At 45.9% G+C, this 122,537-nt stretch overlaps 3 protein-coding genes across 4 annotated transcripts in view; 1 reads left to right on the forward strand and 2 right to left on the reverse strand.

The window, feature by feature from the left end:
* ddx24 (DEAD (Asp-Glu-Ala-Asp) box helicase 24) overlaps nucleotides 1-496 on the forward strand; it is a 19,480-nt gene extending 18,984 nt beyond the window's left edge. For both annotated transcript variants that reach the window (XM_038774823.1, XM_038774832.1), the window contains exon 9: nucleotides 160-496. In XM_038774823.1, coding sequence (XP_038630751.1) covers nucleotides 160-401 — 242 coding nt within the window. In that variant the 3' untranslated portion in view covers nucleotides 402-496. The remainder of the gene's footprint in view (nucleotides 1-159) is intronic.
* Nucleotides 497-499: 3 nt separating this feature from the next.
* LOC119951656 (ubiquitin thioesterase OTUB2-like) lies at nucleotides 500-17,831 on the reverse strand. Its single transcript, XM_038774844.1, has 6 exons — nucleotides 17,672-17,831; nucleotides 15,857-15,949; nucleotides 8,877-8,995; nucleotides 6,974-7,058; nucleotides 6,472-6,666; nucleotides 500-1,760 (listed from the first exon to the last, which is right to left on the reverse strand). The coding sequence occupies exons 1-6, from the start codon at nucleotides 17,681-17,683 to the stop codon at nucleotides 1,551-1,553; spliced, it is 714 nt and encodes a 237-aa protein (XP_038630772.1). The 5' UTR covers nucleotides 17,684-17,831; the 3' UTR covers nucleotides 500-1,550.
* A 38,859-nt stretch (nucleotides 17,832-56,690) lies between these two features.
* On the reverse strand, nucleotides 56,691-113,144 carry si:ch1073-416d2.4 (coiled-coil domain-containing protein 42 homolog). The gene is made up of 9 exons (XM_038774857.1): nucleotides 112,806-113,144; nucleotides 106,696-106,738; nucleotides 95,648-95,824; nucleotides 95,161-95,318; nucleotides 78,431-78,513; nucleotides 77,261-77,433; nucleotides 75,750-75,860; nucleotides 72,439-72,555; nucleotides 56,691-58,533 (listed from the first exon to the last, which is right to left on the reverse strand). Exons 1-9 carry the CDS (start codon nucleotides 112,913-112,915, stop codon nucleotides 58,330-58,332), a joined length of 1,176 nt encoding a protein of 391 aa, XP_038630785.1. The 5' UTR covers nucleotides 112,916-113,144; the 3' UTR covers nucleotides 56,691-58,329.
* Nucleotides 113,145-122,537: the final 9,393 nt, after the last annotated feature.

A 122,537-nucleotide genomic window follows, 5' to 3' on the forward strand; every position in this document is an offset into this window, starting at 1 on the left:
AAAATGAACAGGTCTAATAATTTTAAAGCTCCAAAACAATAGCATTTTGCCTCTATTTTAACAAAAGTCTGAAAATGGAGTATCCTAATTTTTCTGATATATTTGAAATGTATGAAAATCACTATCTGTAACAGAAATCTACACAATATTTGATTTTAGGTGGAGGCTGTAACAGCGATGGTGGAGATTGTAATAGTGAGGAAAAGCAGAGACAAAGGATGTTAAAAGGAATGAAGAAACAACTGAAACATTTGCTTTCGCAACCAGTGTTTAAGAACCACCTGAAGACCAAGTACCCCACACAATCTGGTCGGCTAATATTGCCTACCCTACCATTAGCCAGCAAAGAAACTGCTTTAACGACAGTGAAAAAACAGAAAAATACAAAGAAAGTTATGTGAATAACAACCATAAAAAAAACATTCAATGTTAGAACTCAGTATAATTCAGTGGTTATGTACCATTTATTCCATTCAATAAAAACCCAAAACCTGTACAGTACTGTTGTCTTCAATATGAAGATTAAAACCGCTTTTATTTAAAATCGCATCCTCAACGTAAAACAGAGGATACAGTTCTAAAAGCATTTCAACTAAATGCTAGGAATGCAAGAATGCGCAAGGCAGCTCTAAGACTTCTGGTTACTAAATAAGGCCAGCTGTCACGTGTTGGGTCATTGAAACAATACACACTTGGTGAAATTCAAGAGCAAGCAGAAGTGTTTTAAGATCTTTATGAACTGCTTTAGTTTACAAAGTATCTGGGAAAATTTTGGTCGTACTGCAACCATTTACTATCAATATATGCCTGTAAAGCAAGATTGGGATGAGGGTATAATATATGTGACAAGTATATGGTAGTATGTATGTAAACAATGAATTCATTTTGCACTACATAGTCACACCCTCCTGAGCATCTGATACTTCAGTTCTTGGATCTCCGATTAGATAACTATTCCACAATTTATTTTTACACAATCCAACTTAAATAGTATGCTTATTCTGCATATGTAATCATTCTCAAACTGTGACAAAACTGCTATAATTGCCTTCACCCAGAATGAAGCTAATGTGGAATATACTTGTAATTACTAGTTAGAAAGTAGCAATAACTGCAACCTTAAAATTTGGATCATCAATAAAGTTTCACCTGGGATTTGTAAAGAGGAAAAGCATTCCGATCTGAGGGAGGAGGCTCAATCTGTGAATACTGGTTAGGCATAGATTAGCAAGAACTAAATCAGATGTCATATGGGTGTTTTTGAAGGGGCATGGAGAGAAATAGATGGATTAAAGGATAGAACTTTTAAAATTACCAGAGCTGTATTCTTTGCTACAACACTATTAAAAAGGTACAAGCCTTTTGTACACAATATATTACAACCATACTTTATAAATATGGCAACTACAATGCTAAATTCACTTCATTTTCATCTGAGGATATACATTCATTTTATACTGTGCATAAAGATGGTGTTCAAAAGTGAGATTCTCTTTCCCAAACTCTGTCCCAAGCACTAAAACTGTTCTGATATCAAGGCAGATCCAAGACTATTTTGGTTTATTTGCTTTATAAAGTATGTCATAATGGCCTGGCTTGTAAAGTAGGTAAACTAAAGGCTTTGATCCCTCAGGAAAGACATGATGATTAACTTCCGTATCCGTTTTGTCCATATATTCAACTTGGATTGGTAAATTCAATGCTTGGGTCAGTGCAGTGATATGAATGTGATCACTCTCCATAGCCATTGGTTCCACTTCCTACAGGAGAAAAACTTAGCATTATTTACTGTACATAAAAGTACTATTAATGCAAAGTTTTAGGATGCAATAAGTTACTTCATCTCCAGTACACCACTGGGCAATATCAATTTATCAAACACCCTCAGCAAGAGATCAGTTCTTTTCTGGTCAGAGACATGTCAACTGAATAAGAAATCTCAGCATGACCATTTCTACACAAAGATCTCAACTTGTGAAGAAAATCAGCCAGCACTCGAGAGGGAACAGAAAAGCAATTATTTAGATTAGAGGGTAGATCTAAGCAGAATTTCAAGAGTAAGAAAATAAATAGTAACAGTATCAAAACAAAGGTAGATAAGGATAACAGGCAGGTGGTATGTTCTAATTGCAGCATTTGGGAGTTTATGGAAGTGAGAGAGAGAGATCCCAAGCAACCATTTATAGTAAGTCTCTGTTCTGAATTATTAAACACCCCGGGGGTTACCACTGACAAGAAACTGAACTAGACCTGCCATATAAATTGATCTGCTCTTGGAGTCACATTGAGGCTAGGAATTCTGAGCTGAGTAACTTACCTCCCGACACCCCAAAGCCTGTCCACCATCTACAAGTCAGGAGTGTGATGAAACTCTCCACTTGCCTGAACGAGTGCAGCTCCAAACACACAAGAATCTTGACACCATCCAGGGCAAAACAGCCCCCTTCATTGGCACCCCCTCCACCACCAACACATAGTAGTGGCAGCAATGTGTATCACCTACAAGGTGCATTGCAGCAACTCACCAAGCCTACAACAACCCCTTTCAAACCCACTACAACTTAAAAGACATGGGCAGCTGATGCATAGGAACACCATGACTTGCAAGTTCCCTTCCAAGCCACACACTATCCTGACTTGGAACTATAAATCGTCATTCCCTCACTGTCACTGGGTCAAAATCCTGGACATTCCTAACAGCATTGGGTGCACATACACCCATGGGACTGCCGTGTTTCAGGATGACACTTCACTACCGTAAGGGCAATTATGGATGGGCAGCAATGCTGGTCTAGTCAGCGACACCAATGTCTCATGAAGATTAAATCAAGGAAAAATGGTAAAAAGTCAAACAAGGCATTTCATCTCAATGCTCAGAGGATTCGTAACAAAATAAATGAATTACGAATACAAAGTGGGGTTAATCTAATAGCTATTAGGGACCCTATTGTATGGTGACCAAGGGAATCTTAATACGATTAAATAAAGTGCATGTCACCATAATCCCAGATGACCATAGGCTGCTTTCCCCTTTTGAGGGGAAGAGCTGACTGTGGCGATTTAACCTAAGGATCACCATATCTCAAAGGAAGGGCACGGTTGAGAAGTTAAGGACGTTCATGAATAACCTCAGCCAGTATGGGAATTGAACCCGTGCTGTTGGCTTTGCTCTGCATCACAAACTAGTTGACCAGCCAACTGAGCTATGCCAGATTCCATATGATTAAATTGAGAGAATATGGTTTGATGAAAGGAAAATTGTGTTTGACAAATCTATTCAAGTTTTGAGAGTTCAAAAATCTATCAAAGCCTTTAATGTACTCAATGACTGAACATCCACAGTTCTTGTAAGATAAAGAATTTCAATGAAGAAATTTCTCATCTCAGTACTTTATTGGCTGACCTCTTATTCTGAGACAATGCCTGCCCCCCCCGCTTCATTAAAGCGCTATGTGCAAGGTTATTAGAAAGATGAGGGCACATGGAGCTGGGGCAATATATTAGCATGTGTAGAGGACTGGATATGGGATGGAAAACTGGAATAAACAAGTCCATTTCAAATTGAAAGTTGGTACAAGCAGTGTCCCAAGACTCAGCGATAAGGCTATTCACAATCTATATTGATAAATTAATAATAACCCCTAGTCACCACACTCCAGCGCCAATTCGGGTACACAGGGAGAATTCACAATGTCCAATTCACCTAATAGCACGTCTGTATCCAATGTTTAGACAATGTAAAGCTAGTGGGAAGGTTGAGTAGGATGTAAGAAGTCGCAAAGGAAAGGGAATAGTGGACAAGAGGATGTGAGGAAGTATAGAAAAGTGGAATATTTTTTAAATGGTGATAAGCTATTAAAGTTGGTATTCAGAAGAGCCGGGGTGTCCTTGTACATGCAATACAAAAGCTAACGTACAGGTACAGCAGGTCAATAGGACAACAAATTGTTGGCATTTTGTACTGGATTGAAGTACAAGAGAAAGGATATCTTGCTGTAATTATACAGGGCTATGCCGGACCATACTGGGAGTACCATGTACAGTTTTGATCTTTGTGCCTTGGAACTAGTTTATTTGCCTCAATGGTGATGCAATGAAGGTTCACAAGATCAATCCCTTTGTTGAGGGGGTTGAATTATGAGGAGAGATTGAATATAATGGACCCACACTCTCTTGCATTTAGAAGATTAGATTCTGAAAGGATGACACTGGATAGAGACAGATTTCCTGTAGCCAGAGTTTCCACAACGAGGGGCATCGTCTCAGAATAAGGGGTTAGCCACATAGAACAGAGATGAGAAGACATTTCTTCAATCAAATGGGTTGAGAATCTTTGGAATTCTTTGCCCAATAGGGCTTTGAATGCTCAATTGTTAAACACATTCATGGCTTTGATTGCTAGGTTTTTGAACTCTCAACCCAACTATTATAGTAGTTTTGCTATCAGACTGGCAACCATTACTCCTCCGAGACCAATGGCGACTTGCAGAATCTACATGTGTGAATTAAATACAGCATTCCAGAAGTTGCAAGCAGTTATGCTACACTTTTCTATGGGAGGAGTGCTGTTGGAAGTTACTGCCCTCCCCCTCCCCCCACACAGACTGCAATTGATCAGATAAACCACTGAACATACAAGAACTTGCCCCTTTTGTGCTATTATGTTTCGCTGTAAAAATCCTTTTAAAAATTGCACGTTCGTTCAATGAGGTGTTATTGGGCTTTTAGCATAATTGTTCCTGAACAGCCTTGATGGCCGTGAAAGCTTATTTTATTTAAATTGTTCTTTTTTTATATTTTTGGAATGTCAATTTTATCCACGTTTAAAATGCTTTTTAACAGTCTCTTGACATTTCAGCTTCTACCTTCTTTATGTCTTAATTTTATTTCATTCACTGTAAAATTTAATCAAAAGAAGAACTTTGCTTCCTGTTTTTCTGTCCATGAGAATACTTCCATGCGAATGGCTGCTTATCACTATGACATCATTGTTGCTGGACGGCAGGTAATCCCTTGACTGGGCACCAGATTCTAACTTGAATCTGAAAGGAGAAATCCTCGCTAGAGATCTCTACATCTTTGTAAAACGTTTTCCTCAGGTCAGTGGTGGGTGCTGTTGCTTTGCCAATGACCATGAAATACAGGAATCAAGGGCTAAGGGGACTTGGGGGGGGGGGGGGGGGGGGGGGGGGAGGAAGTGGAGTTGAAGTCATAGTTCAGTCATGACCCGACTGAGTGATGGAACAAGCTCAAAGATCACATGCCCTATGTCTATTTCTTATTACGTAAACAAGCACAGTATGCAGCAAGCCCACTCAAACAGAAGTGAATTAATGAATAATCATGAATCTGATTTTCGGAGTGTTGTAGAAGGAAGGACATTATAGCCTTTTGAAATAATGCCATGACATGTTTAATGTCCATCTGAATAGCCAAGCTGGACCTCTTTTTGCCATCTCAGCTAAACGATAGTACTTTAGAGTAAGAAGCTGATGTAGTGATAACATAACTGGGCAAGTAATCCAGGGACCAGGCTAACGCTCTGTTCACATCACACCATGGCACCGGGTGATATTTAAATTCAATTAGCTAATAAATCTGGAATTGAATGATAGTTTCATGCTCACTATTACGACTATCATCAAAAATCTACCTGGTTCACTAATGTCCTTTAGGGTAGAAAATCAGCCTTCAATATCTCGTCCGGCCTACATGCGGCACCAGGCCACAACGATGTGGCTGACTCTTAACTACCCTCTGAAATGGTCCAACTGCGACAGAAAAGTTGAAGGGATTTGCAGCAGTTCGAGAAGGTGGCTTATCACCACCTTTTCAAGGGCGTTAACATCCCACGAAAGAATAAAACAAACTAGGTGACACTAGTACTGCATTGACGCATCAGCCAAGATTATGTACTCAAGTCCTATACTTTTAATTGAAGTCTGCTACTGCTTTTGATTCTCGGACACCCTAACTTAACAGGTAACCACTTCACAATCATTGCTCTTGTCCCATCTTTGATATATTATGATTTTCTTTGTGATACTTTAATCAAAAAACTTAAACCAACGTCTAAGCGCAGTATATGAAATTAGAGTTCTATTTTTTATTCATTCAGTTTTATTCGCAAAGATTTTCAGAAAGAGCACAATCTATCACTCTGAAAGCTATACGGACTGCTTTTCAACATTCCAGATTTCACCTGATGCTTTATCTTTGGATTTATCACTTTTGCGATTAAATACCAACCCTCTAAGGCCACAGTCTTATGTCACATACAAATACTGGCCACTCTGACATTTTAACTCAGTGGTGCAATGATGGGTTGACCAGTGTTATTTACAATACTGTTGATTAACCATATTGTTTGATCAAATTCACCAAAAAAACACTTTTTTTGTCTTAAGTTCTGAAGGAAATTCTATATTCAGTAAATGAAACAAATTAATATAATCAAATTTTGGAACTGACCTGAGTGCAGAAGTCTTTAACACTTACACCGCCCTCAAGGAAAAGCTCGAAGAACTCAGACCGCTTCTGCAAGTAGGCGGACGTTAGCAGTCGGAGATATTGCACTAAGTGATCTGAAACACCATGATCATTGAAAACGGCAAGAAGTTTTGAGACCGAACCATCCGTTTCCACCAGGTCAATCATATCCATAAACTAGAACCAGAGAACCTAACAGTAACATCTGTATCAATGCATTTTTTTCTTAAATGGAAACTATGCCTTAGCAAATTTAGAACAGAAAATGGAAATGGCTCGCTTTTGATTAGTGTTCAGCAACACAGAGGACTGTCCTCCAATAAAATACTTCAGGACTAGAGACCATAACCCTCAAAGACATGGAAAAATAATCCCGTCAAAATTTTTACTTTACATTATTTTTGTGCAGTTGAGTCAAAAGACACAAATAACAAAACCTTCACATTTGCAATTTCCCTCAGTTCATCATGAATTAAATACTCACAGTGGTGAAAGAATTTTCAAATCTACTTTCGGCAAATCCAGCAGATGAAAGTTCATCTCTACTTCGCATTAAACTCTTTCTAAGTCTAAAATAAGTAAATCAGAGAAATGGTGATTAAGCCTGTATGGTTAACACTACAAACACCATGGAGAAGATTTTCACTTATTTATAGAAGGAAATCATTATTTTTTGTTTGATACATGTTTACTGTTTCTCCGTGGAGAATATGTAGAAAATCCAATAAAATTAATTTAAAATCTTGGGAGTGGGATTTTCCATCCCTGCCCACCATCGGATCGTCCGGCTGTGCTGAAAGCCAATGGACTTTGAGCTGGGCCATCGAATCTCCCATGGTGGATCCTATCACGAGGGAGCTTGAAAATCCCAACTTTTGACTTTTTTCCCTCCCTGTTAATTCCTTGACACGTCTAGAGTCACTCCAGTGTCACACACGGAAACAAAGTATCGTCTTTAAAGAGTTTCCACATTATGATACTACAACAATGCCCACAGGAGCATTATAAAACAAAATCACACAAATCACAGAAGCGGGTATTAGGCCAGATGACCAAAACCTTTGGTCAAAGTTTTATTGAGTGCCTTACAGAAAAAACTAGCAAAGTGGTGCAAGCATGGAATTCCAGAGCTTAAGGCATGATCAAAGTCAGAGCAATGAAAACGGGGGGGTGGTTGCTCAAGAGGTCAGAATTAGATGAGCACAGATGTGTCGGAGACATGTGGGCAAGGAGGAGATTACAGAATATAGGGAGGATACAAAGGAGTCTACACAAGCATGTCTTGTCTGCTTGATCTTGCAGTGCGTTCACTCTTCATTGCTGTTAAGTATCAAGAGCGGGCACTCACTGGATAATGCACACGGCTGCCTACTTTCCCTCTGTGACATCAGAGTCTAGAGGGGGGGGGCACGTGGTGTCCACCTCCAATGCTCAATGCCTTCCCAACCAGTGGGTGGGTACCTCAGAGACTAGAATGCATCATCAACCCCTAAAACAACATTGATAGGTTTCCTTTCACAGATTTTATTTCTCCCACAATTGTTTGAAGGTCACCTATAAGTGGTGGATTTCTTTATTTGCTGATTCAATTATTTGATTGTCCAAAAGAGCACAAAGAAACACGGGCTGCCTGCTTCTCTGCGGCTGGATTTCCCTGGAGAGGGAGCACACGGAATGCCTGAGGACACGATACTTCCCCAGCTAAAACCACTCATTTAAGGCACTAGCTTGGAGTGTTAGAGAAAGCAGATTGAGAAAGAATCCCTGCCCTCAGCAACAAGTGCAATCCTCCACATTTGGTTAGTATGTCAGAATGGCTGGCCAACCAATTGAACACTGCAAGAAATGTAACGTTCTTATAGCAGCCAAATCTTAATTGTGTTTCAAAGTGTAAAAAAAGAAACCCAATTGTTCAGTGTTTTGAATAGTGGTAAATACTTTTCCAATGAATTACCCTTTCCAAACCAGCCATCTGTAGAGAACATGACTGGGTATCTACTTAAAAATGGAAAAAAATTACAAGGCCAAAGGGAAAGATCCAAGGAATGGGACTAATTGGTAGCTCTTTCAGAAAACCAGCACAAATACAATGGGCAAAAGGACCTCCTGTGTGGTACAAATCTATGCTTCAGAGGGAGAGAGGGGGGAAATGAAATTCCCTACCCTTGTCTTGAAAGCCTCATCGGAGATCATTTTCCCTTGCATCCACTTCCTCCTCCTCGCTAACAACACAATAACATGCTCATAGGAAGAATCAACAGCTAGTGTACTGTACCTTTAGGTTCACAAATCTGAATTCAATTGCATCACTACCTTGTAACTCTATCCTACTTATCACTATGCAGCCAAATGCAATACTATGAGCAACAACCGTAAAACAAACTTACTTTTGTATTCCCTTTTTACTTCCAAGTAGTGATTCCAAGAAAGCAAAGCTCAGCGCTCGATAAAAGCAGTTCCCATCACCAAGTGTTCTTCTGAAGAAAGAATACTTTCTACTAATATCCTTTAAAGAAAAAGATAAATCTCACACAGGGCCTGCCAAGAAAAAAGTCATTTTCAATTCATTTCTTTTCAACATTTAAATCGCATGCTTGAAGTCTGAAGGAAACAAGTACCCATTCAGACCAGCATTGTAACGAAAAGTAGTCCTGTAGGAATTTTGTTTTACAGTATCCTGGCATGAATACAAAACTAGCAACTAGCTATAAGCAACCGATCTATTTCGTCAAAGATGAACTGAGAAAGGAAGAAGTGTATGTATTGAGCCACAGAAGTAATAGGGTCAGGGTGGAGCTTTAGTACTCAATCTTCAGCGTGACAAATGATTATATTGAAGTCTTCTTCTAAAAAAAAAATGGTTGTCTCCTTATAACTCAAGTTATTATGCTTGGAATTTATCAACCAGCTGGAGCCAGGTTGCCCATAAAGAACATGGATGTTCGTTGCCATCTCACTGGTAATAAGCTTGTTAGCCTAATACACAATTTTCAATTATGTTCCGGCTTCACAACGTGTTCAGTTTGTCGCTCCTTTAACTTAATTAGAGTGGAATATCTTTCAGATGAAGTCCCAGTAATTCTCTCCCAGGAGAGAAAAAGCTGTTAGATAATCTGATGACAAATAATATTAAAGGCTCAAACAAACAACCAACAACAATCTCAAAAGTGCTTGAAAGGCCAAGAAAAATCATACTCAAATCATTTAGAAAACATTAAATTCTTAGTTGCAATTGTTTTCTCTGCTCAAGTTAAAGAAAATATAATAAAATTATTCCCTATTTGAAATAAGGTCTCATTTGGGGGGAGGCGGTGGCATAGTGGTATTGTCACTGGACTGGTAATTAATTTTCTGGTTCGAATCCCACCACGGCAGTTGGCGGTGGAATGTTAATTCAATAATAAATATCTGGAATTAAAAATCTATTGACCATGAAAACCATTGTCGGTGGTCGGAAAAAGCCATCTGGTTCACTAATGTCCTTCAGGGAAGGAAATCTGCTGTCCCTACCAGGCCTACACGGGAATCTAGACTCACAACATGGTAGCATTGTGGATAGCACAATGGCTTCACAGCTCCAGGGTCCCAGGTTCGATTCCGGCTTGGGTCACTGTCTGTGCAGAGTCTGCACATCCTCCCCGTGTCTGCGTGGGTTTCCTCCAGGTGCTCCGGTTTCCTCCCACAGTCCAAAGATGTGCAGGTTAGGTGGATTGGCCATGATAAGTTGCCCGTAGTGTCCAAAATTGCCCTTAGTGTTGGGTGGGGTTATTGGGATAGGGTGGAGGTGTTGACCTTGGGTAGGGTGCTCTTTCCAAGAGCCTGTGCAGACTCGATGGGCCAAATGGCCTCCTTCTGCACTGTAAATTCTATGATATCTCCTCTAACCCTTGCCCCTAGCACCTTAAACGATGTGGTGGACTCTTAAACGCCCTCTCGGAAACAGTCAATCCATTCAGTTATATCAAACTGCCAAAACGTCTTAAAGAAATGGAACCGACGGACCACCCAAAATCGACTGAGGCCATGGGAAATGACAAAGGTAAACTCACTTGTCGACCCTGCAAGGTCCTCCTTACTACATTTGGGGCTTGTGCCAAATTAAAAGAGCTGTCTCAAAGACTAGTCAAGCAACAACCCGACACTCGTACTCAGGGAATCATACCTTAGAGACAATGTCCCAGACACCACCATCCCCCCATCCCAGAGTATCTCCTGTCCCACCAGCAGGGCAGACCCAGCAGAGGTGGTGGCACAGTGGGATACAGTCAGGAGGAAATTGCCTTGGGAGTCCTCACACCAGCCATTGTGTGGCACTACCACTGTGCTAGATTGGAACGGTTCTGGACACAACTAGCAACTCAAAAAGGGGAGATTGTGAGACGCTGTGGACCATCAGCAGAGGCAGAATTGTACTAGACCACAATCTATAACCTCATGGCCTGGCACATCCCCCACTCTACCATTAGCACTAAGCCAGAGGATCAACCCTGGTTCAATGAAGAGTGGAGGAGAGCATGCCAGGAGCAGCACCAGGCAAGCCTGGTGAAGCTAGAACACTGCTTGCGTGCCAAACAACAGAAGGAGCAAGTGATAGACAGAGCTAAGCAATTCCACAACCTAGCATCATTTGCTTAGCAATTACTTGCTCACTGATGCTCAAGTTTGGGCTCCGCCAGGGTCACTCAGCTCCTGACCTCAATACAGCCTTTGATCAAACATAGTCAAAAAAGATTAACTACATGGGTGAGGCAAGAATGACTGCCCTTGGCATAAAAGGTCACATTTGACCGAGTGTGGCATCGAGGAACCCTATCAAAACTGGAGTCAATGGGAATCGGGGTAAACTCTGGTGGTTTGAGTCAAACCTGGCACAAAGAAAGATGTTTGTGGTCGTTAGAGGTCAGTCACCTCAGCTCCAGGACATTACTGCACGAGTTCCTCGGCTTGTGTCCGAGGCCTGACAATCTTCAGCTGCTTCATCAATGACCTTCCCCCCCCCCAACCATAAGGTCAGATGTGGAGATTATTGCAAAATGTTCAAAACCATTCACAACTTCTCAGATGCTGAAGCAGTTCCTATCCAAATGCAGCAAGACCTGTATAATAGCGAGCTGGTCAGGGGTTATGAATTCCCTGGTAAGTAACTCAACTCCTACCTTCCCAAAGCCAGTCCACCATCTACAAGGCACAAGTAAGGAGTGCAATGGAATACTCTCCCCTTGCCTGGTTAAATCCAGCTCCAAAAAAGACTCAATAAGCTAGACAATATCCAAGATCAAGCAGCCCACTTAATTGGCACACCATCCACAGACATTAATATCTCCACTACTAACGCACAGTAGCAGCAGCGTGTACTGGCTACAAGATGCACTGCAGATATTTACCAAAGCTCCTTAGATAGCACCTTCCAAACCCACAACCACTATCATCTAGAAGGGCAAGGGCAGCAGGCACATGGGAACCCCATCTGGTAGTTCCCCTCTAAGTTACTTACCATTCTGACTTGGATATATATTGCCATTCCTTCACTGTCGTTGGGCCAAAATCCTGGAATTTCCTTCCTAATAGCACTGTGGGCGTGCGTACCTACAACACAGACTGCAGCCATTCAAGGCAGCTCAACACCACCTTCACAATGGCATTTAGGGATGGGCAAAAAATGCTGGCCTAGCCAGCGAAGCCCACCTCCCTTGAATAAATAAGAAAAAAATAAATTTAATGTACTACCAATTTCAATGCCCAAAATGGCAAATTATGGGAAAGGACTTACTAAATAAGATTTGCTGTTTGTTTACCCAAGCACATTGCAAAAGGATTACTTGACTCTTAAGACAATGACAAGCATTTGGTAGGTCTGGGAGGGAAGCAGGGCCTCTCACTCACGAGTGATGTAAAAGATCAGAGCCAGAATTGAGGGCGAAAAGATTTAAAAGTAAAATGCAACAAACCTATCTAGAAATAGGGAAAATAAAACAACTGCAACTGCTGAAGCAAAAAAAAAAAAATCATGGCGATACTCAGCTGACTGGGCAACATCTGTAAAGAAAGATAATTAATATTTTAGGTATAAACATTTGTTAGAACTGTAAGGTTATTACAGCTGAGCACCTTGTAAGTTTATAAGGTAGCCATCTGTACAATATTCCAGTTCTGACCATGAATTATACCCAAACGCTAACATTTTTTTCTTCTTTAAAAAAAACCAGAAGCGGTCTGATCAGCAGTGTGTTTTTAAAGTAAAGTCTCTTGTTCCTCAATTTTCATCTTGCACTGAGCGAGCTAAGCATGTAGGTGTGACTAAGAGCCAGGCCATGCTCAATCCATGACTGTAGTGTAGACTCTACACGGTTAAAGAAGCAAGTTTGTCCATATTATCTAATGACGCATATGTGGTTTACATGTTGGGAATTCATGCCAGGAATTCATTTATGGTGCATAATTTTGACTGGGTATCTGGATCAACCAGCAAGTCAGTGCTACAAGCTACTTTGAAAATATATATTGATAACCCAGCTTCTGAAATCCGTGCTAATTGTAAAGGATGTATGACTTGCCTATGAGACACAATCAGTAACCCCTGAATGGCTTAAAATGATAATTCATGAGCAACTTCTTTGCTAGACTGGTGTCTTAATGTCCTTGGCAGGATATTGGTCATATCTTGGTCTGTCTATATATGCTGCTTTTAGGAGATTAAAAAATAAAGTCCATTTTAATTGGCAACAGTGTTGAGATTGCAGTGTTAAGTATGGTTTTTTTTAAAATATCAATGCAGCGCCATCTAATCCATGCCTGCTCATCACCACCCAAACAGAAAGGTTTGGAGTGCAGGCTGCTACCCACCGGTTTAGCAGATAAACCAGACAGACGGAGGAATCTGAATTAAGAGGTTAAAGCGTTCTACTCTATATATACTGCAGTATGTTCAAAGAAGATGCTATCGAATAACAGATTTCCAAAACAGTTTATAGGACAGATTAAGTTGGGAAAAAAGTCACAATGTAATCAGTAAACTAACCTGGTAAAGTTTAATTTTTGAAAAAATGCCAGTATCTGCATTAATTCCTCCCATATTGCCAAAGGTAATGTAGGCAGATAATTAACTCAGGTCATAGTTTTATAGCTAACACGCATTTTTACATTAAAAAATTTAAATCCTTACTGCTGCTTCAATAACTGAGTTTGCAGTACATCTACATTCCCGACATACATTGGCTTGGATTTTGCAGTGGGAATGATGGCAAAACTAGTAGGCGTCCAACCTCATTACCACACTAAAACTGATCGAAATTTCTGGAGTGCACACATGCACAAAAGTAATGCAGAAATTGGAAGTTGCTGTCAGTAATTGTATCTGTCTCCAGGGGATGCCATCCCCATCTCAGACTGCAATCAACGGGAAATACAACTGAATTGACACGACCTTCCACTCTGACATGGTTAATTTCACTTTTTACACTATGTCTAATAATTGTAACTGGGTTTTTAAAACAGTGCACCAAATTTCATATTTGTTGCTAAACACTCTCACCAGCTCCAAAAAGCTAATTTTATATTTGTGGAATGTCAAATTTCTTCATAGTTAAAGAAAATGACACTTTTAAATGTACTTTTTTTTTTTTTAAAGTTATCTGTATTTTAGTTTTTTTTAAACCATAATCCAGTCACTTAAATTTACATTAAAAGTGAAGGATTATGGGTTTTTTAAACTTCCTGGTTTGCTTTGTGTGAATACTTCAATGTGACTGGCTCTTTACCTCCATGCTAACATCGCTTTATGCCCACAACTCCCCTGGCCCTGGCACCCGTTTTAAACTGGCATCAGGAAAGGGGAAAACCACATCACATTGACAGCTAGATCTTTGTGGGCAGCTTTCCTCCAGGTCCTTGCTTCGTGGCAATCACAAAATCCAGGCCACTATCATCACTGTCCGGTATTTACTTTAATTAGTGAATGCCGTGATAAATAGAAGCATTTTCTTTTTTCTTTAACTATTTTTTATTCTCCTTTTTCACATTTTCTCCCGAATTTACACCCACCAACAATAAACAATAATCAGCAACAAATATGTCAATCCACATAACAATAACAACGATCCCATCCTCCCACCAACCCCCAAACATCAGCCCGCATGTTTACATAAACAAATGACAAAAAGGAATCAGGGATTACCCATAGTCACCCTTAATACACACAGTACCCCCCCCCCCCCCCCCCCCCCCGGGCCCGGCCAACCCTCCCACCTTTCCCCCCCCCCCCCCAACTAATGTTCGATGTTATCCAGTTCTTGAAAGTGCATAATGAATAATGCCCATGAATTGTAGAACCCCTCCGTCCTTCCCCTCAGTTCAAACTTAACCTTCTCAAGGGTCAAGTATTCCAACAAGTCCCCCCACCACGCCAGGGCACAGGGTGGAGAGGCTGCTCTCCATCCCAGCAGGATCTGCCTTCAGGCGATCAACGAGGCGAAGGCTACGATAACTGCCTCTGCACCGATTTCTAACCCTGGCTGATCCGACACCCCGAATATGGCCTCCCGGGGACCCGGGTCCAGTTTCATGTGCACTAACTCGGAAATTACCTTAAAAGCCTCCTTCCAGTACTCCTCTAGCTTTGGACAGGACCAAAACATATGAACATGATTAGCACCCCACCCCCCCCCCCCCCCCCCCCTCTTTAGCGGCTTAATCCCTTTTTCTTCCCATTTCCGATAACTTACATCCGACCTCCCTGGCTCAAATCTGTGGTTCCCTCGCATCGGCATTTCCCTTGGCCCTGTCCCCAACCCGAAGTGTCGGTGAAACTGCCTCCAGATTTTCAATGAAGCTATTATAACCGGACTCGCCGAGTATTTCCCCGGAGCTATCGGGAGTGGCGCTGTTGCTAGTGCTTTCAGTCCCGACTCCCTGCACAAACTCTCCTCCATTCTGACCCACTGGGAATCAACCCCTCTGACCCAGCTCCGCACCTTCTCCACATTCGCCACCCAGTAGTAGTACATCAGGTTCGGGAGACCCAAACCCCCTGCCTGCCTTCCCTTCTGTAGCAGCACCTTTCTAACTCTGGCCACTTTCCCTCCCCATATGAACGAGGTAATCCTTCCCTCAATCTTCCTGAAAAAAGCCTTTGGCAGGAAAATCGGTAGGCATTGAAAAATGAACAGAAATCGCGGCAACACATTCAGTTTAACCACCTGCATCCGACCCGCCAGTGACAGAGGAAGACCATCCCAGCTTGCCAGATCGGCTTTCACTCTCCCCACCAAACTAGTGATATTGTACTTGCGAAGCCTCCCCCACTCCCGAGCAACCTGCACCCCCAGATAAATAGAAGCATTTTCAGAGCTTTAAGTGATCAACATCATACCTGCACTTTTTTTTGGTAAATTTTATCTTCAGGATGCTCTTCTCCAAGTGCTAGTATTTCATTTTTGTCAGAGACTATAGAACCAGATCCAAACTATTTAACAAAAAGGGGAAAGGACACTTAATAGAGCAAGGAAATCAGTACTCGGCAGCAAAAACGCATTTCACATCCACAAACGCAAATCTGTACATTTTAACATTTGAACAAAGATCAAATATCCTAATATTCTACAAGCAATGCATAGCTAGTATTCCATGAATGGTAGTGCACACATGGCAATCAAATCATGAAGCTTAAGTTCCCTGATATAATCAGAGTAAGTTGGGACCCAATCCAGAACACTGTTCCTGACCAGGTACATTGCAGAAAAGTGGAGTTCACAAAATGGAAAGTGGTAGATTCCACTTCCCCCCCCCCCCCCCCCCCCGGAGGCAAAATGAATGGAGCTCAAACTCAAATATTAACCAGTCTCCAGGGCAGGATTTCAGAGAAATATTGAAGGCCATGCAGGTCAATGCCTTTAAAAAAAAAACAAGGGGTGACTGAATTAAAAAAAGGAAGGCCGCCTTTGTGAACAAGTAATCGGGAAACTTTAAAGAAAAAAAAATATTTTCTTACCATCACACACATGCCTTGCAAAGTTAACGCAAAGGTGGAAAATGTGATTTTTTTTTTTTTCCCCCCTTCCTAGTACCTGTTCAGTATGTTGTGGATACATGCTATGACTTAAGAAAAACTTCAGTTCAGATGTTTGTGTGGCTGGGTCAGAGTCAAGTATATTATCAGAGGCTGCTTTGCTGACAAGTGCATGCATGCATCACCCAAAGGATACATTTGAACATAATACTTATGTTATATAGCACAAATAATCCATGAGACTAGTAGTCATCAACTTCAGGAGGATGCAAAGGCACACTACAGACCTTTCACTTCTGGAGCTTGGATTCAAATCCAACTCTAATTGGCACCCTCACATGACAGGCTGCAAGAAAAGCTGGTGTACAAAAAGTAGTAAATTCACATTAGTGCAGGAGGAGGTACTCTGTTGAGTTTAGGGTTATGAGACATCACTGGAGCAGCATAAAAAGAGTTTTGATCCCATCAATACATACAGAACCCAACCAAGAAATTAAACTGACAGTGAATGGAGCAGTCCATTAAACTAATGTTATTAAACTAACACAAGTGACCTAATTAACAGAAAAAATATGATACAGATCAAAAAATGCAACAATAATTTTGACTACTGAAGCAATGCATGAATTGTGTGGCCATCTCAGGTCCATGATCTGTCATCAGAAGACCTCAAACATCAACTGCCTCTCCACAGATGCTGCCTGGTATGTTGAGTTGTGCCACCACTTTATTATTTCAGATTTCCAGCATCCACAGTATTTGCTTTTGCATGAATTGTTACATGCCCATAGGGGCAACACTGATTCTCTTCTTTTAGCAAAGAATACCCCACTTTAAATGCACAGCACAAAACCACAACACACAATTTAAGGACAATCCATTTAGACAGATACAGCTCACAAGCCCCTTGCTTTACAGCAGGCAGTAAAGCGTTGAAAATGAATGTAACTTTGTCAATAGAATTGGTGACGCCTGCTGTTGCTCAGTGTTGTCACAATGTTAACTGACCCACTAAATCCACTGGGGAATGGGACTAACTACAATCTTGTTCCACCCCAACGCAAAACCCGTCACTCTTGTTGCCTTCCCCTTCCTCTTCCCCCTCCCCCAATATGTCATTTTTTTAAACTGCTCCCACTGGGTGTAAGGGGAGTTCGAAAGAGGGTAGCTCGGACTTACTGCACCGTCCATTGCACCCTCTCTGGAAGAATAAGCCACTCAGTTCCTGCTCTGCACACATATACAACGCGGAGCCCGGGATTGACACATTGCCCGCAAGCCTCAGGAGCCGCGCGTCGCCAACCCCGCCCTCACCCCGTCGCAGGAAGTGACGCGACAGACAATTGACAATCGGAGAGTCAGGTGGCCTCACCCCGCGGCCAATCAGAGCAGCGGGAGGGGCGTTGTCCCTCCTCCGCTGTGTGGTGAGCACGTGCTGCTGCCAGCTGTGCTGCTTGGTGTTGTTGTTGTGCAGTTCACAATAGTCATTGTCTGGCTCACAGAGCTATCACTGCCAGAGGCCATGTCGGTTTGGATGGTTGCACCATACATCAATTTAAACTGTTATATTTATTTTTTAATACATTTAGAATAATGATCTTTATTATTGTCACAAGTAGGCTTACATTAACACTGCAATGAAGTTACTGTGAAAGTCCCCTTGTCGCCATACTCCGGGCCCTGTTCGGGTACACGGAGGGAGAATTCAGACTGTCCAATTCACCAAACAAGTACGTCCTTCGGGACTTGTGGGAGGCAACTCCGCACCCGGAGGAAACCCATGCAGACACGGGGAGAACGCGAAGACTCCACACAGACAGTGACCCAAGCCAGGAATCGAACCTGGGATTCTGGAGCTGTGAAGCAACAGTGTTTTTTTTAAATAAATATTTTTATTGGCATTTTCAATTTATGCACAGTAACACTTTACATTTAATATTTACAGTACATATGGCTCTTATATACATGAAGCAACAGTGCTAACCACTGTGCTACCGTGCCACCTTGGAGTACCCAATTATTTTTTTCCAATTAAGGGCAGTTTAGCCTGTCCAATCGGCCTCGCCTGCACATCATTTGGGTTTTGGGGGTGAGATCCATACAGACACAGGGAGAATGTGCAAACTCCACACAGACAGTGACCCGGGGCTGGGATCGAACCCAGGTCCTCGGCACAGTGAGGCAGCAGGGCTAACCACCGCGCCACCGTGCTGCCCTAAATTGTTATATTTAAATCAATTTAAGTGTTGCTAAATCATCAGATTGCATGAGCAACATCCGGTACTGGATAAACAGAAACTGCCTTCCCTTAAATATATTGGGCTGGATTTTCCGCCCTGCCATGCCACATTGCTGTTTCAGCACGCCGGCAGGATGCCCCATTACGCCAGCCAGTCAATGGGGTTTCCCACTGTGGGGCAACCCAACCCCAATCAGGAAACCTCCGGGCTGCCGGCAAAATGGAGCATCAAGCCGGAGAATCCAGCCCATTGTTTTCAGCCTGCACTCTAAACTCCATTCCCTAACTACTGATTCTGCCCTGGCAACAATCTGAGATTAAGGTAGTGTGATTGCAAACTTGGTTCCACATCTGATCCCAACATGAGCTTCGATAACATATTTGAGCCATCAATAACACCATCTATTTCCACCCTCGTAATAACGCTCAGCTTTGGCCCTGTATCAGCCTCTGCGATTAAAACTGTCATTTGTGCCTTCATTACCTCCAGAGGTTATTATGAAGGCCCGCCTTCTCAACCTTGCCCCTCGCCTGAGGTGTGGTGATCTGCAGGTTAAATCACCGCCAGTCAGCTCTCCTTCTCAAAGGGGAAAGCAGCCTATGATCATCTGGGGCTAAGGCGACTTTACCTCTGGACATGACTGTTCCAACACACTCCTAGCTGGTTTCCCACATTCTGCCCTTTGAACCTGAGGTCATACAAAACTCTGCTCCACATGTCTTTACCTGCACCAAGTCCCATTCCCCTATCACTCCTGTACTCACTGACCTTCACTGGGTTGTGTTTAAACAACATTGTGACCTTCAAGCTCACATCCTTGTTTTCAAATCCAATCATGGCCTGAGGAACATAGGAACAGGAGTAGGCCATTCAGACCCTTGAGCCTGTCCCAGCATTCAATGAGATCATGGCTGATCTGTGGCCTTATTCCATATACCTGTCTTTTCCCTCTCTATCCCTGTGATTTCCTCCAGCCCATAACCATCTGAGATATCTGTGCTCCTCTAACTCCAGCCTCTTGCCTACTCCCAATTTTCATTGCTCTACCATTTGGTGACTGTGCTTTCAGTTGCTTAGGCCCTAAGCCCTGGAAACTTCTTCTACTCCTCTGCATCTATCTTGTCCTATTTTAAGACATTCCTTAAATTTTACCTCTTGGATCAAGCTTTTGGACATCATTCTCCTAAAATCTGACTTAATATGGGGCGGCACAGTGGAGAAGTGGTTTGCACTGCTGCCTCATAGTGCCAGGGATCAGGGTTCAATTCAGCCTTGGGTGATTATCTGTGTGGAGTTTGCACATTCTCCCCATTTCTGCGTGGGTTTCCTCCAGGTGCTAGTGTTTCCTCCCACAATCCAAAGATATGCAAATTAGTTGGATTGGCTATGCTAAATTGCCCCTTAGTGTCCAAAGATGTACAGGTGAGGTGGAGTAACAAGGATAGGGCGGGGGTTTGGGCCTAGGGTGCTCTTTCATAGTGTTGGTGCAGACTTGTTGGGCCGAATAGTCTCTTTCTGCACTGTAAGGATTCTATGGATTCTATCTCCTTCTCTGACTTGGTGTTATATTTTGTTTTAAAATGCTCCTCTGAAGCACTTTGGAACGCCCTATTATGTTAAAGACACTATAAAAAGATACGTTGTTGTGGGTAAACACATGCAGCTGCCTTTATTTTTAAGAGTGGAATGCAACAGGGTATAATTTAAATTACAACTGAATGAATACCACCCAAATGGATGAGTCTTGATGTTGAGAGATGTAGAAACTAAAATTTGATTAATTTTGTTTCCAAAGTTTGGTAGTCAACCAGCACTAAAATTATTTCCTTGTTGCAGTGCAGTACTATTTCATTAAGTAGAAATAGATTTGTTCACGGTAACAAGTAACAAATATGAAGTGTATATATTTCATTTTTTATTAATTATTGAAACTGCCATTGTGCCATTTTTTTAAACGTTTTTTGTAAACTGCACTCTTCATTTGTACAATGTTTATTTGAAGATGTTTTTATTTAAAACTATTTTCAGAACCATTATTATTACCTGTGTCATCATGGGTAATTACTCCCACTTTCTCAAGGACAGTTAGGGGTGACTAATGAGCACTGGCCTTGCCGGTTACTCTTATTTCCCAGGAATCAATAAAAGAAAAGCCACTCCAAACTCCCGTTTGTTCATATTAAGCAGGAAAGCATTATTTCCACTCAAAATCACAGGATCTGATAATACGGATGAGAGGTTTATATGAAGTTATTTGTCTCAAGTCTATGATACCTTATTTGCCTGCAACGTTTACAAGTTTATTTGGCTGATACCACTCAACATATTTGTTGCAATCCCAGTTGATGTAATAACTGGTTGGGAAGATCTCAGAATGGAACCCTGGCTCAAAAGATGCAGAAGGACAGAGTCACAGGACCGCTAATAAGTTTTAACAACCAGAAAAAACATTTATTAAACATGAAAAAATTGGATTAAGATACAATACGCCGTTACTCCCCCATAGGTTTTAGGATTAACACGGATTACAAAATGCATCTTAATCCATAATGGTCTCATCAACACAGTCCCTTTTATGCACACAAGATGACTGTGGGAAAATTCACTTGGTGTTCAGAGTGGAGAGTAAATGTTTGTGGATGTCTCCTCAGAAACCCCCCCCAGACAATTGTCACGTGAGAGATTCCAAACTCCACTCCCAAAAACACACTTTAAAATTTTCTCTCATAATTATGCTTTTCCTTAGCAGTTTGCATTCTGAAATCCAGGGCCAGTTTTGCAGATTACACTTTCAAACAAAGCTTTGTTCCACCTTTAACAGCGAATCATGTCTAGGATTTTACACAAACCTCTTTAGGATTTTTTGGCTTGACTGATTTAACTCTTGATTCTTGACTGTATTAAAATAGCACCAGACGTTTGATTTACCTTTGAAGGCTGCTGTCCCACTTTACGTCTGGTTACTGCAATTGTCTCTTTCCCTCAGAATGCTTCGTTTTACACTTCCTTGAATTTTCTTGAACAATACCTTGGTCTCTTACACTTAACTCCAGACTTCTTGAACACTTATCTTCATTTCTCTAATTTCCTTCACTAGCTGGATTTTAACCTTCCGGCATCTGTTTTCTTAACCATTACTCCATGGTATGGCTTTTCCTGTAGCAAGGCTGAGAACAATATTCCTTCTATGGCCTTCTAAAACCAATTGCGTCTGGCAGAACTGAGAGAGCTACCTTATCTTTTACTATATATCTCCAACTGCAATCAAATTAGCTAAACTAAAACTTAAAAGCTTTCTTATCCTGACAAGGGCCTCCAGTTGCTAAGCTATCCCATATGCTTGTGCCTATTATTTATTCTTCACATCATGGCCCTCTTTAAGCACTGCACTAAAAACACAGTTGGAACCTAACCAACCTCCACACATACAAATATCTGTGTCCAGCTTTCACCCTTCCAGGCACAGAAACATTAAATTAAGCCCATTTAAAACTATGCATTATTTCTCATGTTTACTAATGCAAATCTGTTAAAACTACCTTTGTTTTCCTAACATATTTAATATACACAGCACCAGTCCTTTTGCATGTACCCATTAGTTGCAAACATTTTCTTTATTCTTTCACAGCTTGTGGGCTTCACTGGTTAAGCCAGCATTTATTGCCCACCCATTATTTCCCTTGAGAAGGTAATGGTGAGCTGCCTTGTTGAACTGCTGCAGTCCACGCTCCAGGTTATGCACCAATTGGGCCTCCACCCAACTTTTTTCAGAAAAATATACAACCATAACCATCTAGTCCCTTTCCCCTCAAATATGTGTCTGGCTTCCCCTTTGATGCATCAATACTATTTACTCATAGAATCCCTACAGTGCAAAAGGAAGCCAATTGGCCCATCGAGTCTAAGCCGGAGGAAACCCACACAGACATGGGGAGAACGTGCAAACTCCACACAGACAGCCACCCAAGGTTCGAATTGAACCCGGATCCCTGGTGCTGTGAGGCAGCAGTGCTAACCACTCTTGATTTCAGATAGAAGGAATACATTCCTCCTCCCAGTCAGATTTTAGAACACAGATAAATACTTTCAAGTAGAATTATTCTGGCAAAATAAGAGTATTAAAAAGTAGCTGTAATTCGGGAAATTTAAGGTTAAACTCATGGAGCATTCCAAAATTAGAGAACAGTGAGATATATGAATGATATTTAGTGGGTGCATTTTTATAATTGATTCTATTTTATACCTCTGCTGAAAGATTTACATATTGAGCAGGACACGTATGATCATACCACACTGCAAACAAATTATGTTAAAAGAAATGCACAAAGGAATATATAAATATCTCACTGAAAACATATGGCACAGTTGCCATGGTATTTGTGATGTGGGTAGATAAGGGAAGTAGTGGAACACAAATAGAGTATGGCACTGAATAGGAACCACGTCGCAAAAAAAAGGAAACTAAAGAAATCAAGCAGTAACAAATGTATATCCATATGCGATAAGAGATAAAGGAATGTACACATTTAAATAAGAGAGAAAAACTAAGAGACCATAGTGAAAGACATTGAGAGCATAGTGAAAAAGAATCCCTCGGTTTCTCTCTGAGATTAATCTCACTAGTTCCTTTAATCTCTCCTTGATACCATTGCCATTACACAGCAAATAGCTGAAGACGTTGATTGAAATGGATTCAACCAATAGGAATTATTTTTGAGATAGTTGCAGAATGCATTGAGACATGAGGAGATTGTGGGAAGTTTGCAAAACTTCCACTGAGTAAGGAAAAGAAAGAGAAGAATCTATTTCTTAGAGTGCAAGTTTCATATACTAATAAAAAGATAACAACGCAATAAATAGGCGCATTAAATCAAAAAAAACACTGAGACTGTAACAGAATGGTTGGCTCCGCTTCAGTCCTCATTAGGTGGAAGGTTTTATTAGATGAATTATTACTTTGTGATGGATTGCAAAGCTAACTATGCTCATGGATACAACCACCAAATTGTGGTCTGGCAACATAGAGAGTGCTCATTATTTGAAAGTGTGGCCCTGTTGTGCATAGAAGAATAATGTTGGAAGAAAGGACTGTTGAAGAGTTCCCTAAAGCACATGATTGTGTGGAAATAGGACGACAGCCACGCCTGAATTGTCTTGCTGAATTGTATGTAGAAGTGTATTGTTCTGTTCCTCTAATGTGATAATGCTTTTAAAAGTGACCTTAAAGCAATTTCAACATAATAGTGCAGACAATAAAGATAATTAAAATATCAATTGAAATCACGACGTGCGATTTTAGTAACGTATTGGACTAGCCCTTCCATTAAAGTAATGGTTTCAAGTATTTTATTTAATTTAAATGCATAAGAAAATTGATTACTAGTTTTGTATCGAGATATCATACCAACCAAATATTTTTATAATCTATAATGCTTAATTACAACCATATTAGGAGTTAATAGGTCAGAAGATAGGAAGAGGTTGCGAAATGTATTGGACAGCTAAAAACACCATGCAATCATGGTTGACAAAGTTATCAAGGGAGTGGTGCTCTATTAATAATGTTGGTGGGACTTCCGGTGGCGGCGATGTACGAGTGAGCCGCACATTCGGTGGGCTCTCACTCCGGCGGGGCTGAACAGCTGATTCCCCGCGATAACGGGACCAGGGGGGCGGCAAAAAGGCTGCCGGGAACAGAAGAGGAGAGCGGGCTGCAGCAGATGGAAGTGTGGGAGGCCAGCAGGTGAGGAAGAAAGAGAGAGAGAGAGACGGAGGCAAGGAGGAAGCTGGCCTGAAGGGTAAGATGGCGGACCCACGGACCTTCCTTCCTCCAGGACAAAGGAAAAAAAAAGATTGGAGTTGCTGAGGAGGGACAGCTTGGACCCACTTCAGATGCCCAGGAGGTAAAATTCAAGGAGCTGGGCGAAGGAAAGCAGCAGCGAAGGCGCGGAGGAGCGGGCTGCGGCACATGGAACAGCGGGATTCCAGAAGGCAGAAGAAGAAGGAGAAAAAGGGACAGAGACAAGGACCTGAAGAAAATTACCTGGGACCTAAGATGGCGGACACACGGACCCCGGACTCAGCAATCCAGCTGGCGCTGGATAACATGCTCCAGGTAATGAAGTCCAGTTTTGAAGCGCTGAAGCGGGACAGCTTGGACCCAATCCAGAAAGCGGTGGATCAGCTGAACCAGAGGCTGGATGCCCAGGATGTTAAAGTTAAGGAGCTGGGAGAGGCGGTGGAGGAGCAGGCGGATGCGCAAACGGTTGCAGCGCTAGAAGTGGACGGCCTGAAAGAGCGGCAGAGAAGACTGCTGGACAGAGTGGAGGAGCTGGAGAATAGAGTCCGCAGGAACAATCTGAGGATGGTCGGCCTCCCGGAGGGGGCGGAGGGAGCTGATGCTGCAGCGTTTGTAGCAGACCTGCTGAAGCAGCTGATGGGGGCCGAAGCCTTTCCGTGACCGCTGGAGCTGGAGGGGGCACACAGAGTGCAGGCAAGGCAGGGGCGGCCGGGCGGACCCCCCCCGCCCGATGGTAATTAGGTTCCACAGGTTCGTGGACAAGGAGCGGGTGCTGCAGTGGGCAAAGAGCGCCAGGAGCAGCACGTGGAACAACAGTGTTCTCCGCATTTATCAGGACCTAATCCAGGAGGTGGCTCGGCGGCGAGCAGCCTTTAAGAATGTCAAGGAGGTGCTGTTCAAGAAGCACGTGAAGTTTGGTCTGCTGTTCCCAGCTCGGCTATGGGTCACGCACCAGGGTCAACACCACTACTTCTCCGAGCCCGAAGAAGCGATGGATTTTGTGAAGGACCTGGGGCTGGTCCCGAAAGGAGGCCCCAAGGACACGAGTTAGGGCCCGAGGATTTCGGTGGGAAGGAACGCCGAAAGTGCCTGGACTGCTGCTCAACGGTTTGCTGGGCCAAGGGGGCCAAGCGGAACATTTGAGACTCTTTCCTTTGTTCATGGACATTTATGTGCTTTTTCTCTTTTTTCTGTGGTTTTTTCTTTTTTTTTTCCTGTTTGGGCTGGTTTGTGCTTTTTGTGCAGCTCGCGGAAGACACTGGAGCCGGCTTGCCCCAGTGGGTGGGGAGGAGGACGGGGAAACAAGGGGAATGGGACAGGAAGGCGTCGGAGTGTTGAGTCACCGGGGTAGCAGATTGGCCAGTCAAGGGAGTCAGATGGGGGGGGAAGTTACAGCCAGTAGATGGCAGGGGTGGGGGTATCAGGGGAGGGGGTTAGGGGAAGGGGGGGTTGTTCTGCTGACGGGAGAGGGACTTGAAATAGGCACTGGAAAGGAGGTCGAGGGTGGAGGCAGCCAAAGGGCGGGCCAGGAATGGCGCGACGCACGGGCCAGGGGCCGGCCCGAGAAAGGCTATGGCTGACCGGCGGGGTGGGGGGGGTGGGATGTGCCCCCCGACCAGGCTGATCACCTGGAACGTCAAGGGACTGAATGGGCCGGTTAAGAGGGCGCGGGTGTTCGCGCACTTGCGGGCCCTGAGGGCGGACGTAATTATGTTGCAGGAGACACATCTGAAAGTGTCAGACCAGACCAGGCTAAGGAAGGGCTGGATTAGCCAGGTCTTCCACTCGGACTTGGACTCGAAGTCCAGAGGGGTGGCAATCATGATCAACAAGCGCGTGCAATTTGAGGCAGAGGGCATATCCGCAGACAGGGGGGGCAGATACCTGATGGTACGGGGCAGACTGGAGGGGAGAAGAGTGGTGCTGGTGAATATATATGCCCCGAACTGGGATGACGTGGACTTCATTAAAAGAGTGCTGGGGAAGATCCCGGACTTGGATTCTCGCAGGCTAATAATGGGAGGGGACTTTAACATGGTCCTTGACCCGACTTTGGATCGGTCGTGTCCCAGAACGGGTAGACTCCCAGCAATGGCAAGGGAGCTGAAAGGGTTTATGGAGCAAATGGGGGCAGTGGACCCCTGGAGAGAGGGACAGCCAACAGGAAGGGGCTACTCGTTTTACTCGCACGTCCAGGATAGATTTCTTTGTACTAAGCAGGGACTGTATGGGGGAGGTAAAGAACACGGAATACTCAGCAATTACCATTTCAGACCATGCCCCGCATTGGGTGGACCTGCAGTTCGGGGGAGCGAGCTATCAACGCCCGCAATGGAGGCTAGATGTGGGACTGCTGTCGGAGGAGGGGATCTGCGAGAGGCTTCGGAAATGTATAAAAAATTACCTGCAGGTGAATGACACTGGGGAGGTCTCAGCGGCGACCGTGTGGGAGGCGCTAAAGGCAGTAGTGCGGGGGGAGCTGATTTCAATTGGGGCCCACAGAGCCAAGGCAGACCGGGCAGAGATGGATAGATTGGTCAGGGAAATGGGTCGGATAGATGAAGAGCACGCGGAGTCCCCGGGGGAGGTTTTACTCAGGGAGAGGCAGAGACTACAGGCGGAACTGGGGGCACTATCCACGAGCCGGGCCGTGGAACAGCTTAGGAAGGCGAGGGGAGAGGTGTACGAGTATGGGGAAAAGGCCAGCAGACTGTTAGCGCAGCAACTCAGGAGGAGGGAGGCGGCCAGGGAAATAGGTAGAGTGATGGATGGGGAGGGGCGCAAAGTGGAGGACCCGGCAGAATTGAATAGGGTATTCCGGGACTTCTATCGTAAGCTGTATACTTCGGAGCCGCCGGAAGAACCGGAGGGGATGAAAAGGTTTCTGGACGGGTTAACATTCCCAACAGTTGGGGGGGGGGGGGGCGAGTGGAAGAGCTGGGGGCCCCGATTAGAGTAGAGGAGGTATTGGGGGGGCCTAAAGGCCATGCAGTCGGGGAAGTCCCCGGGGCCGGATGGATACCCAGTAGAGTTTTATAGGAAGTTCTCTGAGCTGGTGGGCCCGGTCTTGGCGAGGGTTTTCAATGAGGCAAGGGACAGAGGGACCCTGCCGCCGACAATGTCACAAGCCACCATATCTCTGATATTGAAGCGGGGTAAAGACCCAGAGGTGTGCGGGTCCTACAGGCCAATCTCCCTGATTAATGTAGACGCCAAGCTCCTGGCAAAGGTACTGGCGGGTAGAATGGAGGACTGTGTACCGGAGGTGATTGGGGAGGATCAAACGGGGTTCGTGAAAGGTAGGCAGCTGGCGGCCAATCTGAGGAGATTGCTCAATGTGATAATGATGCCCCCGGCGGGTAGAGAGGTGGAGGTAGTGGTGGCAATGGACGTCGAGAAGGCCTTTGACCGGGTGGAGTGGGACTATCTATGGGAGGTGGTCGGACGGTTTGGGTTCGGGGAGGGATTGGTGGATTGGATCAAATTATTATATCAGGCCCCGAGGGCCAGTGTCAGGACCAACAGAGAAGTGTCGGAGTACTTTAGGTTGTACCGAGGGACCAGGCAGGGCTGCCCGCTCTCCCCGCTGCTGTTTGCGCTGGCCATAGAGCCGCTGGCGATTGCGCTGAGAGCCGCAGAGGGTTGGAAGGGGATGGTGAGGGGCGGGGTTGAACACAGGGTTTCTCTTTATGCAGACGACCTGCTCCTGTACGTGTCGGACCCAGTGGCCGGGATGGGAACTATACTGGGAATGCTGAGGGAGTTCGGCCAGTTCTCAGGATACAAATTAAATACGGTCAAGAGTGAAATGTTTGTGGTCCAGGCAAGGGGCCAGGAGAACAGATTGAGAGGGCTACCGTTTAGGCTAGTTGAGGAAAATTTCCGGTATTTGGGAATCCAGGTGGCACGAGACTGGGGCAGGCTGCATAAGTTAAATTTGGCCAGGGTGGTGGAGCAAATGAAGGGAGAGTTTCGGAGATGGGATGCACGCCCGCTGTCGCTGGCAGGGAGGGTGCAGACTGTAAAGATGACAATCCTCCCTCGATTTTTGTTTATTTTTCAGTGCCTCCCGATCTTTATCCCACAGTCCTTCTTCAAAAGAGTTAACGGGTTGATCATGAGCTTTGTCTGGGCGGGAAATTCTCCGCGGGTGAAGAAGGCGATGTTGGAGAGGAACCGCAGCGAGGGAGGGCTGGCTTTGCCGAGTCTGGTCAATTATTACTGGGCGGCCAACATCGCTATGATAAGGAAGTGGATGGTGGGTACGGGGTCTATTTGGGAGCGGGTGGAGGCGGCTTCGTGCAGGGGCTCCAGTTTGGAAGCCCTGGTCACGGCTCCTCTACCGCTGCTGCCGGCCAAGTACACCACCAGCCCGGTAGTGGTGGCGACCCTGCGGATATGGGGCCAGTGGAGGAGGCATGTGGGGGAGAGGGGGGCGTCTGTCTGGGCGCCAATCTGCGACAACCATCGGTTTGCCCCCGGCAGTATGGATGGGGGGGTTCCGAGTATGGCGGCGAGCAGGGGCGGGAAGTGTGGGTGATATGTTCCTGGAAGGGAGCTTCGCGAGTTTGAGGAGCTTGGAGGAGAAATTTGGGTTGGTAAGGGGAAATGATTTTAGATACTTACAGTTGCGGGACTTTGTTCGTAGACAGGTCCCATCTTTCCCGCGCCTCCCGCCAATGGGGATCCTCGACAGAATAGTCTCTAGGAGGGAAGAGGGGGAGAGCAGAGTCTCGGGTATATATAAGGTGCTCATGAGGGAGGAAGGGTCCCGGACAGAGGAACTGAAACTTAAATGGGAGGAGGAGATAGGCGGGGAAATGGAGGATGGGCTGTGGGCAGAGGCCCTGAGTAGGGTAAACACGACCGCGACATGTGCTAGGCTCGGTCTGATCCAATTTAAGGTCGTTCACCGGGCCCATATGACGGTGGCTCGGATGAGCAAATTTTTCGGGATAGAGGACAAATGCGCTAGGTGCGCGGGAGGACCAGCGAACCATGTTCACATGTTTTGGGCATGCCCTGAGCTGAGGGGGTACTGGGAGGGATTTGCGGGGGTCATGTCCCAGGTGCTAAAAACAAAGGTGGTGATGAGTCCAGGGGTGGCAATTTTTGGGGTTTCGGAAGACCCGGGCATCCAGGGGGAGAAAGAGGCCGATGTGTTGGCCTTTGCTTCCCTGATAGCCCGGCGATGAATATTATTGGCGTGGAGGGACTCAAAGCCCCCGAAGACTGAGTGGTGGCTTGCGGACATGTCGAGTTTCCTGGGGATGGAAAAAATTAAGTTCGCCTTGAGGGGATCTGTGCAGGGGTTCACCCGGAGGTGGCAACCATTTATTGACTTCTTTGCGGGAGAGTGAGCGTCAGCAGGGGGGTGGGGGGAGGGGGGGGGGTAGAGTAGAGTAGGAGGGAAAATATGGCGGGTAGTACCGGTGGGAGGGGAGCGGGCTTGTGCAATATGTTACGATGGAAGTATTGAAAGTACGTGGATGTTTGCACATTTTTGCCTTTTTTGCTTCCTTTCTGATGATGTCTGTAACTGTTTATAAAGCCAAAAACTACCTCAATAAAATTGTTTATTAAAAAAAAATAATGTTGGTGAACCACAAGCCTTCCCTTATGTTGCTCAAATGACCACACAACCAGTTAGTTAGTTAAAAAGATGGTTTATTTACATACACAAGAGTTATGTTGACATGCAAACACAATATCTACTATGAGTTAAACTATACCTATCAGCTACAATAACCTATACTTAACTTCAGGGCGACTGGCCCTGTGCAAACGGATAAGACCTTTATCTTGATTTCACTTGGCTGGTTCGAAGAAAGTGGCTCTGTCTCTGCAGGGCTCATCCGTCAGGTCACGATCATTGGTCTTGAACTTGGCTGGCTGTTCCTGCTGCAATTGGGTTGGCACAGGCCGGATCCAAAAGAGACAGAACACATGGCTGTGCTCTCTTTTATCCCTCTGGAATTTCGTGCTCTTTGGGGTGGTCCTTAACCTTGGACCCAATGGTTCAATAGGGCTCTGATCACTGTCTTCAATTTCAGCCAATAAAGGGGCGGGTGCCTTGGTAGCTGGGCGGGTCCTTAGCGGTCATTTACCTTGGCAGTTGGGATTTTTAAGTAAGGGGAGTGGCACCGATCAGTCTGTGGCTGTACCAGTTGCTTGATTGGAGTTCTATTGTCCTGGGAAAATGGGCCATTAAACTGCAAACGAGCGGTGGTTTCGATCAGGTCTGGCTACCTGTGTTTTAGATACACATAGGCTCCGTAGCTGTCTGAGTTCTGGGTTGGCCATAATTCCCAAGGTCCTTTGCAGGTGGCCATCTTAGATGGCTACATTCCGTCCTGAACGCGAAGCGTGGTGGATCAAACGATTGATCCTGAACGCGAAGCGTGGTGGATCAAACGATTGATCCGGAACGCGAAGCGTGGTGGATCAAACTATTGATCCCTGTTCATCCTTGGTGGACCGGTCACCCTTGGTCAAGGCAAGGTTCTACTCTATCTTAATGTTTGGGACATTTACCTAATATTTCATGAATACATTCATAGATTAATTCATCTCTAACAGTCACTCTAATTCAGGTCACTATAAAACATTTAATTTATCCGCACAGTTGATCTCTAGCTAACACTATCTAAGCTACTCTCATGCTGCTGGTGAATACCAATGAACTTATATACAGTACAAAATTTAAAACAGCAGCATCACATTTCTACTTAATCCTGATAAAGTTAAAGAGGTACATGGTTTATCTTTTTTTTTTAAATAATTTTTATTGGAATTTTTTACAGAAAATATAACAAACAATGAAAAGCAACAATATAACCCCATAATAACTGTAACACCCCCAAGACCGTATCAACGCTTGTATCACACCCACCCCCACACCCCCAAACCCAGTAAACAACAAGAAAACTTAAAAATAAATTAAAATTAAATAAACAAACATAGTCATCGTCCCACACATGGTTTATCTTTAGCAGCGATTTTTACATGAGTTTAATTTTGTTGAATTCCAAAGAAGGGAGATCGGACTGTATATATCGGGGAGCGGGAGGCTTTTGCTTGCCATTTATGGAGTCGGAGTGTCTGACTGACACTGCAGATTATTGTCATTACTAGAAGGGCCCCTACTATGTATAAAAGGGGGTTCCGTTTGGCAATGTTTTCGCACCAAGTGGGGGTTCGCGTCTATCTTTATGTGTGGTGTAGTGTCCGGGCTGGTGGTGGCCTGTTGTGTGTAGTGTTCGGGGCTGGTGTGGGGTTTGTTAAAACAGTCCGTTGTGCGCGCAGTTGCAGAAGTCCAGCGATGATCCAAATGCATGTCAGCAGTCCTTGCTTCATCCTTTTTCTGTTTTCCGTGTAATCCTGGGGGTGCAAGCATAGTATCTGTTATTATCTTTGGTTAATATCTCGTTTTATTAGTCTTTCTCTCCTTACTCCAATTACCCATTATGATTGTCACCATGTGTGACCCTCTCATTTTTTTTTGAAATACCATTTTGGAGAGACAAGAAATGCTAATTTTTAAAGTACAGAGACTCTCGCAGTTTGTGGTCGATGCTTGGATTGGGCGGACAATGTCTTTGACCAGTCTTTTCTTTACCTGCAACCAGTGGTGGTTGAGGCTTATCTTAACCAGCCAAATTTCAGGGCGGCCAGTTTTATAGAGTTTCATTCCAGAGTTCAGAGGTAGTTCGCGTGTAGCAGCGTGTATAGCAACCAATTGTGTCATATGTATAAATAGCAGGTGGGGAGCTACCAGGGGGTCACGGAAGGTAAAGGAAAGAATGGATGAGCGTACAGAACGTGGCAAAACGCATTCTTTATACTACAACCAAAGGGAGAGTAGAGAAGGTGAAACTAAGGCTTGCCAAAGACAGTGCAGAGTATAGAGAACCATTCCAGAGCGTATGAAGTGAAGAGAACATGAGGTGCGTGTGGGCCGCTGCGGGAGAAGAATGGGTGGAATCCCCGGGTAGGACGGGGGTTAGTGCCGTTACTCTACTACCCGCGCCTAACTGACCGGATGCATTTGGGGTCCTCAGGTAGGGCGGGGATCAGTGGGGTTACTCCCTACCTGGGTGACCTGCGTGGACGGTAAGAGTTTGTAGTCGTGTGGAAACTTGACATAAAGACTGGGAGAACAGGGATCTGTTTCTCGACAAACTTGTTCCTTTAACTAACATTGGGTATCATACCTCAAATCAGAAGAGTAATTGTGTGTCGGGCAACATGAATTAAAACCATGTAGTAGAAAAAAGGAAAAAGGCGGGCAGGCTCCATCAGAACTTTGGACACTTTGGACACCTTAATACTTACGCGGTGTCTCTTTCTCATCATCTGGACACCTCAGGGTTCTGTACCAAACATTGTTGTAAAAGCATTACCGAAACGAGAGTCAGTATCTGAATCATCACCATCTCCCGGTTGCCAGACTCATGTCTGCCGTTTCTGTGCCTTGGCCGCGTGGGTCATTGGATAATCCGAATCGTCGTGCCTTACCAGTCTGCAAGAGTTGCCGCGGTGCCAAAGAGGGGCTTGTTTGTCGTGAGGCTTAGGGGCAGTGGGAGTGGAGGGCAAGTTACTGTGGTCGGGCGGTGGCTGGGGGAGGGCATATAGGGGGTCAAAGATATCTAAGTCGTGGTTCCGGGGGCTGGGGTGACTGGGGGCAGAGAGATCGCGCCAGTGTTCAGAGATAGTAATCAAATCCGGGAGGCTCTCGCTGTCGTCGCAGTCAAGTTCAAGGTGAAAGTCTGTACCTGCCGGCGGAGTCAAGTTCGGGTCTGTGGGCGTGGACAAGTGATAAATGCTGGCATGGCTGGGGGAGGGTTGGAGTAGGGGCTGGACTAGATTGTCGATGGGCAGGGCGGAATCGTCTCCTATTGCCAGAGAGATGTGTGGGAGTGGCTACATTGGTTTGAGTTGGTTGATGTGGAACCAACCAGTTTTACCATTGGGCTGCGTTATTTTGTACACGGAGGGGCTCACTTTGTCCGAAATGGAGTAGGGTCCTGCCAATTTGGGGGAGAGGAAAGAACTAGGGTTGTAAAGTGAAACTATTACTTGTTGACCGACTGTGTACTCTACAGGGTGGACGGTTTTGTCAAAGCCGGCTTTACTCTGCTTCCTTCTAACACCTAATTGGACAGCCGCAGCGATTTGTGCCGTTTTAATGTTATCTGTAATCTGTTGGACTGCTTTTTCGTGGGTGAGGGCGGTTACTGTAGGGCTTGCCAGATCGAGAACGAATAAATATTCGAAACCTTTCATGGGCCGTCTGGTCATGAGGGTGTGGAGGGTGAAACCTGTGGAACTAGAAACGGTGTTCCGAATAATCATGAGAGCAAATGGGAGGACTGTGTCCCTCGTGGTATTGTTCTGTTGCACCATCTTCCTAATGGTCGCTTTTAAACTTCGATTCATTCTCTCGACAATGCCACTGGATTGGGGGTGATATGCTACATGGAATTTCTGCCTGATCTGAAAAATTGTGAAAACATTTTGCATGACTCTGCCGGTGAAGTGGGAACCTTGGCCTGACTCAATGCTGTGGGGGAAGACCCTAGCGTATGGATATCTGTTGGGTCAAAATCTTAGTGGTGGCCTTTGCTGTGTTTGGCCGTGAGGGAAATGCTTCTACTCAATTAGTAAAGGTGTCGATTACAAACAACACATACTTGAAACCATTTCTGCAAGGGGGGAAGGGGGCCAATGTAATCGATTTGCAAATTTGTCCAAGGGCCATTCACAGGTCAGGTGTGACGTAATTGTCCTTTCTTTGAGTAACGTTCAGGATTGTTTTGAGCACAGATAAGGCAATTCTCGACATAATGGGTTACATCACTTTTTAAATTGGGCCACCAACACAAAGGTCTTAAATGGGCAATGGTATTGTCTATCCCCTGATGTCCATGTCCATCATGAAATTGGTAAATGAGCTGGTTTCTGTCCTGGGTGGGAACCACATAAATTCCGTTTTTTAAAACTATGCCGTCCTGTACAGTCAGTGCGTCCTTCCATTTAACATAGGGGGCTGGGAAGTTGTCGTCAAAAAGCTGTTTGAGGGTGTCGTCTGCTTTTTGGGCTTGAGATAAATCCTCAATATTGGTCTGGGAAACCTGGACTGAGTGTATCTGTTCGCTTTCGGGTGGCTTCCAGAAGTGATCCTGCTTTGACTAAGGCGATTGTTTTGAGCACAGATAAGGCAATTCTCGACATAATGGGTTACATCACTTTTTAAATTGGGCCACCAACACAAAGGTCTTAAATGGGCAATGGTATTGTCTATCCCCTGATGTCCATGTCCATCATGAAATTGGTAAATGAGCTGGTTTCTGTCCTGGGTGGGAACCACATAAATTCCGTTTTTTAAAACTATGCCGTCCTGTACAGTCAGTGCGTCCTTCCATTTAACATAGGGGGCTGGGAAGTTGTCGTCAAAAAGCTGTTTGAGGGTGTCGTCTGCTTTTTGGGCTTGAGATAAATCCTCAATATTGGTCTGGGAAACCTGGACTGAGTGTATCTGTTCGCTTTCGGGTGGCTTCCAGAAGTGATCCTGCTTTGACTAAGGCGTCTACCTTTACATTACCGGGTGGCTGGGAGCGATGATGGCTTCTTACTTTAATAATGCCGTATGTGCGGCCTGAGGCTGGCTGGAGAATGTGCTTTAACAACGGGGCAGAGGGTAGGGGTTTTCCATCGGCTGAAACAAAACCTCGAGATTCCCACAGGGGCAGGAATTCTGTTAAACTGTTGCACACATACAGGCTGTCCGAGTGTAGGTCTGCGGAGGTTGGAAAAGTGTCGGGGTGCTGAATTACATAGGCTATGGCTGCGATTTCTGCTGCCTGTGAAACTAGGTGGCCAGGCAATTTTAAAGAAATCTCTTCTTGTGGGTGTCCCTGCGCGTCTGCCACGTAAATTCCACAACCAGTAATTCTAACTCCATTTTCGATTGTGGAGGAACCGTCTACATAAATTTTTAAAGCATTCCCTGTGGCTCGGGAATCCTGTGTCTTACTGCCTGCTTGTGGGTGTAGTGACTTTGGGATAAAGGGTCCTGTGTGGTGTTGGGCTGCTATGATCTGGCATATCGGAGATTATCGCCCAGAAATGTGTGGGTCTTGGTGCGTTTTATCATAATGTGCCGGCCTTGTAATAGTAGTGTCCAGCGAGCTGCTCTGATTTGGCTGACTGAACTGTCCTTTAACCTACCGTCTAGTAATAGTTGAGTGGGGGTGTGCTCGGTCAAGATTGCGACTGGGTTGAGGCCTGTGATAGAACATAGAACATAGAACATAGAACGATACAGCGCAGTACAGGCCCTTCGGCCCACGATGTTGCACCGACATGGGAAGTCAAAAACTAAAGGCCATCTAACCTACACTATGCCATTAACATCCCTATGCTTATCCAATAAACTTTTAAATGCCCTCAATGTTGGCGAGTTCACTACTGTTGCAGGTAGGGCATTCCACGGCCTCACCACTCTTTGCGTAAAAAACCTACCTCTGACGTCTGTCCTATATCTATTACCCCTCAATTTAAGGCTATGTCCCCTCGTGCTAGCAACCTCCATCCGCGGGAGAAGGCTCTCACTGTCCACCCTATCTAACCCTCTGATCATTTTGTATGCCTCTATTAAGTCACCTCTTAACCTTCTTCTCTCTAACGAAAACAACCTCAAGTCCATCAGCCTTTTCTCATAAGATTTTTCCTCCATACCAGGCAACATCCTGGTAAATCTCCTCTGCACCCGTTCCAAATCTTCCACGTCCTTCCTATAATGAGGCGACCAGAACTGTACGCAATACTCCAAATGCGGCCGTACCAGAGTTTTGTACAGCTGCAACATGACCTCATGGCTACGGAACTCAATCCCTCTACCAATAAAAGCCAACACACCATAGGCCTTCTTCACAACCCTATCCACCTGGGTGGCAACTTTCAGGGATCTATGTACATGGACACCGAGATCCCTCTGCTCATCCACACTGCTAAGAATTTTACCATTAGCCAAATATTCCGCATTCCTGTTATTCTTTCCAAAGTGAATCACCTCACACTTCTCTACATTAAACTCCATTTGCCACCTCTCAGCCCAGCTCTGCAGCTTATCTATGTCCCTCTGTAACCTGCAACATCCTTCCACACTGTCTACAACTCCACCGACTTTAGTGTCGTCTGCAAATTTACTCACCCAACCTTCTGTGCCCTCCTCTAGGTCATTTATAAAAATGACAAACAGCAACGGCCCCAGAACAGATCCTTGTGGTACGCCACTCGTAACTGAACTCCATTCTGAACATTTGCCATCAACCACCACCCTCTGTCTTCTTTCAACTAGCCAATTTCTGATCCACATCTCTAAATCACCCTCAATCCCCAGCCTCCGTATTTTCTGCAATAGCCGACCATGGGGAACCTTATCAAACGCTTTACTGAAATCCATATACACCACATCAACTGCTCTACCCTCGTCTACCTGTTCAGTCACCTTCTCAAAGAACTCGATAAGGTTTGTGAGGCATGACCTACCCTTCACAAAACCATGCTGACTATCCCTAATCATATTATTCCTATCTAGATGCTTATAAATCGTATCTCTTATAATCCTCTCCAAGACTTTACCCACAACAGACGTGAGGCTCACCGGCCTATAGTTACCGGGGTTATCTCTACTCCCCTTCTTGAACAAAGGGACCACATTTGCTATCCTAGAATTGCCAACACTTCTTCCCTACGCACCTCAATGCCATCTATTCTAATAGCCTGGGTCTCATCATTCTCCTCCACAAAATTATCTTTTTCCTGAGTGAATACTGACGAAAAGTATTCATTTAGTATCTCGTTTATCTCCTCAGCCTCCACACACAACTTCCCACCATGTACGCAAAGTACTGTACTGTTGAAAAGACTGCCAGCAAGTGCCGTTCACAGGCTGAGAATCCTTGCTCTACAGCGTCTAATACTCTTGAGGCATAGGCTATGGGTCCTAAGTGATCATGTCATTCTTGCAGGAGTACTGCTGATAGGGTTTGGTCGGTGATAGCTACTTCTATGGCATAGGGCAAGTCTGGGTCTGGAACTTGTAAAGTGGGGGCTGTGCCTAGGGCGCGTTTTAAATCACTAATGGCGCCTGTGTGCTGCGGAAGCCATTCCCATGGGGTGTTCTTTTTAAGGAGCTCTGAGAGTGGGGCTGCTTTGGTGGCAAAACCATCTGTATGATTTCTGCAATATCCTACCAAACCTAGGAATGACCGTAATGCAGTGACATTTTGGGGCAGGGGCCATTTAACGATGGACTCGATCCGTTTTTTCTCAATTTCTCTCTTCCCGTGGGTGATGATGGTGCCTAAATAAACAACTTTTTCCTTTAAAGTCTGGGGCTTTTTGGGGTTTACCTTACATCCGATTGTGGTAGTCACCACTGTTTGTATAATATATATAATTAGAGGTAATATGGTAAGGCTCCTGTACTACAGGTATGGGGGTAGATCCCTGCCTGTTGGTTCTGCCCAGTAGGTGGAGTTTGCAAAATAAACCAATAGTCCCCTACTGAGCAAATCCAGTTTTCATAATCCCCTACTGTGAGTGTAGCGGGAGCCCTAGCTGTTTTATCCATTCTCTAGACACATTTGATTACTGAGTCAAACAAAAGGTTATGGGAGCTCATAAAATCAATGCCTAAAATGTGCTCTGCGGTTTGGGGTAAGTCAACTAAAACGACGGGGTGTCTGGTGCTAATGTTACCTATCTGTATGGGTACGGGAGCTGTGACATATCCTTGCTGTATGTGGCCGGTGAATCCAGTCAGGGTAATGGTGTCTGTGGTGGACCATTTGTCCTGTTGAAACATGGTGGAGGAGTTTAAAGTGGTGTGGGATACTCCTGTGTCCCAAAGAAAATCAACTGTATGTCCCCGGACTGTGCCTGTAACTACTGGTCTGCCTGATTTGTCCCAGCGTGTGTTACAGACCCAAGTTGGGGAGTCCGAAAACCGTCAATCTAGGGAATTAAACGCTAAGTCATCTGAATGGGCGCTAACATTGTTCCTGGGTGGGGAGTTTGGTGGTTGGTATCGTTGCTATTTCGGGGGGTTTTGTTGGCAATTGCGGAGCACAGTCCCATGTGGCCACAATTGTAACAACCTTGTGGTGCCTGTGCTCTGGGGTGCTGTCACTCGTGTCTACCTTCGTTTATTCATGCTGGGTCCTGGCTAGTCCTGACTGGGTGCATGTTTGCTTCCATATCGTCCTGATCTGTCTGTCGGTGTAGGGTTTGTTCCCATGCTCTAGAAAGTTGTTTCAATAGCCAAACTTCATTGTGTGTGTGGTCTGCGGGGTCATAGTTTACACAAGCCTTTTGACCTGTGTCTGTGGCATGCAAGACTAAGGTGAGGGACCATTTAGTGGTGTCCTCCTCATTTAGGTGTGTGCAGTTCAATTGTCCGTAGACTGCCATGAAATGAATCCATAGACGACCAGCAAATGCGGTCGGACGCTCTCCCTTCTTTTGCCTTCAGTGATTCAAACCCTTGACTGGATCTCCTTTGTTATACCCGATGGCATCTAATATGGCTGTTTTCATTTTCTGTAGGGTTCCTCCTGCTACATTTTGGTGTTCTGGCAAAGCTGACCTTACGGACTGGCTAAGGCTCATAACTGTTAGATTTACTTCCCCCCTCTCGTCTAGGCCGTACATAACTTTTTGTTGGCGCACCTCAAAGAAGCTGTGCGGGTCTGCAGTGGGCTGGAATGGACTAATTTTCGTGCAAGCTTCTCTTAATTGGGTTATGGATAGTGGGGTGGTGTAAACGATATCAGGTTCATCCTGATCTGATGACTTGCATTGTGTGGTAACCGGATTCATGGGGATCGAATTGTGAGTGGGGGTGTGTGCTGCCTGTGCAATCGATGGTGCGGGTGCTTTTCTTTTTGGGGCGTGGAGGGCTCGATTTTGATTTCCCATGTTCTCTGCGTATCTTTGGGTGCTTTTGTTTAACTCTTGCCAATCGGGAGCATCTTCCTCATCTAAATCCTGCCCGAAAGTGTACCTGAAGCCATTCTGTACTGAGAGTAGTGACTGTAACTTTTCTATCTTCTGTTGGCATTTAGCATGGTCAACGGTACTCTGTCTCTGTTCCTTAGTAGAGCTGTGCAGCGCTCTCAAAGCTGTTTTTAAATCTGCGCATTTGCTAGTTAGCAAATAGTTGGTTGTTGTCCTGTTTCCTCTCTTACCAGGACTGCGCACTGTGTATCTTGGTAGGCTTTATCATACTGGGTCTGGAAGCTACTAAGGTGAGCTAGACAAGATTGATGTGCACGTTTTACATTGGCCATTTCCTTATCCTTAGCTGCTAACTGTTCCCGGAGTTGCTCAATTATCTTCTACTTTCATTACTGTTTCCCTCGGTCTTTTCTTCCTTCTCAATTAACTGCCCACGGAGCGTCTTCACACCTGCCTCTGTGCCTCGCAACTGTGCCAAACAGGACACTATTGCCATCGGCTTTCTGACTTTCCCTATATTTTTCTTGTGGACCTTGCTTAGGTTCTCCCACCGAGTTTGTCCGATCTTCCCTGGAGCTGACTCATCATTAGCGTAAAAATTCGACCAAAGGGGCCATCCTTTCCCCTTTAAGTTTTTCCTTAACTCTTCCTCCCATATGGGGCATTGCTCTGCTCTGTTGGTCGCTGCGACCTCATGTTCCTGTGGATTCATCAATCTTTCCATTGCTTTAGTGGCCATTACTTCTCTTATCTCTTTCTCTACTTTTAATTTGGGGCATGGGAATAAGGCGGTGATTTGAACAGCGGGTATGACTTAAACTATTTTCCAGCTCACAATCCCTCAATAGTTGTCACAATTCTAATGAATTTACCTTACTCTTCCTGTTAGGTACGCATGCGGGTTAATACACACTTCCGAAATTCGGTTATTTGGTCAATATGGGACTTGCACTTCTGGTTCTTTCTCTTTCTTGCAATTGGATTCAAAGTTTGTGGGTTCCCTCGGAGTGACACAGTCACTTCTAATCGAGTCCCATTATTGACGAGTTTGCCAATAATGTTGCTCTATTAATAATGTTGGTGAACCACAAGCCTTCCATTATAGGGCTGCAGGGTAGCATGGTGGTTAGCATAAATGCTTCACAGCTCCAGGGTCCCAGGTTCGATTCCCGGCTGGGTCACTGTCTGTGTGGAGTCTGCACGTCCTCCCCCTGTGTGCGTGGGTTTCCTCCGGGTGCTCCGGTTTCCTCCCACAGTCCAAAGATGTGCGGGTTAGGTGGATTGGCCATGCTAAATTGCCCGTAGTGTCCTAGAAAGTAAGGTTAAGGGGGGGGGTTATTGGGTTACGGGTATAGGGTGGATACGTGGGTTTGAGTAGGGTGATCATGGCTGGGCACAACATTGAGGGCCGAAGGGCCTGTTCTGTGCTGTACTGTTCTATATCGATCAAATGTCAACACAGCCAGTTAGTTAGTTCAAAAGATGGTTTATTTACATACACAAGAGTTATGTTGAAATGCAAACACAATATCTACTACGAGTCAAACTACACCTATCAGCTACAATAACCTATACTTAACTTCAGGGCGACCGGCACTGTGCAAATGGATAAGGCCTTTATCTGGATTTCACTTGGCTGGTTCGAAGAAAGTGGCTCTGCCTCTGCCGGGCTCATCTGTCAGGTAGCGATCGTTGGTCTTGAACTTGGCTGACTGTTCCTGTTGCAATTGGGTTGGCACAGACCGGATCCAAAAGAGACAGAACACATGGCTGTGTCCTCTTTTATCTCTCTGGGATTTTGCGCTCTTTGGGGCGGTCCTTAACCTTGGACCCAATAGTTCGACAGGGCTCTGATCACTGTCTTCGATTTCGGCCAATAAAGGGGCGGGTGCCTTAGTAGCTGGGCGGGTCCTTAGCGGTCATTAACTTTGGCAGTTGTGCTTTCTGAGTAAGGGGAGTGGCGCCGATCAGTCTGTGGCTGTACCGGTTGCTTGACTGGTGTTCTATTGTCCTGGGAAAATGGGCCATTAAAATGCAAATGAGCGGAGGTTTCGATCAGGTCTGTTTACCTGTTTTTCAGATACACATAGGCTCTGTATCTGTCTGTGTCCTGGGTTGGCCATAATTCCCATGGTCCGTTGCAGGTGGCCATCTTAGATGGCTACAGGAGGCTCTTTCTTTGATCTCATTTTTCCGATTGTCACAGTGGCCCATTAAGAAAAAAACATCAGTGCATTATAATTATCAACAAAATCGAGTGTTGGGTACAATTTACTGTTAGATAGCATTCCGGTTAACTAATACACTGCTTTTGAAAGGTGACCCATCCTTACAACACCTGGAATTCATTCAAGAGCGTATCCATTTGAAGAGATAATTCTATATCATTGATCAGTGGTGAAACTGAAGGGAATGAAGAGGTTGGTATTTGCTCTAGAGATCTAGTAATGTTGAACACGTTGGTTCAACTGGAACTTTATCAAACATAAAAGTGAGTTGTTTTGCCAATGTAAGTAATTTGTGTGTGGGGAAAGGTACTTATACTCGTTGCTAAAACAGCAGTTAATCCTGGCACAGGAGAGGCTCAGGTATCTCTCACCCACATTACTCTGTGGAAGTTGGATGAGCATTCATGCTCCTCCTGGCCGCACAAAAGTAATTTTAGACTTTTGTGGATGAAGATCTTCGGTGGTTCCTCCAATGATTACTGAACAGAATATCCACAATGGATGATCTGCACAGAATTGACAGGTGAACAGACAGCGAGATCCTAGGGAGGTCTAAGACGCTGTTTAACATAAAATAAAGTAGCTCCTGTTTGATTCAGGTGGAAACCTTGACCACCCACCAAAAAGCCCTGGAAGAGTAAATGTACCACCTTACATTCTAACTCCATTGCAGCCCAGTTTCCATTAGCTAATGAAAACTAAAATGTAATCCATGTTGGTTTGACAATATTCTTGCAAACATTCCAAAGGACAAAGTTGCGTCATATTTTTATCACTTGTAAACAGGAGCAATATAGAAAGTTGTTTTAATTTTGAATACCTAATGAATGCACTTTGCCAGAGGAAACATGCATAATCAAAGGTTGGTGAATGGAGTGAATAGGTTTGGTCTGAATTGAACAATTGGCCCCAGGTATGATCTCTTGGGGTTTATTTATTAGGAACACAAGAATAGTGCATTGACATTGTGGTCACAATGAACTTGACAACTAACGACCACCTCAGCAAATGTTTTATAGGATTATCAAGAATTTTACTTATTGTTCCATTATGCACATCATACCTATCATTCCACAGATACCTTGCCACATTCTGCAGGTAGCTCAATTACAATTGCTACCGACTACTTTGCATCTCACCACTGCATTCTTCAACCTTGCAAAAGTGTTCTTGCTTATTTTTAACTTCATTAAGTTGTTTTGTCAGTCGTTGGACTTGTTGAAATGCCAACTGGCTTAACAGGTTAATGTGGCCAAGTAATGCAACAGCACATCTCAGCTCAAAGGAGAAGAAATGAATTGTGAAGGTTATCTGATAGATTATCTATCGTATGTTGCCAGGCTTTTCGTACAAAGCTGAAAGCTACTTTTGTATTACAGTTATTCAACAAACTCGAACTTGAACTGAGCAGCACTGTTAGTCTGCTTTAGCACGAGCTATTTTTCTTGCTTTCAGCTATCAAACTTGTTTATGGGCCTGCAATAGAAAATGCAAATGGAATATTTCTATGGAATGAGGTTATACTCTGTTTGTCTCACTCGATCTTGTACATATGGGTTAATAATTTTCTTTCAAGATAGATTAACTGGGGAGGCAGTGGCATAATGTATTGTCACTGGATTAATAATCCAGAGACCCAGAGTAATGTTCTGGGGGGCCGGGGTTCAAATCCCACCATGGCAGATGGTGAAATTTGAATTTTAGAAAAAGCTGGAATTAAAAGTCTAATGATGACCATAAAATCATTGTCATAAAAACCCATCTGATTTACCAATGTACATTAGGATAGGAAATTTGTCATCCTTACATGGTCTGACATACATGTGACTCCAGACCCACAGCAATTGGGTTGACTCTTAAATGCCCTCCGGGATGGGCAATAAATGCTGACCCGGCCAGCGGTGCACCACATCCCATGAACAAATAAAGAAAAAAAATGCTAATAAGACTGCCAGTTTTGGTTGACATGCAGTGCAAGGAGCTGAGTTCGCACTATAATATGAGACCCACTCATTTTGTAGCCATCTGGGATGGCCACTTCCAGAATACAAAATGGTTGCTCGCAAAGACTGCAGGGAACTATGGACAATGTTAGGAAAGCAAGCAGGCACAGAGCCTGTACGCATATTGGAGAAGGCAGCTCCCAGACGAGACTGAAACTATAGGTCAATTAACATATTGATGGCCCATCTCCGGGAACAAAGGAAAGACACTCAAGCAACCGATCTAGCTCCAGACATCCCGGCGCCAGTTCCCCAAACCGAAAGCATAAACAAAGCAAGGCCAAAGGCCACCTAGGACACGCCCAGCAATCAGGGCACCCACTCCTTTACTGGACAAGATCAATACCAGTGATCCAGATGCGGCCCAATTAAGTGGGGCCAAGTTCAAGGCCCGCCCAAAAGCGCGTGAAGCCCCTTCGGATATAAGAAGCCCCCGAGAGAGAATCGCTCTCTTGGAATTGGCTCTCAAAGCAGAGAGACCCTTCCACCAGCTGCACCAGAAGCAAGTAAGTCCAAGGTCAACGCTCACTACCAGATGGAAGACCTTAGCTGTTCTCCTGTACCACTTCGAAACCCAATGACCTCAGATCCGAACAACGGCCATTGTTCCTCTGACTGAGTGGGCACCCGAAGTTAAGTATAGGCATTAGCGTTAGAGATAGTTTAGTTTGTAGTATTTTGTCCATGAGTAGATATTACTGTGTGTGTAAATAAATAGTATTGACTTTGAACTAACTAACTGGTGTCTTGGTTCTTTGATCAGTATTCGGGTTTGAACCTTGTGGCGGTATCGAGAGATACCTGGCGACTCTTGAGCAAACATAATTAGGATTAAGGAAGGCGACCATACTGACTGCCATGTTTATAACCAAATAAATATAGCAACATTTTCCATATATTGTATATAACTGTGTGCTCCAAGGTCAGAGCAGGTTACCCATCATACATAGCTCATAATTTTAGTCAGCCTTAAAAATTTAATGTCCAATTTGGAGCTGATAGACTATTTCTAGTCAAGAGCAGAATGGAACTTGGATGCAACTGGCTAGATGTGTAAATGTTGACCAAATGCACCAAACATGGGAATAGATGAGAAAGACGTTTGCCAAGGTAAGATCCAGCAGAGGGCAGTAGAGCGGAGCTACTGATTGGCTGTTCTGGGGAAATTTGCATACGTGCAGTGCGGTCAGCGTAATTTGAAGTTGTACCTGAGCAAGACACCCTCCGTGTTCAAGTGAAGGCAAGCATCCAGCAGAGGACAGTAGAGCAGAGCTACTGATTGGCTGTTCTGGGGAAATTTGCATACGTGCAGTGCGGTCAGCGTAATTTGAAGGTGTACCTAAGCAAGACACCCTCCGTGTTTAAGTGACGGCAAGCATCCAGCAGAGAGCAGTAGAGTGGAGCTGATTGGCTGTTCTGGGGAAATTTGCATATGTGCAGTGCGGTCAGCGTAATTTGAAGGTGGTTTGTTGTCAAGTGACAGTTAAACCCGAAACACTTCCTCAGTGTTCCCCCCACTACCCCCTACTCGAACCAAAAAAAAAAACAACCCCGGCTGTCGGAAAAGCAAGTTTACCTCTTTAAAAACTTACCTTGAAGAGTGACATCACAGCAAAGCAGAGACCTGATTGGCTGGTAAGGAAAGTGCTCCAATTAAGCAGTAGCTGGGAGAAATGTAATTCTTTGTGTGTTGGTAAATATTGTGATTGTAAGTAAAATCCTTATTCCTTTCATTTAGTCATTATTTGATACTTTATTTGTAATCAGTTAAGGTAAAGTGTGAAAATGGCAGGAGATCCCAGACCCGTGTTATGCTCCTCGTGCTCAATGTGGGAATTCAGGGACGCGGCCGATGCCCCTGACTCCTTCATGTGCGGGAAGTGAGTCCAGCTGTAGCTCCTGTTAGACTGCATGATGGCTCTGGAACTGCGGATGGACTTACTTTGGAGCATCCGCGATGCTGAGGAGGTCGTGGATAGCACGTTGTGAGTTGGTCACACCGCAGATTAGGATTGGTGAAGGAGACAGCGAATGGGTGACCAAAAGGCAGAGAAAGAGCAGGAAGGCAGTGCAGGTGTCCCCTGCGGTCATCTCCCTCCAAAACAGGTATACCGTTTTGGATACTGTTGGGGGAGATGACTCACCAGGGAAGGCAGTAGTAGCCAGGCTCATGGCACCGTGGCAGGCTCTGCTGCACAGAAGGGCGGGAAAATGACTGGCAGGGCTATAGTCATAGGGGATTCAATCGTAAGGGGAGTAGACAGGCGTTTCTGTGGTCGAAAATGAGACTCTCGAATGGTATGTTGCCTCACGGATGCACGGGTCAGGGATGTCTCAAATCGGCTTCAGGACATACTGAAGGGGGAGGGTGAACAGCCAGTTGTCGTGGTGCATATAGGCACCAATGATATAGGTAAAAAACGGGATGAGGTCCTACAATCAGAATTTAGGGAGTTAGGAGATAAGTTTAAAAAGTAGGACCTCAAAGGTAGTAATCTCAGGATTGCTACCAGTGCCACGAGACAGACTAGAAATTCAAGAATAGTCAGAATGAATACGTGGCTTGAGAGATGGTGCAGGAGGGAGGGGTCCAGATTGTTGGGACATTGGAACCAGTTCTGGGGGTGGTGGGACCATTACAAATCGGATGGTCTACACCTGGGCAGGACTGGAACCAATGTCCTAGGGGTTGCTTTTGCTAACACAGTAGTGGAGGGTTTAAACTAATGTGGCAGGGGGATGGGAACCAGATTAGGAAGTTAGAGGTCAATAAAGAGGCAGCAACTAAAGCCAGTAAGGTTCTAGAAAATAAACTCAATGTGACTAAGGGGAAGAGTAGACAGGGAAGAGATGATGAACGCAAAGGGACAGGTGGTCTGAAGTGCATTTGTTTTAATGCGAGAAGTGTAGCAGGTAAGGCAGATGAATTTAGAGCTTGGATTAGTACCTGGGAATATGATGTTATTAGTATTACTGAGACTTGGTTGAGGGATGGGCAAGACTGGCAACTAAATATCCCAGGGTATAGATGCTTCAGGAGGGATAGAGAGGGAGGTAGAAGGGGTGGAGGAGTTGCATTACTGGTCAGAGATGATATCACAGCTGTGATTAAGGAGAGCACGATGGAGGATTCGAGCACTGAGGCAATATGGATAGAGCTAAGAAATAGGAAGGGTGCAGTAACATTGTTGGGACTTTATTATAAGCCTCCCAAAAGCGAGCGTGAAGTAGCGGTACAAATATGTAGACAGATTATAGAACAATGTAGGAGCAATAGGGTGGTTGTGATGGGAGATTTTAACTTCCCCAACATTGAATGGGATTCGTGTAGTGTTGGAGGCGTAGATGGAGCAGAATTTGTAAGGAGCATCCAGGAGAGTTTTTTAGAGCAGTATGTAAATAGTCCAACTCGGGAAGGGGCCATACTGGACCTGGTATTGGGGAATGATCCCGGCCAGGTGGTTGAAGTTTCAGTCAGTGATTACTTTGGGAATAGCGATCACAATTCCGTAAGTTTTAGAATACTCATGGACAAAGACGAGAGTGGTCCTAAGGGAAGAGTGCTAAATTGGGGAAAGGCCAACTATAACAAAATTCGGCAGGAGCTCGGGAATGTGGATTAGGAGCAGCTGTTTAAGGGTAAATCCACATTTGAAATGTGGGAGTCTTTTAAGGAAAGGTTGATTAGAATGCAGGACAGACATGTCCCTGTAAAAATGAGAGATCAAAATGGTAAGATTAGGGAACCATGGATGACGGGCGGAATTGTGAGACTAGCTAAGATGAAAAAGGAAGCATAAGATCGAGGTGACTCAAAACTGATGAAGCTTTGGAGGAATATCGGGAAAATAGGACAAATCTCAAACGCGCAATAAAGAGGGCTAAAAGGGGTCATGAAATATCTTTGGCTAACAGGGTTAAGGAAAATCCCAAAGCCTTTTATTCGTATATAAGGAGCAAGAGGGTAACTAGAGAAAGGATTGGCCCACTCAAAGACAAAAGAGGGAATTTATGCGTGGAGTCAGAGGAAATGAGTGAGATTCTTAATGCGTACTTTGCATCGGTATTCACCAAGGAGAGGACATGACGGAGGTTGAGGCTAGGGATGGATGTTTAAATACTCTAGGTCATGTTGGCATAAGGAAGGGGGAGGTATTAAGGTGGACAAGTCCCCAGGACCGGATGGGATCTATCCCAGGTTACTGAGGGAAGTGAGGGACAAAATAGCTGGGTCTTTAACAGATATCTTTGCAGCATCCTTGAGCACGGGTGAGGTCCCGGAGGACTGGAGAATTGCTAATGATGCCCCTTTGTTTAAAAAGGGTAGCAGGGATAATCCAGGGAATTATAGACCTGTGAGCTTGACGTCAGTGGTAGGCAAACTATTGAAGATACTGAGGGATAGGATCTATTCACATTTGGAAGAAAATAGACTTATCAGTGATAAGCAGCATGGCTTTGTGCAGGGAAGGTCATGTCTTACAAACCTAATAGAATTCTTTGAGGAACTGACAAAGTTAATTGATGAGGGAGACAGAGAGTAGTGGTGGAAGGGAGTTTCTCAAAATGGAGAAAGGTGACTAGTGGTGTTCCACAGGGATCCATGCTCGGACCACTGTTGTTTGTGATATACATAAATGATCTGGATGAAGGTATAAGTTGTCTGATGAGCAAGTTTGCAGATGATACTAAGATTGGTGGAGTTGTAGATAGCGAGGAGGACTGTCAGAGAATACAGCAAAATATAGATAGATTGGAGAGTTGGGCAGAGAAATGGCAGATGGAGTTCAATCCAGGCAAATGCGAGGTGATGCACTTTGGAAGATCTAACTCAAGAGCAGACTATATGGTCAATGGAAGAGTCCTGGGGAAAATTGATGTAGAGAGAGATCTGGGAGTTCAGGTCCATTGTACCCTGAAGGTGGCAACGCAGGTCGATAGAGTGGTCAAGAAGGCATACAGCATGCTTGCCTTTATCGGACGTGGTATTGAGTACAAGAGTCGGCAGGTCATGTTACAGTTGTATAGAATACTGCGTGCAGTTCTGGTCACCACATTACCAGAAGGATGTGGATGCTTTAGAGAGGGTGCAGAGGAGGTTCACCAGGATGTTGCCTGGTATGGAGGGTGCTAGCTATGAAGAAAGGTTGAGTAGATTAGGATTGTTTTCGTTGGAAAGACGGAGGTTGAGGGGGGACCTGATTGAGGTCTACAAAATTATGAGAGGTATGGACAGGGTGGATAGCAACAAGCTTTTTCCAAGAGTGGGGGTGTCAATTACAAGGGGTCATAATTTCAAGGTGAGAGAGGGAAAGTTTAAGGGAGATGTGCGTGGAAAGTTTTTTACGCAGAGGGTGGTGGGTGCCTGGAACGCTTTGCCAGCGGAGGTGGTAGAGGCGGGCACGATAGCATCATTTAAGATGCATCTGGACAGATATATGAACGGGCGGGGAACAGAGAGTAGATCCTTGGAAAATAGGCAACAGGTTTAGATAAAGGATCTGGATCGGCGCAGGCTGGGAGGGCCGAAGGGCCTGTTCCTGTGCTGTAATTTTCTTTGTTCTTTGTTCTTTTTATTTTTAGTTTAACTATGTAATATTGCGTTCCAAAGGATATTAAGTGCACTTCACTGTCAGCTTGATGAAGCATTACAAGGAGAATGTACAGTATCCTGGCAATAGTTTATGTACTTTCAAAAAGCACAGACAGGTTCATATTTTACTGGAATATTTTATTATGCAGAAATGCCAAGGCATACACACTCTGGTCCATTAAATGTGGGCAAGCAACAAGGATCATGCACCCAATCAATGTTTCAAGGTTGGCATGGTGGCACAGTGGTTAGCACTGCTGCCTCACAGCACCAGCTTCCCGTACCAGCCTCCCCGGACAGGCGCCGGAATGTGGCGACTAGGGGCTTTTCACAGTAACTTCATTGAAGCCTACTCGTGACAATAAGCGATTTTCATTTTCAGGGACCTGGGTTCAATTCTGGCCTTGGTTAATTGTCTGTGTGGAGTTTTCATGTTCTCCCCATGTCTGCGTGGGTTTCATCCGGGTGCTCCGGTTACCTTGCAAAGTCCGAAGCTGTAGAGGTTAGGTGCGATTATGGGAATAGGGTGGGGGACTGCGCCTAGGTAGGGTACACTTTCAGAGGGTTGGTGCAGACAGACTCGATGGGCCAAATGGCCTCTTTCCGCACTGTAGGGTTTCTATGATACTCTATGGTCACAGATTTATGGCCATTAAGCTGTGAGTTATAGAACATAGAACATAGAACAGTACAGCACAGAACAGGCCCTTCGGCCCTCAATGTTGTGAAATATTATCTCCCACATTCCTTATAACAAACTATTTCCTTGCAGGTAAAGGTCATACATATACCAGAGAGCAGCACATGCAGGTTGGAGCAAGGAATTACCTCATTTAACAGTCTAGTCTCCCAATGAGGATGGGGTGCCTTGGTGATTCTGCACCTAAAGACTGTGTAATATGTTTAATGCACTTCTACCTATCTTCTCTGTCATGGTGGCTGGTTGAACATTATAAAAGTACAATAAAACTATTCACAGCTCTAAACTACCACATAGCCTTTATACTCTCTTTAAAAACAAAAATCAATAAATTAATAATAATAACTTATTGTCACAAGTAGGCTTCAATGAATTTACTGTGAAAAGTCCCTAGTCGCCACAGTGAAAAGGGAATGACAGTCCCTGGTGGGACACGGCAACTAAAACAGAACACCAAAGAAAACTTAACAAACTAAAACACAATATAATTCCCGGGGATAATGATGCTCTCCCGTCCCCACACTGCCCAGCAGTCCCGGAAGGCCTAATGTGTACCAGTGGACATCACATGCTCTCCCCCCCCTCCGCCCAGGGCCATTCGACCGCGAACAAAGCAACATGAGAGAGACAGACAGCCCAAGTTTGACAACCTCCTCGACCACCCTCAGCCTGACCTACTGATGGCCAGGTTGGCTAACCCAGGAGCAGGCTGACGAGGAGGAACCCCTCCTTCCCAGCACCCCTTCACAGTAGGCAAGCAAAGATCAGGAGCGTGGTGCTAAAGTGCAGCCAAAGATTGAGGAGCAGTCGCTTCAAATAATCAAACAGTGGCTGCAACCTATGTACATGTGGAACACTGACTCGCCATGGCTGCAGAAACCACATGCGGCCTAGGGTCCAGGAACTACCTTAATGTAATACATAACATGGCACTCCTGCAACACCCTCCACATAGCCTTTATATGGTCAAACCTCATTTTTTCTTTTAATTTTTCCAGTTTCAATATAAAAACAATGGCCACGATTTAACAGGAAAAAACAGAATCCTGTTTTGCGAGCCTAGAGCGAGGTTATCCTTGGCGCTGCTGTTATTTTGGCTTCGGTCGGGAACGCCCAGTCAAGGCTCAGCTCGTCAGTGCAGAAAGAAATCGGGTGCCATTTTTAAATGTCACCCTGATCTTTCGAACACCTTCAGAATCCCCACTGTGGCTGTGGACCCTCCCTCCCATTGCCCCAATTTACCTCTTGGGGGGTCCTCAAGCTTCCCCTCATCCCACCTCAAGAGTAAGGCAACCCCGGCCCCATCCCCAAACTGGCACCCGATCACCATGGTACGCTGGCAGTGCCCCCGCCAGTCTGGCAGTTCCATCCGGGTACCATGGCAGTACCAGGGTGCCTGGATGGCGGTGCCAGGATACCACCCTGAGTCCGACCACCCGGGTCTCGGGGACTCCCCCAGGTACCGTTCCGCCTAGTCCACCTTTGTGCGGTCCTAAGTTCCCAAGCCTCGGAAGAATCAGGCACAGGCAGATTTAAATGAGCCGAAGGTGAGATCCAGATCGCGACGTCTCACGAGATCTCAAGTTGGGCCCAATTCTACATTTTCAGAAATGTAATCTATGTATTAGCATGCGCACTTAAGATGTATTATAAACTTTCTATTATGGAACTTAAGCATTGTGTTGCTATTTAAAGCAATAGTTTTTGACCCAGTAATAAATGAAGAATTTCAATGTGGAAGCCTTGAAAGAACATGATGTGCACTAATTAATGACACTGTACCTAGGATCTATTTCATGTAATCCAAGATTTATTAGTCTATCACTGCAAATGTACATACAGCAAAGTCATTCCATGTTTGCCCGCAGCAACAAATATATTTGCAATGTTAAATTAACCACATTTTAACTGTTCGGTGTGGAATTTATCATTCATTATTAATTGAAATATTTCATTTTTTTTTCATTGTTTATGATCCACTAATGATTCTCATCAATCTTGTGTTGAATCTTCATTTAGACAAATCCCTTAATGATCAGGTAAGTGGCAAATTCATTTTAGTGCCAGGGGTAGAAAACCATGCCTAACTGGGGGGACTTAAGATGCTGGAATTATTTTCACTGAGGCTGAAATGCGATTTAATGAAGTTTTTCTTTGAAATCATTAAGGATTTTGATAAGGTGAATATGGAAAAATGTTATGCCCTGGTTGGGGAGTCAGTGACAATGGATTATTGAGTTAAAATGTCAGAGTGAGGAGACTTCTTTATGCAGTGCATTGTAGGACAATAGAACACATTGCCATTGAGAATAGTTAAGGCAGACCACTGTTCTTTTGCAAGTAGAGCAGAAATAAGAGGCCAATACGGAGAGAGCAGCTCACCGACTGGTTGCAGATTGATGAAGCAAAGACTCAGTAGAAATACAATGAATGGGTCAAATGTTTTCCATTTGCGATGTAAATTTATATAGTTTCCTGAATTGTTAATCCATAGAGACCCTGCAGTACAGAAGGAGGTCATTTGGCCCCTTGAGTCTGCATCGACCTTCTGAAAGAGCACCTTAACTAGGCCCACTCCCCTGTCCTGTCACCGTAAGCCTACCTAACCTGCATATCTTTTGACACTAATCATTTGACACTAAAGGCCAATTTAGCATGGATAATCTATCTAATCTGCACATCTTTGGACTGCGGGAGAAAACCGGAGCAGCCGGAAGAAACCCACGCAGACGGGGAGAACGTACAACTCCACACTCTCAGAGACAAATTTGTACAACATAATTAAAAGAAAATTTCATCCTCATGAGCCCTTTATAAACCGCGAACTGTGATATTGTTGATGATAAAAAATAAATGACAGATATTTGTTAAACAAACACTTTGCATCAATAAACATCACGGGAAACTAACTTTCAATGGGAGATGGGGGACTCATCATAATTAACAAAAGTAAATTAACAGTAATGAAGAAATTTATGCCACGAAAGAGCAGTACATTTCCAGGATCATCTGGTTCGCATCCTTGGATTTTAAAAGAGTTAAGTGAGAACATTGCTGATTCCCTATGATCTTTCTTAGGTCTCTTGATCCTTTAGATTGACAAATTGCTCCTGTTATTTTCCTATAAGAAGGAAACCAGGGACAAGATCTGAGAGCCCGTGCCTAATGCGCATTCGCTGACTCTCAAACCTGCACTGGCATTTAACACTCACTGGGACAAGGCGGGAAAAGAGCAGGCGGGTTTCCTGCCTGAGACCCTGTCCTACCAAGTGTGAAATTGCAGCTGGATTTGGTGGGGAGGGATCCAATCCATTCAATTTGACACTCCTCCTCCCCCCCCCCCAACCATTATTTTTAAGCCAGGTGGAAGGACATCTGTAGTCAGGAAATGATTAGTGTTTATAATTAAGGATGGAGCAATTGAACACCTTGGAAAATTTTCAGCTGATCAGAGAGATCTATAACAGTTAGATCATACATGCTTAATGAAGTGATGACTACTGTGGTGGACAGGTTCATGTCTATGGATGTGATTTAAATAGACTTCTGGAAAGAATTCATGCAGTTCCTCATAAGATACTGCTTGGTAACAGTGAAGCTGGAAAAACTGAGGGCAAATTATTGACCTATTCGGAAGTTAGCTGAGTGGCAGGAAACAGAAGATAGGGACGATGGACAGATACTGTCAGGATGTACTTGTGATTTTCCACTCGTGTTGGGGCTCCAACTATTCACTGGATATATTATTGACTTAGATGATTGGATAGAAAGTCACATATCCAAGATTGCCAATGGCACAATGATGTGGTATTGTAACCAGTGCAGAAAGATGCATTAAATTACAAAGCAGTAATAATAGATGAAGTGAATGGATGAAACTGTGCCAAATGAATTTCAACAGAGTCAAGTGTGAGATTGTCCGCTTGGGAACTAAAAAATAGAACAAGATACTTCCAAAATAATGAAAAACTGGAAAATGTGACGCTCTAAAGAAGACTTCTTAAAAATTCATTCTCAAAAAGCAAGAGTCACCGACTACACCAATATTATTGCCCATCCCTAATTGCCTTTGAGAAGATGATGGACAGTCACCTTGAACGACTGGAGTCCATGCAGTGTAGGTGCACCCAGTTTTGTTTAGGGAGGGATTTCCAAGGATTTTGACAAAGTGATAGTGAAGGAATGGCAATAGAGTTACAAATCCAAATCAGGGTGGAGTGTGGCTTGGTGGGGACCTTGGAGGTGGTGGTGTCCCCATGCATCTGCTGCCCTTATCTTTCAAGGTGGTAGAGGTTGTGCGTTTGGAATTAGCTATTGAAGGATCATTGGTAAGTTGCTGTAATGCATCTTGTATATGGTACCCACTTGTGCCACTGTGTGTTGGTAGTGAAGGAAGTATATATTTAAGATTGCGGTTGGGATGCCAATGAAAGGAGATGCTTTGTCTTGGATGGTGTTGAATTTTTTTGAATGTTATTAGAGCTGCATTCAAATGGAGAATGATAGTCAGGTTTTGAGGGGGCAGAAGGTGAGTTAGTTAATTGCTGCAGCCTTCCCAGCCTCTGATCTGCTCTTGCTGGTGCATTCCAGTTTAGTTTCCGGTCAGTGGTAAACCCCACGGATGTTGATGGTGTGCAATGCAGTCATGGTGATATGATTGAATGTCATGGGGAGGTGGCTAGTTTCTCTCTTGTTCGAGATTGCCTGGCATAGTTGGTATTAATGCCACTACTTCAGTATCTGAGGAGTTGTAAATGTCACTGAACACGGTGTTATCAAAACATCTCCCCTTCTGATAGAGGGTGGAGATAATTGATAAAGCGGCTGAAGATTGTTGGACCCAGAATACCACCCAGGGAAACTACTGCAGAGATGTCCTGCAGCTGAGAGCAGGCCTCCAACAACCATAACCATCTTCCTTTGTGCTAGGTATGACTCCAGCCAGTAGAGAGGTTTTGCCTCGTTTCCCATTGCCTTCAATTTTTCTCGAGTTACTCGGTGCCATGCTAGGTCAATGGCAGCCTTTAAGTCCTGGGTAGTCACCTTCACCTTGTCCTTGCAATTTAGCACTTTTAACTATGGGCGGCACAGTAGCACTGTTGCTTCCCGGTTTGGATCATTGTCTGTGCGGAGTTTGCACATTCTCCCCGTGGCTGTGTGAGTTGCCTTCAGTTTCCTCCCACATGTCCTGAAAGATGTGCTGTTGGGTGAATTGGACGTTCTGAATCTCCCTCCGTGTACCCGAACAGGCGCCGGAATGTGGCGACTAGCGGCTTTTCACAGTAACTTCATTGCAGTGTTAATGTAAGTCTAATTGTGACAATAAAGATTATTAAATATTTGGACCAATATATAATAAAGGCTGAAGCCAAGTGGCCAGCGGCACCCAAAACTGAGCATCAGTGAGCAGGTTGTTGCTGAGTTAAGTATCACTTGACAACATGGTTGACGACATCCTCTATCACTTTACTGGTGATTGAACATGGACTGTTGCGACAGTAGTTGGTAATTGGTTTGGATTTGTTCTGCTTTTTTCTGCACAGGACACATGTGGGCAATTTTCCACATTGTCAGGTGAATGCCCGTGTTGTTGCTGTACCGGAAAAGTTTAGTTACGGACATGACTAATTCTGGAACAGTGTCTCCAGTACAACAACTGGGTTCTACTACTACTGAGGTGTCCTTGTACATAGAGCACCAAATGCCATGGATAGGTACAAAAAATAATTTAAAAATAAGCAAATGGAATGTTCATCTTTATATCAACAGAATATAATAGAGTTTAGAAGCCATACTACAACTGTGCAAAGCCCTGATCAGATCATACCTGGAGTACAAATTTACTTCTGTGCACCATTCTTTTGGAAGGATAGCTGGTCTTTGTGGGATTGCAACATGGATTTTTTTTTTTAGAATGATGCCTAGCTCGAAGGGTTAAAAAGGTTGTAATGCCTGGAGTTTAGAAGAATAAAGGCTAACTTAAATGAAGTTGGCAAGGGACTACAGCGATTCAAGAAGGCAACCACCTTCTCGAGGGCAACTCGGGATGGACAATAAATGCCGAGCCAGCAACGCCCACATCTCATAAAATTAATCTTAAAAAAGACATTGCCAGCATGGATATGAAGGGCTCAATGGCCTTCTTGTGTTATACGTCCATGTTTCCATCTTTCCATATTGAGAGTGGGGGAAAACATTTCAGCTTGTTGGGAAATCTATCACAACAGAGCCTAAAAATTGGAGCCATAATTTTCAGGAATGCAGTTAGCAAACACTTCCATGCACAAAGGGAAGTAGAGGTTTGGAATTCTGTTCTGCCAATAGTAGCTGATACTAGATCAATTGTAACTTTAAATCTGAGACTGAGGTTAACCTAAACATATTTTTGAATAACATAGAATCCCTAAAGTACATAAGCAGGTCATTTGGCCCTTTGAGTCTGCACTGACCCTTCGAATGAGCACCCATTCACACTTCCCCATCAACCCTGCCCTATCCCTGTAACCCAGAACCTAACCTGAAAATCCCTGGACACTTAAGGGACAATTTAGCATGGCCAATCCACATAACCTGCACAACTTTGGACTGTGGGAGGAAATCGTAGCACCAGAGGAAACCCACACATACACGGAGAGAATGTACAAACTCCATACAGACGGAGGCTGGAATTGAACCCGGGTCCCTGGCGCTGTGAGGTAGCAGTGCGAACTACTGTGCCACCGTGCCACTCCACGTGTGACAGAATTTTCCCTGCGAGTTCCCTGTCAGTGAGGTTCAAATGGGAGTAAGGAGCCCACTCAATGTGAGGAGCAGTCACTCAATGTGATTTCCCCCAGGAGTGGTTGAATCGACAAGCTCACCATCCAATTAAGGATGGTGGGCCGGCTCCCAAGGCTGGATGGGTAGGGGCCTTCCAGCTTGAAAGCAGCAGGAGGATGCCGCAGCAAGTGAGGGAGAAGCACTTCAAAACACAGAAGCCCTTCCTCCCCTCCAACTTTTTAAAAGTTTAAATCAAAAATGGCTTTTGCAACCAGTGTGGGGGTGGTGCAGGGGAGAAGGAGCCCGTCCATGAGCTGGCAGTTTCTGCTGTACCCAGGCAGGCAGGAAGGACCCAAAAGCCAGTCTGATGCACTGCCTTATGCCCCCCAGTCTGCTGCTGGGGAGCTAAACCGGCCCCTGTTACCGCTAGGATCCTGGAGACCATTAGCAAAAGCTCAGTTGATGTGCCTTTAACTGGCTGCCTGCCGTGGGCAGAAGGGTAGCCTTACCTATGACAAGGGGTGTGTTAGAATCAGCAAACTGCACAGGCTGGCAGTGCTACATTTAATGCCTGTCTGCCTCTGTCCGGACCCCAGCAGGGGCTGAAAACCAAACCCAGAGAATTCGGCCGCACATCAGCCATGATCTCATTGAATGGCAGAACAGACTCCTGGAGCTGACTCCTGTACCGATGTTCCTAACTACAGATATATTGCCATATTCACTGGAGTTCAGTGGTTACAAATTGAAGACTGAAGTTACTCCGCAGTTTGACTTTCAATCTGGCTGTTGAAACATAATGTGTGCATACATGTTTGGAGAATCCTAGCTGCATTTTAATATGAAGTGAGTGTAAGTGAAGTGTTCATTTTCTCATGAGGTGAAGTTTCAATACTGAGTTTATGACGTGCCTGGGAAGCCCGTATGATTGTCTCAGTACTTTTAACATTTGGCTCTATGCAGCTCAGTTATATGCCACTCAGATTAAAGTAGTGTGCTCCCAATGGCTGTTCAAGCACATTCCCTGTGTACTTTGCAAACTATTAATGCATTACATGCCACCACATATTGAACTTCTCAAGACGTCTGCATCCGAATTTTGCATAAAAGCTAGGTTAACTTTTGCTTCACTGCTGAACATATACTTTTCACTACTGTGCTGTCTTATTGGAAATTAGAGAGGGATGCCTGCTATCCACTCCTGGCAGTGCAATGGTGACCCTTACTTACTGCTGCAAAATTCTTGGCCACTTGTACCTCACCCACCTGCTGCGTGTAGATGATCAAAGTGGGGGTAGAGAGCCAGGGGGGTATGGTGGAGGTGCACAACAGCTGACTCTGGGAATGCGGTCAGATTCTCTCTACTTACTGTCATACAACGATGCATTTATATGGTGCGTTTAACCTAATAAAACATCCCACGGTGCTTTTCAAGACCATAATCAGACAAACCATCAAATTCCCTCTTAAAACAATGATGTTAAAGCTATTCATCGAGCCTTAGTTGATTTTTGTCTGTTCTTTTGGTTGGGTACACTTTTGGCGGAATTTGCAAAGGTGATCTTGATCTGCGGCAATAGCTGGTTAGTTTCTGCTGGTGTTTCCGGAATTTGTTCGGTGGCGTCAACAAGAGCTGATGTGGAGTCTGTTTGTGCTGACATTTGCACAATGTCTTTCTTTTCCATGATGAAGTCCTATTGAACAGAAGAAATTTGTTTCAACGAGCAAGCTTCCAAGTCCGAACATTACGCGGAGTTCATTATTATTTCATATAAATGCAAATCTTCCTTTTGTGAAATGAATGGGGGAAATGTCCCAACATTTACTGTCAGGAGCTCCCTACACTGCAATGGCCTCTATGAATACTTTACATTAGTGGTGGGCAGCCAGCGGCCCAGGGGCCACATGCAGACCACGAGACATTTTGTTAACTGCTGCCCGCGCGTTGTGTTGCCACATTTTGCCAATTTCTATCTGCGCATTTTATTTCCTGCCTGCATAGTAAAATAGCCCAGCGTGCCTCAGAGGAGTGCATATTACGCCACATATGCTCCCAAAAGCTTGATCAAAGGGGTAGGTTTTAAGAGGTGTCTTAAAGGAGCAGTAGTGGCAAAGGCAGGTGAAATGGAGTGAAATACAAATCAGCCATGAGGTCACTGGAGGGTTGAACAGGCTCAAAAGGCTGAATCTAGTACTTCTGTTTCAATGTTCCAAAGAGATTTTAGGGAAGCAATTCCAGAGCTCAGAGCCGAGGCAGTTAAAGATGGATAGAAAGCTGGTGAGCAGACAGGAAGCACAGAGTTGGAATAAATGGGTCTTTTTCTGATTGGCACGCAGTGACTAGTGGGGTACCTCAGGGATCTGTGCTGGGACCCCAACTGTTCACCTTATATATTAATGATTTGGAGGAGGGAAACAAATATATTATCTCCAAATTAGGTGAGAGGGTGAGCTGTGAGGAGGTTGCAGAGATGCTTCAACGTGAATTGGACAGGCTGAGTGAGTGGGCATATGCATGGCAGATGCAGCATAATGTGGCTAAATGTGAGGTTATCCACTTCGGTAGCAAAAATAGGAAGGCAGATGATTATTTGAATGGGTATAAATTGAGAGGTGGATACTCAGTGAGACCTTGGTGTTTTCATGCATCAGTTGTTGAAAGAAGCCCTCCGGTCCAGCAGGCAGTAAAGAAGGCAAATGGTACTTTGGCCTTCATAACCAGAGAATTTGAGTATAGAAATTGGGATGTTTTGCTCCAATTGTATAGGTTATTGGTGAGGCCACACCTGGAGTATTGTGTGCAGTTTTGATGTCCTTAACTAAGGAAGGCTGTTCTTGCTCTGGAGGGAGTGCAGCGAAGGTTTACCAGGCTGATTCCTGGGATGGCGAGACAGTCATATGAAGAGAGACTAAGTCAGTTAAGGATTATATTCGTTGGAGTTTAGGAGAATGAGAGGGTCTTTCCAGAAACTTATAAAATTCTAACAGGATTAGGCTGGGTAGAATCAGAAAGAATGTTCCTGAAGGTGGGTCTCCAGAACTAGGGGTCATATTTTGAGGATATGAAATATTACGACTGAGGTGAGGAGAAATTTCTTCACCCAGAAAGCGGTGAATCTGTGGAATTCACTACCACAGAAAGTAGCCGAGGCCAAAATGTTGTGTGATTTCTAGGAGGAACTAGTTATAGCTCTTGGGGCGAAAGGATCAAGGGGTAGAGGGAAGGTGGGATCAGGGTATTGAATTTGATGATCAGCCATGATCATAATGAATGGCAGAGCAGACTCGAAGAGTCAAATGGCCTCCTCCTGCTATTTTCTGTGTATGTTTCTGTGTAAGACACATCTCCAATGGTGAAGGGATGAAAATCAGACATACCTAACTGCTGCATTTGGAGGAGCAACAATACCATGATGGTTATAAGGCTGGAGAAGGATTAGAGAGATAGTGGCTGGTAAGGACACGGAGATCTTAAAACAAGGTTGAATAAAAAGAAACAACTTGCCGTTATCTGCATATTTATATGACATCGCTGCAGAAGTTTCTCGAAATATTACTGTCCCAGACCCAACAATCTTCAGTGCACAATCTTCACTGCTTTGTTAATGCCCTTTCCTCCAACATAAGGTCAGAACTGAGCAGTTGGCTGATGATTGCATAATATTCAGTACAGTTCACAACTCCAATACGGATGCAGTTTGTATCTGCATACATAAAGACCTGGACAACATTCAACCTTGGGGTGATGTATGACATGAATTTTACTTGCCTTTTGAATGCCAGGCAATGAGCATCGTCAACAAAAGAGAATCTAACTACCATTCCTTGATATTCAACACTAACACCCACTGATGAATCCTCCACCACCAATATCCCAGGAGTTCCCATTGACTTGAAGCTTAACCAAACCAGACACTTAAATACTGTGGCTGCAACAACTGGTCGGAGGTTAGGAATTCTGTAATTAATAACTTGACTCCTGCCTGTTTATTTTGTTTTTCATGGGATGTGAGCCAGCAAATCAAAGGTAATGGTGAGCTGCCTTCTTCAATCACTACAGTCCATCCTGCAAGTATATACAGGGTGCTGGTGCAAATAATTTTCTTCATTCTTAAGACCATGAGATGTAGGAGTAGGAATCATAGAATCCCTGCAGTGCAGAAGGAGGCCATTTGTCCCATTTAGTCTGCATCGATCCTCTGAAACAGCACCCTACCTAAGCCCACTCCTCTGCCCTATCCCTGTAACCCCATAACCCTACCTAACCTTTGGACACTAAGTGACAATTTAGAATGGCTGATCCACCGAATCTGCACATCTCTGGACTGTGGGAGGAAACCGGAGCACCCGGAGGAAACCCACGCAGACATGGAGAGAATGTTTAAACTCGGCAAAGACAGTCACCTGAGGTTGGAATTGAACCCGGGTCCCTTGCGCTGTGAGGCAGCAGTGCCATCCACTGTCCCACCCTGCCACCATTTGGCCCATCGGGTCTTCTCCACCATTCAATGAGATCATGACTGATCTGATGTGATAATCCTTAACTCAATTTTTCCATCTTATCCCAATAACCCTCGATTCCCTTACTGTTTAAAAATCTGTCTATCTCAGCCGTAAACGTACTAAATGACCGAGCTTTTACAGTCGTCAGCAGTAAAGAATTCCACAGTTACACAATCCTCAGAAAAAATTCCTCCACATCTCTGTATTAAATAGGTGACCCTTAATCTGAGATTATGCCCTTTGGTCCTGGACTCTCCCACAGGGGAAACAATCTCTCAGCATTTACCCTGTCAAGCCCCCTGAGAATCCTCTATGTCTCAATAAGATTGCCCCACAGGGGCTGGTTTAGCTCACAAGGCTAAATCGCTGGCTTTTAAAGCAGACCAAGCAGGCCAGCAGCACGGTTCGATTCCCGTACCAGCCTCCCCGGACAGGCGCCGGAATGTGGCGACTAGGGGCTTTTCACAGTAACTTCATTGAAGCCTACTCGTGACAATAAGCGATTTTCATTTCACATTCATCTAAACTCCAATGAGTACAGGCCCAACCTGTTCAACCTTTCCTCATAAGAAAATCCCCCATACCAGGATAGACCTAATGAACTGCTTCCAATGTCAGTACATCTTTCATGGAAACATAGAAAATAGGTGCAGGAGTAGGCCATTCGGGCCTTCAAGTCTGCACCACCGATAGATATGATCATGGCTGGTCATCCAAATTCAGTATCCCACTCCCGCTTTCTCTCCAACTCCTTGATCCCTTTAGCTGCAAGGGCCACGTGCAGCTCCATCTTGAGAATATCCAACAAACTGGCCCCTACAGCTTTCTGTGGTAGAGAATTCCTCAAATTCACAACTCTTTGAGAGAAGAAGTTCTTCCTCATCTCAGTCCTGACTGGCTTATCCCTTATTCTTAGATGTGACCCCTAGTTCTCAACGTCCCCAACATCAGGAACATTCTTCTCGCATCTAGCCAGTCCAGTCCATCAAGATTTTATATGTTTCTACGAGATCACCTCTCATTCTTCTAAACTCCAGTAAGTACAAGCCCAGTCGATCCAGTCTTTCTTCATATGTCAGGCCTGCTATCTCGGGAATTAGTCTGAAGGTGAATCTTCGCTAGACACCCTCAACGGCAAGAATGTCCTTCCTCAAACTGGGAGACCAAAACTGCACATAATACTCAAGGTGTGGCCTCACCAAGGCCGTGTATAACTGCAGCAAGACATCCCTACCCCTAAACCCAAATCCTCTCGCTATGAAGGCCAGCATGCCATTAGCTTTTCTCATCACCTGCTGTATCTGCATGCCAATTTTCAACGACTGTTCCACCATGACACCCAGGTCTTGTTGCACTTCCTCTTTACCTAAGCAGCCACCATTCAGATAATAATCTGCCTTCCTGTTTTTTTCCACCATAGGGGATAACCTCACATTTACCCAGATTATATTGCATTTGCCAAGTATTTGCCCACTCAGCCAGCCTGTGCAAGTCACCCTGCAGTCTCTTTGCATCCTCCTCACAACACACACTGCCACCCAGCTTAATGTCGGCTGCAAATTTGGAGATATTGCATGCGATTCCTTCGTTCAAATTATTAATGTATATTGTGAACAGCTGGGGTCCCAGCACTGAACCCTGCGGTACCCCACTAGTCACTGCCTGCCACTCTGAAAAGGACCCGTTTATTCCCACCCTCTACTTCCTATCTGCCAACCAGTTCTCTATCCATGTCAATACATTACCCCCCAATACGATGAGCTTTAATTTTGCTCACTAATCTCTTGTGTGGGACCTTGTCAAAAGCCTTTTAAAAGTCCAGATGCACAACATCCACTGGTTTACTCTTGTCCACTCTACTGGTCACATCCTCAAAAAATTCCAGAAGTTTCCTGTTAGTGAATTCGTGCTGACTTGGACCGATCCTGGGCGAAATTCTCCGACCCCCCACCCCCGCAGGGTCGGAGAATCGCCCGGGGCCGGCGCAAATCCCGCCCCCGCCGTAGCCGGAATTCTCCGCCACCCGGGAATTGGCGGGGGCGGGAATCGCGCCGCGCCGATCGGCGTGCCCTCCGCGCCGATTCTCCGGCCCGCGATGGGCTGAAGTCCAGCCGCTGAGAGGCCAATCCCGCCGCCGTGGTTTCAACCATCTCTGGTGGCGGCGGGATTAGCGGCGCGAGCAGGCCCCAGGGGTCCTGCGGGTGGGGGGCGCGGGGCGATCGGACCCCAGGGGGTGCCCCACGGTGGCCAGGCCCGCAATCGGGGCCCACCGATCGGCGGGCGGGCCAGTGCCGTGGGGGCACTCTTTTTCTTCCGCCGTCGCCACGGCCTCCACCATGGTGGAGGCGGAAGAGAACCCCCCCTACCACGCAGCGCCGGTGGTGACATCAGTGCAGCTGATGCACCAGCACATGCGTGAGCCGGCGAAGGCCTTTCGGCCAGCCCCGACGCCGGCCGGCAGGCGTCAAAGGCCGTTGGCGCCAGTTTTGGCACCACACGGTGTGGCGCAAACCACTCCGGCGCGGGCCTAGCCCCCAAAGGTGCGGAGAATTCCACACCTTTGGGGAGGCCCGTCGCCGGAGTGGTTGGCGCCACTCCGCTACGCCGGGACCCCCGCCCCGCCGGGAAGGGGAGAATCCTGGCCCCTGTCCCTGCTTTTCAAATGCTCAGTTATTTCATCCTTAATAACTGACTCCAGCATTTTCCCCACCACCGATGTCAGGATAGCCGGTCTATAATTACCCATTTTCTCTCTCCCTCCTTTTTTAAAAAGTGGGGTTACATTAGCTATCCTCCAATCCATTGGAACTCTTCCAGAGTCTATAGAATGCTGGAAAATGATTACCAAAGCGTCCACTATTTCTAGGGCCACTTCCTTAAGTACTCTGGGATGCAGAGCATGAGGCCCTGGGGACTTATCGTGTTTTAATCCTATCAATTTCCCCAATACAATTTCCTTCTTCATGCTCGGCCCTCTAGCACCTAGTATTTCCGGAAGGTTATTTATGTCCTCCTTGGTGAAGACAGATCCAAAGTTTTTGTTCAACTGGTCTGCCACCTCTTTGTTGCCCATTATGAATTCACTTGATTCAGTCCTCAGGCTTCCTGCTTTTTCTGGCTAATTTATATGCCTCCTCTTTGGCTTTAACACTATCCCTGATTCCCCTCATTAGCCATGGTTGAGCCAAATAACGGAACCCAAACTGTTCACAGTATTTATGGGAAGTGGGTGTCGCTGGCCAGTAATTATTGCCCATTCCCAATTGCCTTTGACGAGGGGATGGTAATCCTCCTTCTTTTAAAAATATTTTTATTGAAGCATTTGCAAAATTTTTAGAACAAACAAAACAATAACGTAAACATCAACATGGTAAACTAGACATTTCCCACCCAACCCCTTCTGTACATCCCTTAACCATATTGCACCTACCCACCCCCCACTCTCCCCCCTTCAGAATGCTGCTTCTGCTGACATTTTAATTTTCCCCAAGAAAGTCGACGAACGGCTGCCACCTCCGAGAGAACCCCAGCATTGACCCCCTCAAGGTAAACTTTATTTTCTCCAGCTTGAGGAACCCAGCCATGTCACTGACCCAAGTCTCCACACTCGGGGCTTTCAGTCCCTCCACATTAACAGGATCCGTCTCCGGGCTGCCAGAGAGGTAAAGGCCAAAACGTCGGCCTCTTTCACTCCCTGAACTCCCGGGTCTTCTGATACTCCAAAGATCGGAATCTCTGGACTCGGCACCACCCACGTACCTAGCACCTTGGACATTGCCTTGGCAAACCCCTGCCAGAACCCTCCAAGCTTCAGGCATACCCAAAAATTGTGGACATGATTTGCTGGGCTTCCCACACACCTCACACATCTATCTTCTACCCCGGAAAACTTGCTCATCCTCGCCGCTGTCATGTGTGCCCGGTGTACCACTTTAAACTGTATTAGACCGAGCCTGGCACATGATGAGGAGGAATTAACCCTGCTTAGGGCATCCGCCCACAGACCCACCTCTAACTCCCCACCTAGCTCCTCCTCCCACTTGCCCTTCAGTTCCTCCACTGGGGTCTCCTCTGCCTCTAACAACTCCTGATAGATATCCGACACTTTTCCCTCCCCCACCCAGGTACCGGACACTACTCTATCCTGTATCGCCCATGGCAGGATTAGCGGGAAAACCAACACCTGTTTCCTCAGAAAGTCCCGGACTTGTAAATATCGGAAACCATTCCCCGGCGGCAGCTTGAACTTGTCCTCCAGCGCCTTCAGACTGGGAAAACTCCCATCTATGAATAGATCTCCCATCCTCCTAATTCCTGCTCTCTGCCAACTTCGGAACCCGCCATCCATCCTGCCCGGCACGAACCTGTGGTTGTTGCAAATCGGGGTCCAGACTGACTCACCCTTCACCTCCTTTCTCCTCCATTGCCCCCAGATCCTCAATGCCGCCACCACCACCGGGCTAGTGGAGTATCGGGCTGGCGAGAATGGCAAAGGTGCCATTACCAGTGCTCCCAAACTGGTGCCTTTGACGCCGCCTCCATCTGCTCCCATGCCGACCCCTCCCCCATTACCCACTTCCTAATCATCGCCGCCCAGTAGTAGTTGCAGAAGTTCGGCAGCGCCAATCCACCCTCTCCCCGACTGCGCTCCAACAACATTTTCTTCACCCGTCGGGTTTTATTCACCCATATAAAGCCCAAAATAATCTTGTTTACCCGCTTGAAAAAGGCCTTAGGGATGAACTTGGGGAGGCACTGGAAAGCAAACAAAAATCTGGGGAGCACCGTCATTTTCACATTCTGTACCCTCTCTGCCAATGATAGCGGGAGCATATCCCATCTTTTAAAGTCTTCCTCCATTTGCTCCACCAGCCAGGTTAGGTTGAGCCTGTGTAATGCCTCCCATTTCCGAGCCACCAGTTAGCAAAAGCTCCTCTCTACTATCCTGAGTGGCAGCTCCTTCAGCCTCCTCTCCTGCCCCCTTTCCTGGATCATGAACAATTCACTTTTCCCACGTTCAATTTGTACCCCGAGAACCTGCCAAATTCCCCCAAGATCTGCATAACCTCCCCCCTCCACCGGGTCCAAGATGTACAAGAGCAGATCGTCCGTGTACAGCGAAACCCGGTGCTCCACCCTCCCCCGAACCAGCCCCTGCCACTTCCTTGATGCTCTGAGTGCCATGGCCAACGGCTCTATAGCCAGAGCGAACAGCAACCGGGAGAGGGGGCACCCCTGCCTCGTCCCTCGGTGCAGCTTAAAGTACCCCAACCTCAGCCGGTTCATGCACACACTCGCTACTGGCGCCTGGTAGAGCAATCGCACCCAGTCGATGAAGCCCTCCCCAAACCCAAACCTTCCCAGCGGCTCCCAAAGATACTCCCACTCCACCCGATCAAAAGCCTTCTCCGCGTCCATCGCTACCACCACCTCCGCCTCCTCTCCTTCTAAGGGCATCATAATTACATTCAAAAGCCTCTGAACGTTAGCATTGAGCTGTCTACCCTTAACAAATCCGGTTTGGTTCCCCCCCCCCATCACCCCCGGGATACAGTCTTCTATCCTAGTAGCCAAAATCTTAGCCAGCAGCTTGGCATCTACATTCAAAAGCGAGATTGGCCTATATGACCCACATTGCTCCGGTCCTTGTCCTTTTCTTGTTTCAGGATGAGTGAAATCGAGGCCTGCAATATCGTTGGGGGGAGAATTCCCCTCTCTTTAGCCTCATTAAAAGGTCCTCATCAGCAGTGGGCACAACACCTCTGAGAACTTCTTATGGAATTCTACCGGGTAACCATCCAGTCCCAGAGCCTTGCCCAACTGCCTGCCCTCCAGTCCTTTAACAATTTCCTCTGTCTCAATCGGGGCCCCCAGCCCCTCCACCAAGTCCTCCTCCACACTCGGGAACCTCAACTGATCTAGGAAACGCCTCATCCCTTCTATACCAGGTGGGGGTTCTAAATCACATAATTTACTATAAAATTCTTTAAAAACGTCGTTCACCCCCCCCTGGGTCCAATACCATGTCGCCCTCTCTATTCTTTACTCCCCCAATCTCCCTGGTCGCTTTTCTCTTCCTAAGCTGGTGCGTCAACATCCTGCTCGCCTTTTCCCCATATTCATAGACCGCCACCCTTGCCCTCCTCAGCTGCTCCACCCTCCTCCCCGTGGTCAACAACTCAAACACTGCGTGTAGTTTCCGACGCTCCCTCAGGAGCCCCGCGTCCGGGGCCTCCGCATATCTTCTATCCATTCGAAGTATCTCCTCCACTAATCTCTCCCTCTCTGCTCGTTCCACCTTTTCTCTATGGGACCGAATCAAAATGAGTTCCCCTCTTACAACTGCTTTCAGAGCCTCCCAAACTACTGCTGCTGATACCTCACCCATATCGTTTGGGTATCCAGGTAATTCTGAATGGACTTAATTCACCCGCCCGCAAACCGCTTCATCCGCTAACAACCCCACATCCAGCTTCTACAGCGGGCGCTGCCCTCTCTCCTCACTCAAGCGCAAATCCACCCAATGCGGAGCATGATCAGAGACTGCAATCGCCTAATATTCCGTCCCTGCCACCTTAGGAATTAGCGCCCCGCTCAGAACAATAAAATCAATGCGGGAGTAAACTTTATGGACATGAGCAAAGAAGGAAAACTCCTTCACCCTCGGCCGTTCAAACCCCTCACATTCCACGTAATCAGCCTGGCCTGCACCACCCCCCACCGACTAGCCATAACCTTTTTTTGGCCAGACCAGAGCCCACACACACCCACTTTCCCACATGCAGCCACCACCCTCAATATCCCTTTTGTACCCAATAATAGTTCCTCCCCTGTCAGCGAAGCAGCCTCTCACTCCACCACCCCCACCCCCCCCCCCCCCCCCCCCCCCCCCCCCCCACAACAGTCCCCGAAACCTAACCCCCAGGTCAAGCACCATTTCAGCACATGTGCACCCCCCACCACGCTTCCAAGAGTCAGCTGTCCCCAACAGCCCCTGCCCTTGGTGCCAAACAGTCTGGCTCCCGGTTGTTCGAACCCCTCTCCCGACATGCATAAACCATTTTAAAGCATCGCAGTCCCCAGTAAGTAAACAACCTCAAGTAAAAGAAATGAACATAAACCAATGAAAACATAATCGCTTGAAACCAGACCCAACCTCCCACAGAATAGCACCAACCTCAGGGCTCGCCTCCGCATCCCATCTCTGCAAAAGCAAAGCACCCTCAGACCACCACCCCAGCCCAATACTTAACCCAGAGCCCCATACAATCTTATTTGAACCAATATAAGAATTACAAAAATTACAAACCGCCACCCCATAACTCCTTCAAGACTTAAGTGTCCTTTAAGACGCTTCCAACTTCTTTTCTTTGATAAAAGACCATATATTGCCCGGTGCCTCAAAGTAAAAGTGCCGGTCTTCATGCGTAACCCACAACTGCGCTGGATACAGCATCCCGAATTTCACCCCTTTCTTGAAGAGGATCTCCTTCACCTGGTTAAACTCAGCACGTCTCTTGGCCAGCCCCGCTCCCAGGTCCTGGTAGATGCGCACCTCGCTGTTCTCCCATCTGCTACTCTGCTCCTTCCTGGCTCTCCGCAAGATGAGTTCTTTGTCCGAAAAGCGGTGGAAACGCACCACCATGGCCCGTGGTGGCTCATTCGCTTTAGGCTTCCTTGCAAGGGCTCGATGCGCTCTGTCCACTTCCAGGGGTCGAGAAAGCACCCCGGGCCCCGTCAGCGTCTCCTGCATGCTCGCCATATCTGCTCCCGCATTCGACCCCTCAATTCCTTAAGTTCTGCCTCCTGGACCTGTTCCCCAGGTCCTCCAACTTTTCCTGCATTCTCTTGTGGCGCTCATCCAACACCTCCACCTTGTGCTCCAGCACGGTTAGATAGTCCTCTTGGCTGAACAACTTCAGTTCAATTTCTTGTATTGCTTTCCCTTGGGCCGCCTGATTCAAAACCACTTGATCGATCGCAGCCTTGATCGGATCCAACGTTTCCTTTTTCAGTTCAGTTCTTAAAGAACTTCATCTGCTGCTCCCTGGTCCTGACCCTCCGCCATGCTGCGCCGCGATACCATCTCCGACTGCTTCACTCTATCCGGGCTGAGTCTTTTCACACGGCCACTTCTAGTCCAATTAGCCATACATGGGAGAGGGAATTCTTCTTAATATCGTCCACTACACCGATCTATCCCTTAAAGTCCGAGAAAAGTCAGGAGAAAAGGTCCCAAAGTCCATTTCAGGCAGGAGCTATCGAATGTGTGACCTACTCCTCCATGGTCGCCCCATCGGAAGTCGGTAATCCACCTTCTTGAATGACTGCAGCCCATGTGGTCAGTTTATGTACACCCACAGAGTGGTTACTGGAGTTCTAGTATTCTGACCCAGTGATAGTGAAGGAATGGCAATATAGTTCGAAGTCAGAATTTTGGGTAGTCTGGACTGAACTTGCAGATGGTGTTGTTCCCATGTATCTACTTCCCTTGTCCTTCTAGGTGGTGGGGGCCGTGAGTTTGGAAGATGCGTCAAAGGAGCCTTGGTGAGATACTGCAGTGAATCTTGTAGATGGTACACGCGGCTGCCACTATGCATCAATGGTGGTAGAGCCAATCAAGTGGGTTGCTTTGCACTGGATTGTGCTGAGTGTTGGTCATCCAGGCAAATGGGGACATCCGGGAAAATGGGGAGCAGTTCAACAAAGTCTCGGCTTATGCCTTGTAGATGGTGGAAAGGGAGTCGGGAGGTGAATTACTTATCACAGAATTCCCAAGTTATGACCTGCTCTTAGGATACCGGCTGCAGAGTTTTGGGTTAGCCCAAGGGCTCGATTCAACCGAATGGGAACAATGGCCCATAGCGAGTGTGTTTAGCCACGTGTTTCCCAGTGTTTTCCGTGGCAGTGCTGGGAAACACATGGCTATTCAACACAACTCACATTGTAAAAGGGGCCATAATGGGAAACGAGCGGCCAGGGCCGCACATAGCCCCGTTTTGGACACTAGGGAGCTCCGCTTGCTGGAATTCCCCGAGCGAGAAATTGGGACACCATTTTTAAATGGCATCCCAATCTCAGAAACCACCCCCCCGAAGTAATCCACGATCTTCTCCCCCCTCCCCAAGCCCAAACACACCATGGGAGGGTTCCCGGCCCCAATTCAACACCCCCGGCCTGATCATGCATGCGCAGAAAATGCCTTGGCAGTGCCAACACAGCACCCTGACAGTGCTCATGCCAGCTGGCAATTCCACCTGGGCACCTTAGAAGTGCCAGGCTGGCACCCAGGTGGCACCAGCAGTGCCAGGGCACCACCCTGCCCTTGCCCAAACGGCATGCAGCTGGGGGCCACCAATCCCGTGAGAAACCATCATGAGTGTCGTTCAGTCTGGTCACTATTTGTGAGGGCCAGTGCTGAACGCCATTTGCCCAAGGTGAAGGGGATGAATCTCAAAGCCTCAGGTACCTCAGGAATCTGCACATGCGAGTGAGACTAACTGCCGTGCTCTAATATGCAGATTTTCCAAAAGGTGATCCTGCCCACAATGGGCGGGATTCACATCATAACATCGCGCGAGGTCGCAATGGATCTCACGAGGCTTTGAGAGCCTGGTAAATCCCAGGAGCGGGGTCTCCTGGCTTTTATCGGCCATGCGGCGCCACGGCGAGCTAATTATCCGCACTCCGAATTTACAGAGGATGCAATGTGGGAGGGATGACCATAAGAGCATTGGAACAGTGAAGACCAGCAGCAACAAAAGGATGGGGAGGTGTTTCAATAGCAGGTGAGCTAGAGTTTAGGTGGAATCAGGCACTTTGGAAAAAGAAAGTTCCAGGTTTTTGAATCCAGTGGCAGAAGGAATGATGATCCGGTTTCACGTCCGGATGACGTGTGGCTTGGAAGGAAACCTGCAAGTTGTCGTGCTCCTACAGTGCAGAGTCCCCAAAGTCTAACCACCATCCACAAGGCAGAAGTTAGGAGAGTGATGGAATACTTCATACTTTGCTGGATCACTGCAGCTCCAACACTGAATGCAACACACAAGCTCAATTACACACAGAAAACAGCAGCCCGCTTGATCAGTGCCCCATTCGCCATCTTACACACTCACTGCCTCCACCCTGTTTCACAGTGGTAGCATGAAGGTGCACGATGGCATCTCGCCACCATCTTCCAAAACCTGGTCCTGTACCTTCTAAAAAGGTAAAACAGGCACATGGGGTCGCCACTATTAACAACACACCTCCGAGTCAAACAATATCTTAGCTTGGCATTACGTGACTAATCCTTCATTGTCATTGACTCAAAAGCTAGGAACTCCTTTCCTAACAGCACGATGGGTGTTTATACTGAAGAGGCTGCAGTGGTTCAAGAAGGCAGTTCACCACCACCTCCTCAAGGGGAATTCAGAAGTTTAAAAAAAATGAATTTAGAGTACCCAATTCATTTTTTTTTCAATTAAGGGGCAATTTAGCGTGGCCAATCCACCTACCCTGCACATTTTTGGGTTGTGGGGGCGAAACCCACGCAAACACGGGGAGAATATACAGACTCCACACGGACAGTGACCCAGAGCTGGGATCGAACCTGGGACCTCGGCGCCGTGAGGCCGCAGTGCTAACCTACTGCGCCACCCTGCTGCCCGGGGAATTCAGAATTGGCACCAAACACTGACCTTGCCAGAGATGTTCACAACTCATGAACAAATTTTAAATAAAGCAAGCGCCTTTAATGCAGTTGAAACTTACCACTCTAGATAGGGACGGCTGTGGAGGAATTTGAAAACAAAAGATGAGAATTTTTAAATTGACGTATTGTCGGCCTGAAAGCCAATGTTGGTTAGTAAGCACAGGGATGCTGAGTGAATGGGACTTGGTGAGAATTAGGATACAGATTGCAGAATTTTGGTTGAGCTAAAGTTTACAGAGAATGCAAGGCAAGAGCTTAGGCAGAAGGGTCTTGAATGTGGCAACCAGGGGATGGAGAGATCTTTCAACAGCAGGTGAGCTGAAGTACAGCCGGAATCAGGCAACGTTATGGAGATGGAAGTAATAGCTAACATTTACATAGGTAGCAAATTGAAAATTCTGACCTTCACCATGTCCAGTTTTTCCAAAATGCCAATTTCTTCATATATGCCATAATGCCTCATGTAGCATTGATCTGACAAATTATTAATAGCCAATATAAGGGCACCAAGTCCTTCACTCTATGAAGATAAAGAATAAAGAATAAACCAAAACATTGAAAATGGCATTAAATTATCAGTCTTTTACAGTAAAGTCACTTCAGCCCAGCATTACCGATCTCCTCCAACTATTCTGACTACATGAGTATATTGGACAGACCCAATCTGATAATCGAAGTGCGGATGCTCTTTTGCAGTTTAGCATCTTGAATCTATAAGTGGAGCTTACAGTTTCAGTAGGATGCAAAACGGGTGGCAGCAGATCCGTTGCCATTACACATGCAGCTCGATTTTCCTTCTTTGACTTCAATGGAAATGAATATCGGGCAAAAGTGTACAACAGCTAGTCCATTTGCTACTACCCATTTTTTTGACTTCACCAACGTTTCAGAGTGCTATGGTGTGATCAGCATCAAGTCTTCCAAAATATTTATATTTTTGAATGTCCAAATAGAAAATCTTTTTTTGGTGATTCATAATGAATTACATTTTACCCTATCCAACTAACATCCCTGACAAAGTTAACCTCACTGCCTATGGGTCGTATTCCTACAGTTACGTGGATAGTGCAACTACTTCTGTGGCGCAAACATCTCCACAAACATACTGTTCGACAGGAGAAGAGTTTTTATTTCAAGTTTTGCTCCATCAAGTTGGTTTGCCCAATGCTTACAAGCACCCCAACCAGCAGAAAGCAAGGAACTGGGAAAACGCACTCAAATTGTTCATGCATCCAAATGCATCAACGCTAATATTCAAATCTGAATCCATAGCATGATAGCCCAGTGGTATTTCAGGATCCCAGACTCTATTACAATTAAAAGCTCTACAAGTAACAAGTTTCAGTCACTTCACACTCAAAACTTACCAAAATGATACAAATGCCATATTTTAGTTGGTGAATAAACAGGCATCTTGTTGGTTTTATGATACGATAGCGTCATTGGCCAGTAAAGGGATCAAACCCGTGAACTTGGCATTATCAGCACCATGCTTTAACCATATGAGTTAACCGGCCAGATGTCAGTTAGTGAATAAATTTCCTTGTAGTGTTAAATACTTAATCCATCTTTGTCACCACCATTTCTTTGACTTTCTCCTTGATAACCTTGCCAGTTACCTGAACTGCTAATCAAATAGCCAATTATCTCAGCGTAAATGAATCAAATGCAGTTTGACTCAGTTAGCAATTACAAATGAACTGAGAGAAAAAAAAACAACCCAACAGCCTCGGATCCGAACAACGGCTATTGTACCTCTGACTAAGTGGGCACCCGAAGTTAAGTATAGGCATTAGCGTTAGACATAGTTTAGTTTGTAGTACTGTTGTGCATGAGTAGATCTTACTGTGTGTGTAAATAAATAGTATTGACTTTGAACTAACTAACTGGTGCATTGGCTCTCTGATCGGTATTCGGTTTGAACCTCGTGGTGGTATCGAGAGATACCTTGCAACTCTGAAAGTAAACATAATTAGGATTAAGGAAGGCCACCATATTGACTGCTATATTTATAGCAAGTAAACAGAGCAACACTGGGTTACGGGGATAGGGTGGAGGTGTGGGCTTAAGTAGGGTGCTCTTTCCAAGGGCCGGTGCAGACTCAATGGGCCGATTGGCCTCCTTCTGATTGATAATTGCTTTTTAAAATAGTGAAGACATGACGGACCCACTCCAAAATGTTTGTGAGGATTGGTCAGGTGCAATTTGTACCACAACAAAAAGTTTAGGGAAACAAAAATTTAAACCTGAATGGAATGTTTACTCCGAGTTATCGATGCAGTTTTGGAAAACTCTGGAAACCCTGTAACGGCACTGGTTACTGTGTTAATTTGTAGATTGAAATTGGCCGTTTGGCTGGGTTCATGAGGCCCGGAAGAGGACTAAAGTGGGGGGATGCTGCTGATGTGCCCAGGGGCCCACAAAAGGAAGTTTCTTCCACACCCCCATTCCAGCATCAGCCAATGCAGCTTAAACTGCCAGACTTCCACTTAGTTGGGCCTACTCCCTCTGCCTTAGATAAAATACCATGAGGTGCGATTTAACTGGGCAGCACGGTAGCATTGTGGATAGCACAATCGCTTCACAGCTCCAGGGTCCCAGGTTCGATTCCGGCTTGGGTCACTGCCTGTGCGGAGTCTGCACATCCTCCCCGTGTGTGCGTGGGTTTCCTCCGGGTGCTCCGGTTTCCTCCCACAGTCCAAAGATGTGCAGGTTAGGTGGATTGGCCAGGCTAAATTGCCCTTAGTGTCCAAAATTGCCCTTAGTGTTGGGTTGGGTGGGGTTACTGGGTTATGGGGATAGGGTGGAGCTGTTGACCTTGGGTAGGATGCTCTTTCCAAGAGCCGGTGCAGACTCGATGGGCCAAATGGCCTCCTTCTGCACTGTAAATTCTATGTACGTAAACTGGGAAACAAAATCTATGTGCGGGTTTGGGCGGATTTAGTGGGGTGTTTCTCAGCGGCTGCAGCGCCAAGAAGCACCCTGATATTTAACACCACTTTACCGATTCTTTTGGGCTCTGGGAGTTTCTCTCCGCCAAGGTTGCACTCGAGTCATTTCCTGCTGAGCTTGCAGGAAAGGCTCCTCACAGGTAGGGGTGCCATTTTGTCTGGCTGCCCCAATCTTTCCCCCACCCCCTCCGCCCCAACCTTATGGAGTCACACGAGAACCCCTCTCCACCTGGCAATCCCTAGCAGTACCATCCAGACACCCTGATGTCCCTGGCTGCCACCCTGCCCTGTCCTGAACCACGAGGGACTCCAATGGCCTGCTAGGCCACCCCTTGGTTCCATTACGACTGGTCCATGTTTGTGGAAACCAGTACTAGGTGCGCACATTAGGTCCGGGCACTGGGAGAATCCTGTGAACACATATTTAGATGAGCCTAATGGTTCATTTAAATATGCTGATCTGGTCACGCCCAGTGAGGATGAGATCCAGATCACAACGTTGCTTGAGAATCCGTTAAATCCCGTGAGGCGTTTCAAGTGTCGTAAATCTCGCGAGAGACCAACGGCCTCATCCCGACACCAAGTTGGGCGCGATGAAGCCGTTAAACTGCACCCATAATCTTTTTGTCCACTTATTACTTCCCAAAATGATGTGACTGACGCATTTTGGTTGGTAAATAAAATTTCTTGCAGTGCTAAATACTGAATCCATCTTTGTCACCGCTATTTCTTTAACTTTCTCCTTGATGAACATTCGAGTTACCTGCTGAATAAAATTGCCTCGGTGTAGGTTTATTTTCATTTCCAGCCGCTTATTCCTCTCCTTTGCTTCTTCGCATTCCATTCGACGTTCTGAAAGTCGACTATTAATCATCTATTTAAAAACAGAGATTTTTTACGTGACAGGAAATCACTACAGGAAATGGGAATTGGAATATTTCAATCTGACATTAATGTGAAGGGGAAAATCTAGAGGAGGCTTTTATTTTTATGGTGGTGTCTATGCTTTTATTTAAGAGAACAAAGTTTGGTACTCTGGCCACCACCCAAGGCATCTAGACCATACATGGAGAGATAAGCAACAACTTTGAGATCTTTTGATAATATCACAAAAGGTTCAAGAATGTGTGGTATGACTTTGGGGGCACTGCGTACGTGTGCAGATGAGTTACGTGTGAAGTAACTAATAGGCTGGAAACCAGTTCACACAGGCCCTTTCAAGAGTTTGAAACTCTTGGTCATTATGCATTGAAGAGCAGGTTCCATGTATGCACAACTACTTTGCAAACAGCATGGCCGGAAATAGTCAATGGAGCCAACAGGGTGAAACAACACCATTAAGTGATCTCAAGGCACTGACACATATAACATAGAGAAACGGACTTTAAAATAATTGGGATAGAATCAAACACCAGTTGAAATAAGCACAATTGAAGTGACAGGGTAAATTATTTGAATAAGAACAAGTAAGGGCCTGGGAGCAGGTAAATCTGGTGAGGTGTACACACAAGATGGATACAGACAATTTGGAGAGCTGGAGACTATTTTAAGTCCATGCATGATGTTACTTTGAATGATATTTGAGTGAGACGATTTGCAAGTGGGGAGTGTCAGAGAGAGAGAAAGGGAGATCACATTCAAGTTAAAATTTAAATTCAATTAGTTACTGTAGTGGGATTTGAGCCCAGGGCATTACCTGGGCCTCTGGATTACTAGTCCAGCCAGTGACATTACCACTACGCCACCTTGTCTCCAATAGATCTCTTTGCCTGTGGTGCTTTTGTCCCTCACTGGAATGTAGATTCAAGGGGTCTAAAATATATATTTTAAATGTTCATCCACAGTCATAACTTTTTAATCCAATTTCACAATCTACCTCAGCCAACTCGTGTCGCGTCGTCAAGTAATTTGCTTTATTTAAGTTCAACACTCTAGTTTTGACATGTCTCATTGCAAGTCATAACAAGATTTAATAAATGCAAATGCTGAAAATCGGAAATAAAACCCCCAAAATGCACAGCAGGTATCTAAAAGAGAAAAAGGGCCTTACTTCTGGTGGGACTCCAAATATTCACTTGCCCCACACCCCTTTCAGATACAAAATGATCTACTCAGCTTTTCCATCTCTAGTCAACAAAATTAATACCCTGGGGCATCATTGGATTCATAAACACATTTTTGGTCTCCTTTTATCTCCAAGTGCAGCAGGATTTCCTGCAAATAGATTGATCAAATAGGTTTTGCAACCCATGCAGCATTGAATAAACCCCTTACGAGTTTTGTAGTATCATATTCTTGATGCAGACTTTCCAAACTATGCTGGCATTCTTCCAACTCATCTGACAATCTGCTGAGATTATTTATCAAAGTCTCATTGGTGGCTCCAAGGGTTTCATGCTTTCGAATGATACTCATCACCATAGATTCTGAACTGTACTCCAAGTAGTCTGGAACATATAACAAGATCAAAGAAAGAACTCAGATTGTTCATCGTAACTTTTAAGAAGGAGCAAACTATTAATTTAACTATTATATGGCCATAAAAGAATGAAATTGCATGCGAGCAATCACCCGCTGTTTCTAATTACGTGCAATGCCTTATAGATGACAATCAAATTCTGGTAGATGTCCTTCATAGATATGTAATGTTTAAAATTTTATTTTTTCTAAACATTTATGTTGTTTCTCTAGGGGTTCTGTCACTCTCCCACCAACGTTCCAGGAGGAAGCCAATAGAAATCATGTAGAAATTCAGGGCTACTGGAGCTTACTGCATATTACCTTAAAATGAAGGTCTTAAAAAGTGTGGGCGGAATTTACCGAAAGCATCGGTGTGTCGTCCTCTCCACCCCCCCTCCTCTCCTCCACCCCCACCCCCTCTCCTCCACCCCCACCCCCTCTCCTCCACCCCCACCCCCTCTCCTCCACCCCCACCCCCTCTCCTCCACCCCCACCCCCTCTCCTCCACCCCCACCCCCTCTCCTCCACCCCCACCCCCTCTCCTCCACCCCCACCCCCTCTCCTCCACCCCCACCCCTTCTCCTCCACCCCCACCCCCTCTCCTCCACCCCCACCCCTCCACCCCCACCCCCTCTCCTCCACCCCCCCCCCCTCTCCTCCCCCACCCCCCCCACCCCCCCCCCAAGTAGTAATTTGTATTGGAAGAATATTTCCTCGCCTTTCCTTCTGATTCAAGAAGTGAACATTGCATTTCAATGTATGTAACAATAAAAGTGATTCACCCTTTTGACTATTTAGCACAGTGGGCTGAACAGCTGGCTTGTAATGCAGAACAAGGCCAGCAGCACGGTTCAGTTCCCGTACCGGCCTCTCCGAACAGGCGCCGGAATGTGGCGACTAGGGGCTTTTCACAGTAACTTCATTGAAGCCTACTTGTGACGATAAGCGATTTATTATTGTTATTATTATAAACCCTGTGCTTACTTTCAGGTAAATTATCAATGACCTTCAGGATGTAATCTTCACACATTTTGTATTTCGACACATTTCTCTGTAGTTTCCGTTGCCTGTGGATAGTGAGAAAATTGAGTAAACTCTTAGTCAATTGAAAAAACCTGCTACAGAAAGTTTGCCAACAGAACAGCAAGTTAACAGTCCACTTCTGATCGTTCAAATTCATCCCATAGTTTTAATTAAGCATGAACTGTATTCAAATGCCTCTATAATGTAAATAAGGAGATTAGAACAAGATGTTTGAGTGCAAGCCTGAAAAAACAGAACATTATATTTTGCTCTTTGAATAGGTCAGCTAAAACGTGTTGAGGGGCAAAATGGAATGTGGTCCCCGAAGTGGCACAAATAGAATATTCCTTTGATTATGTCACTGCTATAAAAACAAGTTGCATTTACATAGCACCTTTAATGTAATAAAGCATCCCAAGACACTTCAGGAGGAGCATTACAAAACAAAATAGCACCCAGCCATATAACAAAATATTAGATCAGATGACCAAATGTTTGGATAGAGATAAAGAACTGTCTTAAAAAGAGGAAAAGCAAGATAGAGGGGTGAAAATTCCAGTGCACGATGTACAGGCAACTGAATACATTTCCATCAATGCAGAGTGATTAAAATTGAGGATGTTGAAGACCCCAGAATTAGATGAGTGCAGTTATCCTCGGAGGGCTGTAGGGCGGCAGAGATAGAGAGAGACGAGGCCATGTGAGGAATCGAGAATTTTGAAATCAAGACGATGCTTGACCAGAAGCCGATGTAGGTTAGTGAGCACAGGGATGATGGGGGAAAAAGACACAGTGGAGTTAAGACAGGGACAGCAGAACTGTCGATGGCTTTCACGTTTTCGGAGGGTAACATTTGGGGCCCAGTCACGGGTGCGTCGGAACAGTCAAGTCTGAAGGTCGTCAGTGGTCCCTCAAAGTGGGCGAGCAGACTGGTCTGGTTTCAGCACCGGGGCCACTGGCGCTGCCCACTCTGCGACCTGGACCGGCCGTACGATGCCCATGTTCTCCAGCCGGCCCAGTTCTTCATCCAAGTGTATGGGACTGGACAGGTCCTAAAATATTTGAGCTGGGTCTCTGGGTCAACACAGATTTTAGGTGTAGCCTCCTTTATCTTTCCTAGGCCATCCTGGAAAACCTCTGGATACTTTGGGGACTTCGTACAAACCACCAGCACCCACCCGGGAGATATGTTGCAAGTTCAGGTGAAGTCTTTGCAACTAGTCACGGCCTAGGTGGCTAGGTCCGGGCCCCTGCACTACTACCAGTTGTAGCCGGATCGACTGATGTCCGTGAGTAACCTGGATCACCATGGTCCCAAGGATAGTCAATTGTTCTCTGCTGTTTCTTGCCATGTGGGCCTTGGTATCCTTTAAATCCAGGCACTGGATCTCCAAACGGAGCTTATGGAACATCTGTTGTCCAATAATTGATTTTCAGGTCGAGGGGATGACAGTTAATTTGAGAACTTTATTCTTATAGGGGCTACCTTGGGGGCCCTGATGCAGTTTAACTGCATGAAATCATCTTCCTTGGGCAGGGCAATGTGCAAAACCTTGGCTCGAGGTGTTTATGTCACCTGACCATGGCAATGCGTTCGCTGTAGATTCTGATTGCCTTGACCACCACAGACACACAAGTCCTATTCTTTTTGGGGGGGGGGGCACTTGTCAGAATGGGGGCCGGACACCGTTGTTGCAAGTCATGGTCCATGCAACTCTAGAGTTCCTCAATCTCCTTTATCACATTCTCACGGGAGAGCAAAAGATCTATGGCCCTTTTTAGATCCAAGGCCCATTTGGCTAACACCATCTTTTGGGTAACCATTTATGCCACACATCAAACAATCTCTCAACATCTCAGGGAGGGATGGGCCAAAGTCACAATGCTCGGCCACCTTGCGAAGGCACATCAAAATCTCCGTAACCAATTCCCCAGAAGTTTGCCCGACCATATTAAAGAAGTATCTCTGCATTATTACCAATGGCTTAGGGTCGTAATGATGCTCAACAAGTTTGCTAAAGGTTCTCAAATCTGGAGCTCCAAGTAGATGGTGCTCTTGATTGCGTTGAATGTCAGGACCCCGCAAGCATCTATTCAGTATACTGGGGCCAGTCTTCGATGCCTGCATCAAAGGTCTCTAGCCTTCGGAAAAGTGGCACTTTTAAAGTCTTTCCAACCTCGTTCTTGTGCTGTGGAATTCTGGTGCGATCAGGATGGCCAGGATTGCAGCCGTTATTTTCCTCGTCACCAGTATAAAGGCTCAGGAGGCCCGAGAAGTTAAATCCAAAAGAAGTTTAATGGAACAAAATTAAAGGCCACAACGAGGCTTACAGTCCCATGCACCCAATTGGGCCTACTGCTCTTACTGGTCCCTGTCCAGGCTGGCTTTCACGAGGCGATTTTGAAGAGCCCCAGCTGATGAGCCTCCACCACTAGTGGAATACGAGCTCCCCCGCTAGTCCCACAGGGAGATCAACTGGGGTGTCCCTGCGGGTCTGTCAGCAAAAATATATCCCAGTAAGGAGGAAAGATTCAGAGAGGAAATAAACGATGAGGGCAAACTAGCTGTTTAGCACACTGGGCTAAATCGCTGGCTTTGAAAGCAGACCAAGGCAGGCCAGCAGCACGGTTCGATTCCAGTAACAGCCTCCCCGAACATGCGCCGGAATGTGGTGACTAGGGGCTTTTCACAGTAACTTAATTGAAGCCTACTCGTGACAATAAGCGATTTTCATTTTTCATTTCATTTTCGAATATAAAAACTGACAATAAGGGCATCTTTAAGTATATAAAAAGGAAGAGAGAGGTCAAAGTCATCATAGCCCCTTGGAAAATGAATCTGGGGAACAAGAAAATTGCAGAAGAGTTGAACAGCTATTTTGCATCAATATTGACGGTGGAAGATACCGCGAACATCCCAATAATAATAAAGAATATGGGGGGAGGGGGGAATTAAATACCATCACCAGAGAAGTAATATTAGACAAACTAATAGGGCTCAAGGTAGATAAATCCCCAGGCTCTGATGGGTTGCATCCTAGGATCCTAAAAGAAGTAGCTACTGAGATAGTGAATGCATTGCCTGTAATTAAGCAGAGTTAGCATGGATTCCAGGGGCACAGTGTCTGACTAAAAGAGTCTTTCCAAGGAAGTCTCATGCAGACAGGATAGAGGGGAACCAGTATATGTGTCGTACTTGGACTTTCAGACAAGGTATCTCACAAACGGCTAGTATATTGGCATGGATGGAGAATTAGCTGATGGGCAGGAAACAGTGAGTGGCGATGGGGGTTATTTTTCAGGTTGGCAACGTGTAACCAGTGGGGTTCCACAGAGATCAGTGCTGGGACTGCAACTGCTTATAATTTATGTTGATGATTTGGAGGAGGAAGCAAATATACTGTGACCAAGTTTGAGGACGGCACAGAGATGGGTGGAGGGACACACTACGAGAGAGATACAGGCAGTTTGCAAAGAGATATTGATAGGTTAAGTAAGTGGACAAAAGTTGGAAAACATGTGGAAAAATGTGACGTTGTTCATTTTGGAAGGGGGGAAACAAAGGAACAGAGTATTATTTAAATTGAGAAACACTGCAGAAAGCTACAACACAAAGGGACTTGGGATACTTGTGCACGAAACACAAAAAGCTAGGTCACGGGTATAACAGGGAATCAGGAAGGGTTTGGAGTATAGGCGTAGGGAAGCCTTATTGCAACTGGAAACCTTTTGTCCCCTTATTTAAGGAAAGATATTGGGCTAGATTCTCCGATTTGAACGTGAGGAATGTCGGATCAGCCATGATCCTGTTGAATGGTGGAGCAGGCACGAGGGGCCAAACAGCCTATTCCTGTTCCTATTGGGATTTGAGGATGACGGACGTCAGGCCTGGCGAGTCGTCAGATAACAGAGGAGCCAGATTCTGGATCCACAAATTCCTTGAAGCGGTTTATGCGCCGATTGACCAGGTGCAGCCATGCCACAACAAGGGCATGAATGAGGGTTCCAACAGATTCATTGAGGCAGGGGCAAAGTAATGGAGGTGGAAATGTGCTCGCAAAAACGCAACCGTTCCCATCGCACCACACCCGCCATTCCAGTTTTATAATTAATTGAATTTCAATTCCACCAATTTCAGTGGTATTTGCACCCATACCCCAGGGCATCAGCCTGGGCTTCTGGATTACTAGTCCAGTGACATTATAACTATGCCACCATCTCACCCTTAGTAGAATTAGATAGGTAAAAATGGAACCAGGTAGGAGAAAGACCACCGTGCTGGAGGCCAATATAGTAACACTGGCGAAGAGTGGTGTGGTCAACCATGCCAAAGTTTGAAGACAAGCCGAGAAGAACAGAGAAAGTTACCTTCGTCGCAGTCACACAGGATGTCATTTGTGACTTTGGTGAGAACCTGATTGGAGGGAATCAAACCTAGAGTTCCAGGAAAGATGGGCACAGAATCGGGAGGTGACAACACGTTCTGGGATTTTGGGGAGGAAAGGCATGTAAGAGATAGGGTGATGATTTGCATGGATGATGAGGTCAAGGGTTTTTGAAGAATGGTGATGTTGATTTAAAGGTGCTTTAAACCAAAAACGCAGAAAATCACGAGTAAAATTAATAAGTATTCTAGTCAAATTGAAAAGATCAAAACAATGGCTATATTATCCCCTGCTTGTTGGCAAAACTTTGTTATATTTGCACCAACTTTTTCAGATTGGCAATTGGAGAAAAATAAGCCTACAGGAGTTAAAAGCAGGTAGCTGAAAGAATTGAATAGCACAGGGGAGTTCCCTAACCTAAGGCGCGCGTGTAGCAAACCTTGACCAGTCCACCACGGTCAAGCAGGAGAAATAGAAAGAGTGGCCCAGAGGCATAATTGGCATGAAAGTCACTTGGCACAGAGCAGATCATTCTCTGGCAGTGAGACAAGTCCAACCAATGGAGAATAAATGCACAGGGTGACACATGCTCACCAAGGCAGACTACAGCTGAAGTTGATTCCTGCCCAATAAAGATCCACAGGGGATAATCTTACATTTGCCAGGCTTTAATAGGGATCAGAACCTTCTGAACTTTTTACCATATAGAGACCTGTCATGTATCCACATCGGGACAGCAAATGAGTCATATTTTAGGACTTTTTGAAAAACCTTTATACGCAGAAAGGATTTGAGAAAGAATTATACTAAAGAGCATTTGTACAAGTTTTAAAAATGCATGGAGCAATGAGCTAGGCATTGAAGTTGCCTGTCTATCTGTCCAAAAACCCCGAACCCATTGTTTTAGGGAGTCCTTGATCCCAGCCACTCAGCAGGGATTGTCTGTTTGTGGACACAAGAGACAGAAAACATGCACCGACACTTGGGTTTTTATACAGATGGCAAACAAGTTTTCTCCTCGGCTCAGTAAATTAGGATGCGGGAGACAAGTCAGAAAAATGATGCACTGACTCAGACAAGTTCATCACGTGGTACTATTACAGAAAGAGAAGTTATGCTGATTGGCTTGGAGTGCACCTGATAATAACTGTCTGTGCTGTTTGTTCACTTGTTCCCCCAGATAAATAAATATTTAATTATTTGCTCTAGACTCATCGCTCCGAAATGCAAACCTACTGTATGATGGGAGAGGTACATATTAAGATGCCCACAAAGGGTGTAATCTATAGATTGCGCATCAAAGGATTAAGCTATTCTCAAATAGATATTGAGCAGTGAATTCCAGTAAGGGACAGAAGACCTGATTGTGGGAGTCACTGATTCCATTGAACCCAAGAAGATAGGGCAGCATGGTAGCACAGTGGTTAGCACTATGGCTTCACAGCACCAGGGTCCCAGGTTCGATTGCCAGTTGGGTCACTGTCGGTGCGGAGTCTGCACGTTCTCCCCGTGTCTGCATGGGTTTCCTCCGGGTGCTCTGGTTTCCTCCCACAGTCCAAAAGATGTGCAGGTTAGGTGGATTGGCTATCCAAATTGCCCGTAGATTAGATGCGGTTGCAGGGTTACAGGGATAGGGTGGAGACGTGGGTTAAGTAGGGTGCTCTTTCCAAGAGCTGGTGCAGACTCGATGGGCCGAATGGCCTCGTACTGCACTGTAAATTCTATGATTCTCTGAATCTATTGGAGACACAAAATTTGTAAAAGCCACCGTGTTTCGTTCTGGGCACTGACATGATCTTTTCTGCACAATGTAGTAGCTTTTTAAAAATTTTCCTAGGTTGTGATTTAGCTCCTGTTCTCTTATTAACATACTTCCCACATGTTTTCGGAACTTTGATGAAGTAGCACCGGTAGGTGGCAGCACAACCAATTTACGAGCGAGGAGAGACACAGAAAAGCTATTAACCGATTATGGATTTGTCTCCAGTAGAAATCTCCTTTGCTGGACTCACGACAGTAGATTTTGACTTTTAGTGATAATGCAGGGAGGCTATGGAGATAAAATATTGAGGCAGGGCGGTGTGTGTAAAACTGGCCAATGACTCGCCCATTTTACGCTGTCACTCAAAGTAAAAAAATTACCCCGATTGCTTTATTCGTAACTAGTGCCATTTGTACACATTATTCTGGTATTCCACTGCCAGAGGGCATTTCCTCACTGCATTAAGGATAGACGTGTGGATGCCTATGAAATTCCGTCTCTTGCTTGTCTCTTTGTAGTTGACAGCCGTTGTCCTTTATTGAAAACCTTTCTCTGAAGCACTGGTTATCGGTATGTTTAAGATCATGTTGGTCAAGAGATTTTCATTTCACACAGGAACTGTACACCCCACAACTGGGTTAATAAACATTTTGACGGTTAACCAGATGGATGTCTGAAATGGTAGGTCTGGCCTGACTGATAGATTTTTTTCCCTCCTGCTCTCAAAATTCCATTCTCAGAAATCTAAAATTATAAACTGCACATTCCCATAATTAGATGATCATTAATTTTGATTAAAAATGGCAATTTTGTCCATTTATTTCAAACAGAGCAAAATATGGCTCATAATTGCAGGGTTAAGCAGAGCTACTCTCAAGGTCAAAGTAGTAGCCTGGGAATTAAATGCTGGAACAATTGGCAAGGGAATCTTTAATGGAACACTGTAACCTTTAACTTCCAGTAGATCATGTGACAGTACCCCCCCTCCCCCTCCATGGCATGTATTATGTTCCAAAAATAACAAGAAAAATAAGCTGTGAATATACTGGAGATGCAATACTTTAATGGTTATGGTACTGGACAAATAAGGGACATCAGTGGGAGGGCATTTTTGTGGTAGCGATCATAATTTGGTTTGACCAATGTAACTGTCGCTTCTGATTGGTCGGCAGTTCTCAAAGGTGGGGCATCCTTTGTTAAGGGAAATTCATGTCCGACTAACTTGACTAAAATTTTTAAGGAAGTGACATGGTGGGTTGATTGTAATCTACATGGATTTCAGCAAGGTTTTGACAAGATTCCAGATGACAGAATTCAAGTTGGAACTGTACTGTTGGTGTGGTCTTCAGGTGACTGTGTTGAGGCCATTGTTCTGGCAAATTGTATAACGAAAGTGGTAGAGAGGACTTTAACTAAATAGTGAAGGCAGGGGAATCAAGTTTAGGAAGATGCAATAAATTAACTGGAGAAGGCAAGGCAATCCCAAGGTAGTAATAAGAGAAATGATGAGCAGAGTGTGGCTGGAAGGGGCACTGAGTGCACACCTTTTTTTTTGTTGAAATATTGTTATTGGTATTTTCCAGTTTTGACAGTGTAACAGTTCAATCTATAGATCCATAGTGTACCTGATATTTCCACAAAAGCCATCTCTTATTTACAGAGATTTTTACATATGGTTCGCCTCGTCTGCCTTACACCCCACCCCCTCCCCTCCCTCCCTCCCCCGTTGGTAGTTTAATTTTTCCTCCTGGTGCTGGCTTCTACCCTTGGCGTCACATATTATGTTCTGCTCCTGTCTGTCGCGGTTTTTAGTTTATGTCTTTGTGGGGTCAGGGGCTGCACGGTACCTCCTTCTCCCCCCCTCCCCCCCAACCTTGCTTTGTTCTGTGACTCCCATGAGATCCCTCTTCTCTCCTTTCCCACCCCTCTGCTTCTTTCCACTATGTGTCCCTCATTTGTTTCCCCCCCCCCCCCCCCCCCCCCCACTGTTGGCCTCAAACAGGTCTTGTAACAGGCTGGTGAATGTCCTCCAGGCTTTGTGGACACCCAGCTATGGGTGGTGCTGCTGATCGCCAGCCGAGCAAGATTCCCCAGCGTGCGATTAGGGAAGCAAAAGCCAGGGCGTCGGCTCTATTCCTTATGTGTAGTTCTAGCTGGTCGGATACCCCGAAGATTTCCACTCTCAGGCATGGCTCCACCCTCACCCCCACAACCGTGGACATTACCAGATCATTACCCTGGATCTCTAGTCCAACGACAATACCACTACTCCACCGTGCTGCTCCTCTCGCCCCCGCTTCACTCTTCACACCCTACTTGCACTGCTCCCTCTATTTTCAGGTACCAGTAGGTCACGGCCAACTAACCAGCCCAGCAGCTCTCCAAACTCCCAGAGCACGTCTGAGGAAGAGTGGGCTCAGGATTAACCATCACTGTACTTCACCAGCGCAGAGACACACACTTTGGTGGGGCGTAGCTCAAAGGTTAGACTCGGGGGTCACCAGACATGTACCTGTGGCGGTGAGAGGCAGGGGCAGCCCAGGTCCCCGGCACTCTTGAAGCAGCCGTTAGTTCACTGGTGGAGATGCAAGCGGAACATCAAGCAGAGCTTTCAGTGTACCTCAGCAGACTGGCACAGACGAATGAGAAGTCCGTCCACATTGTCGTTTTCGTGTCTTCAACATGCGAGTGCCTCAAGACCACCATGGGAAGGTTAGCCACCGTGGAAACCTTGGTCCAGCAGGTCCTGCCATATTTGCACTTGGTCATGTTATCCATGGCCACACACATACTGCTGGGCACCATCAGGATGTAGGCCACAAGGGGAGCAGGCACCTTGACCTCTGGCACCCACAGGGCGCCAAGGGTGCTTCTGCCTCTGCGCAGGACTCCTTTATGGGAAATTGTGAATGAACTAATTGAACCAATGTGGTTCTGAACTCCACTCGTTGGCTTGGCATAACTATGACTATGAGCTTTAGTATGTTGATAGTGAATGAATGGAATCCGTTTGGCCACTGATGAATGGCATTAATTGTTAATCTGTGATTCCCCTTCACTGATGAGATGGCAGAGTTGTGCAGCTGTGCCCCCTTCACTCTAGCTGTCTTAATCCAAGGCTGAATTCCTTTCTTCCATTATGTAGCTTTTCCAAATTTGACAGGAGTTGTGCCTATCTCTTTAGAAATATGGATTGCTCTGGCTTCCTGGGCAGCACGGTAGCATTGTGGATAGCACAAATGCTTCACAGCTCCAGGGTCCCAGGTTCGATTCTGGCTTGGGTCACTGTCTGTGCGGAGTCTGCACATCCTCCCCGTGTGTGCGTGGGTTTCCTCCGGGTGCTCCGGTTTCCTCCCACAGTCCAAAGATGTGCAGGTTAGGTGGATTGGCCATGGTAAATTGCCCTTAGTGTTGGGTGGGGTTACTGGGTTATGGGGATAGGGTGGAGGTGTTGATCTTGGGTAGGGTGCTCTTTCCAAGAGCCGGTGCAGACTTGATGGGCCGAATGGCCTCCTTCTGCACTGTAAATTCTATAACAGGCTCAGAGTCCTGTGTAATTGACATGGACCCTGTCCACTGTAGCAGCACCAACAATTCAGAAGGAGCCCCAGCACCCAGATTAGCGGTCCAGCCACACTTCATCATAGACATAAACGATCTTGTTTTTGACTGTGGGAGATGCCATTTTACCCATGTCAAGATGGTGGTCCTACACCTCTATTACAGGACAGGGTTCAACCCTCCCTCACTGCCCAAGTCTTTCCAAAATATTTGAAGCCTCGTGAGATGCAGGTAGAGATGCCACCGGTTATTCTCCAGCCTCCTACGCTAATAATGGATCCTGTAGTTGTAGTGCTGGACATTGACACAATATCTCTCTTCCCCTCGTCTTAAAAAGCCCATCGCCTGCAAGGCACCCTTGCCTTGTGGATCTGTATCCACCTCATCTGAAGGTTGTGTACACCATCAATTACAGGAGTCTCCCCCCCACTCCCACCGAGCTTCCCCCCCCCCCCCCCCCCCCCCCCCCCCCCGGACAGGCTGCAGGTACCCCTTGTGACCATCACCATACCCTCTGCAGCCCAGTGCACCCAGAGACATTGACTACAGAACAGCCCTGCACCAAACTGTTCATTTTCCTTTGAAGCCTCCCTGCAGCTGGGCTACACCAGGCTTCCAATGATTGCTCCTGCTGAATGGTCACTGCTCTTGTGCACTGTCTCCTTTCTCTGACTTCACACTGAGGCCCACATGGCTACTGCATTGCCTATCATCTGTGACTCCTTTCCATTTCACAGTAGGAATGTCTGCACTCCCTGACTCCTGTCTGCCAGCCCCTGGCAGGAACCTGGACATTGTTTTGGTTTCCAAAGAGGACCATGGTTAACAGTAACCTTCACAAAGCACTGTAGCCCCAATCTGTTTGTGTAAATCTTCCTAATGTGCCACACCAACAGGCTCCCACCCCATTACCTGCAGTCTGCATCCCCTTCCAGGAATACACATGATAGCTTTTAGACTCCTTATTTGTCTGCCAGTTATGCAGCCTCGTCAAGGTCCAGCTTCCCTCCCCTCGGCTATTCCTTCTGCCTTTCGTTTTTGTCCTCCTCATCCACCTCCCTGTCCCTCTGCTTGCTATCGTGAGCCCTCGCCCTCCCCTCTACTCTACTCATTTCACAGTCCGCTTTCCACATTGCTCCTTGTGTTCATCAGTCCTCCAACCCTTCCCCTTTTCCGCAAAGCCCTGCTTCCACAATGTCAAATTTTGGGCCTTTGTTGTGGCTGCATGAGTTCCACAGCATTGTCCAGATAAACACTGGCACGTGGTATCAGGGAGAAGGAGATCCCTGCACTCCCCAACACTAGGTGCTGTACTGATCATACTTAGTGATACAGGAGGGTCCATGAGTCCAGCACACAGTGCTGTCCATGAAGACACAGTGGTACAGTGGTTAGCACTGCTGCCTCATAGCACCAGGGTTCAATTCTGGCCTTGGATGACAGTCTGTCTGGAGTTTACACTGTCTCCCAATGTCTGCGTGAGTTTCCTCTGGGTGCTCCGGTTTCCACCAAAGAAGTGCAGGTGGATTGGCAATGATAAATTTCCCCTTATCCAGAGCCAAAGGTGTGTAGGTCAGGTGGGGTTATGGGGGCAAATGTCCTCATTCTTCACTGTAGGAATTCTAATTCGAAGACCAGTTCGGCATGCAGATAGAGGGCAGGGACATGCCTGCTCCGGCAGAGTGGCGTACAGCGAATCAGGAGCAGTGCTGCACAATGGCAGGTAGGCTTTGTTGCACTCACCTCGAATTCTCTGGTGAACTAGGGGCTGCCTTGTCCACGCCGCTCTTATTGGGTTTGACGACATTGCAATTTCACGCTGGGGTGATGCAAGATTGGAAGGCCTGACAAGATTCTGGCAACAGCTACATTAATGAGTGTCCACGAAATGCAGGTAAATGCAAAAGACGTTCATGTCAGCTGCCATAAGGAGACCGACCCGCCACTGTGAGAATTGGTACATGATTTTGCGTTGGCAAGTTTCCAACATTTTGGCTCCCGCCAGATTCTCTGCTCCCGTCCACCACCAAACACGCCACAGGCAGCTGTGCCTGGATGGGCTGGAGAATGGTCGGCCAATCTTGATGGCGAGACTTCCCCCCAAGTGCGGAAGGAAGTCCAGCTTGCTGCCAATCAATGCTCATTAGAAATGGCAGCGGGCCTGTCAGAGTTACCGAGCGCACTCCATCCTGAAAATTCAGACCTTGAGTTCTTTGAGGAAGTAACAAGCGACAAATGGATGTGCCCTACTTAAGATTTCCGGAAGGCACTTGACAATATGGCACTTCAACGATTAATACTGGAAATAAGAGCATGGTGAAGAGTGTAACATATTAACATGGATTAAGGTTGGTTAGCTCCTACAGGAAACTGAGAGTAGGCATAAATGGATCATTCTTGGGTTGACGCAATGCAGTGAGTTGAGTGACAGAGAAATTATTTACAATTTACATCTGGGTGAAGGGACTGAATGTATGGTTGCTACATTTTTTAATGACACAAAGATAAGTAGGAGGTAGGTTGTGAAGAGGACATAAGGAGCCTGCAAAGGAATAGATGTAGGTTAGGTGAGTCGACATGTAATGTGGAATATAATGTGGGAAAATGTGAACTTGTCCACTTTTGGCAGGAAATATATAAAAGCAGTATATCATTTAAATGGAGAGAAATTGCAGATCTCTGCAGTACAGAGGGATCGGAGTTACCTGGTGCACGAGTTAGAAAAACGTATGAAAGTATAGTAAGTGATTAGGAAGGCAAATAAAACGTTATTGTTGATTGCAGTGGGAAAGGAATATAAAAAGTGTTTTTGCTACAGTTACACAGAGTGTCAGTGAGGGGGCACATCATAGAAATTTATTTGAGGGGGAGAAAATTATGAAGGGCATAGGTAGAGTGGATAGGAAGCATCTATTTCCCTTAAGAGATTTATAACCAGAGGAGGCAGAAATCTAATTCGTTGAAGGATTAAAAAGGGAACAGATGAGAAACGTTTTCTCCCAGAAAGTGATGGGCTTCTGGAATACATTGCCTTCAAGGGTTGATGAGACAGAAACCTTTGTTATATATTTTGTAAAAAACTTGGACATGCCCTTGAAATGACGCAACTTCAAAATTGCGAACCAAAAACTTGATAAGTACATAATTAGCTGTAAAGCTGCCTGGGACATCCTGAGATCATGAAATGCACTATATAAATGCAAGTCTTTATTTTAGAAGTAGCATTAAGCTGTGACTTTTAAGCACAGTCATAGTTTCCTGATGGGTTCCATGCGTTCATCCACTGAGCAGGTGAGCCTTATAGAAAGGAAGTTTTTTTCTTCCCACAAGCATATAAAACAGGGGCAAAATGCAAGTACAAGTCTGAAATCTTGACTGCTGCAAATCATCATGAAACGATCTTGCTAAAAGCAAACACTCTTACTTCGCCAAGGATTTTTGGATTTCCAATGGACAGTCACACTTACAGTTGTTAGGGAAACCTGAGGCAACACAAGCAGAAGGTCGGCCTGATGAAATGGGCCTCACATTTACTTCATGACTACCCCTGGGGATACAGATTTCTCAGAGGAAAATCAATACCCATGTATTTGCAATTGTTACTGGAAGGCAGGAACGGGTACAGGAGTGGAATGAATGGAAGGCACCTAGTCTAAGGTGAGTCGGTCAGACACACACACAAAAACTCTCTGCCTTCTCTGCTCCAGTTGATTGAATATTTTTTGGGCTCTACAGAAATGGAATGCATCAGCTCCAGATGTTACTTCAGCCCATTCCAATACACCTAAAGTATGTTGACTCTTGACTTTTAACCAACAACTTTCCAGAAAGTATCACTCTCAATAACATACTCCGTGATCTCTAATAGTGGGCGGGATTCTCTCAGCCCGGGGCCAGGCTGGAGAAATCCCGCTACCGGTGCGAATCGCACCACGCTGGGATGCGATTCTCTGCAGAGTGGAGAATCAGCGCCATTGGCACAGGCGTACGTGGCGCTGGTCAGCGGCCACTCTACGTCGAGAAACAGGGGCCCCCCTGCCGATTCTTGGCCCGGGATGGGCTGAGCGGCCGTCATGAAAAGACCCGAGTCCCGCAGGCGCCGTTCACACCTGCTCTCAGTCGGCAGGACCTCGACATGGAAGGGTCCGGGGGCGGCCTGTGGGGGGAGGGGGTCCGAACCTGGGAAAGGGTGGGGAGGGGCCCTCCGATGTGGCCTGGCCTGCGACTCGCTGGGGGCCTCCTTTCTTCCGTGTCAGCCCCTCTAGCCCTGCGCCATGTTGCGTCGGGGCCGGCGCGGAGAAGGGAGCCACTGCGCATCTGCACGTTGGCGCCGGTGCCATTGCACATGTGCGGACCCCGCGCCGCCCAGTCCATGCCAGGATCAGCAGCTGGAGCGGCGTGGATTGCTCCTCTGCAGTGCTGGCCCCCCGTGGGGGCCAGAATTGCTGATCCTGAGGCCGTGTTGACGCCGTCGAGAAACGCGGTGGCGTTTCCGAAGGCGTCAACACTTAGACTCAGGATCACAGAATCCCGCCCAGTATTCTCACAGAATCCAATATTTCTCAATATTTAGCCTCAGCAATAGCCTCTTATTGGTCATCTTTGTCAAAATAGTTTTAGAATATTTCAAACACCATAAATTTAATCACAGTCTTCTGCTCCAGTTCTTCCTCGCCAGTGCACTGTGCCTGTTGATCTCCTACCAGGCTTCCACAGCGTAAAATCTACGCTAATTCTAGAGTAAAATCCATCCCTTTTTTTTCAGTAGGGGAACAATGGATAGCATTAGGCTGGGTGCACGGTGCTGAAATGGATAGATAGGATTGGAAACCTTATGGGCAGCACGGTGGCCTAGTGGTTAGCACAGCTGCCTCACGGCACTGAGGTCCCAGGTTACATCCCAGCTCTGGGTCACTGTGCATGTGGAGTTTGCACATTCTCCCCGTGTTTGCATGGGTTTCACCTCCACAACCCAAAAACTTGCAGAGTATGTGGATTGGCCACACTAAATTGCCCCTTAATTGGAAAAAATAATTGGGTAATCTAAATTTAAAAAAAAGGATTGGAAACCTTGGATTTTCCCCCTCGCCCTCCTCCCCCCTCTCTCTAACTCAAGGCAAAGGTCAAATCTTGCATTCCCACATCTGCCCTACCCGGGATTGGTTAACAGCACAGATCCAGAATCAAACCTGAACCCTTCTTGCTCTCTATGCCTCAAGATGACACGACAGGGTGCAGCTACCCACTCAGGAATTAGGTAATTAGATTTGCAAAGGAGATGAAAAGAGCACGACAAAGTGTGGATTAATTTTCTTATCTTTTTCCTCAAATAGTTTGAGAATAGCATTTAATCAGCATTCGTTGAACAGTTTTTCTGCTCATCACAGGACACATGGGAATACTTCAAGCATCATCGTGTGTAAGTTTATCCTAATTCTATGAACACCAACAGTTTATTTTATTTTTTGTTGTGTTTGTTTTATGGCTCTAAATGCTGCTGGACGTGGATTTAAACACTTTGGATGAGAAGTGAAACATTCCAAAACAGATTAGTATCTGGTTACCACCTAAAATGCAAAACAGCCAGAGTTCAGCCCTTCATCTATAAATTAACAGCACATGCTCTTCCAATCATGACTTCCATTCCTTTTATTACTATAAATAATACGGACCTTCACATGCATCACATGCCTTTTAGGTCAATGACATTATTCCAAGTAACATAGAGACTACATTGTTCTAAGTGAAAGCAAAGTACTGTACTACTAAAAAGAGTACATCCTGAGCCCCTCCCACCACCACCCGCATTACTAAATCGGCAGAACCATAATTTCCAGTATCAAATGCACGTTTTTACATTCCATGCAAAAAGCGTACGACACAGAAGTTGTAATACTCTTCTACAAAGGTGGTAAAACAATCCTGATGAAGCTACTTGGTTGATCAGGTTGGGCTGCATCTGTGCTGACCAAGGCACAAGGAAAGCATCAGAGCACTGGAAGGAGAGCGGAGGAGGGTTATTCCGTGCATCGGAGGGCAGAGTTGAGGAAAGATTGGGAAAACTCTGCACTTTCAATCTTGAAAGATTGCACGAGAAAGAGCGCGGTTTAAGCAAAATAGAAAATGTTCATGGGTAGTATTTTAAATTAAACCATGTCGGCAGCATCAAACGGATACAAACTGCTAAAAGGCTCATCAGGACTTGCGTCTAAAAGCACATCCTCGCACAAAGGGTGATTTATACTTGCAATAGTCTGGATACGGTCTTGGAGACAAAAGTCTGGAGTCACTCCAGAGGCAGTTAAATGCTGTAATAGGAGATAAGTGGATTTCTATGGAATCATGATTCAGATAGCTCAGCTAGCGTCCATTGCCAATGCTTACCTTTGTAATATAATAATTACATAACACAATACCATATGGTATGGTATCACGTTAGCCTAATCGCATTGCACGCAATTGGGTAGCTATATTCCACCATGTCAGGGAAACTAAGATGTTTCTATACATTATATAGAACAACAGGGTGCAGGCACTGCAACGTAGTAACAGATACCCCTGAAGTCAAAATGATTTTGGTAAACTAGCCGAATTTACTTCTTTAAATATTTTTACAATAGTATGTGGATGGCATCGTGAGTGCAGCGTAGATGATTTTGGGAAGAGAGTAAAATAAAGGTGACATGGTAACTGCACTAAGAGCTTTGTTATTTATGCCACCGTTCTAACAATGGCTGTTTACCTTTCACCCTACGGAGGGTGATATTGGGCAAGGCTGACTCAGATTAAAATTCCTCCCACCATTTGCATCCCTCCAGCATAAGATTCAAAACTACAATTTTTCAAATCGTCTTCAGCAGTGAAAAGAACGTTGACCCAATCCTAAGAAAGGGATTCAAATGCCTTTGTCACCGAGGCAACGATAGTTGAAAGATATATGTATCAACACGGCACTGAAGGGGAAATTAAGCTCAATGGCATACCTGACTTTCATTTCTTCAAACTGCTGAAGTATATCCTGTAACTCTTTCCTTTTCAGCCCATTTTCTTTCACTTCAAATTGGTATTTTTTAATAGCACGCCACCGCTTTGCCTCATTATCTCTCAGAAATTTATCAAACTTCAGGGCTCTTGCTCTATTCTATGGACAAAAATGGAAAGAATGCAAAAAATAATTAGATTCTTTCTTTTACAGGAGAAGTAATATGGTTTAAAATGACAGAAGTCAAAATGTACACAATTAAATGTCTGTGAAACAGCCACAAGCATTTTCTGTCACTGACACGGTGCTGAAAGATATGCTTTCAACCAACCAATATGTTAATGTGAATATTTAACTTGCTATGCAACGATGAATGGTTTGCAAATAATGCTCACGGATCTCAACAGGAGGCTCTTTCAGAGTGATCAAATTCAAGGTTCAAATCCAGAAACCAGCAGTCATTAACGTAATATGGAGTATTTCCTTACCACCTGCTCTTTTTTTTCAAATTCCACCCTCCGCTGGGCAACAGCCTCCATGCGTTGAAAGAACTCTCGCCTTTTAGCTTTGAGTTCTGAATTAACTTGGTCAACTTCTACTTCTTTCTTTAGCACCAAGGTCGTCTGAGGTGTTTTCCTGTCACTTGCTAGAATCTCACCAGCTGCCTGAAATAGCAATAAAGTTGAATAGCAGGAAACAAGACCATGAAGATATTTAAGCAAAGTGGTCAGAATTTTAAATTTGAGGCTGGAAGGCCAATAGCAAGGATTGGGTACAGACAACAGACAGTACTATTCTAGATAAGCCGAATTTCATGGGGGGGGGGGGGGGGGGGGGCAGATCCGAGGGGGGGGAAATGAAACAATTAAAACCCCAATCCAATTTTTTCTTCCCATCCCATCCTCCCACCGAACCCCCAATCAGCAGCCCACATGTTAACATAAACAAGTAACAAAAAGGAATCAGGAATCACCCATAGTCACCATTAACACATACAATCCCACTCCCTCCCCCCCAACCCGCCCAACCGCTCCCCCTAATGTTAGATGTAATCCAATTCTTGAAAGTGCATAATGAATAATGCCCATGAATTGTAGAACCCCCTCCATCCTTCCCCTCAGTTCAAACTTAACCTTCTCAAGAGTCAAGAATTCCAACAGGTCCCCCAGCCACACCAGGGCACAGGGTGGAGAGGTTGATGTCCATCCCAACAGGATCTGCCCTTGGGCGATCAACGAGGTGAAGGCTACAACATCTGCCTCCACACCAATTTCCAACCCCGGCTGGTCCGACACCCGGAATATGGCCTCCCGAGGGCCCAGGTCCAGTTTCACGTGCACCGCTTTAGGGATTACACTAAAAACCTCCAACTACACTAAAAAAGACCAAAACATAGGAACGTGGTTTGCGATTTGTGCACCCCCCCGCCCCCCCCCCCCCCCACCCCCCCAGCAATGGTCACACACATCCTCTACCCCCTCACATCAAAGAGCCGGCTCATCACCCCAATTCAACTTAAGTGCTAGGGAACATGAACACTTTCCTAACATTTGGTCCACATGCATAGCTTTGAGCTTCCTGATGCTTGTCATTTCAATTCTATACCTTGCTCCTATTTTGAACTTTCCGCCCTTGGGCTTGCTATACAGTGTTCCAATGCAGCGCAGCACATATACCTCATTTTATGACTGGGCACTTTAGAAGCTTCTGGACTCAACAACCCGTCCAAATATTTTAGACATAACCTCTGTCCCCATTTTACTTTTTGTTTGCTGGTTTGGGTCTTTTCCCTCCTTTGTCTCTTTACTTTGCTTACTGGTCGCTTCTATCCTGCCATTCGCACCTCATCTAGATACATCTTTTGTTTCTTTATTTGCCGCTTTGGTACCAAAAAATCTTTCATCATTTAATCCCTCTTGCCTTCGAACCTATCACAGACTTTCCTTATTGTTTTCATTCTCACTCTATCACTTCCATTTGCTCAAACACTTTTGCATTTCTAACTTTTCTCAGTTTTGATGAAAGGTCACAAACCTAATATGTTAACTCTCTTCTTCTACTCCAAGTAGTTCCAGCATTTTCTGTTTTTAGTCCAGATGTGAACAGTGTGTCTAACATTATTGTTACAAATATTAAGTTTATAGGATTGTTATGTTTTGGGGCTGTCTCTTCACGTTAAGGTAAAATAGTGGAATAAAGGGAGTCTGGGTTTAGCTCGACAACAAACTTTGCTGGCTTGGTTGCTAAGGTAAAATGGGGCCCTGGTTGACTTACTGAGAGAAAGTTGCAAAATGTTCACACTTGTAGAAAATGGTAAGAGCAATGGTGCTGACTGTGTGTAGACTGTTGGTCTCCAAGTCTCACAAGGAGATGTTAGGAATGTCAGGCTTTAAAAACTTATACATTTGCCTGTCTGGTTAATTCCTAGATAGAATGGAGTTGAGGGTCAAGAAGATAGCTAATAGGCATTTCTACCTGGATACAGGGTCCATGTGATTCACGTTGCCATGGAGATGGGTTTCGAGAGGGGAACAGTCTATAGAAAGCCGTAGTATCAGGCTACAGGGTTTCTTTTTAAAAGTATTTTTATTCTTTTTTTTTTGCATTTTAATGTTTTACAAACAAAACAAAAACATTGCACCCCTAAATAAAACAAACCCTGCACCAGCCCAACCCCCTCCCCAAGAGATGATGATAACTAGTTCTCCGAATTGCAAAATAAACAAACGCCATCTCTTGTGGAACCCCTCATATGCCCCCTGAAGACAAATTTCACCTTCTCAAGATGTAAGGACTCCACAAGAACCCCCAGTCACGCCAAGGCACAGGGTGGAGAAGACCTCCACCCCTACAAAGCACGCCTGCGAGTGATCAACGAGGCAAAGGTTAAAACATGTGTCCTGCTCTCGTCTGCAACTCCGCAGGTCTGACACCCCGATAGCCGCTCGGGGTCCCGGCTTCAAATCCACATGCAAGATCACCCACATGGTGCTGAAAAACGACTCCACAAATTTCTCCAACTTTGGACAGGACCAGAACATATGTTCATGATTAGCTGGGCCCCTCCCACACGGTTCACAAGTATCCGCTTCCCCCTCAAACAGCCAGCTCTTCCTTGAATTTGTCAAATGCGCCCTGTGCACCACTTTCAACTGTATTAACCCCAGTCTCGCGCACGAGGTTGCGGAATTCATCCTCCGCAGCACCTCACACCACAGTCCTTCCTCCAGCGCCATCCCCAACTCCTCCTCCCACTTGGCCTTAACCCCCTCCAAATACACCTTATCCTCCTCCAAAATCCTCCCAGAAATCAGCGAGACGACCCCACCCTCCAACCCCATTACCAACAGCACCTCCTCCAAAGAGGCAGGCGCGATTGGAAAGGTCGAGAAAAACTTTCTAGAAAAGTCCCGCACTTGTATATAATGAAAACCCTCCTAATTCGGAAACCCAAACTTCCCCGAAACGGCAACCCCCAACTCCAACCCCCACCTCTGGAACAGACACCACAAAATACTCACTTTTCCCCAAATTCAACAAATCCCAATAACGCCCCAAATCTCTTAAGCAGGCCCATTATGTCCCCCACCGAAGAGCTCGGGTCCAAAATATATAACAGCAGATCATCCGCAAAGAGACAGCCTGTGCTCCAAACTCACCCTTCACTATCCCCTTCCATAAATCTGCGCACCTCAGTGAAATGGCCAAGCGCTCTATCTCCAGCGCAAACAGAAGGGGGGACATGGGGCATCCCTGCCTCGTTGCCCGATACAGCAGAAAGTACCCTGAATTAATCTCATTTGTTGGCATACACGCCATTGGATGCTTAGACAACAATATAACACATGCCACAAACTTAGGCCCAACGCCAAACTTCTCCAACACTGCAAACAAATAGCTCCACTCCAGCCAATCAAACACCTTCTCTACAGCCAACGTCACCAGCACCTCCAACTCTATTCCTTCTGCCGGAGAAAGCCACCCATTAAAAGACAACTGCCTACCCTGAACGAACCCCATCTGATCCTCCCCAATCATCTTCGGAAGGAAATCCTCCAACCTCAACCCCAATACCTTTGCCAGTACGTTGGCATCCACATTCAACAGAGATATGGGCCTACATGACTCACACTTATGGGCAGCATGGTAGCACAGTGGTTAGTACTGTGGCTTCACAGTGCCTGGGTCCCAGGTTCAATTCCCGGCTGGGTCATTGTCTGTGTGGAGCCTGCACGTTCTCCCTGTGTCTGTGTAGGTTTCCTCCGGGTGCCCTGGTTTCCTCCCACAAGTCCCGAAAGACGTGCTGTTAGGTAATTTCGACATTCTGAATTCTCCCTCTTGAAGTGTTGGCTAGTGTAGACTTGAGAGATGAATAGACACTTCCAACACTGAAGGTTCAGCTCAATTTTATTAACTACTTCTAATCAACTAACACACGATGACTGTGGGTCTAAATGATGCTAACTTAAACTAGGAACCTAAACCTTGTCCGAACCAGTTGATTCTCTCAGCACGTGTTGTAAGTCTGTGCTGGGCTGGATGAGTTCTTGTTACACTCAGAGGCAGCACCCAGAATGAGCGGGAACAGTGGTGCCCTCTGCCTTTATAGTGTCTGTATTCTAACTGGTGATTGGCTGCGGTGTTTGTACATGTTGATTGATCCCTGTGTGTGTCCATTAGTGTGTGTCTGCACCATGATATACTGGTGTATAATATGACAGCCCCCCTTTTATAACAAAATGTTGATATAGGCATGTGCTAATAAATAGTGTGGGTGTGTGGAGAATGTACCTAGCTACATGTGAGGTGCGATGACATATGTACAAAGCTATATACAGGTAACAAGACGATTTACAGAGGAAGGTGCCTGGTGCAGATGACTACCATGAACTGGAACAACCAACGAATCTATTTACAAATCACTGGATAATGAATGCAACAATAAAGGATATAGGGGGGAAAAAAAACATTTCAGAAAGTCCACATGTGTACAGAGTTCATAAGTTCAGTCCCTGAGGTCGGCGACAAACTCTGGTTGACCGCCTCAAGGGTGGGGCAATGGCTGGCGCCTCAGGAGCCGGGAGGGCTGCAGCACTGTCAGGGGCAGGCAGAGTGACCGGAAGTGCCACACAGTCCACGGCGGGATCAGTAGAAGAGCTGGTGGGAGGATCCCGTGACGACCCTGGAACCAGGCAAAGAGCACACCTGTTGCGGCGCCGAATGGATCCATCCGGTAAGCGGACCAGGAAGGAGCGGGGGGCCACCTGCCTTAGAACGACAGCAGGCGCAGACCAGCCACCATCCGGGAGGTGGATGCGAACCTTGTCGCGTGGATGGATGTCGGGAAGGTCAGCAGCCCGTGAGTCGTAGGAAGTTTTCTGCTACAGTTGAGACATGTGCATGCGGTGGAGCACGGGGACATAATCGAGGTTGGGAGCGAGAATTGATGGCACCATCGTTCTGAGGGTGCGGTTCATTAGTAGCTGAGCAGGCGACAGGCCGGTGGAGAGCGGGGCGGAGCGATAGGCCAGCAGAGCAAGATGGTAATCTGAGCCGGCGTCGGCGGCTTTGCTGAGGAGCTGCTTAATGATGTGGACCCCCTTTTCCGCCTTCCCATTGGATTGGGGGTATAGGGGACTGGACATGACGTGCTCCAAGTTGTAGTATCGGGCGAAGCCGGCCCATTCCTGGCTCGCGAAACAGGGGCCATTGTCTGACATGACCGTCAGCGGAATGCCATGTCGGGCAAATGTCTCCTTACAAGCCCTGATCACAGTCGAGGATGTGTGATTGTGCAGCCTGGTGACCTCCGGGTAACTGGAGAAGTAGTCGATGATGATGATGTAGTCCCTGCCCAACGCATGGAACAAGTCGATGCCCACTTTGGTCCAAGGCGATGTGATGAGCTCATGGGGCATCAGGGTCTCCCGTGGTTGGGCAGGCTGAAAACGCTGGCAGGTAGAGCAGTTGAGCACCACATTGGCGATGTCATCATTGATGCCCGGCCAGTAGACGGCTTCTCTGGCCCTGCGGCGGCACTTCTCGATTCCTAAATGGCCTTCATGGAGTTGCTCCAACACTAGCTGCCGCATGCTTTCTGGGACGACGATGCGATCCAATTTCAGGAGCACCCCGTCGACAACTGCCAGGTCATCGCGGACGTTGTGAAATTGCGGGCATTGGCCCTTGAGCCACCCGTCTCATATTAGGCGCATCACCTGCTGCAGAAGTGGATCAGCCGCTGTCTCGCGGCGAATTTGCATCTGTCGTGCATCCGTAGCTGGCAAATGGGAGTCTGCAAACTGAACGTGAGCATCTATTTGGCAAATGAAGCCGTTATGATCACACGGAGGCGAGGCGTCATGTCATTCAAGTCCTTTTTGATAATATTTACAAGGGGGCGGTGGTCGGTTTCAACCGTGAACTGCGGAAGTCCATAGACGTAGTCGTGGAACTTCACGACTCCAGTGAGAAGGCCGAGACACTCTTTCTCAATTTGCGCATAGCGCTGCTCTGTGGGAGTCATCGCCCGCAACGCATACGCAACGGGGGCCCATGACGAGGCCTCGTCTCGTTGCAGGAGCACGGCGCCAATCCCCAACTGACTGGCATCAGTAGAGATTTTAGTCTCTTTGGTCGGGTCGAAAAAGGCCAACACTGGGGCCATGGACACCTTGGCCTTCAACTCCTGCCATTCACGCTCGTGAGCAGGGAGCCATCGGAAATCTGTGGTTTTGCGAATCAGGTCTCTGAGGGCCGTGGTGTGTGAGGCGAGATTCGGGATGAACTTCGAGGAAATTCACCATACCCAGGAACCGGAGCACCGCTTTCTTGTCCTCACACGTCTTCATGGACGTGATTGCTGCAATCTTGTCCTCGTCCGGACGCACCCCCTGGTGGGAGATGTGATCCCCCAGAAACTTGATACTCGACTGGCCGAAGGAGCATTTGGCCCTATTGAGGCGGAGGCCGTGTTCGTGGATGCGGCTGAAAACGCGCTTGAGGCGGGCAATGTGTTCCTGCGGGTGGTTGACCAGATAATAATGTCGTCGACATATACCCGGACGCCGTCGATCTCCTCCATCATCTGCTCCATGATCCGGTGGAAAACTTCAGAAGGAGAGATGATGCCGAATGGCATCCGGTTGTAGCAGAACCTGCCAAAGGGTGTGTTGAACGTACACAGCTTCCTGCTTGACTCATCTAGTTGGATCTGCCAGAAACCCTTCGAGGCATCCAGTTTTGAGAATAGTTTGGCGTGGGCTATCTCGGACGTGAGCTCCTCACGTTTCGGAATCGGGTAGTTCTCCTGCATGATATTCTGATTCAGATCTTTAAGATCAATACAGATCCGCAGCTCGCCGGACGGCTTCTTCACGTAGACCATGGAGCTTACCCAGTCTGTGGGTTCCGTGATCCTAGAAATGACTCCTTGGTCCTGGAGGTCCTGGAGCTGTTGCTTGAGGCGGTCCTTGAGGGGCGCTGGGAGTCTGCGAGGTGCTTGAACGACAGGCGTGGCGATGGGCTTGAGTAAGATTTTGTACGCGTATGGGAGCGTGCCCATGCCTTCGAAAACATCATGGTATTGCTGGATGATGGAGTCAAGTTGCGCCCTGAAGTCTGTGTCAGAGGATGCAGACATATCGTTTGAAGAGAGAGAATGTACTCTCTGCACTAAGTGGAGCAGCTTGCATGCCTGCGCGCCAAGCAAGGAGGCTTTTGAGGCAGCAACAATCTCAAACGGGAGAATGACTGTGTAAGCACGATGTGTCATCTCAAGGCGGCAGGAGCCACTGGCGGCGATGGCATTGCCATTGTAGTCCAGCAATTTACATGCAGATGCAGGACAGCAGTCTGTATGCAGAGCTTGCGAAAATCAGACGACGCGATGAGATTGGCAGAAGCGCCAGTGTCCAGGCTGAACCTGACAGGGGATCAGTTGACCGTAAGGGTGGCACACCACTCATCATCCTGGCTGATGCTGTGGACGTGGACGGGTTCAGTGCCACGCTTGGGGGACATCCTGTTCTTAGTAACGACGCCGATTTGGAACGGGATCTGTGGGTCATTGCAGGCACAGTCGGAATCAAGGTCTAGAGTACATCCATTGATGGCAGGCTGGATAGACCTGATGTCTCTGTGGGGCTGGGTGGACCTCCTAAAAACAGCAGGCATGGAAGATCTGCACATTGCAGCGTAATGGCCTCGCTTGCCACACTACAGGCAGCGTCGGGACATTGGCGCTTTAAGTGGGCGGAGCCGCAGTTGCCGCACGCCGGAGCGTCGGGACTTTTGTTGCGCCACCGCGCATGCGCGGGGCGATCCAGCGGAGCGCGCATCTGCACGAAGCGGTCCGTGACGTCAGCACGCTCGCTGCGTGTAAGTGCGGGACTCTGTGAAAAGCACGCAAAATGGCCGCCGTCATTCAGATCCAGAGCCTGAAAAGATTTAATCATTTGGACCCGTTCTGCCTCGTAAGGGGCTTGCCGCACCGTTTCAGCAGCCTGGATGCAGGAGTAGCGCGTGGAGGCATGTTCATGAAGTACACAGGTCTCAATGCCGTAGAGAGAGTGAGCTGCTTGACTTTTAGTGGCTGCTGGCGCAGGGGCTCAGATTGAACACCAAAAAATATCTGGTCACGGAGCATGGAGTCAGAGGTGGACCTGTAGTTGCAGGACTGCGCAAGGACACGGAGGTGGGTAATAAAGGACTGGAAAGGCTCGTCCTTACAATGAATTCACTGCTGAAACATGTATCCCTCGAAGCTCTCGTTGACCTCGACCGCGCAGTGGCTGTCAGACTTCAGAATTATGGTCTGGAACTTCGATTTGTCCTCCCCTCATCGAAGGCGAGCGAGTTGTAAATGTGCAGAGCGTGGTCACCGGCTGTGAAGAGGAAGAGAGCAATCTTCCATGCGTCCGAGGCAGCTTCCAGGTCCCTGGCTTCGAGGTACAGCTGGAAGCGCTGTTTGAAAAGTTTCCAGTTCGAGCCCAGATTCCCTGCAATGCGGAGAGGCGGCGGCGGGCGAATGGAGTCCATTCTGTAGGATGGCGCGTGACTGGTGGAAGGCAGATCACTGAAGGGTAGGTCTCAGAAGTGCGAGCATTACTCAACTTCTGGTACCATGAAGTGTTGGCTAGTGTAGACTTGAGAGATGAACAGACACTTCCAACACTGATGAAGGTTCAACTCAATTTTATTAACTACATCTAACTAACTAACACACGATGACTGTGGGTCTAAATGATGCTAACTTAAACTAGGGACCTAAGCCTTGTCCGAACCAGTTGATTCTCTCAGCACATGTTGTAAGTCTGTGCTGGGCTGGATGAGTTCTTGTTACGCTCAGAGGCAGCACCCAGAATGAGCGGGAACCATAGTGCCCTCTGCCTTTATAGTGTGTGTATTCTAACTGGTGATTGGCTGCGGTGTTTGTACATGTTGATTGGTCCCTGTGTGTGTCTTCACCATGATATACTGGTGTATATTATGAGACCTCTGTTTATCCGAACAGGTGCCGGAATATGGCGACTAGGGTATTTTCACAGTACTCCATTGCAATGTAAGCCTACTTGTGACAATAAAGATTATTATTACACTCCACCGGATCATTTTTAAGCAACATCAAAATGCATGCCTGATCCATCATTTCCTGAAGGCCTTCCTAACCATCACATCCTCAAGCATTTCTACCAACAACGGCGCCAGCTTATCCTTAAACTTTTTATAAAAATTCCACAGGAAAACCATCCAGCCCAGGTGCTTTACCCGTCTGCATCTTCCCCATCACTACCTGCATTTCTTCCACCCCCTTGGACTCCTCCAATCATGCCCTCGCCTACCTCTGGCCACTCCACCCGCCCCAGAAATCTGGTGGCTCTGACCTATACAGATCCCTATAAAACTCCATAAAAAGTTGGTTCACCTGCTCCCACATTACCACCAGCTCACCAGTCCCATCAGTAATCTGAACTATCTCCCTCGCCACTGATTTCCCATGGAGCTGACCCGCCACCACACTCTGGTCTAGCTAGCCTTCTCCCATGCTCATAAATGACCCTCCTCGCCATTCTCAGCTGCCGAACCGCCTTCCCTATGGTAAGATTTAACTTCGCCTGTAACTCCTTTCTCCTCACCAGAAGACCCAGATCAGAATCCTCCCGCATACCTCCCATCTACTTCCAAAATCTCCATCAGCCATTGCTGTTTTTCCCTCGCCTCCCTATCCACGTGCCACTTAAAGTAAATAACCTCATCCCTCACGAATGCCTTCAACACTTCCCGTACCACTGATGGTGAAACCTTCCCATTACAATTAAACCCGTATAATCTTCGATCACCTTCTCCAGTGTGGTACAAATATTTGGGTCTGCCAACAGTCCCACATCCAAACTCCATACGGACCTCTGAACTCACCCCTTCTCCAGGACCGCATCCACTGCAGAACGGTCCGAGACCACAATCGATGAATACTCTGCCTTTCTCACCCCGACTAACGGCGCCTTTCGCATTACAAAAAAGTTGATCCTCAATTACACGTTGTGCACAGGTGAAAAAAAACAGGTACTCTCTGTCCTGCGGATGCAAGAACTTCCATGTATCCACCCCTCCCATTGAGGATGTGAAGCAAGGGTTAAGAGCCAGAAAGAGCCAGACTGAATGGGATACATTAGTGGAAAATCACAAGTGGAGGAGCTTGTTATTGAAGCCATTGAAGGAGAATTAACTTGTTGAGATAAGGGACTCATGACTATAAGCAGAATAGCCTTGAGAAACAAGGAGCATGGCCGGATGACAGAATATGAAATGTGGGAGCCGCTTGCAACTATGGCTAACACCTGCTGTTTCAGCTAAGACTGCTATAAACTCATGTGCCAATAGATAACCTCAAAGTCTGTGAAATCATGTATTGGAACTATGGCAATAACAAGTTTATGCTTTGTAATGGGGGCGAGCTCAAGTGAATGCAAGGGACAGCCCCCTAATAATACATATAAAAGGATGTTTTGAGCAATACTTTGGCACTCTGCGAGGTGGTTCCCCGGAATACCGAGAGAGCAGCCCCGATCGTAATAAAGAATATTCTGAAGTACGGACGTGTTCGAGATTGTTTCTTCCCGACTGAGAGACAAGTGAATTAGAGACGCATTCACACCATCTCCCGCTTAAACCTAGCCAACGCTTGTGGTTCCCCTGCAGTATCAATTCGTGAATGTCCAAACTCGGATTGGCAGCCAGCGTTTTCTTCATAAGCCCAACATCATCCCAATTTGGGGCATATATTCTAACCAGTACTACCAACCTCCCTTCAATGCACCCATTACTGCCACATACCTACCACCCTGATGTGCCACCAGTGGAGCAAAACCCAATATCTGTATCTGTAATGATTTTTGAATTTGTTAAATCAACAGAAAATGCAGTTGGACTAACTTAATTTTAACAACTGGACATTGAAACTTGCAATGTAGCATCAAGGGTAAATTCTATAGTTTTTACAACTGCACAGGATAAGATGGAAGGAAAAATAACTCACCTGTCTGATTACTGGAATGTAATTAACATCGTCATCTTCATCCCTGAGGATATAAGGATTTCAATTTTACCATTAAAAGCTGTAGATTTTAACTTTTGCCACTGGACAGAAAACTGAGGATACATCCTGCCTTGTCTATTGAACTGAATAGCATTCATATGCGATGATACAGGCTGAATCAGGCGCCAGCTCTGGCTAAATCTGTTGCTCGTTCTTAATCAAAGAACAAAGAACAAAGAAAAGTACAGCACAGGAACAGAACCTTTGGCTCTCCAAGCCTGTGCCGACCATGCTGCCCGTCTAAACTAAAATCTTCTACACTTCCGGGGTCCGTATCCCTCTATTCCCATCCTATTCGTGTATTTATCAAGATGCCCCTTAAACGTCACTATTGTCCCTGCTTCTACCACCTCCTCCGGCAGCAAGTTCCAGGCACCCACTACCCTCTGTGTAAAAAAAACTTGCCTTGTAAATCTCCTCTAAACTTTTGCCCCTTTTACCTTAAACCTATGCCCCCTAGTAATTGACCACTGTACCATGGGAAAAAGTCTCTGACATTCCACTCTGTCTATGTCCCCCATAAATTTGTAGACCTCTATCAGGTCGCCCCCTCAATTTCCGTTGTTCCAGTGAGAACAAACCGGGTTTATTCAACCTCTCCTCATAGCTAATGCCCTCCATACCAGGCAACATCCTGGTAAATCTCTTCTGCACCCTCTCTAAAGCCCACATCCTTCTGGTAGTGTGGCGGCCAGAATTGAACACTATACTCCAAGTGTGGCCTAACTAAGGTTCTATACAGCTGCCACATGACTTGCCAATTTTCATTCTCAATGCCCCGGCCAATGAAGGCAAGCATGCCGTATGCCTTCTTGACTACCTTCTCCACCTGTGCTGCCCCTTTCAGCAACCTGTGGACCTGTACACTAAGAACTCTGACTGTCAATACTCTTAAGGGTTCTACCATTCACTGTATATTCCCTACCTGTATTAGACCTTCCAAAATGCATTAGCTCACATTTGTCCAGATTAATCAGATGAAGTTTAACAAATGTGACCAATTTGAAAAAATGCTGATTTTAAAAAATTTGTGGACAGGATGTGGGCACTGCATATTAGGCAACCATTTATTTCCCACCTCCAATTGCTCTCGAGGTAATGGTGTGAGCTGCCTTCTTGAACTGCTGCAGTCCATGTGGTGTGGGTGCACCCACAGTGTTGTTCGGGAGTTCCAGGAATTTGACCCAGTGACAATGAAGGAACAACAATATAGTTCCGAGTCAGAGTGGCAAATGGCTTGGAGGGGAACTTGCAGGTGGTACTGTTCCCATCCAATTGCTATCCTTGTCCTCCTAGGTAGTACAGTTCCTCGGTTTGGAAGGTTCTGTCAAAGGAGCCTGGCTGAGTTGCTGCACTGAATTTTGTAGTTGGTACACACTGCTGCCATTGTGGCGAATGTGAATGGATGTGGTGCTAATCAAGTGTGCTGTTTTGTTCTAGATGGTGTCAAGTTTATAAGTTTTGGAGTTTCAATCAAGCAAGTGGAAAGTATTCCAACACACTCATTACGCCTTGTGGACAGACTTTGAAGAGCCAGGAGGCGTGTCACTCCCTGCAGAATTTCCAGCCTCTGATCTGCTCTTGTAGCCACAGTGTTTATATGGCAGGTGCAGCTCAGTTTCCAGTCAATGGTAGCCCCAGGATGTTGATAGCTGGGGGTTCAACGATGGTAATGCTACTGGGGAGATGGTTGGATTCAGTCATGATCTGGCATTTATGTGGCACTAATGTTATTTGCCGCTCATCAGGTCAAGCCTATATGTTGTCCCGGTCTTGCTGCATAAGGGGCGGTTTGCTTCAGTATCTGGGGAGTCACGAATGGTGATGGAGTTGTGCAACCATCAGCGAATATCTCTGCTTTCTGACCTCATGATGGAGGAAAGGTCATTGATGAAGCAGCTGAACATGGCTGGGCCAAGGATATTACCCTGAGGAACTCCTGCAATAAATTCCTGGGACTGAATGACTGACTTCCAACAACCACATGAGCAGCTTCTCCTCAGAAAACCTCCCTTCAAATTTTGTGAAGTTTCAAACTGGCACTGGACATACCAAGAGCTTAGAATTGAATGAGAATTTGCATTGGATATTATTAATTAGACATTAGTATGAAGTGTTTGCCTTGGCTACTTTGGTGTGATTTGAGCTCAGGCCTCTGGATTACTAGTCCAGTAACATAACCACTCTGCTTAACAGTGACAACTGTTTAGCTCACTGGGCTAAATTGCTGGCTTTGAAAGCAGACCAAGGCAAGCCAGCAGCACAGTTCGATTCCCGTAACAGCCTCCCCGAACAGGCGCCGGAATGTGGTGACTAGGGGCTTTTCACAGTAACTTCATTCGAAGCCTACTCGTGACAATAAGCGATTTTCATTTCAACAGGGGCTGGTTTAGCACACTGGGCTAAATCACTGGCTTTTAAAGCCACTCAAGGCAGGCCAGCAGCACGGTTCAATTCCCGTACCAGCCTCCCTGATCAGGCGCCGGAATGTGGCAACTAGGGGCTTTTCACAGTAACTTCATTGAAGCCTACTTGTGACAATAAGTGATTTTCATTTCATTTTGAAAATACTTTGTTGGCTGTAAAGCGCTTTGGGAAGCCTCGCAGTCATGAAAGAGGCTGTATAAATGCAAATTTCCTTCTATTAATTCAAATACCATGGCAGCATGGTAGCATTGTGGATAGTGCAATTGCTTCACAGCTCCAGGGTCCCTGGTTCGATTCTGGCTTGGGTCACTGTCTGTGCGGAGTCTGCACATCCTCCCAGTGTGTGCGTGGGTTTCCTCCGGGTGCTCCCGTTTCCTCCCACAGTCCAAAGATGTGCAGGTTAGGTGGATTGGCCATGGTAAATTGCCCTTAGTGTCCAAAATTGCCCTTAGTGCTGGGTGGGGTTACTGGGTTATGGGGATAGAATGGAGGTGTTGACCTTGCGTAGGGTGCTCTTTCCAAGAGCCAGTGCAGACTCGATGGACCGAATAGCCTCCTTCTGCACTGTAAATTCTATGAAATCATGGCCTTGAGAAATAGTTGGCCATATAATTTAGCCATATAAAAGTGTCAGAGCATATTATTTGTGAAAGTATTGGCACCTTGAATACTGCTGAATGTTTTTCTATGAATTTTGTTTCTTTCCTCTTTCCATAGTTATTCAGGAGGCTTCATACTAAACCAGCCCAAGGCATCAGTTTGCCTTTTCCATTAAGGACACCAGGGGGTTGGGTGGCGGTGTCAGGGGGTACGATTTGCAGCTCCTCAAATACTGAAGCCATCTATGTGCATATGCAGCAAGATCTGGACAACATGCAGGCCTGGGCTGATCAGTGGCAAGTAATATTTACAGCGCACAACAGCCAGGAAATGATCATCTCCAACAAAAGACAATCTAACCATCTCCCCATGACATTCAATAGCATTACAATCGCTGAATCCTCCGTTAGCAACACGCTGAGGTTACCATTGACTAGCCATATAAATACTTTGGTTGCAAGAGCAGGTCAGAGGCTGGGAATTCTGCAGTAACTCACTGCCTTAACTCCCCACAGTCTGTCTATCATCTGTGAAGCACAAGTCAGGACTGTGATGGAACACTTGCCTGAATGAGCATGGTTCCACCGACCCTCAAGGCATTCAACACCATCCACAACAAAGCAACCCGCTTGATTGGCATCCCATTTACCACCTTAAGTATTCACTCCCTCCACCACCACTCAGGGCAGAGACACATGGGGAGACCTGCAAGTTCCCTCCAAGCCACACACTATCCCAACTTGGAACTATATTGCTGTTCCTTCACTGTTGCTGGGACAAAACTCTGGAGCTTCCTTCCTCACAGCGCTGTGGGACTGCAGTGGCTCAAGGTGGCAGCTCACCACCACCTTCGCAAAGGGAAATTAAGGTTATGCAACTAATACAAACCTTGTCCATGACACCCAAATCCCACAAAATAAAAATATAGCTCCACTAGAGAAAAGGCTAATAAGAGATTCAACAAGAGGATTTTAAAATTGTAAAGGGTTTTAAAAGCATGAATAGGGAAAGTAGGAGGGACATAGAGAGGCAGTGTAGCCACCCTGGGTGGCCACATCCCGATTCCAAAATGGATGCCCGCAAAGAATGTAGGGAAAATTGGCCAGCCACAGGAAAAACAAGCAGGTGCAAGGTTTCCTGTGTATTAAGATTTGCAGAACCCAGACAGAACCAAAACCAATAGCCATCTACATACTAATGAGCGATCCCCAGGAACAATTAGAAACATTGAATCAATCGGGACCAAGACAGACTCCCCGGCGCCAGCGGGTGCTAGGACAAAGGCAGGCCAACGGACACATAGGGCCCGCCCAACGATCAGGGAACACCTCCGGTATTGGAGAAATTGATGAGAACGATTGAGACCTGGTCCAATTAATTGGGACCAAGTTCGGGGTCCGCCCACAAGGGCGCGAAACCCCTGGGACCTATAAGATAGCATCCCCAAGTTCAATTCGCTCTCTTGGCAGCTCTCAAAGAACTTTTGACCGTGACTCTCAGTGAGGAGAGACCTGCCTAGCAGCTGCACCAACCAAGTAAGTCTCAAGTCAACGCACGCTACGTGATAGACACTCCTAGCTACTATTCCGTACCAGTTTGAATCCAGCAGATTCAGAACCGGACAAAGGCCATTGTTCCTCTGACCTGGTGGGCCATTCGAAAGCTAAGTATAGGCCTTTAGTAGCATTGATAGTTTAGTAAGTAGAGTTTATGCATGAGTAGTGATTGACTGTGTGTATAATAAATGTGTATTGATTTGAAACTTACTAACTGGTGTATTGAGTTATTGATCAGCACTTGGCCTTGAACCTCGTGGTGGTATCAGAAAGATACCTGGCGACTCTAGAGCAAAGGTTATTAAAACAGAGCAATTAAAGAGAAAGCATAACGAGCAACATCAGCATGAAACTTTTCCCCTTGGTGGAGGGTTAATGACCGGGGGAAAAGATTTAAGGTAAGGGGCAGTTTAGAGGGGATGGAAGGAAAAACTTTTTCACTGAGAGGGTGGTGGTGTCCGGAACTTCCTGCCTGAAAGGTGTTGGAGGCAGGGACCCTCAGAGCATGTAAGAAGTATTTAGATGTGCACGTGTGATGCCAAGGCATGCAAGGCTGTGGGCCAAATGCTGGAAAATGGGATTAGAATGCTTAGCTGGTAGATTTTGACCAGCGCTGGCACGATGGGCCGAATGGCCTTTTCAGTGCTGTAGACTTTTGGTTGGGGAGTCAATTGAAGAGCTGTCAATTTTAACAATGGTCAGGAGAATTTTTTTTTAAGTGGGAATGATTCACGGAGGGAACAGCTGAATGAGATAACATTTTCCCTGAAAGTGGATAAACCTTGAAAGCAGATGCAGCTCCAGGACAACAAAGAGAATGAGTAACACGGTAGGATTAGTTTTGAATTGGTCTAGTGGGCGGCATGGTAGCACAGTGGATAGCACTGTTACCTCACAGCCCCACAGTCCCAAGTTCGATTCCCGGCTTGGGTCACTGTCTGTGCGAAGTCGGCACGCTCCCCCCGTGTCTGCCTGGATTTCTTCCGGGTGCTCCGGTTTCCTCCCACAAGTCCTGAAAGACGTGCTGGTAGGTGAATGGGACATTCTGAATTCTCCCTCTGTGCACCCGAACAGGTGCCGGAATGTGGCGACGAGGGGATTTTCACAGTAACTTACTTCATTGCAGTGTTAATGTAAGCCTACTTGTGACAATAAAGCTAATTAACAGCCAACAGGCGAATTCAATGGCCTCTCTCTGCTGGGCACGTTTATTACAGTAAGAAGTCTTACAACACCAGGTTAAAGTCCAACATCTTTGTTTCAAACACGAGCTTTTGGAGCAGTGCTCCTTCCTCAGGATTCACCTGAGAAAGCAGGAATTGTGCAAAGATGTTACGAGCAGCAATAGTCATAAAATCAATCAATCACAAATATCATCTGCACAAATGCCCCAAACTATAAAGCGCCTCCACATGGAGGAGGGGGGGGGGGGGGGGGGGAAGAGAGAGACGATGCGCTTTTTTTTACCTTTGGTCCCCAAGCTGAGTGACGAAGACATTTCTCCTGGGATGTTTTAAGTGAAGTGAATAGCGGCGATAGTCTGTCAGGCTGGGCAGTTTGCCGGCGCCGTTATCCATCCTTAAAAAGTTAATTTTCAACTCACACCCATTTAGCCTCGAACCGCAGCAAACTTTCAGGAGGGAGGGGGGGCGGAGCTTAAAAAAAATTAAAGTGCCCCGGGTGTGTTTTTGTTGTTGCTGCAAATTTAAAAAGCCGGCATCAAAACGAAAAACACTGGAATCGAGCGTCGCCTGCGAAACGATTTCTTTGCAACTGGGAAGTTGGAGGCAGTCACAGGAAGCGCCTGCTTCGAGTGGCGGCTGCAGGATCATGTGACAGTGCCAGGCAAAACATTACACCGTCTCTATGGAAACCACCCCCAGACTGGGAAGCCGCGCCAAGATCGTCCCTGAGCCTGATCCAGCATAAACACATTCCCAACATTTTCGCTCCGGGGCTTCTTACTCTCTGGAATCTCAAACCATATCCCTCTCCCCTGCAGCTGAGGTGGAATTGCACTGGTGCCATCCTCCTCTGATTGCTTCTGGATCCCACCCCTCTCCTCCCACCCCCAGCAGGGTTAGGGTTAGGGACATTCCAGGATTGTCCCAGCTGGAATCTCCAGGAACTCATAGAATCCCTACAGTACAGGAGACCATTCAGCCCATCGTGTCTGCACCGGCCCTTCGAATGAGAACCCTTCCCATGTCCCCTCCCCTGTCCACCCTGCCCTATCCCAGTGACCATTATCAGGGCCGGCTCAAGGTACCGGCAACTCGGGCAGTCGCCCGGGGCGCCATGTGCTAGGGGGCGCCATCAAGGAGTGCGTGACCGGCGTCAGAGACCCGGCGCCGCGTAAAAGACTCGGGTCCCGTGCATGCGCAGTTGGGCCGGTGCCAACCAGCGCATGCGCGGTGGCCGCCCTCCCCCAGGCCGCCCCGCACAAACATGGCGGATGGATCCAGGCTCGCCGGTGGAAAAAAGGAGGCCTGCCGACAGAGAGACCGGCCCGCCGATCGGTGGGTCCCGATCATGCACCAGGTCACTCCGCCCCCCCCCCCCCCTCGGGCCCCCTCCGCCCCCCCCCCCCTCGGGCCCCCTCCCCCCCCTCCGCCCCTCCCCCCCCTCTGCCCCCCTGCGCCTCCCCCCCCGCCCCCCCCCCCCCGAAGGGCGCCGCAGTTCAGCTTGCCCAGGGCGCCAGCAACCCTAGGGCCGGCGCTGACCATTATAACCTAACCCATACATCGCTGGACATGAAATGAAATGAAAATGAAATGAAATGAAAACCGCTTATTGTCACAGGTAGGCTCCAATGAAGTTACTGTGAAAAGCCACTAGTTGCCACATTCCGGCGCCTGTTCGCGGAGGCTAGTACGGGAATTGAACCGTGCTGCTGGCCTGCCTTGGTCTGCTTTCAAAGCCAGAAACCACCTGGCCAATCCAGGTGGCCAATCCACCTAACCAGCACATCTTTGGACTTTGGGAGGAAACCGGAGGACTCGGAGGAGACCCATGCAGACACGGGGAGAACATACAAACTCCACATAGATAGTCACCCAAGGTTGGTATTGAACCTGGTCCCTGGTGTTGTGAGGCAGCAGTGCTAACCACTGTGCAGGACACTGCTTGCAAGCAACTCAGGGGAAGAGTCATGGAAACAATTATATTTGTTTTAATTCTTCCAAGACTTTTGTTCCTTATTAGGATGCGGAAGAAAAAAAAGCTTTGACCCACAGTCAAGAATCATTCAATCAGCCATTGAAGAGGCAATTCACTTTCCAAATGGCTGTGACTGCAAATTACTGCACAGCCATTGGCAGTACAGGGTAAGGTGAGGGCTGGTCAGTTGGAGACAGGAGGGGACCTCCAGCATTCATGTACACTCAAGAATTGTCAATTTACCTTCCAGTTACTTTCTTTGTTACATGTGCGGGAACATGTAAATCCCTCTGAGCAGCAAGTTTTAATAGTTTCTCAGCATTTAAAAACAGTTGTTTTTTCTAATCTTCCAACCAAGATGACTTCACATTTGCCCGCATGACACGCCCATCTTCCCCTTTCCGATGCATTTAACCTATCTATAATCTCCGTGTGTCCTCCTCACAGGTTACTTTTCCGCCTAGCTTTGTAACATCAGCAAACTTGGATTTATTCACTTGCTCTCTTCAACCAAGTCCGTTATATTGATTATAAATTGCTGAAACTCCAGCACTCCACGAGTAACAGTTGCCATGCTGAAAATTACCCATTTATTCTTACTCTCAGTTTCTCCCCTTTGGCCAGTCCTCTATCCATGCCAAATAATATCCCCAACCCCATGAGCCCTTATATGTAACGATCTTTCATGTGGCACCTTATTGAATGTCTTTTGAAAATCCAAAAATGTAGTACATTTATCAAACACAATTTCCATCTTATGAAACCATATATATCGGAAAATCATATGCTGATTTTCTAAATGCCCTGTTGCCATTTCCTTAATTATGTATTCCAGGATTTTCCCAACAACTGATGTCAGGCTAGCCGGCCTGTAGTGTTTTTTCGCTCTCTCCTTTCTTGGATAACAATGTTACATTTGCTAATGTCCAATCCATTGGGTCTGTCACAGATTCTAGGGATGTTTGGAACGTCACAACCAATCCATCCACTAGCTATGCAGCAACCTGAGGATGTAGACCAATAGATCCAAGGGATTTCTTGGCTTTTGGTACCATTAATTTCCCCAGCACTTTTGCTTTACTAGTATTTTGTCAAGGTGAGGTGAGGGTAAGTGTCCTTGACATCAAGGCAGCATTTGATGCAGTATGGCATCAAGGAGCACTGGAAAATCTGGAGTCGGGGGGGGGGGGGGGGGGCACTGGTCGGAATCATACTTGACAAAAAGGAAGATGGTTGTTAAATGTTGGAGGTCAAGCATCTCAATTCCAACAGTTCCTCAGGATGGTGTCCTCGACCCAACCATCTTCAGTTGCTTCATCCATTACTTTCCTTCCATCATAAGGCCAGAAGTGGGGATATTTGCTGATGAGTGCCCATCGTTCGGCATAATTTGGAACTCCTCAGATGCTGAAGCAATCCATGTCCAAATGCACCAAGACCTGGACAATATCCAGACTTGAGTAACAAATGCCAAGAAACGTTCATGTTACCCAAGTGCCAACTAACAAGAGAGAATGTAACCATTGCATCTGGACATTCAATTGCCATTGCTGAATCACCCAGAATCAACTTCCTGGGGATTACCATTGACCATAAAATAAATTGGACTATTCATATAAAACAATGTGACTATAAGAGCAAGTCAGAGGCTCGGAATCCTGTGGTGAGTAACTCACCTCTTGACACTCCAAAGTCAGTCCAACAACTACAAGGCACAGGTCAGGAGTGTGATGGAATACTCTTCACTTGCCTGAATGAGTGCAGCTCCAACAACACTCAAGAAGCTTGACACCATCCAGTAAAAAGAAAATCCACTTGTTTGCTCCTCCATTCACAAACATTCAAACCCTCCACCACCAACACACTGTGGCAGCCAGGTTTATCATCTACAAGATGCACTACTTGACCTCAAGAAGACCCCTTAGCCAGCACCTTCCAAACCCATGCCTGCAACCAAATAGAATTACAAGGGCAGCAGACATATAGGAATACCACCAACTGCAAGTTCCTCTCCAAGCCACTCACCATCCTATCTTCGAAATATATTACCAATCCTTTGCTATCACTGAGTCTAATTCCTGGAACTCCTCCCTAACAGCACCGTAGATGTATATGCATCACATAGACTGTAGCAGTTCAAGAAGGCAGCTCACCACCGCCTTCCCAAGGGCAATTAGGGATGGGCAATAAATGGCCTAGCCAGCGATGCCCACATTCCATGCATTAATTCAAACAAATACTTAAGTTCCTCTGTCTCCTTAAACCTTTCCTTCCCTATTCTTTCTGGAGTTTTACTCTATCGTGAATACAGACACAACATATTTAAAATTTCTGCCCTTTTCCTGTTGCACATTCTCTAAGGGATCCACATTTACTTTTGTTACTCTCTTCCTTTTTACATACTTGTAGAAGCTTTCATAATCTGTTTGTATATTTCCTGCTAGTGTACTCTGATCTTTAGTTTCTCCACCTTAATCAATTTTGGTCATCCTTTGCTGGTATCTAAAATTCTTCCAAACCTCAGACTTACCATTCTTCTTGACAATACTATAAGCCTCTCTTCTAATTCAATACTATCCTTTATCTGTTTAGTGATCCATAGATGGATAACTTTTCACATGAAGGTTTCATTTCTCAACAGAATATATGCCAATTGAAAATTATGATTACTTCTTCAAATATTTACCATTGTTGATCTACCATCATATCTTTTAACTTAACTTCCCTACCTACCTTAATATTCTTGTTCAGACCTATGAACATCACTTGTGAACTCAATGTGGAATGAATCATATTATGATCACACTTCCCAAAATAATTACTTATTATGAGATTATTAATTCACCCACTCTCATAACACAAGGTGAGATCTGAAATAGCTTATTCCACAATGTATTGTTTCTGGTAATTGTCTCAAAATCAAACTCATCCTCCAAAGTGTTTTTCCTGATTTAGTTTGTCCAGTCTGTATTAAGACTAAACTCCCCCCAAACGACTATTGGCTTTTTTACATGCATCTTTTATTTCTTGATTAATACTCATCCAACAGTACAGTTACTGTTAAAGAACCTATAAACTACTCTCAAAATTATATTCTTGTCCCTTGTATTTTTTTATTTTTGCCCAGACTGATTTGTTGCTGCTCTTCTGCGTCAGGACCCAACCACATCACTTTCTTTATTGCATCTCTCATTATCAGGGCTGTCCCTCTCCTTTTCCATTTTGCATGCTTGCTTGAAGCATCAAGTACCCAGGAATATTATTTTCTCACTATGCACACACGTCTCTACAATGGCTAATAGAGCAACTCCATTTATCTCTATTTACGCTATTAATTTAAAATAAAACCAGAAAAAGCTGGAGATACTCAGCAGTTCTGGCAGCATCTCAGGAGACAGAAAAGGCAACAGCACTTCAGGTCAGTGAACAGAATTGCCAAGAATTGCTTTTGTATCTGATTAATTTTTCTATCTTGTTGCAACTAACTGCTTTGTGCATTCAAATAAAGCACCTTTAAATTTAACCTTGTACTCTTTCTCCCAATTTGACCTTATTCACATATGCATTGTTAGGGTTAAATTCTCTGTTTTTTTCTACCTTCTATCTTTACCCAGCTGGCTACCCTGTTACACAGAATACTGAGAGGACTAGATAGAGTGGACATGGACGTCCATTGTAGGAGAAACTAGAACCCGAGGGTACAGACTCAGACTGAAGGGACGATCCTTTAAAACTGAGATGAGAGGAATTTCTTAAGCCAGTGTGTGGAGAATCTGTGAAACTCATTGCCGCAGAAGGCTGAGGAGGCCAAGTCACTGAGTGTCTTTAAGACAGAGATAGTTAGGTTCTTGATTAATAAGGGGATCAGGGGTTACGGGGAGAAGACAGGAGAATGGGGATGAGAAACATATCAGCCATGATTGAATGGCGGTGCAGACTTGATAGGCTGAATGGCCTAATTCTGCTCCTTCACCTTATGATGTGATGGCTTTGGCTTTTATCTTTAGATTTATAAATTCTCCTTTACACAAACCTTCCACCCACCCACCCACCCACCCAACGCATTCCATCATAAGTAGTACAAGTCTCAAGACAGTCATTTCAGAGATTTATTTTAAAAGATTCTCGTCTGCTAATGGTTTATGAGTTTTTCAATCTTCAAGGACTTCAAACTGCCATAGTCAGTCCTTAACCGTTAACAGACTTCTGCAATTGCATTGATGGGTGTCCTCCCAGAAGAAAGAGGAAGGAGTATGAGGAATTTGGGAACATTACAACTGCAGAAACATTAAAGAGGTGCGATTGTTGGATGAATCCTTATTTTCCCAATACAAATGGTAAACCCAGAATAGCACACCTGGAGGTCATTTTGAATTTAGATGACAGTGAAAAACACACCTTAATGGATCGCCAACCAGTCAAACAATTGGCTTCAATGGAAATGAAAATTAGAAGAGTCTAATGGGCTGCCAAGCTGATAATAGGTGGTTTATAATTCACAATCAATTACCACAGTGTGAGCTTTCTGGGGAAGAACGATAATGTATTACAATCATTAACACGTTACCTCTCAGGCAGTTCCATTTTTCTGACAATTGACTGAAACAAACAATAACCAGTGAATATATGTCAACTCTCTGAGTAATCATCATAACAAATCACAACCAGTTACTGATGCATCACTTTTCTGGAAACTGAATATGGCAAGCCACAACCCTCCAAGGATAGATGATAATCCAGTTGCTGATTCTTTCCTTTTCAAAGGATAAAATATATTCCCAGCCTGTTTTTATACTGTAAAAATGAGTCAAAGACTGGTGGCTACGGCAATGATTCCCAATCTGGTGGTACCTAGTTTAAACTACTCTGGGAGGTCTGCACGACCTTTGAGAGAATGGTTTCGGTGCATTTGGACATGCTGGGAAAGAAACTTGGCTCAAGTTTTAAAGTTGGCTTGGCGACAAACTGGATTTGTACTTAGGTCAGCCAGTTTGTCCCATGTGGTGTACAAGTGGCTCCAGCAGATACTCTCACATGTCCTCTCTCTGGGGTGAGATCAGAAACTGGCAATGATGATATTCTCTCACTTTTGCATCACCGTGAGGCGGAAACCTTAGAAGGGATACGAAAGCAACTTTATAAATGCACCTTAAGTGATCTGAATATGATGTCTTGTACACAATTCCTGCCCAACATTTCCGGGGATCTTTTCAGAGGTGTTTTTGGAATTCCTGGCTGCTCTTGGAAAGTTGTCAATAACTTGCAAAATACCAAGGCCATGAAGCATGTAGTGTAATCTCTGCTCCAAGTTTAGAATCTCATTGCTCATCCTACAAGCAATCAGGTGCTTAGCGGATAAATATATTGCATCAGATATTGCCTGCATACTAAAATCTTTTAAACTAGAATCCATATGTCCATATTTCTTAAACGAGTAAACGTCTGAAAGTGGCTGACATGTTGCATTTAACAGCTTGCTGAGTATCACACTTCTTATCAAAGAAATATAATCGGATATCCTTCTCAAATTTAACTAATAAATTAAAATTATGAACATAATCATGCCCATTATTTCAGACCTAAAATAGACTATGTATGTGAAATGAGAAAAGTCTCATCATGTGGGAAAGTAATCCTGCAGAAAGACCATTTATTTTGTGTACACTTAGAACTATATTATTTATTTGTATATGTGCAACAACAATTTGCACTGGTATTGCATCTTTAATGTAGTAAACTGTCTCAGGCCTCTTCATTGGATGGTAATCGGACAAAGGTTGAGACCAAGCCAAATGAGGAGGCATGAGGACAAGTTGCCAAAATCTTGATCGGAGTTTTTTTTAAAATATAATTTTTATTGGAATTTTTTACAGAAAATATAAAACATAACGACAAACAATGAAATGCAACAAAATAACCCATAATAACTGTAACACCCCCAGACCGCATCAATGCATGTATCACATCCCCCACCCCCCCCAACCCCAATGAACAACAAAAGAACTTAAAAATAAATTTAAATTAAATAAACAAACATAGTCATCGTCCTCCCCCCCCCCCCACCTTTTCCCTCCCCCTTCCCCCCCCCCCCCCCCCCCCCCGGGTTGCTGCTGCTACTGTCCCCGTACCCTATCGTTGAGCCAGAAAGTCGAGAAAAGGTTGCCACCGCCTAAAGAACCCTTGTACCGATCCTCTCAGGGCGAATTTGACCTTCTCTAGCTTAATGAAACCCGCCATGTCATTGATCCAGGTCTCCATGCTTGGGGGCCTCGCATCCTTCCATTGTAGCAAGATCCTTCGCCGGGCTACTAGGGACGCAAAGGCCAGCACACCGGCCTCTTTTGCCTCCTGCACTCCCGGCTCCACCCCAACCCCAAAAATCGCGAGTCCCCATCCTGGCTTGATCCTGGATCCCACCACCGTCGACACCGTCCTCGCCACCCCCTTCCAGAACTCCTCCAGTGCCGGGCATGCCCAGAACATATGGGCATGGTTCGCTGGATTCCCCGAGCACCTGACACACCTGTCTTCACCCCCAAAGAACCTACTCATCCTCGTCCCAGTCATGTGGGCCCGGTGCAGCACCTTGAATTGGATGAGGCTAAGCCGCGCACACGAGGAGGAAGAATTAACCCTCTCCAGGGCATCAGCCCATGTCCCGTCTTCGATCTGTTCCCCCAGTTCCCCCTCCCACTTAGCTTTCAGCTCCTCTACTGGCGCCACCTCCACCTCTTGCATAACCTTGTAGATACTTGATCGGAGTTTTAAGGAATATATGCAAGATGGAAAGAGACCTAGAGAGCCAGAAAGAATCAAAAGGAAGACATACCTTTATATAGCACCGTTACAAGCTTAAGATGCTATAAAGCAATTTGCAGCCAATGAAACACATGTGAAGTCTAATCTTTGTTGTATTGTAGGAACCAGAACAGCTAAATTGAGTGCAGCAAGCTCTTGTGCACCCTTGATTTTCTTTACTGCCCCATTGGTGCCTTCTGCTGCCTTGGCCTTAAGCTCTGGAATTATTTCCGTTGGGAGGCATGGCTAATACAAGAGAGCCTCTTCACAACGGAAGTAATTCCAGAGCTTAAGGCCAAGGCAGCAGAAGGCACCAATGGGGCAGTAAAGAAAATCAAGGGTGCACAAGAGGCCAGGATTGCTGGACTGCAGATATTTCAAAGGGTTGGAAGGCTAGGAGGTTACATATGTAGGAAGGAGTGAGTCCATGGAGAGAGTTCAAAACAAGCAGGCAAACTTTAAAATCAAGGTGGTGACAGACGGAGCCAATATAACTGAGTGAAAAATGAATGAGACATGGTTAAATGAGACAAGTTAAAATATGCGCAGCAAAGTTTTTCACAGCTCAAGGTTACGGAGAACGAAAGTTGGGAAGATAACCAGGAAAGATTGCAGTAGTCACGTCAAGGGGCATGAATGTCACGGTGGCGCAGTGGGTTAACCCTGCAGTCTCACAGCGCTGAGGTCCCAGGTTCGATCCTGGCTCTGGGTCACTGTCCGTGTGGAGTTTGCACATTCTCCCGTGTTTGTGTGGGTTTTTCCCCCACAACCCAAAGATGTGCAGGCTAGGTGGATTGGCCATGCTAAAATTGCCCCTTAATTGGAAAAAAATAATTGGATATTCTAAATGTTTTTGAAAAGAGGCATGAATGAAGGTTTCAGCAACAGTTAGGTTGAGACAAGGCAGGAATGGGTGGTGTTACAGAGGTGGTCTTAGTGATGGCACAAATATGTACTCAGAAGCTCATTTTGGGGTCAAGTGAGACAGCAGGGTTGTGAACGGCTTTGACACAGACTGTTGTCAAGGAGAGGGTGGAGTCTGTAGCTAGAGAATGGAGTTTGGAGTGGGGACCAAAAACAATGGCTTCAATCTTCCCAATATTTAACTAGAGGGACAGACTTGAGTGATGGGGCATTTATCATTGATAGGGGCGACATGGAGATGAGAAATAGAAGGAGACCGAGGACAGAACATTGGGGTTCTCCAATGGTAACTGTGGTGGAGTGGATAGTGAAACCATT

The sequence above is a fragment of the Scyliorhinus canicula genome, chromosome 2 (assembly GCF_902713615.1).
Source record: "Scyliorhinus canicula chromosome 2, sScyCan1.1, whole genome shotgun sequence".
NCBI classification, from domain to species: domain Eukaryota; kingdom Metazoa; phylum Chordata; class Chondrichthyes; order Carcharhiniformes; family Scyliorhinidae; genus Scyliorhinus; species Scyliorhinus canicula.

Bases quoted from the DNA above. Each gene is read 5' to 3' on its own strand.
- LOC119951656 (XM_038774844.1), bottom strand. The intron at 6,667-6,973 runs GTGAGTATTTAA...CTCTGGTTCTAG, and splicing joins TTGAAAATTCTTTCACCACT to TTTATGGATATGATTGACCT. The intron at 1,761-6,471 runs GTCAGTTCCAAA...TTTCTCCTGTAG, and splicing joins TTAAAGACTTCTGCACTCAG to GAAGTGGAACCAATGGCTAT.
- si:ch1073-416d2.4 (XM_038774857.1), bottom strand. From the start codon at position 112,915: ATGGATAACGGCGCCGGCAAACTGCCCAGCCTGACAGACTATCGCCGC. The intron at 106,739-112,805 runs GTAAAAAAAAGC...TTATATCCTCAG, and splicing joins ACTCAGCTTGGGGACCAAAG to GGATGAAGATGACGATGTTA. The intron at 78,514-95,160 runs GTATGCCATTGA...CACTATCCACAG, and splicing joins TTTGAAGAAATGAAAGTCAG to GCAACGGAAACTACAGAGAA.